The sequence below is a fragment of the Haemaphysalis longicornis genome, unplaced genomic scaffold, assembly GCF_048455015.1.
Source record: "Haemaphysalis longicornis isolate Haplotype H1 unplaced genomic scaffold, Haemaphysalis longicornis Haplotype H1 scaffold_5, whole genome shotgun sequence".
NCBI classification, from domain to species: domain Eukaryota; kingdom Metazoa; phylum Arthropoda; class Arachnida; order Ixodida; family Ixodidae; genus Haemaphysalis; species Haemaphysalis longicornis.
Genome location: NW_027526385.1, coordinates 56,502,326 through 56,644,371, shown reverse-complemented (window position 1 = coordinate 56,644,371; position 142,046 = coordinate 56,502,326). Strand labels below are relative to the sequence as shown.

Below are 142,046 nucleotides of genomic sequence, written 5' to 3'. Positions count from 1 at the left end.
CTTTCTTGGTTAAGTCTCCTGCCACGCGCGTGGCACGAGCTATGCCCCCCTGGCAACGGCTGCTGCCACGCAGAAGTGACGTCAAGCTAAAATAATCACGTGACTTTCTGTGACGTCACAATAAACGTCATATTTACGTTATTTGTTCATGCCCATGTTCATGCCGCTTTTTTGTGTTACGACGACGGCAGCCGGGTGTTCACGTCCTGTGTCCCGATGTTCTCCGCCCGTGGTTTGAATGGCAGGCCTGACGCATCGTTACGTCCTTATCTCCCTGTACAGCGGCTGCTTCGCGGCGCTTTTTTCTTGTTGGGAGGTGTGCTTGTAATTATTTAGATTGGGTATTTTTTTAACTTGCTGTTGCACGTCTTGGTAAGCCTAACGAATTGTTTTCTGCACGCTGCTTCGCCCCGCTTTTTACATGCTCCTAGAACTGTCGTGTTGTCGTTTAATATTTTGTAAGCTTCACGTTGTCTTGCAGTTCGCGTGCTGTCGGCTTTACGCGCCTGCATTCGTTGTCTACTTGTGCCTCTATTCTTCCATGCCAAGCCTTGTGTTCTAATTCTGGAGTGGTGGCTCAATTATAAAACGTGGGGATCAGTATTTTCCATCGCGTCGCGCCGTGGCTAACGAGGTAGCTGTCTTTAATGACATGCCAACGCTAGCAACGTAGTGTCAGCGTGTGCACGAATCGAGTGTCGTCAGGTAGCGCACGGAACCATCGAACGCAATCCGACCTCGCATGTAGCTTCTGCAATTTTTCCCCTAGGGCAGTAGTACTATCGCCGAGAAATGTATCCTGACTATTCTGCAGAAACGATCTGTGCACGCGGCGCTGCAGAATCCGTGCAGGGAGCGCAGCTTCACTTCCGTGGGTGGAGCCCAACTGCCCGTCCAAAGATATCTACTCAAGATACCACTGAAACCATTCGCTGACTGGCTGGCTTCTTGTGCAAGGAGGCTCAAGCTCCAACTGTGCAAGCATGGGATAAGTGCAGCCGATAAGATCGCCGTGTGAGCCAAGTTTGGATTCTGCTAATAGTCCTTTAAAAGTATGGTGTGCATAAGGTTAACAAGTGACAGTTCAGTTATTGTTCATCTATGCTCAGATTTGTTGCTTAGAGTGCCATTGTGCTTTCAACTTAATATTTCCCTTTCCTTTGCTCCAGTACCTTTCGCCTCCTCTAACCTGGTTAGGCAACAAAACTTCCTCCTGCATCTGCTTTGAGTATGTATTTTGATAGGCTCGTTCCTTCTTTACTCTTGTGTTTGGCTTGGTTGGAATTGAACAAAACCAGCCACAATACTTTCATTCACTCTCAGCAGGATAGGCTAATGATGATGAGAGCTTATCTCTGAGGCTTGCAGTCTATGCACAAATTCCAAGTGGCTGTGACATCTATATGCCCATCTCAAGCACTCTGCGGAGTTCAACTTGACACTAATGCTTGTATTCGCAACTGGCGAAGCGTGCTTAAGCGTCTACTGTCCAAGCCTTTGGGGTAGTGAACAGGAAGAGTTTCCAATTGTGAGGGGACGTTTCACATTCAATTGCTTTTTAACTCCGCACTGTGTAAACTGTTTTGTAAAATTGCTTAAGTGAATTTACTTAGTGCTAAGGGGCATTATAAAATGGCCCACATTTCGTTCACAATGATGCAAGTCTCGTCAGAAGCCAGCTGCTAGAAAACACATTCACGGGTTGTGTGTTGTGTGCCCATTAGCTGTTTCTTTTTCTTCCACAAAACGGGCACTTAAACAACCCTTTAAGTCAACAGGCTTAAAAAATAGTTTATCAAGTACAACTTCGGGGTAATGGTTGGTGTCGAGCGTGACATTGCCCACTCCAAAGAGTACTTCTTAATACCTTGTGCAAGGACTGGAGCCAAGGCCACGTGCGTGGATGTGAATGTCTGTCGGTGTTTGTGAAAGTTGCAGTACAGCTGGAAGGTGTATGGATCATGGGTGGCTTTAACAATAAAATGACTGCTGAACGTACTTTTGCTCTGGTATCAATGAGCAGCATGTGAGCATTGATAAGTGCTTCACTGTTGACATTTTTGTTACACAAAAGCAGGCCACGTTAAGGCCCCCTGGCAAATATTCATGAAAAACACTGGACAAAAAAGCTGCCAACACATGGAAACTATGTTGGTCACGGCACCTTTCCAGTACTTCAGTACCGTTTATCACCGCTGTGTTTTTTCCCCCCAACTAGTAAACTATCCCAGCGTTGCACCTTAAGCCAGAAATCGAATGCTTGTCAATGACAAGTGATCTGCCAAACTTCAGTGTCTATGCAAAAAGTGAGTAGCTCTACTTTCTGTGCACTGTTTGTGCTGTGAAGCTCCATTTCTAAACAAAATGCCAGGGTTCTTCTGGAAGATGCACAGCATTAAAACCTCAACAAAAAAGGAATAAGCAAGCGATACTCTCTTGCACTACACTAGAGTCCTGCGGGAAAGCCAAACCAGCAAGTGATCTTTTTCTACAAAGCGGTGCAGACGAGCCAAGAAAAAGATTCCTTTTTGCAGACACCAAAGCTACGCTGGAAAGCCAAAATGTGTGGTGTCTGTTACTGCAGATTAGCTGCAAGACAAGCATGTTCACGCAAAGATTTCAGAACCAGGCTGGCGGGGTAACAAAATCATTGAATGAGGTTACAACAAAATGTGTTATGAAAAATGATATAATACTGTTTGCTATAAATAGCAATTAAAGGTATAAAATGGTTTTGACACTACTGAAGTGGCCTGTTGGAAATCATTGGCAAAACCTAAAGAGCAACATTTCATACAGCTGCAAATGTGAAATAACAAAGCGTGGTTGGGGCCTGAATTCAGCAGGCATGCTCCAGCCGAGAATGTATTATTGCAGAGCAAAATAATTTTAAAGGCCTAGGGTAAAGGTGAGCTTAGTTGAGTTACCACCAAGGTATTTTGGTAGAGAGAATAGTTACAAAAATAAAGAAGCAACATGGGAAGCTTTATTTTCCCTGATTTAAGTTTATCAGCACTGAGCTTCATGTTCTGCATGTCCCATTGAAGAATGTTACACCTGCATGCACTCGGCACATCACATTTTACGGTATAACACAGTTTACTTCAAACATAGGTAAATAAGAGAATATTGCATAAGCAGTTCATTTATACGTGAAATAGAAACAGCAGGGTTTTTAAAACGAAGCCCGTAAATGTGCTGAATGAAAGGGACCAATGATGAGTTTATGTTGTTACGAATAACAAATTTCAACGACCTTGTCTGAAACAAACCTTTCTATGGAGGGACTGTGTGTAATCATAAGATTTTTTTTATAAAAGGTTGTAAATGCCCTGTAAATATTTCAAAAGGTATTTTAACACCCTAGTCATGGCCTGTGAGTCATCGGCGCTTTTTTCTGGTGTTTAGATGATCAAGGGCTGTTGTACGGGATCCACCTTCTCTTCTCACTTTGGTCACCATCTTTCTTAGTCACTGCATTCATGTGCTTGGTCAGGGAGCTAGCAAGCGAGGACGACAGTCGGCACCAACTATCAGCTGAGTTCCTTCAGGCTGGGACAATTGCTGGAGAGGCTAAACAATGTTTTTAAAATCCCTGAGAGCTTTCACTTTTTGTTTTGTTAAAGAACATTTAGGCAACCCTTCAACTGTCCGAAATAACAAAAATGACTATTGTGCCCGTTAAATAGTTAATCTACGCACAGTGAACGATGGCATAAAATCTATCAATGCGAACCTACCCTTCGAACCTGCTTAATATTTAGCAGAGACTCACTCCATTCATTAGCTGTTTTATGGCACTGTGGGTGGGCTACTGGTTTCCACCTATGGAGCGTGTGGGCCGCGCTAGTTTCCAGTCGTCCTGTCAAATGTTTTTGGAGACTAGCACTACCCTGCAGTGTACGAGCCATGGATTCCTTGGGTTGGCCATGGGAAATTCTAGTGAATCGTTACAAGCCACCAAAGAAAGTGAGCATTTGTTTATCGACCACTGTTTTGTGGCCACGAAAAGTTTCGTTCATTAAAAAGACTAACAAATGACATCAATTTTATTGCAAGCTTCAAACAAATAACTGGTATTACAGAAAATGTGTAAAGCAGCTGGAGCTCCATAGCCACTTTCCAGCTATTCCTCCATGCCATCAGAGAATCTTGTTTGTGCGACTAACAGATACCGACCTATTCCACTGCAAAGAAACATAACTGGGCGATTGTAGTTGGGCCTCTGGTTCCGTTTGATCATATCACTTGAGTGTTTACGTACAGTTAACATACTGATTACTGTGTTTATAGTGCATGCACATATAACATCAATGTAGTTTGAAATTGGGATCTTTTTCACCATTTATTTTTGTTAAATTCGCCCCATGACAGCCTTGACGTTTGCCTATCAATTACATTTGCAGCATGCTCGCTGCTTATACCTGTTTACACAAACAATCCGTAGATGCTTTCACGTTCCAGGCACATCTTAAGATTAGATTCTCTTTGACGTTGCTTATTGAGCCTGTGCAGAACCCATAGGTTTTCATATGCTGGAGTGCATGTAGGTGTATTAGACATGATGGCCGGCCAAGTGTACACCCTTCCTATTACCGTCTGTACAGCCTCTTCTCTGACCCTATTGTCTTGGTGTGTCCTGAATTAACTTCCTTTGCATGAGGGACTCGGTCAAGTCTGGCCAACATAGCGTACACCACGGTACAGTGAGACGTGAAAGTTATACCAGTGCAGTGGCTATGAGATGAAGCGTCTAGCTAGTCTACCTTTTGAAGGTTGCAGGTCCTAAACTGTCGTAGAATCATGTATTCTACTACGAAATCTTTGGTTTCTACTAGGAAATCTTCTTAAGCGCTGAATATCACGCAATTATGATGCTTGTGGCGCATGCTCACAAGACTTTTCTGCTCATAAAACGTATCGTGGGTGTAAAACAAATTTTAAGCTACAATTTCGCCCACTAGAAAATAAGAACTTCCCGATTTTCGGAAGTTTTCCTTGCTAATATTTCAGAAGAGGAGATCTACTGTAGTGGTACGTACGTGGTACATGTGTGGGGACACCAAAGATTACCTTTCCTATTCTTGGCGCAATTGTCTGTAATTGTAATGCGCACATGTGCCTAGTAAAAAACAGCTGCCGCCACTACCCTTCGTCCTCGGCACTGTACATTCCGATTATCTTTTGGCGCTTCCAAGTTGTCTTCATTTCGAGAACACACACCGCGATTTCAGGTCGCCCATTTAAGCATTCTGAACTTGCCGTGGTGCAAACTGTTGATAGCAGATGCCGCCGCGCCGACATGCGTCGGAAGGTTCACAGAATTACGCTCGGACGGTGTCTTTTCTTGTGTGGAACGTAGCTTGTTGGAACGGGGCCAGTCGGCTGTGCGATGTCGTCTCACGTTTGCTGAAACTGTACGCAGGTACCATCGGCTACCAAGCATAACCAAGCGGTCACGGGTCAACATTACTCGAGAGCGGCTATTTTGCTGCGGTCTGGAAAGGCTGGCTGGGTCCCCACGCAATACATAATCGCAAGCAACTTTCTCACGTTTTCAGATAGTGCTTCTAACAATGGGGCTCTTCGATTTACAGTCTCGAACTCACCGCGGACTCCCCGAGAAGCAGTCCGTCATTCGATTTTCCCATGTATCCCTATGGCTTCGGGGAATCCTCCGACTACCCGCGGACTACCCGCGATGAGTCCGAAACTGTAAATCGAAGAGGCCCAATATGAACCTCGGTTTATCTACGTTGTCGGCCCGAGAAAATCGGAGCTTCGTCACGCTTTCGGATACGCGACTCCATGTACGCGATACGGCAGCTGGCAGCAGCAGCAGCATCGCCGGCTGCTCCCGCAAGAACAAAAATTGTTTGTTTATAAAAGTTTTAGCAGTTCAATGGTGCGTTATTTTGTACTGCAAATAAAAAAAATGTGTATTTCGGACTACACTACACAAAATAATGACAATTATTAATGTTATGACGTCATTATGACGTCACGCATGGCAGCAGCCGTTGCCAGGGGGGCGTGGCTGGTGCCACGCGCGTGGCACGGATAACACATCATGGGCGCGACATTCTAGAGCATCAGAATTACAATCTAAGAAGAATAAATAATCATCCACAAAGCGAAACACACGAACAACATTCATGCTGTCAAGGCGGCTAGCCACAATGTTATCTAGTTTGTCTTAGTGATTTGTTTTTAGGCTGCGTCTGCTGCAACCCGGGGCTTCCGAGCCGATTCCCCCCGAACTGGCTGCTGCGCCCCACGGAAGTGACGTACGTCAACAAAAAAATTGCGTAATTGCATTACATTGCAATTATTTCAATAGTATTGCATATATTTTTGGCAGTGACACACTAATATTACAGTATCAAGATTTATTTTTAGCCTGAGTTTATTGTCTTTTAATATGACGTCACCTAGTCACCGTGACGTCATGGACATGCTTTGTAGGTGTTTGCATTACATTTTTCTCTGCGAAACTTGAGTTTGTTATTGTTTTTGACACTCGCGTAGAACAAGTTGTGTAAACAAAGCACTTTTTATAGATTTACCACGGGTTTTACGGATGACCTACGGACGAGCGGCATGGAGAAGAGGCCGAATTCCATCGAAGAGCGAATTTTGGCCCCGTAGTGGCATACGTACGGGTAGAGTTCACTCTAGTACGGGCTTGTCTGTTCCGAGTTTGTTCCGTTGGCCTATTTCGCGCGGTGCCGAGGCAAGCAAGAATGTTACGAGCGTCGGCGTTGTGTGTAGTCGCTCACGAGTGGTGCGGTGCTGCGCTGTGTTTTCGTTTCATATGAGGTGTTCAGCTCCAAGCTGTGTCACCGCGCTTGTATCTTCTGTAGTAATTCACAGTCTTCAAAGTCCGATGACTATTCGTGGCAACAACGCGAAGTTCTGGTCAGCGCTTGCGCAGAGCGCAATGTTTTCATATCAAATACGTACGTATCAGAACCAAATGTTGCCCCAAAATGTGCAGTAAAGTACGAAGCACCGTGTTGCCTTCAAAACGTGACCGATGTGTGTGGTGCGTCAGTTTTCCAGAGGTTTGTTTGTGTGAAGCTGCTGGCGCCGCAGTCATCGATGCTATCATCACAGTCATTGTTATACACGGTGTTGTGTCGGTATCACAACGCGAGGCAAATACTTTGATACTGCTCCGTACTCGACTTGCAAGTGCCCAGATTCGTGTCGCTGCAGGAGTGTATACGTGAATAATCTAGAGCCCCATCAGCTAGCAATGGTGCGTCGCAGTGACAGCGAGTTTTCGTTCGTTCGCTTCAACTTGCCGTGATCCCTGTCGTTACAAGCGTGGCCACAAAATGCGCCGGATATCTGTCGTGAGTTACTGTGGCATTTTCCGTGTGTGTTGTGTTTGTGTGCTCCAAAATTTACGATGTCGCCAAACGTACGTGATCGTGCCCATTTATGACAGGCTAGGTGATGCGTCAGTGGCTTCAGCAATAACATGCTACGTGCTGTGTTGAACTGTTATATCTACATTCTAAGCATTCCATCTAGGTGACTCTGCGTAGTTGTTGTTTCTATTTGCTCTAACCTCAGTTGCCTTGTTCATCTTTTTTGCAGGGTATTTTTATTTACGTGTGCACGCAGCATATTAGCACTAAATCAACCTTACACACTTACCTGTACATGCCATAACCCTCTTTGTAATCACGTGTGCATGTGCTACTGTTACCCTGCAGTATTTCGTCAGCTACTGTGCATGCTAGCAAATATTGTTTACATGCTGTTCTGAACCATTGCTAATAGCCTGAATTTCCTTTAGTATTACTAACATACCTCTTTCTTTCTCACCTGCTGGCCTCGTGTTGCTTTTAAAAGGAATGAATGATTTAACGCTTATGTCGGACAAACTTGTAAAAAACAATACACGGGATATACCTGCTAAATTTCTCAATGGCACAAAGCACGTACACTGATCGCACAGGCTAAAAGTATGTCTGACGTGCTCCACACTCTTCGTCTGCCCCTAAACACAGTCATGCTTGATTTTTACCCAACCGGCAAAACCACTTCTGCTCACTGACGAGCCAGGGTCACTGTCACGCCCACTTCACAACATATGGTGAAAGCAGTCTGTTCTGATTTTTACCCAACAAACCAAACCACTTCCACTCACTGACTAGCCATGTTGAGTCACTGTTAATAATTAATCGTTACTAATAATTAAAAAAAATTCCCCCGCATTTCCCCGAGGGGGAGAATGTGAAAGTGCGAATGCACGGTTGTCGGCCCGCTTGCGGCGCTTGCGCTCGGCCCCCGCAGCCCACCGCCTCGCCGCCTTCTCTTCCATCTCTTCCATCGGGTTTGTAGTATCACGTGTACACCACGCAGTTATCAAGCCGCTATAACGCCGCTGAGTCGCCAACGCACGCCGCTGACGACGTAGTTTGAATGCGTTAAAGATATAAGGCGCGTCAACACTGATATCACCGTCGCGTCCGTGGCTTGATCGGTAGAGCGTCGCGCTGCGGCCGCAAAGTCCGCGGATCGAAACCTGGCGCCGGATGCTGTTTCTTTATAGAGGAGCACTGCGGACGCCGACGCCGCCGCCGGCGGTGGATGGTTTGGGGGTTGCTTATAAAGTGTATTCACACTTAAAATCCAGATGTAACTAGCGATGGGGAAGGCGGTAGTGAAAGTCCGGGGTGGGCGACTTTGACGGCGCTTGTGGGTTTCAGTGCATTTGGACTAAGAACGGCTCTCACGGGGTGGAAGCCCTAACATCCTTCTGCTCGCAAATCCATAAAATATTTCTCTGTCTTGTTGTTTAATGCAATGCAAAGTTGAGGCTATTGAAAAGCACCATCAGAGAAACATGAGAAAGCATTGCTTTTGCCTCCGTGGAATGAACCAAGGTGGACCCGCTAGGTATATCTGCATCTAAGCATACATTGGGTGCTACTGCGCAGCCGACTGGTACCCATTGGCAAACCTGCTTCCCACACAACAACACAAACACATGCCTGTTGCATGCGGCCTGTGCGCATTTTGTTTGTCTGCGTGGAATGGAATGGCTGTGCCAGCAGGAAAGAATTCATGAAGCACTGCAGGGCAGTGCAACAGTCGCCAGAAAAAATTTCCATCGGCAGACTCGCATACTCGAATGGCAACTGGCAGTCTCCATGGTTCAACACAGTGGTAATTCCAGTGTGCCACCAATGCAGCAAGTCTCTCCATAGTATCAGGAGATTCGAATATAGGTTAACAAGAGCGGTGCGACAACTGTCGCCGTGCTGAAAAATGCCACAACAGGGCTGTATTGTGCACAGATTTTTGTTGCCACTTTCATCCCACCTAGTTGTGCCAGCTTCCAAGTTTACCCCGTATTATTTCAAATTAACTGACGTTTGCTGGTGTTTGATTGATAGATGCAAGCACCAGTAAAGTGTGTCTGTCATCTTTAGCACTAAAATCATGTTCTCAAGGGGAAACCGACTTTAACGAGGTTGCGGACATGAAAGCTGGCAGTGCTCATGGGGGTCGTAGCAGAAAAGTTGCAGCATGGCGTCGTGCTGTTTTTGCTATGTTGATGTTATAAAGCGCATGGTATTTATATGGGCTATACATTTCAAACAAGGCACTAGCTGGAAGTTGTTGCTGTCCCTTCCTTTTGTTACACTTTGTAGTCGTGCTCTTTGTTTGAAAAAATTATTAGAAACTAGCTAGTGTAATTACAATTATAGAACTAATTTTCTGTGAAGGAAATGCTTCCTTGTGCCGGCTAAAGGATATACACTGTTTTGGCTACACACATCATAAGACAAGATAGCAATGCAATACTCTACAGAGCCCGTGCACAAGCTGCTGCCTTGCATTGGTCTGACCCACAGGATTGATAGGAACAGCTCCCCAGGACTGATCCCGAGCAAAGGTTCTGGCTCGCTCATGCCCCTCAACTTCACAGAAGTCAATGAAACCTTGTTACACAGGCTGCGGCTTAAAGTAGCATTGACCTGAAAGTATCTGCACACAATCGGACGCGAGGACAGCCCAGACTGCCTTCTGTGTAAGGCTGTACAGAGACAATTGATCATTTGCATAGTTTTTGACCAAGGTATACTAGTGGGTGAAAAGACCTTGAAGCAGCCTTACTACGCTTGAATGCTTACCCTCTGTCTGAACGAAAGATTTTTGGCACGTGGGCTGACACGAAGAAGCAAGATCGAGCTGTCAAATCGCTGCTTGTCCTGTCGGGACTCTTGGGTCTATGTGGTGAAATTTCACAAACTGGGGGACTTTTTTTTATGGTCGGTAAATAAGTTATGCGAATTATGCAGTGATTAGTCTGTTTCTGCGCCCCATAAATGCTTTAAGTGTACAAAGTTCATTGGTTGATTTCACTGTCATTTCTCATACCCTCAGTATTCAGTACCTTCCTTGCCCCAGTGGGATTTAAGTAGCAGGCCCAAGTTGAGTTTCTCAGGCTGGCCTCTTCTCCTTTCAAAAATCTTTTACTATCTCTACCTCTCTCTTGCCAGCATGCCAGGTGCTTGTAACGGTTTACTAGGATTCGCAACGGTCACCATACGATAAAAATTTCTTATGTCTACTTTCATTGCTGAAGTTCACTGCACTCAGTGTACTAGGGTGTTTGGTGCACAATAGTAATTATGACTGCAGACAGCCTACAGTTCTTAAAGTCCACATCAAAATCCTGCCACGGACTCGTTCTTGCCTTCACTTCGATAAGGCTGTCACAAATGGGTTGATCAGCTGAACATGCTGGAAGGGATGTTTTTCTACACTCTGAATTAATGTTTGATCATTTTAAATACATTAAAGCATTTTTGCTGTTCTTCCTTTTTATCTCTTGACACCCAGTGCAACCAATGGGCTGGTAAAAGCTGTGGCTTGTCATATGTGTTTCCAGTTCATAATGGTGCATTCTGCTTGTTGCCAAAGCCAACTGCAGAAAAGTTCTTCAGCCATAATGCAGTGCTGGCGATGGTCTTTTGTGGGCTACTGTACTGGTTTAAGCAAAATGTACTGGTTGTTGGTCAAATAAAGTGAGCCAATTTTAAATGTTTCTTCCCAATGCCGGATGTGTTTTCTTGGAGGTTAATTGTGTGTTTGCTTAGTCCTTTTGGGAACAGTTGAGCATGTATGGCTCATGTGTTGGCCATGAGACTAATCAGCATTTGAAGGTTCATGGGGCCGGTACAACTTGTACAGCTGGTGAGCGAAGGGATATAACTATTACATTTCCGATTTTCTTGCAACATGTCACTAGCATACAACAATTAGGATTTATAATTTAGCTGCAGTTCTTTTTTACGACAATACTGCTATTGTGCCCATTACAAAATTAATAGTAATTACGACCAGCCGCCATACGTTGCTGGCCGTAATGTGTGCGGCGTCATGTCATAGTTACTCCCGCCGTTTACCCCGCACGTGTGCACGCGTTTTGCGATGAGCGTGCGGCATCAACCTGGCTTGCCCGTGGTGCTCGGAAAAATACCAGGAAAACAGTCACGTACGTCTGCGCCACAAGGATGAGCACAAGACACCTCGCAGACGCCCAGCTCGCGAAGCCGGTTCTACCGCGTGCCGACGCATTTCACCTCAGGAGGAATGGGAAAGCCTGCGGACAAAGCAATCCGGGTCAGCCAGTCATGCATGCGGAAGATGGATATGACGATAATTTTAGGGACCTCATGACTACTACTGCCACAGTGAGAAGCGACGACGGAACACGTAAATAAACAAATTTCGCAATACGTGGTGGTGTGTCATTCAGTGCCTCAGGAGGATCTAAAAAGAAATCCTCCAGCTCGCCTTGCGTCACATAGTGCAACTTTCGCCAGTTTTAAAGACGAAGGGGCAACATCAAACGCGAAAACTGACCGTACATATACGTGGCGTCGGCGGGGCCACCGCTGTATGGACTGGTGTACTTTAACTCATTTCGCCAGAGCAGCAGCCAAATCCTCTCACTACGGCGCTAAACCGGCACCTTGGCAGAATGGAACTTTGCTGCCACGTGCTGCCAGCTGCAGGTGCACGTGGCAGCACGTATACGCGTAAACGGATGCGCACACACAGCTCTGACTGCTGGGGAACTTCAGCGTGATGAGCATCCAGTCTGCTTGTCAGAAAACGAAGGCCTGTATGCTTCTTTCTTTTAGGGGCGAAGCTCCTAAAGCCATGGGTCTGTCCATCCCTTGTGTCTCGTGGTACGTGACCGCCGCATGCTTTCGGAGATGTCGCAAAGTGGGCCGCGTTGCACGCACCGGGAGCGCGAGCTTGTCTGTGTTCGCCAACGGAGGCGCGAGCGCACGTGCACTGCGAGGGGGAGATCACGCCACGAACGCAGGCAGTCGTTCTCGGAGATCGAACGAGACGCAAGGACCTTTGCTCGTTTCCTCTCGTCTTGTTCGGGCACAAGTTCGCCCTAAATAAAAGTTATTTCTTTACCGTTGTGTCCCATCCTACGTGACAAATTGTGGTGGAGGTGCGGGGTAGTCCTCGATGGCGCGGGGTCTTTCACCAGGTCTGGGCCTGGGAGCATTGACTCCGAAAATAAAAGTTGATTTGTACAATGTACGCACACAGTCTTACGTCTTTCTTAATGATGTAATGGGCGAACTTCACGGGAGAGTTACGGTTACCGATGATCTCCCCCTCTCGAGGTTCGCCCCACTTATCATCATTCATTCCGTGGATATGGCGTGATTTTTTGGACAACAAACGTCACAATTGGTTGGCCGGTTCTTCATCACTTGCAGTGGTAGGCTGTTGGACAGCTGCTGCTATGACCAGAAGCAACATGCGCACTAGTACTTACATGACGTTTGTATACAAATTATGTGCAACAACGCTTTTATCAATTTGGTGTTGACAGGAGCTGTGGGCACAGTTTATGTGGGAGACTATATTGGCGCTACATTTGCTGCCCTTACCAGCGTGTGGTACAGCGCTGTGCTCTCGCTGTTTATTAGTTACCAGCACAATTTTTACAACGGTGTGTGAAGTTGGTGAAATGAAGTACAGTGTATCTCCTGGATTGGTCGGTGCTTCCTGCTTCGGCGTGATTCTTTCCAGGCCATCACTAACAAGGGTGGCAAAGTTGTGCTTGTGCCAGAAGCCAATTTTTTTGACACTTTAATTGTGATCAGTACTTGTAGCACTGCAGTGTACCTTGTAACTTTGGAAGCTCGGAAAAGTTGGTACAACATGACCGAATATACAGAGTTGTAGGCACGACGAAAAGAGGCATATTAACACACGTTTACTCCAAACATCTTTTTGTCACATCTAATATAATTCAGGCCTCTTTTGTCCCAGCTGTGCTGATTTCACTCCCCAAAATAATGGCACCTGCTGGTCTTTTTATGCACAGAAAGTGTGGTGAGGTTTCAAAACATTTCAGGCTGCTGCGCCAAAACTATACGAACAAAAACGCTGGTGTTCAGCGGCGCGTACTACAGTGCACCAGAGTGGAAGATCAAGTGCACTGGGCACCAGTAATCTAGACGCAAGAGAACTCTTGTCAAATGAGGGCCTTCAAAGGTATTCCTTCGGCCTATTCTTCTCCCCACAAAAGCCACAGATTCTATGATCTAAGTGGGAGCGCAAGCAGCCTTCGTGCAACACTATTTAGACCTTTGCCGGCAGAGTCTTCAGCCAGTGCCCACGTTTGAGGACACAGACCCATTCTTCCCACAGCAGATCAAACCTGATGGCGTGATATGGGGCGCGCACACACCTTCCAAAATAAAAAGAAAGAAAGAAGTGCGGTTACAAAAGCCGGCGAATTTAAACGTGCAACACAATCCTCCGAATCCTCCACTCGGAGTGGTCTTGCCTTGCCCGCAGGTGCGCCGTAGATAATACAACACGTACCGAACGACAGCCGATGTACCAAGGAGGAGAGTTATCAGCCTGCGCTTACGGCGCGTACAAAAAGCGCGTGCTTTTCATCGTAAACAATGAAAAGCACAGCCGACCTAAACATGAGTGCCGACACGGCCGCTTTGCACGGCCGGCATGGTACTTCGTACAAATTTCGGCGATCAACAACGACGACCAAATCCAAGAAATAATAACAAAAAACAGGTGACGTCACTTCCGTGGGGCGCTCCAGCCAGCCTCGATCGGGCGAGGCTGGAGCACCCCGGGGGAAAGGATCCCCGGGGTGCAGCAGCCTTTGCCTTGTTTTTATCCAAACTAGATAACATTGTGGCTAGCCGCCTTGACAGCATGAATGTTGTTCGTGTGTTTCGCTTTGTGGATGATTATTTATTCTTCTTAGATTGTAATTCTGATGCTCTAGAATGTCGCGCCCATGATGTGTTATCCGTTGTTAAAGAAAATTTTAGGCCCCTCGAATGTACTTTTGAACTTCCGGTTAATAACTCAATACAGTTTCTCGACATAAACTTGACATTTCACCCAGATCACACTTGTTGGGCATACCAACCAAGGAGCAGCAAACCAATCCTCCCCTTTCATTCCGCGCACTCTAAATTGGTGAAGAGGGGAATCATAAACATGCGTTTTAACAACGCTATCAAGAAATCGTGTGACCATTCAATGGCTACCAGCCTCCGTCAACAATCGCAAAGATTGTCAAACTCGGGGTATCCGGCTCTGTTGCAAATCGCTGTTGCTGAGTCCCTGCTAAAAAAGTTGCGAGCCCGAACGCAGGGAGAGCAGCCGGCCTCACTCGAAAACCGTCCAAAGTATGCGGTTATACCTTACCTCCACAATATTTCCCACAACTTGAAGAAAATTGCCGGACGTACCAATATTAGAGTGGTTTTTTCTGCCCCAGAAAAACTGGGCAAGTTATGCATAATGAGTAATCCCGGGGGTCAACGCCGTAGCCGTTGCGGTATAAAACATATGGTTGAGTCTCCTGCCACGCGCGTGGCACGAGCTGCGCCCCCCTGGTAACGGCTGCTGCCACGCAGAAGTGACGTCAAGCTAAACTAATCACGTGACTTCCTGTGACGTCACAAACCTTTACGTCATTTGATATTTGATCACGCCGCTTTTTTTGTGTTAACGACGACGGCAGCCGGGTGTTCACGTCTTGTGTCCCGATGTTCTCCGCCCGTGGTCCGAATGGCAGGCCTGACGCATTGTTACGTCCTTATCTCCCTGTACAGCGGCTGCCTCGGGGCGCTTTTTTCTTGTTGGGAGGTGTGCTTGTAATTATTTAGATTGGGTATTTTTTGCGAACTTGCTGTTGCACGTCTTGGTAAGCCTAACGCATTGTTTTCTGCACGCTGCTTCGCCCCGCTTTTTACATGCTCCTAGAACTGTAGTGTTGTCGATTAATATTTTGTAAGCTTCACGTTGTCTTGCAGTTCGCGTGCTATCGGCTTTAAGCGCCTGCATTCGTTGTCTACTTGTGCCTCGCTTCTTCCATGCCAAGCCTTGTGTTGTAATTCTAGAGTGGTGGCTCAATTATAAAACGTGGGGATCAGTATTTTCCATCGCGTCGCGCCGTGTCTAACAAGGTAGCTGTCTTTGATGACATGCCAACGCGAGCGACGTAGTGTCAGCGTGTGCACGAATCGAGTGTCGTCAGGTAGCGCACGGCATCATCGAACGCAATCCGACCTCGCATGTAGCTTCTGCAATTTTTCCCCCGGGGCAGTTGTACTATCGCCGAGAAACGTATCCTGACTATTCCGCAGAAACGATCTGTGCACGCGGCGCTGCAGAATCCGTGCAGGGAGCGCAGCTTCACTTCCGTGGGTAGAGCCCAACTGCCCGTCCGAAGATATATCTACTGAAGATACCACTGAAACCATTCGCTGACTGGCTGGCTTCTTGTGCAAGGAGGCTCAAGCTCCAACTGTGCAAGCATGGGAGAAGTGCAGCCGATAAGATCGCCGTGTGAGCCAAGTTTGAACTTCTGCTAATAGTCCTTTAAAAGTCTGGTGTGCGCTAGGTTATCAAGTGACAGTTCAGTTATTGTTCATCTATGCTCAGATTTGTTGCTTAGAGTACCATTGTGCTTTCAACTTAGGAAGTCTTAATGAAATGATAGGCAAGGCTTAAAATTGCTGCTTGGCTTTTATTTCCCTTTCCTTTGCTCCAGTACCTTTCGCCTCCTCTAACGTGGTTAGGCAACAAAACTGCCTCCTGCATCTGCTTTGAGTATGTATTTTGATAGGCTCGTTCCCTCTTTACTCTTGTGTTTGGCTTGGTTGGAATTGAACATAACCAGCCACAATACTTCCATTCACTCTCAGCAGGATGGGCTAATGATGATGAGAGCTTTTCTCGGTGGCTTGCAGTCTATGCACAAATTCCAAGTGGCTGTGACATCTATATGTTCATCTCAAGCACTCTGCGGAGTCCAACTTGACACTAATGCTTGTATTCGCAACTGATGAAGCGTGCTTAAGCGTCTACTGTCCAAGCCTTTGGGGTAGTGAACAGGAAGAGTTTCCAATTGTGAGGGGACGTTTCACATTCTATTGCTTTTTAACTCCGCACTGTGTAAACTGTTTTGTAAAATTGCTCAAGTGAATTTACTTAGTGGTAAGGGGCATTATAAAATGTCCCACATTTCGTTCACAATGATGCAAGTCTCGTCAGAAGCCAGCTGCTAGAAAACACATTCACGGGTTGTGTGTTGTGTGTCCATTAGCTGTTTCTTTTTCTTCCACAAAACGGGCACTTAAACAATCCTTTAAGCCAACAGGCTTAAAAGATAGTTTATCAAGTACAACTTCGGGGTAATGGTTGGTGTCGAGCGTGACATTGCCCACTACCGAGAGTACTTCTTAATACCTTGTGCAAGAACTGGAGCCAAGGCCACGTGCGTGGATGTGAATGCCTGTCGGTGTTTGCGAAAGTTTCAGTACAGCTGGAAGGTGTATGGATCATGGGTGGCTTTAACAATAAAATGACTGCTGCACGTACTTTGGCTCTGGTATCAATGAGCAGCATGTGAGCATTGATAAGTGCTTCACTGTTGACATTTTTGTTATACAAAATCAGGCCATGTTAAGGCCCCCTGGCAAATATTCATGAACAACACTGGTCCAAAAAGCTGCCAACACATAGAAACCATGTTGATCACGGCACCTTTCCTAGTACTTCAGTACCGTTTATCAGCGCTGCGTTTTTTCCCCCCAACTAGTAAACTATCCCAGCGTTGCACCTTAAGCCAGAAATCAAACACTTGCTTGTCAATGACAAGTGATCTGCCAAACTTCCGTGTCTATGCAAAAAGTGAGTAGCTCTACTTTCTGTGCACTGTTTGTGGTGTGAAGCTCCATTTCTAAACAAAATGTCAGGGTTCTTCTGGAAGATGCACAGCATTACAACCTCAACAAAAAAGGAATAAGCAAGCGATACTCTCTTGCACTATACTAAAGTCCTGCGGGAAAGCCAAACCAGCAAGTGATCTTTTTTTACAAAGCGCTGCAGACGAGCCAAGAAAAAGATTCCTTTTTGCGGACACCAAAGCTACGCTGAAAAGCCAAAATGTGTGGTGTCTGTTACTGCAGATTAGCTGCAAGACAAGCATGTTCATGCAAAGATTTATAAACCAGGCTGGCGGGGTAACAAAATCATTGAATGAGGTTACAACAAAATGTGTTATGAAAAATGATATAATACTGTTTGCTATAAATAGCAATTAAAGGTATAAAATGGTTTTTACACTAGTTAAGTGGCCTGTTGGAAATCATTGGCAAAACCTAAAGAGCAACATTTCATACAGCTGCAAAAGTGAAATAGCAAAGCGTGGTTGGGGCCTGAATTCAGCAGGCATGCTCCAGCTGAGAATGTATAATTGCAGAGCAAAATAATTATAAAGGCCTAGGGTAAAGGTGAGCTTAGTTGAGTTACCACCAAGGTATTTGGTAGAGAGAATAGTTACACAAATAAAGAAGCAACATGGGAAGCTTTATTTTCCCTGATTTAAGTTTATCAGCACTGAGCTTCATGTTCTATTGAAGAATGTTACACCTGCATGCACTCGGCACATCACATTTTACGGTATAACACAGTTTACTTCAAACATAGGTAAATAAGAGAATATTGCATAAGCAGTTCATTTATACGTGAAATAGAAACAGCAGGGTTTTTAAAACGAAGCCCGTAAGTGTGCAGAATGAAAGGGACCAATGATGAGTTTATGTTGTTACTAATAACAAATTTCAACGACCTTGTCTGAAACAAACCCCTTCTATGGAGGGACTGTGTGTAATCATAAGATTTTTTTTTTATAAAAGGTTGTAAATGCCCTGTAAATGTATGTAACAAGGTATTTTAATGCCCTAGTCGTGGCCTGTGAATCATCGGTGCTTTTTTATGGTGTTTAGATGATCAAGGGCTGTTGTACGGGATCCACCTTCTCTTCTCACTTTGGTCACCATCTTTCTTAGTCATTGCATTCATGTGTTTGGTCAGGAAGCTAGCAAGCGAGGACGACAGTCGGCACCAACTATCAGCCGAGTTCCTTCAGGCTGGGACAATTGCTGGAGAGGCTAAGCAATGTTTTTAAAATCCCTAACTGAGAGCTTTCACTTCTTGTTTTGTTAAAGAACATTTAGGCAACCCTTCAAGAACTGTCCGAAATAACAAAAATGACTATTGTGCCCGTTAAATAGTTAATCTACGCACAGTGAACGATGGCATAAAATCTATCAATGCGAACCTACCCTTTGAACCTGCTTAATATTTAGCAGAGACACTCCGTTCATTAGCTGTTTTATGGCACTGTGTGGGGGGGCTACTGGTTTCCACCTATGGAGCGTGTGGGCCGCGCTAGTTTCCAGTCGTCCTGTCAAATGTTTTTGGAGACTAGCACTACCCTGCAGTGTACGAGCCATGGATTCCTTGGGTTGGCCGTGTGAAATTCTAGTGAATCGTTACAGGCCACCAAAGAAAGTGAGCATTTGTTTATCGACCACTGTTTTGTGGCCACGAAAAGTTTCGTTCATTAAAAAGACTAACAAATGACATCAATTTTATTGCAAACTTCAAACAAATAACTGGTATTACAGAAAATGTGTAAAGCAGCTGGAGCTCCATAGCCACTTTCCAGCTATTTCTCCATGCCATCAGAGAATCTTGTTTGTGCGACTAAAATACCGACCTATTCCACTGCAAAGAAACATAACTGGGCGATTGTAGTGGGGCCTCTAGTTCCGTTTGATCATATCACTTTAGTGTTTACGTACAGTTAACATATTGATGACTGTGTTTATAGTGCATGCACATATAACATCAATGTAGTTTGAAATTGGAATCTTTTTCACCATTTGTTTTTGTTAAATTCGCCCCATGACAGCCTTGACGTTTGCCTATCAATTACATTTGCAGCATGCTCGCTGCTTATACCTGTTTACACAAACAATCCGCAGATGCTTTCACGTTCCAGGCACATCTTAAGATTCTCTTTGACGTTGCTTATTGAGCCTCTGCAGAACCCATAGGTTTTCATATGCTGGAGTGCATGTAGGTGTATTAGACATGATGGCCGGCCAAGCGTACACCCTTCCTATTACCGTCTGTACAGCCTCTTCTCTGACCCTATCGTCTGGGTGTCCTGTATTAACTCCCTTTGCATGAGGCACTCAGTCAAGTCTGGCCAACATAGCGTACACCACGGTACAGTGAGACGTGAAAGTTATACCAGTGCAGTAGTTATGAGATGAAGCGTCTAGCTAGTCTACCTTTTGAAGGTCGCAGGTCCTAAACTGTCGTAGAATCATGTATTCTACTACGAAATCTTTGGTTTCTACTAGGAAATCTTTTTAAGCGCTGAATATCACGCAATTATGATGCTTGTGGCGCATGCTCACAAGACTTTTCTGCTCATTTAAGCTACAATTTCGCAAACTAGAAAATAAGAACTTCCCGATTTTCGGAAGTTTTCCTTGCTAATATTTCAGAAGAGGAGATCTACTGTAGTGGTACGTACGTTCGTGGTACATGTGTGGGGACACCAAATATTACCTTTCCTATTCTTGACGCAATTGTCTGTAATTGTAATGCGCACATGTGCCTTGTAAAAAACAGTTGCCGCCACTACCCTTCGTTCTCGGCACTGTACATTCTGATTATCTTTTGGAGCTGCTAAGTTGTCTTCATTTCGAGAACACACACCGCGATTTCAGGTCGCCCATTTAAGCATTCTGAACTTGCCGTGGTGCAAACTGTTGATAGCAGATGCCGCCGCGCCGACATGCGTCGGAAGGTTCACAGAATTACGCTCGGACGATGTCTTTTCTTGTGTGGAACGTAGCTTGTTCGAACGGGGCCAGTCGGCTGTGCGATGTCGTCTCACGTACGCTGAAACTGTACGCAGGTACCATCGGCGTACACCAAGCATAACCAAGCGGTCACAGGTCAACATTACTCGAGAGCGGCTATTTTGCTGCGGTCTGGAAAGGCTGGCTGGGTCCCCACGCGATACATAATCACAAGCAACTTTCTCACGTTTTCAGATAGTGCTTCCAACAATATGAACTCCGGTTTATCTACGTTGTCGGCCCGAGAAAATCGGAGCTTCGTCCCGCTTTCGGATAGGCGACTCCATGTACGCGATACGGCAGCTAGCAGCAGCAGCAGCATCGCCGGCTGCTCCCGCAAGAACAAAAATTATTTGTTTAGAAAAGTTTTAGCAGTTCAATGGTGCGTTATTTTGTACTGCAAATAAAAAAAATGTGTATTTCGGACTACACTACACAAAATAATGACAATTAATAATGTTATGACGTCATTCTGACGTCACGCGTGGCAGCAGCCGTTGCCAGGGGGGCGTGGCTGCTGCCACGCGCGTGGCAGAAGACGCTGCCAAAACATATATGTAAGCACACAACATGCGCAGAAAACGTGGTATATGAAATTCCTCTTTCTTGCGGCAAACGTTACATTGGGCAGACTGGTCGCTGTGTTAATGACCGGCTTCGCGAGCACTCTAGCAATGTCAAAAGGCAGCGTCTTCTGCCACGCGCGTGGCACCAGCCACGCCCCCCTGGCAACGGCTGCTGCCACGCGTGACGTCATAATGACGTCATAACATTAATAATTGTCAATTTTTTGTGTAGTGTAGTCCGAAATACACATTTTTTTTATTTGTAGTACAAAATAACGCACCATTGAACTGCTAAAACTTTTCTAAACAAACAATTTTTGTTCTTGCGGGAGCAGCCGGCGATGCTGCTGCTGCTGCCAGCTGCCGTATCGCCGTATCGCGTACATGGAGTCGCGTATCCGAAAGCGTGACGAAGCTCCGATTTTCTCGGGCCGACAACGTAGATAAACCGAAGTTCATATTGTTAGAAGCACTATCTGAAAACGTGAGAAAGTTGCTTGCGATTATGTATTGCGTGGGGACCCAGCCAGCCTTTCCAGACCGCAGCAAAATAGCCGCTCTCGAGTAATGTTGACCCGTGACCGCTTGGTTATGCTTGGTGTACGCCGATGGTACCTGCGTACAGTTTCAGCGTACGTGAGACGACGTCGCACAGCCGACTGGCCCCGTTCGAACAAGCTACGTTCCACACAAGAAAAGTCACCGTCCGAGCGTAATTCTGTGAACCTTCCGACGCATGTCGGCGCGGCGGCATCTGCTATCAACAGTTTGCACCACGGCAAGTTTGCACCACGACCTGAAATCGCGGTGTGTGTTCTCGAAATGAAGACAACTTGGCAGCGCCAAAAGATAATCGGAATGTACAGTGCCGAGGATGAAGGGTAGTGGCGGCAACTGTTTTTTACTAGGCACATGTGCGCATTACAATTACAGACAATTGCGCCAAAAATAGGAAAGGTAATCTTTGGTGTCCCCACACATGTACCACGTATGTACCACTACAGTAGATCTCCTCTTCTGAAATATTCGCAAGGAAAACTTCCGAAAGTCGGGAAGTTCTTATTTTCTAGTGGGCGAAATTGTAGCTTAAAATTTGTTTTACACCCACGATACGTTTTATGAGCAGAAAAGTCTTGTGAGCATGCGCCACAAGCATCATAATTGCGTGATATTCAGCGCTTAAAAAGATTTCCTAGTAGAAACCAAAGATTTCCTAGTAGAATACATGATTCTACGACAGTTTAGGACCTGTGACCTTCAAAAGGTAGACTAGCTAGACGCTTCATCGCATAGCCACTGCACTGGTATAACTTTCACGTCTCACTGTACCGTGGTGTACGCTATGTTGGCCAGACTTGACTGAGTCAATCATGCAAAGGAAGTTAATTCAGGACACCCAGACAATAGGGTCAGAGAAGAGGATGTACAGACGGTAATAGGAAGGGTGTACGCTTGGCCGGCCATCATGTCTAATACACCTACATGCACTCCAGCATATGAAAACCTATGGGTTCTGCACAGGCTCAATGAGCAACGTCAAACAGAATCTAATCTTAAGATGTGCCTGGAACGTGAAAGCATCTACGGATTGTTTGTGTAAACAGGTATAAGCAGCGAGCATGCTGCAAATGTAATTGATAGGCAAACGTCAAGGCTGTCATGGGGCGAATTTAACAAAAATAAATGGTGAAAAAGATCCCAATTTCAAACTACACTGATGTTATATGTGCATGCACTATAAACACAGTCATCAGTATGTTAACTGTACGTAAACACTCAAGTGATATGATCAAACGGAATTAGAGGCCCCACTACAATCGCCCAGTTGTTTCTTTGCAGTGGAATAGGTCGGTATCTGTTAGTCGCACAAACAAGATTCTCTGATGGCATGGAGAAATAGCTTGAAAGTGGCTATGGAGCTCCAGCTGCTTTACACATTTTCTGTAATACTGTTATTTGTTTGAAGTTTGCAATAAAATTGATGTCATTTGTTAGTCCTTTTAATGAACGAAACTTTTCGTGGCCACAAAACAGTGGTCGATAAACAAATGCTCACTTTCTTTGGTGGCTTGTAACGATTCACTAGAATTTCACATGGCCAACCCAAGGAATACATGGCTCGTACACTGCATGGTAGTGCTAGTCTCCAAAAACATTTGACAGGACGACTGGAAACGCGCGGCCCACACGCTCCATAGGTGGAAACCAGTAGCCCACCCACACAGTGCCATAAAACAGCTAATGAATGGAGTGAGTCTCTGCTAAATATTAGGCAGGTTCAAAGGGTAGGTTCGCATTGATAGATTTTATGCCATCATTCACTGTGCGTAGATTAACTATTTAACGGGCAGAATAGTCATTTTTGTTATTTTGGACAGTTCTTGAAGGGTTGCCTAAATGTTCTTTAACAAAACAAAAAGTGAAAGCTCTCAGTTAGGGATTTTAAAAACATTGTTTAGCTTCTCCAGCAATTGTCCCAGCCTGAAGGAACTCGGCTGATAGTTGGTGCCGACTGTCGTCCTCGCTTGCTAGCTCCCTGACCAAGCACATGAATGCAGTGACTAAGAAAGATGGTGACCAAAGTGAGAAGAGAAGGCGGATCCCGTACAACAGCCCTTGATCATCTAAACACCAGAAAAAAAAACGCCGATGACTCACAGGCCACGACTAGGACGTTAAAATACCTTTTGACATACATTTACAGGGCATTTACAACCTTTTATAAAAAAAAATCTTATGATTACACACAGTCCCTCCATAGAAAAGTTTGTTTCAGACAAGGTCGTTGAAATTTGTTATTAGTAACAACATAAACTCATCATTGGTCCCTTTCATTCAGCACACTTACCGGCTTCGGTTTAAAAACCCTGCTGTTTCTATTTCACATATAAATGAACTGCTTATGCAATATTCTCTTATTTACCTATGTTCGAAGTAAACTGTGTTATACCGTAAAATGTGATGTGCCGAGTGCATGCAGGTGTGACATTCTTCAATCTGACATGCAGGACATGAAGCTCAGTGCTGATAAACTTAAATCAGGGAAAATAAAGCTTCCCATGTTGCTTCTTTATTTTTGTAACTATTCTCTCTACCAAATACCTTGGTGATAACTCAACTAAGCTCACCTTTACCCTAGGCCTTTATAATTATTTTGCTCTGCAATAATACATTATCAGCTGGAGCATGCCTGCTGAATTCAGGCCCCAACCACACTTTGCTATTTCACATTTGCAGCTGTATGAAATGTTGCTCTTTAGGTTTTGCCAATGATTTCCAACAGGCCACTTCACTAGTGTCAAAACCATTTTATACCTTTAATTGCTATTTATAGTAAACAGTATTATATCATTTTTCATAACACATTTTGTTGTAACCTAATTCAATGATTTTGTTACCCCGCCAGCCTGGTTCATAAATCTTTGCATGAACATGCCCATCTTGTAGCTAATCTGCAGTAACAGACACCACATATTTTGGCTTTCCAGCGTAGCTTTGGTGTCCGCAAAAAGGAATCTTTTTCTTGGCTCGTCTGCACCGCTTTGTAGAAAAAGATCACTTGCTGGTTTGGCTTTCCCGCAGGACTCTAGTGTAGTGCGAGAGAGTATCGCTTGCTTATTCCTTTTTTGTTGAGGTTTTAATGCTGCATCTTCCAGAAGAACCCTGGCATTTTGTTTAGAAATGGCACTTCACAGCACAAACGGTGCACAGAAAGTAGAGCTACTCACTTTTTGCATAGACACGGAAGTTTGGCAGATCACTTGTCATTGACAAGCGTTTGATTTCTGGCTTAAGGTGCAACGCTGGGATAGTTTACTAGTTGGGGGGAAAAAACACAGCGGTGATAAACGGTACTGAAGTACTGGAAAGGTGCCGTGACCAACATGGTTTCTATGTGTTGGCAGCTTTTTGGTCCAGTGTTTTTCATGAATATTTGCCAGGGGCCCTTAACATGGCCTGCTTTTGTGTAACAAAAATGTCAACAGTGAAGCACTTATCAATGCTCACATGCTGCTCATTGATACCAGAGCAAAAGTACGTTCAGCAGTCATTTTATTGTTAAAGCCACCCATGATCCATACACCTTCCAGCTGTACTGCAACTTTCACAAACACCGACAGACATTTACATCCACGCACGTGGCCTTGGCTCCAGCTCTTGCACAAGGTATGAAGAAGTACTCTCGGGAGTGGGCAATGCCACGCTCGACACCAACCTTTACCCCGAAGTTGTACTTGATAAACTATTTTTTAAGCCTGTTGGCTTAAAGGATTGTCTTAGTCAGGGTGTCGAACCGGAACTTTTGCGGGTTCGGTTCGGGTTCGGGTTCAAGCCTTTCGGGTTCGGTTCGGGTTCAGTTCCAGAGCACCATTCCGTTCCGGTTCGAACCGGTTCGAACCGGTTCAAACGGGTTCAAACGGGTTCGAAGAAAAAAAGCAGGCGTGATTTTTCTGTTAATTTTTTTTTTGCTCGTTTTTCGTTTCCTTATAAAGTCGGCATAAAAACAGTCATAATGAAGGTTTCTTTGTCCAAATATTTTGTCTTCGCCAAACTAATGCGACCCTGCAACACTTTTTTCAACTTTTTTCTAAATCTTGAGTGCTTGCAGAAAGTAGCCAACCAACACATTAGATTATGGGGTCGCAATGTGCCTCAGCCAAAAATTACTGCTACCTCCTCGTCAGATAACTTAGAAACTTGCTCAAAATATTTTTCTCTCCTTCCCGGTCTTCGCATTCTTCGACCGCTGAATGACGTCATTACAGTGGTGTAGCGGCTGTTTGCCGGCTTTCCTTAAGTTGCAGAATAGAGCGCATTTGATAGCCACTTAAAAAAAAGCCACAAAGCGAAGCATAAACGGAACGTGTGTCCGCAGCGACGAGCAAATCACGCACTGTTGCTCTGTGCTGGCAATAGCTATAGTTTTCGCAGTGCTTCCAGATGCGAAGAAGAGTGAAAGCGTTTATGGAAAGTGCTGATTTATTTATTTACTGCTTTTTTATTTATTTATTTATTTATTTATTTATTTATTTATTTATTTATTTATTTATTTATTTATTTATTTATTTATTTATTTATTTATTTATTTGTTTGTTTGTTTGTTTGTTTGTTTGTTTGTTTGTTTGTTTGTTTGTTTTCTTTCTTTGTTTGTTTGTTTGTTTGTTTGTTTGTTTGTTTGTTTGTTTGTTTGTTTGTTTGTTTGTTTGTTTGTTTGTTTGTTTGTTTGTTTGTTTGTTTGTTTGTTTGTTTGTTTGTTGGGTTTAACGCGCCCACGCAACGCCGACGGCGAGGCGCACTATAGTGAAGGGCTCCGGAATAATTTTGACCACCTGGGTATCTTTACGTGCGCCGAAATTTCGGACACACGAACGTTTTCGCTTTTCGCTTCCATCAGAAAAGTGGCCGCCGCGGCCGGGAATCTAAATCGCGTCTGTGCGCTCAGCAGCAACGCCTTAGCTACTGAGCCACCGCGGCGAGTTTATCTAAAGTGTTGAAGAGCTCCTTTAACTGTACCTGCAAAATGTTTTCTATGGTAGTGTGACGTGTATGTGGCGCCGACTGCCAAGCGTGGGAGGTGGCATTTAGAGAAATTTCCTTCTGCTCCTCTTCTATCTGCTAACAGAACTGTTAGAAAGAATGGATACAAAGACTCATTGGACGGCGTGTATAGGACGGCATTGGATAGGGAAGCACCGGAGATAGGAACTTGCTAATGTCCCTTGAGCGACTGGTGACAGCAATTGGGCTCTGGGAAAGATGATAGCCAAGTGAAGTCACAAGAGAGAGAGAGAGAGAGAGAGAGAGAGAGAGAGAGAGAGAGAGAGAGAGAGAGAGAGAGAGAGAGAGAGAGAGAGAGAGAGAGAGAGAGAGAGAGAGAGAGAGAGAATGAAGTTTAATTCAATCGAGGCAAAGTTTCAGAGAGGCGACCTCATTCGAGGGGGCTGAATCGACCGCCGTTTCCATCAAGAGCAACTGATCTTCCAGGCCAGAGCTGGCCATGGCTGTCTCCCAATTCTCTATGAAAACGTGGAGGTTGGATGGATCTACGGCACACTTGTCGCAGCCGCCTACTATGTGTATGATGTTCCCAGGCTCTCCACAGAAGCAACAAAATGGAGAGAGTTGTGTCCCGTCAAAGAGGTGAAGTCTGGTGTTGTGTGGGAAGGTGTATGCCCACAGGGTGCGGAATAATCTTTCCTGGTTAATCGGTAGCAATTTGTGCTGGGAGGAATACGTTCTATGGAAGAAGCCATAGTGCTGAGTAACTTCCTGGTCTATGACTGCAGGATGCCGGGCTTCATCAGCGCTGGCTAAGCGAGTCAAATCTCGACCCACGAGGTTGGTGATCTTGTTTGCCGGGGATGCCAGTATGAACTGGTGCCCATACAATCGTGACTGGTCACGTTGGTGGTTTCTAATTTATCATCGGAAGTGTTGTAACATGCAATCGACCGTTGGCAAAGTTGGGCCATGCCTGCTAAGAGTCTGTTATGAGAGTTTTGGCGCCGCTTTGGCTAAGCGCACGTGCTATCGCCGCTTCCTCAGCTTAGAGGGGGCTGTGTTCGGGGGTTGAGATGCTACACGTGTGGGAGGCTGCAGAACGGTTACACAAAGAGAAGGTATTAAAGACTGCTATCGGGCGTCTTTGCATCAAACCAGTAGATCGTCCCTCCCTTTTTTTCTTGCAGTTTAGTTTCTTTCCAACTGTCTCCCCTCATATATACACACGTTTCGAAAACCATTTAATGAATATAAAATATGCATTAAGCAATTAGTTAGTAACTTTAGTCCGAGATGTCAATGTTAATATAGCAAAAACCTAATAGCGCAATACGGGCATAAAGAAAGACTTTTATAGCATTCAGGCGTCGTCACATAACTTTGCGGATACTTTGTGCGTGACAAAATTTCCTGATTTGTCGAGAAGGAGAACGCTGCAAAATTTCTAAATGCCAAGGACCCCAAAGATATCATGTTTGGTCCGACCGTCGAATCCGCCTTAACTGACCCGCTAATTCTTTTATTCCAAATTAATCAACACACCAGTCCCACTAATTCACATTAGCTCATTCACTCACCTAATTCACCCCAGTCTACCCGCTAACCCACACTAATCGACTTCAATCCGTCCGCCTCGTAAGTTTAAGGTTGAGCAGATTCAAGATAACATGAAAATGCTATCAAATATACTTTAAAAGTGGAAATTAGGATTCCCCATTTTTTTATATCTCATGTTCTCTTAGAGCAGTAACCAAAGGACACAACGGCTCTGTATACAAGAAAAAGTGACGTTAATTTTGAGAACTGCGAGTGTTGGTGTCTCAGTGCTGTTTGTATATAACGGCCCATTCAAACTAGAATAAGTGGAAGATATGGATTTATTGTTGACGGTGTCCCTGAAGGTCTTCACAAGCGGACAGGTATGCCTGCGAATTAACAACACATTGAAAACTTTACACGATTTTAAACACCATGTAGATAGAAACCATGAAGAATATTCCATGATATGTTGCCTCGCAATATGCGTTGTAACTTAAGTTATGCTAAATGTAAAAGATAATTGGGAGAGATGGGCAGTACCTAACGCAAAGTGATTGTATATACGGACAACTTTACATTAAATTAAGGGCAATGCCGTAATTACCCGATTCTAACGCGCACCCGATTTTCCGGGGGAAAAAAACAAAAACTTGCACCTTCGATTGTAATGAGCACGGAACTTTGTGAGCAAGAAAAACGAATGCGAGAGAAACGGGCGATTTATTTTCCGAAGTAATCTCACTCATCTCACTCCTCGCCGCTCTCCGCTGACCACAACATCTTGTCCTCGGTGCCGTCAAGCGCGTTCGCGACTCTGAACGAACGTTCAACCATGGTCGATGGGATCGTGGCCCCCGCCTCGCACGCCCATCCCGCGAGCTTCTCCAGAGGCGCACGCTTCAGCCGACCGCTCGTTTTAAACGCGTGAGAGCCGCTTCTGCCATTGCTGTTATCAAGCGCGCAAGTGGAACGATTTGACGATTTGTGTGAACGCCGATAGAAAAGCTTAGGCGCCTATGCATCCTGCGTCCGAAAAATCGCTGCTAAAAGTAGCTTTGGCGCCATCTTGATATGGCGATGGCGATGGGTGGGAAAAAATTTCCGCTGTTTTGGCAGTTTCGGTTTCGTATCCGATTCTAACGCGCATGCGATTTTTCGACCTATTTTTCCGGAAAAAAAGTGCGCGTTAGAATCGGGTAATTACGGTAATTAGAAGAGAACATGATGGGCCTTGGGAACTGCAGACTACGCAAAATATTTCATGGTTCTGTCTAGCGAGTGGCAAAATATCTTCAGACGCAAGGTAGGGTACCGAAATGGAAAACTAGAAATCGCATTTTTGAGGCCCCGGAACCGGTTCGGAACGGTTCCTTCGATTCGTTCCGGTTCGGGTTCAGTTCCAAAATGGCGGAAAAAATACGGTTCCGGTTCAGTTCCGGTTCCGGGCAAAAATTCGGGTTCGGTTCCGGTTTTCGGTTCGGTTCCGGTTCCGGTTCGACACCCTGGTCTTAGTGCCCGTTTCGTGGAAGAAAAAGAAACAGCTAATGGGCACACAACACACAACCCGTGAATGTGTTTTCTAGCAGCTGGCTTCTGACGAGACTTGCATCATTGTGAACGAAATGTGGGCCATTTTATAATGCCCCTTAGCACTAAGTAAATTCACTTAAGCAATTTTACAAAACAGTTTACACAGTGCGGAGTTAAAAAGCAATAGAATGTGAAACGACCCCTCACAATTGGGAACTCTTCCTGTTCACTACCCCAAAGGCTTGGACAGTAGATGCTTAAGCACGCTTCACCAGTTGCGAATACAAGCATTAGTGTCAAGTTGAACTCCGCAGAGTGCTTGGGATGGGCGTATAGATGTCACAGCCACTTGGAATTTGTGCATAGACTGCAAGCCTCCGAGATAAGCTGTCATCATCATTAGCCTATCCTGCTGAGTGAATGAAAGTATTGTGGCTGGTTATGTTCAATTCCAACCAAGCCAAACACAAGAGTAAAGAAGGAACGAACCTATCAAAATACATACTCAAAGCAGATGCAGGAGGAAGTTTTGTTGCCTAACCAGGTTAGAGGAGGCGAAGGGTACTGGAGCAAAGGAAAGGAAAATAAAAGCCAAGCAGTAATTTTAAGCCTTGCCTATCATTTCATTAAGTTGAAAGCACAATGGTACTCTAAGCAACAAATCTGAGCATAGATGAACAATAACTGAACTGTCACTTGTTAACCTTATGCACACCATACTTTTAAAGGACTATTAGCAGAAGTTCCAAACTTGGCTCACACGGCGATCTTATCGGCTGCACTTCTCCCATGCTTGCACAGTTGGAGCTCGAGCCTCCTTGCACAAGAAGCCAGCCAGTCGGCGAATGGTTTCAGTGGTATCTTGAGTAGATATCTTTGGACGGGCAGTTGGGCTCCCCCCACGGAAGTGAAGCTGCGCTCCCTGCACGGATTCTGCAGCGCCGCGTGCACAGATCGTTTCTGCAGAATAGTCAGCTGGATACAGTTCTCGGCGATAGTACTACTGCCCCGGGGGAAAAATTGCAGAAGCTACATGCGAGGTCGGATTGCGTTCGATGGTTCCGTGCGCTACCTGACGACACTCGATTCGTGCACACGCTGACACTACGTCGCTAGCGTTGGCATGTCATCAAAGACAGCTACCTCGTTAGCCACGGCGCGACGCGATTCTGTGGACCAGTCCACAGGATAGTGTTCAGCTTTATTCTGTGGACCAGTCCACAGGATAGTGTTCAGCTTTATTCTGTGGACCAGACCACAGAATAATGTTCAGCTTTATCCTGTGGACCATTTGAGGCGGCGCTTGGCGGTGCTGTTCGGCGCGGTCGTGTCGTGCAACATTTTTTTTTTTTTTAGATACTTATTTCAGTTTCGTATGTCGTAACTGCGCCGACTGTGCCTTCCCGGGTGGGCGCTCTGGTCGCGAGTTGGAGGGACTTTAGGCGGCTGCGTTGACGGCGTGCGCCGGTCCGCTGAGCTCTAAGTTGCGGTGTGTAGTTGCGTGTCTGCTCTACAAGTTTCTTCTTTTCGCTTGCGTTTGTCTTTACCCTTGTGCGAGAACTTTGCCTCTTCAGTGCATTCGGTTGTACGACCGTGGACGAAAACGTTTCGTGACTCCGTAAACACGCTGTTTTCTTTCATGTGCTGTCTTGGCGCCCCGACCTACCTCACAGCCGGCTGTACGAGCGGATAATAATAATAGGAATCTTTATTTACAGGAACAGTACATATAATTTCCCAGCCCACTTAAGCAGCTGACGCTTGTGAGATGGCTGAGCACATGCATTGTGCATGGGGCACATGCTTATGTCTTTTACAAAATGAACGAGGAGGAAATCTCTTGCTAAAAAGCTTTTAATAAAACCAAGCAGCCTAATGAAGAAAAACCGAAAAATTCTTAATGCTATCACCGTCGGCAGGCGCGCATGCGTGTTCTGCCCCTTTCGTTTACCGCCGGTGCAACTACACGGTGCTCATATGCGGTTCGGCCACAGCTCCCATGCTCCAGTTACTTCTGTCGGCACCTACTTCTTTTTAGGGGCCGAGCCGCTTAGGGGCTGGGGCTGGCATCTCCCGTCGTCGTAATCGTCCTCTCATGTCACGGTGCTACAACACCCGGACACTCGTTTACGCCTCGCGCTTCGTAACGCGTAATTAATATGCAGTGCCCGGAGCTTACGCGTGGTTACCAATTTTAGAAGAATTGTCTTCTTTCGATGTGTATGATAGTTTTTGACCACCAAAGTTCGGTGAGCGGGTTTTAAACCGACACTGATGTCTGTTTGTTCTATATGCAATAAAGAAAAAAAAAGCATAGTAAAAAAAAGAAAAACACAGAGACTCTCCTTTACGCCTCGAGCTAGAACGCTTCGTGCTTCGAAGACAAGAGACTTTTACAGCAAAGCTGTATACCTCTATCCCCCCCCCCCCCCCCCCCCCCCCCCCCCGTCCCTCCCCGACGGTTTCAACTCCGTTAATCAGAACAGCATTCCCCTTTACGCACAGCAAGCGATGCAGGTAGCGTAATGTCGTCGTCAGGCATTTATATATACAGCATAACAGAACACACGAAATCAACAAAGACTTCCGAAGCGGCGAGCCCTACGTTCCACACCACGACGACCACGATGCGGCGAAATGCGGCCGAGTTCACGTTCACAAAAATTAGGCGGGCAAAGAAACGTCTTCAACTCCCGATGACATGATGCCGACCGTTTTAACGCTACAGGACGCTCAGTTTGTGCCGTATTTGTCTCACGCGAACTTTGTACAGGGTGTTGCAACGATAACTGGAACACTTTAAAAAATTTTCCTGAGCGATCCGCCGCTCTGTTCGCGCTCAAACTTCACACAAAGGTCGCATTTTGTGGTCTATTTTGTTTGACACCGGGAACAACAACGGTACTTACCTGTTTATTCTGAAAATAAATAAAAACGATTTTCGCCTATGGGAAAATGGCGGCAATTTGGACGTGCGAGCCCGAAAACCGGGTTTTCTGATCGTCTGTTAGCTCATTTCTAGGTGCATTTTCTGATCGTCTGCTGCACCATTTGGCTCAGTACGGGAATCCCAAACGTGCGTTTCACTCTGCAGGTGGTTCCGTCGTTCCAACATCAACTTGCGCTGGCTCGCACGTTCAAATCAGCGGCCATTTTCCCATAGGCGAAAATCGTTTTTATTTATTTTCAGAATAAACAGGTAAGTACCATTGTTGTTCCCGGTGTCAAACAAAATAGACCACAAAATGCGACCTTTGTGTGAAGTTTGAGCGCGAACAGAGCGGCGGATCGCTCAGGAAAATTTTTTAAAGTGTTCCAGTTATCGTTGCAACACCCTGTATGTAGTCATGTAGTCGCAATGTTTATTATAGAACAACAAGCTTGGCGTGGCTTCAGTTGACTTAGGGGCAGGCTTGCTAAAAAAAATGTTGCAGTACGTTCAAAATCGGCATCAAAAATATGTGTTACTAGGTTCATAGCCTAGGTTTTTTGTAAACCAGATCACAAACCTGTGGACAAACCACGCAGAAAACGCTAAGTTAAGTTGGCCGCACAACCGCGCGCTGAAGAAGCAAGGTTCTCGCACGCGAAAAGAAGAAACTTGTAGAGCAGACACGCATGCACTACACACCGCAACTTAGAGCTCAGCGGAACGGCGCACACCGTCAACAAGCTTTTCTTTCCTCCATGCCGTCAACGCTGCCGCCGACACCGCGCAACACGCGACCGGAGCGCCCACCCTGGAAGGCGCAGTTACGAAACTGAAATAAGTATCTAAAAAAAAAAAAAAAATGTTGCCCGACACGACCGCGCCGAACAACACCGCCAAGCACCGCCTCAAATGGTCCACAGGATAAAGCTGAACATTATTCTGCGGTCTGGTCACAGAATAAAGCTGAACACTATCCTGTGGACTAGTCCACAGAATAAAGCTGAACACTATCCTGTGGACTGGTCCACAGAATAGGCACTGCGTTAATTGTTCGAGACAAAAGCCAGCCCTCCTTGTACGTGTTTTTCAACACCAACATTGAAAATCGCCGACGGTATTCAGTGGTGTACTTATTCCTGTCTCACCCATCTCTTTTGGATTTGCCTGGGATGACGTAAGATGTGAACATATGTTCACATCTTACGTCATTCTATCACTGGTGTGCACGTTAGCAATACACCACTGGATATGTCAACGAAATTTAAAAAGGCCGGGAGGACTGCGTTGCCTCTTAATCGCAGAGGGAGAGACCGAGAGAGAAATGAGAACGATAGGGGAGTCTGTGTTGCCCTAGCTGCCTTTGCCTGGGTCATCAGAAGGGCCCAGTCCACTAGTCCATAGGGCGGTCCTGTCAACAAATGGTCAATAGAACCAAGCTCTCACAGCTTGGGAAACGAATGGGTGGAAAGGGGTGTTAGAGCTTGGTTGCGATCGCACATTCCAGAATTATATGTTGGAGCATAGCTAGTTCTGGACAGAATTTGCATACAATTGCAAAAAATAAATGCATTCGGACTGCGTATTTACAGGCTGGGTATGCATTTGGAGGGTTTGTACTCTCACAAAACTGAAAATCCCGGGGGTCAGCGTACATGTTCACGTTTATGTGCACTACACTTGTTTGGCATAACTTCAGCTAGCCTCAACGTTTTTAACTAGCCAAACAAAGTGATTCTCATTGTATGTCAAGCTGCAGGTGCCTGTTAACGCTGTTAGACCTCGAAGTGCGACATTAGGCGCACTGTCAGGGAAATCTTGGGGAAATGGGACTATTGCCCTGGAGTCTGGGTGACTTCATAAACAAGCAAAACAGGAGGTTGTTTGATGCAGCACTTGTGGTGCTTATGTATTGTTCACAGCTGTTTGCGGGTGTGACAACACAGGCGTGCTAGTACTCGGTGGTAGTAGGGGTGGCTTCACTGTAAAAGATATGCCGCAAATACAGTCTCTCGCAACGAGTGTATGCATCTCAACAGGTTCAAAACCATAGCCTCTCCCTCCATTAAACACTGCCTGTACAGCTCACCCTAGTCACACTTTCCATGTTCATGCTGCGCTTCGTGCAAATTTTAGCCACTGCATATTTTTAAAGTGCGAAACCCAACACCCAAGCACTCCTTACAAGTTGCTAATGCAAAAAAAAGCCATGTAAAATTGAATGCCACCAAATGCTACAAGTTTTGCACCGGGAGTAATGTTTATAGAGTTTTGCGATAAATTCGTGCAACATTGCAGAGTGGCCTGGCTCACCAGGGACTGTTGGGCCACTTGTTGAGGGCACTGCATCGTGTGCTTTATAACGTGCTGCTGTTGCGAGATCCGAAACAGTAATCGCGCCTACCACAGCTCTCTCAGATTTCCACGTCACTCTGCACATGCCCAGGAGCTGCCCAGCAGTGCGATCTATTTTATGTTTCTTGCAAAGTATGCACTACGGAACACTCCACAGTCACGCAAGTTAGCAGTTATGCTGCCGCCAGCGCTGGCTTGTTCACTCAATACGTCATTTAATGTTTTGCCATTAAAAGTACATCCAGCTAGAGTACCTGCATAGGATGTCTCTAAAAGAAGCACGTTGTGGAGTGTACACGTCTCAAATGACGAGCACCGTGCTGTGCAAGTTTGGCGAGGCCAAGACATGCCTTCCCCCTCCCATTTTGGATTGTGGAAGCATTCACAAGGTCAAAACTTGTCTCTCGAGTCAGTTTTTGTCACCGGAAAGGAGCTTGGTTTATGCGTGCCCATTGAAACAGACAGGAGAAAAGCGCCATTGTGCTTCAACACTGTGTGCACACATCAGCTCTTCACAGGTTTACCAAAACAGCAGAAAGCACTACTGAAAGGTGCATCGCGTGCCAAGTGACTCCACAAAACATGCAGCGTGCCCCACACCTAAAGAGAGGATGGTAAAATGACTTCCATAGCACCAGTGGACACACTTCATTGTCAGGCTAACGTAAGAGAGATGGTGTCATGCCTTTTAAACACCTCAACATGCCACTATGTTCGCATTGCAATAACTTCTAAAACTGCACAGACAAACGTGAGGCTCTCCACACTGTACATAGGGTTCAGCGTTTTCAGTTTAGCACGAGAAAAAGACAAACAGGGGAAAAGTCTGTTCCGTTTATTTTAGGTGCACCTCGAGGGGACAGTCCAAAAATTCAGTTCTGCCTTTTTGCTTTCCCTTTTCGTCGTACAGAACTTCCATGACAAAAGTGGGTTGGGATTGTCCAGGCTTAAAGTGAAACACATCAAATGAAGCACACAGTGTAGTACTTAATGCTGAGGGGGTGAAGATTGGTGGGTGTCCTTGGCAAGTTTACTTTTAAAGAGCGATGTACCTCACCGCGACCTCCCAGAAATGTTTTGAGAAAAGACTGAGGTGCAGAAGCACTCAAGTCCAGTGAGTGAAGTGTCCATTGCACATCGTGTTGAAAACCGCAATACTATATCAGGCAAAACGCACATAGTATGCACCTTAAGCTTGGGAGTATCCATAACAGACCCTCACCACATGGAGCTTGGTTCCAGGTCAGAGTTTGTTGTACAAAAGCAGCAGCAGCATTGCGCTCATCTCAATAAAGCTCCGATGTGCAGCTTTTGGACTTTAGTGCAATGAAAGAGAAAATGAGCAATTTCAGTAAAATTTCTATATACTACGTCAAACAAACCTGCCTTACTGAGGGGAACGATGCAAGATTGAATGTGAATGTGAAAAATTCACATGTGCAAGCTACTAATGTGAGAAACAAAATTCCAAATTACACTTTAGAGAGAATAGAAGTGTACAATGCACACACACAAAAAAAGAAAAGAACAAGTATGTAATTATATACATTGTAGATGAACTGTTTGCTCATTAGTAAAACCCACACCTGATGAAACGGGAAACCTAGATTGTGTCCAATAAGAAACAAAGTTCACTTCGCTGAATTGACACTCGATACTTTGTGGGGATTCCCAGGCAGTCCATTGAATGCTACTTCAGATATTTTATTTTCCCCTATTCTCAAACTTACTGCGGGTTGATTGATTGTAGGGTTTAACGCGCCGACGCAACGCAGGCGATGAGGCACACCGTAATGGAGGGCTCCGGATTAATTTCGACCACCTCGGGATCTTTAATGTGAACATTACTGGAGGTCAAAAGTGTGGCTGGTGAAGGCACGAGATCAAACAAGACTAGGTCAGCTACACTATAATGGTACCTCTAGCTGCAAATGCGCAGAACATGCACATGCAGTCTGGAAGGAGCCTATACTTCAGTTTCCTAATGAAGCATTTGTGTTGCACATATTGAGTGTACAGGACAGTAGAAAGAAGTGAAATGCAATCACGTTCGCAAAAGGTAGCCTCCACTTCGTCAGAGTGGCCAACCCAGCCAGGCAACAGAACAGCCCCATGCAGGAAGCACACAGATAGACCACCAATGCAGAAAACCTACTAAGTACTCAAAATTGGTTAAAAAACAAAAGCTCTGCACAAACTCGACCGTGGCATTGAGGTGAGGACACAGCATGTACTGCATAAAACAGGGGAATTGAAGCAACTTCGGGTGCAAGAGAAATGTTGCTCAAAACAGATTTATTTGTCACACACCATCGCTAAAAATATCTATCCAGCCCCTACAATCAAGTCGTGCTTTAAGTGGTACGAAGACACGCAAAGACATGCGTGCGTGATGCATTAAGAGTCGCCAGAAGTTTCATTGTAAGTGTCCAGCACGTTAAACCAAAGCAGACACAGTATGGCCGAACAAACATTGTGCCATTGTCCCATAAGCACTCATTGCACAACATGCATTCACACAGGTCAACCGACAACTTAATACCACTTAATTCGCACCATAGCACATACGGACGTCATTTCTGAAGAGGGGGCATTTGTTGATACAATAAAAGTGCGAATACCACATACAATACAATATAAATAAAAATACGATACAAATAAATAAAATCTAAGCGCACTAAAGCGTGCGCAGTCTACGAGGCAGAAGCAGGGTCAAGTGTTCTTCGTCCTCAGCTGCTTCTTGGTTTGAGGCGGCACCTTCTTCGGCTTGCCAGCCCGGCGGTGGACATTTTCCTTGTCAAGCTACACAAGAGGGCAAAAAAATACCAGCTTTAAAAGCACGAACATCTACTGATAGGCCCCATTACAACCCAGATTTGTTCTTGTTGCGTGCATTGGTGAAAGTCCCATAGTAGTCTTAAATAGCAGGCATTTTCACTTGTGAAGTCAATTTTGCATGCAGGAATTCAAGCGCTAACGGTTGATACTGCGAACTAGGATAACGCTAAGAACACAGCACTTAGGTCCGCTGTCGACTGAGCATGTGCTTCAGCGGAGTGACGAGTAGAGAAAAGAGGTTTATAGTTTCCCAACACGCATCCTCATATTTTGCAGGGTTCCTTTTACCTTGGAGACAAAAGCTTAGGTAGATAGAGACAAAGCCTAAGATGAGTACGACACTAACAGTGCACTCGGGCGCAGTATTCTGCAGAACACTTAGTGTGGCCCGAATACTCTGCTTTCTGCTGTGCACCCAGACAAAACAAAGGTGCAGTGCATCACAGTAGGAAATGCCTTTGGCAGACATACCGTAGCGTTCGCTGCCAGGGAGTCAGCCGATGATGAGGAACATGGTTGTTCTTTCAACTCCAATGGAGCTGCGTCAATCTATTTGAAGAAAAAAAAAAAAAAAGTAACTTTCTAAAATACAGTGTCATGCAATGACCCCAATTTAGCCAAGCCTTGGAGCCCCATTAGTATACTAAATTGTAGCACACGAAATTGAAAGGGTGTTTAAAATTATCACTCCAAAGCTCCAGAATAGTACGCAATACGTAGTATTCCAAAGGCAAATATCAAGCTTATCAGGATAGCATATACAGATACGTCTTTAGGAAGTTGCTTTCTGCTGCAAATATGCACGCTCTAGTTTCCCCTCTAGTAGCTCAATCGACATTGAGACCATTTAATGTCGGGTTGTCAAAGCAGATGCCTACAGATTCACTGACAAGTTCAGCCAAAACTGACAGAGCTAGCCACTGCCAAGGTATTTTTTTTTAACTTAGTTGGAGGCTTGGTGGTTTGTGTTAAAAAAAAGTTAAGTGTACTTCGCTCTTATTGCATTAACGCAACAGTTTGCGAGTAAAAGATGACCTTCCCCTCCTGAAGTCACCGAGTGCATGGGAATAGGAAAACGATTTATGACCAAGCAAGCCAGCCAGCTCTCAAACTTCATTACAGCAAATCAGCTTGGCGAGAGAAATTCTTGTCCGCTTATTCTTGCTCGCAGGAAAAACTATGTTGTTGTAGCAGCAATTCCACTGTAGCAACAATTGTCGCGCTCAGGTTTAACTGCGGTGGTGGCATAATTTTCCCCCACTCACCTCATTTGAGCCTGGCTGGGGAACGGCTGCTGATCCATCAATGGTCAGGCGAACCCTGCTCAGGATTCGCTCATACGGAGATGTCCGTGGCAGGCTCCTGGGAAACCTGTACTCCCGCCTCTGTGGGGTGCATCCTAGGGAAAGCAAGGGATGCTCAGGCTGAGAGGACTCGCGGGGGGCCACCCACAAGAAGGCGGCGATGAGAGTTACGACATTTGCGATTGCGCTAAGTTTGGCATCGTGGAAGTTTAGTGAAGCTGCTGTTGCCTTGCATAGAGCACTCAAATTACGAGCTTACTCCATGAACTACGACTGCTGTACACACTTGTGTTTCTTGAACAGGTAGCACAAGTTGGCTGAAGGATGCAGAATGATTACACTTTCATTCAGGCCTCTTTCTTGTGCAAGTTGACTGCATGAAAATGAACCACTATTGAGAGGAATTCTTGACATGCTTTTCATTCAATAGACAAGACTAGTCGCAATATCTCCTGCTTTAAAAATATTCAGAAAGTGTGCCTCAGGACGAAGTGGCACAAGGCTCAGAAGGTAATTTTTTATTTTTTCTTCTATATTCCGACAAATTTAGTTGGCATAATAGAAAGAGGAAAAAAAAAAAAAAATCTGCAGTTTTTCTACATATGGCCAAGCCTGGAAGTACCAAGCCTGAAAGCATTGAAAATCAGTAGGAAATATCGCTTATAAGTGAAACCTGCACTACTGTTAATTTTTTTAAATAGTGTGGCAAAATTCTAATAAAGCAAAAGAGAGAGACTAATTCTCAGTGCAGATACAATGCAGATTTCATGGGATAAAAATTGGTCGCCATCCTGCCTTGAGAAAGTGGATGTCCAGCAAAGCTGTTGTAAACCGCTACGAATGGTGATGGAGGAGGGTATGAAATGTTTCTAGTCATCTCAGCGGGCTAGTCACTTGTGCTCGGCTAGTGTAACTAGATAAGGGTACAGAGTACCGGCACTTTTCTCCTATCGTTCCGTGTCGCTGCCATGATCATTGGCCAGTTCGCATCACGCGACATTTGTTTACACTGCAACAGTCCATGGGCACTGCCATTTTGTTGTTCATGTTTTAGTCTCAACGCTGGTAGGCTTAGCTTGTCCCCCCTGCTCTGCGGCTGCGCGCAACTGATGTCGGCCCGAATGTGAATCTAAGAACGCGTGTTAACAGCATTTCAGCAGCAGAAGTGCGTGTGAAGATGCTGTTTTGCTGCATCTTCAGTAGTGTTGTTAAACGACCAGGTTGAAGTAAACGGCGAGGCCGTAGATGCGGCAGTCTCGCAGCACTGACAAACACTAAAATTGTCACTGTTGCTGACTTGCGTGCCTCAGTGGCGGTGCTCTAATACCTGAAAATACGCTCGGCTTCTCTGGCAGCAAATGCCGGGTCCTGCCTAGCCTGGCATGCGCTCGGCGTCTTAGGCAAGAACTGCTCTATTTAGCGTCAGTAGATTTTGCCTAACCTTCAAAGATAATCGGCAAACAATCTTTACTAGGAACACAGGGTTGGGGGGGGGGGGGGGGGGGGGTCCCATTTTCACAGGTGCCTCATCCATAATGCAGTTACGCATGCGCTCGGCGTCCCAGGCCTTGGCACTTTTGCCCATGAAGATGAAACCGTTGGGGGGTACAGGTATAGAGTTTTGCTGCCAAACTGCAAACAAAGAAGGCCTTTAGTAGTCCTGCTTCCTTCGAAATGCTGCTTGTTGCTAAAAAAGCCACCGAGTAGGGCCAAACTCTCAACACTGCAGTAGCCATAACTAGGAACACTGTAAACAAACACAGAAATAATACGGTTGTTACCCCAACTGTCACAATCGCAGGGTAGCAGTGCCTAGGTAGTGCAGTGCCAAGGTCATGCATACAATAGAGATTGCCATCATTCTGCCACCCCAAAACCATCACCACATCAACCATCACGCCTGTTGAAAACGGGTGCCCTTCAAAGGCTTCAGTCCACTGTTCCCCCAAGTTGATTGTTAGACTACTATCAAAGCTTGAACACGTGCACAAAGTTCTGGTAAGTGAAGTGTGCTTTGCACAGGTATTTTTTGAGCAGTGATTTATCTTAAGCAACGATTCAACTGCATTCCTGCGAGGTGGTCACACAGCAACAGCCCTCAGCAAGGAGAGGTTGCAGTGCACCTGTCGTGGCGTTCTCTCTCTCTCTCTCTCTCTCTCACCGGTAGGGGTGTACTCCTGGAGCTCATTCCCGAAGAAGCCCGACACTGTGGTGGAGCACCTGGCCATGTCGTCCACAATGCCCACATGAAGAGAGTCTGCGGAGTCCTTTGTGGCAGCAGTCAGCTCCGAGCCACGCCGGCAAGTCAACACGAGGTGGTCACAGGCCTCTGCCACCTCACTGTCCAAGTTGTCGGCCGAGGCCTTGGCCTCCTGGGCCCGGCAGAGCAGGGCCTCTGCGCCAGCAGAGACCGCCTGGGACACGTTGCTGATGCAGTCTGCAAGCCGGCTCTCGGTGCTGGCTTTCTGGTTGGCCAGGGTCTGGAAAAATGCACAGGTGGAACGCTAAAGGCTGCACGGCCCAACGCTTCAATTAAAATAAAGTTTCCGATCTATTCTAAATCTAATCTAATCCAATCCATTCTAATCTAAAATTCTAAATAAAAATAAAATAAACTAATTTTTCTAAAATAAAGTAAGGGGTATGTCCATTATTAGAAGGTAAATGGTCCAAATTTTGATGGCCAGCGTGAGCTGATACTTTGTGGTGGTAAAATAGGGACCTTGTGGTGGCATGTGCCAAGTGTTGCCTTCCACAAGTGCACCACGCACAGCCAGGTAGGGGCATGCAAAAATTGCGTTGCATGCCCATTAAAATGGCATGCAAGCGAGACATGTTTACCGCTTGTTTACTTCCCATTTGCACAGCACAGCTGAAAAGCAATTGGCTGTTACACAACTGAAAACAGCAGGGGTGGGGCAGGTGAGTGCGCCAATGCTGAGCTTCACAAAAGTTAGCAAGAGCATGAAGGCCCAATGTACAATCGCGATAAATTGAAATACGAACAACGCCGAACGACGGTGTTTCCATATCAATGTTGGACACAAACTCTTGTAACTTGTTAGCAGTGCGCATACGCGGCCCGTCGGCATGATGTGCGGCATGTACTGAAAGCCACGCGCTCCGTTGTTGGTTTTTCAATTTATAACAATAGTACAATAAAGGAGTAACAGAAAGGAGTGCAAGGTTAAGAGAGTCGTGACTGGTGCAAGGTGGGGGAAAAAAAAAAAAAAGTGGCTAGAGCTAATGCAAGTTCTTGTGTCACCTGCCAAGCAGACTCTTCCCAATCCACAACCAGAAAGGTAAGGTAAACGTGACGTTACATTAAGAAATTTTCACTGCACAAAAGGAGCTGTCATATCTTCAAATGAACGTATGAGAACACATAGTATATAGTAGCGCACTCGGGCTACAACAACATCAGGGAAGGGATGGGGAATGTGGCAGGAACTAAGCGAAACCCACCTGCGAGAAGCGAGCCACTTCAGCAGTCGCACTGTCTTCGGCCATTGTGTGGATGCTGGAGAGGTCGTGGAGAGACTCCTCTGCCTGCAAAACAGATGGCAAGCATGCCATAGTTCGCACCACCACCAAACCCAGCTTTGTTCCTTGCGACCAAGAGGCTGGGCAGTTTGCTCCCTAGCTGGTTGCTTCCCAATAAAACTAGCAGCAGCAGTGTATGCCTTGGTACTTGATAAAGTCACCTGAGCTGGGTACCACTTTGTTATATAGAAACAGCAGAAAGCTCGCAATCACGCTGCAAACTTATCATGGTGCTTCTGCATCACACAGCAAAAAGTCCCTGCTACTGGACAGGCTTCACCTGCACCTCTGCTAATGCGAAAGGGTCGTTTGCACCCCATATGTACACACTCTCAGCTGGATGCATAATTACAGACCCAAAACAGCGTTGCTTGTCATTGTTTGCACTCATTTTTAGGGTACCTCATCACATGATTTGATTTATTAACATTTTATTTATTTAAGTTTACTTAGTTATTTATTTTCATTTATTTTTGTTGTTTATTGCATACTGTAGAGGACCATTCAAGTTCCAGGCAGGGTGGGTGTTGACACAGTAATCAAAGCAAAGAATACAATGCAACCGATACATAGGCTCTGCAAGGGAATTCCATTTGGCTATTGTAGGAGGGAAGAAAGAATTTAAATGCGTCAGTTCTATTGGAATACAATGTTAGGGAATGAGGGTGGTGATGGCGCGTTTGTCGAGTCATTAATTAAAGGAGATAGATACAGCGCGAGGTCAATGGAAAATCGGTTGCTAACAAGTTGCTTTGTCACATAACGCGCACCAAGTTGGTGAGAGAATTTCTGCCACTGGTTGCAGACGTGCAGGTCATGTCCAAACAGAAATACACTAAAAACCTAAACAGGAGGCAACAACTGCCACTAACAGCCACCTTCGTGTTATCTAAATACATTTCAGAGGTTGAGAGCCATCGCTCCACTCATTGCTGCAGCTACACAGACTGCACGCCCAGAATGGGAGCACAGAAACGCGAGCAAAGTGGCAAGCACAATTGATAGACCACACCTCAAGCCAAAAAGAGCACCAAAGGCAGGTGCTTTGATCCAAGAGGAACATTCAATTTTCCTTTGTGTGTCCTGTACAACACACTCGACCAGGTGAACAAGGGGAGGAGGTGCTCACCTTGGCCGCAAACTCGCTGGTTGACCTGGTGGCGCTCTCCTGTATGGCAGCCACATCGGTGATAAGGGCCTGCGATGACTTCACCAGCTCCTCAGCATTGCTGAAAGAGACAGGGACAGGACAGGGAGAAGACATGGCGGCTGACGGAGATGCTACCAAGGTGTCAACAGAATGAGGAAGAAGCTTGGCCCCGAAAGGCAGGCAGGCAAATTATCTAGGTGGGTTCATTGCACTTGCATGTAATCTCAATTGATTGATTGTTGGGTTTAACGTGCCGACGCTACTCGGGCAATAAGAGGCGCCATAGTGGACAGCTCCGGATCAAATTTTTACCACCTGGGATCTTTGACGTGCCCCGAAATCTCGTACACATGGGCGTTTTTGCTTTTCGCCTCCACCAGAAAAGCGGCCGCCGCAGCCGGGAATATAAATCTCAACATGTGCACCCGAGACCTGCTGTGTTGTTGCATTTGCGAAAAGACGTCGCGTGAAAGCTGTATACAAAATTTGTTATTTGTAAACTTGACAACAGCAGGTAACCATAGGATTGTTAGGAAGAGAGTAACGCTAGATGCAAACAGCCTGCCAATAAAAATGGCCTAAGCCGCTGCAAAGACCGAGCCTGAACAGATCCCCAGGCATCTCTGTTCGATGTGAACATGACCAATGCTACGATTGTTGAAATTGCCGTTTGATAAAATCCCGTCTGGTCGGGATGGATCAAGACAAGAGAATAAATATGCTGATTGAAAACATTTTGCTACATTGTAAAACGTTATGGTGCCCACATCAAAGCTTTGTTTGCAATAAAGGCTGCTGTGTGGAAGCCGAAAAGTATTGTAATGCTGAAAAACATTTTGGTCGGCATTTTTATTCTCTGCACTAAGACCTTCCCCTCAAAGGTAAACTACTTTCATTCAGTGTCCACAAATGTTACAAGTCTTGGCTCGTGACTGACTTTAGCATAAGTCAACTGGTGACCATTAGTGCACTCTAGAAAGCATCATGAAGAGAAAACTACTTGAAGAAAACCATTTTTGGCATTTGCAATCAGACTGGAGATATTTCACTGTTAATGCATTGAGACTTGAACAAGACATGCTATTTGCCCAAGAGCAATTTGACACAACTGCAAAAGGCTTGTGCAAAAAACACCCAGAAGCAATGCAAGCACACGCACTGAAGCTGTTTGCACTGCAAAAGACTGTTATGCAGTTTAGAATGACAATTCCCGTACTTTCGGGCATACAACCAAAAACAACAATTGACAAATGGCAAGTACAGTTGGGGTGTGGGTATGTGTTGGCACCAGACATCACTGCTACCTTCCTCCTCAATTCTGGCAGATATTTCGAATACAAAAATAAAGTGCAGTTTTACTGCTCAGTTTCGAATCTGCACCATCAGTATTGCAGGCATGCTTGCCTTTCCAAGGTCAGATGCTGCCGTGCGGCATTGACAATAATACAACACGTGCTGCACGGAGGGGAGCTTGGGGCAACCCAGAAACTATGTGCAAGTGATCAGCTTAGCAGATGTGTCTTGCCCTACAGAAATAACATTTCTTGGCTGCATTTTTCCACGTAATGTGCTCAGTATGTGCTAGTAGGAAAAAAACTTGCCCAAAGGAGCACTTGTTAACTGAATAAACAAAACACAATTATGCATACTCTTTTTTTCAAGACTGCCCCTGTATTCAGAAAGCATACTTCACTTATGCCATAAAGCAGCCCTTTGCAGGTGTCGGAAAAGGACCAGAACGAGAAAAGGCCGCCTTGCACTTTATAAACCTTCCTTAAGGCGTACTTGTCAAAGGCACCCTTTTCGAGGCACACTAAGCTCCTGCGAACGAGGCTAGTGCGCGATAGGCCCATCCGCGCACGGCGTGCGGGCGGGGCTTCACCTTTGTGCCAATAGGGAAGGACGCTTACGTGGCACCAGCTTCGAAGCGCTCAGATCAGCCAGCTCCATCCGTAGCCGGTACCCGTAGGAAAGTTTAGGCTTAACATTGCGGCAGAATATTGATCGCCTCTTGTGCCTCTCCACGCGCATGGCTATCTATTGCGTGTATTTTCACCACAGTATCGGCCCCTTTCTCGTATGCGTAACTTGATTTGCCCGATTAGTTCTATTCGGGAAAGCGGCGACGAACTGTAGCTACACCTGCCGGCGCCGTTCTACGCGTGGAAGCAACGCCATGGTGCCGGTGCTGGCCGCATTGCGTACCGGCCAGGCCGGCGGGCTGGTGTATGCGCAGCCATGTCAGGCGTGTGCATGGTGCGTTTTTGCTCGCAGAAAGCGGTTTATTGCTTACAGCTTTGTCAATTTCTCGCTAACTACACGCGAAAACGAACACCTCGGCGAAGCTATCGTTGTAGTCTGCAATGCTGGTCGGGAAAAGGTGGGCTTAAGATAAGCGAGGAGCTACCTTAAGAAGCGCTTACTTTTCGATCCGATAAGTTCGCAAAAAGGCGCCTTTTGAGCCCAAGTTTGGTCCTTGAAACACTTTGAGGTGTCGAAAAGTGTCCCGAGGGAAAAGTTCTACTTAAGTTAGGTTTGTGAATACGAGGGTGAAAGAGCGTACGACATGTTCAGTAGGGCAAGCAGTATGCAGCGATATTTTTTTCTCAAGGACCAACATGGGGGTGTGGTTATGTGCAAAACACAGTGGTGAACTTGTGCAACTCTAAGCCATTAAGTTGCAACGTTTGGCTAATGTTGAAAAGTTTCGTAATGTTAATTGCCTCGGGTGCACGAGCTTCGGTCTTGGAAGCATGCCAAATTAGCGGGGCTTAGAAAACAGAATCGCAAATTGAATGTTGCCAGTCCAGCATGCATGTACAAAAAAATCTAGAAGACTGTACCTCTTCAATGCAGAAGCTTGGGTATTGCATGCTTCTGTGCTTGCTGCTCTGATGTCGTTTATCTGGGGACAGAACACAACAGGCCCTTGAGCAATGCGACAAAAAAATACCTGTTAAGATAAGGCATTACAAGTCCGCACCGCTAAGGCATTTGCCAGGCTGTTTATGGACTAATGCACACATCAGGGACTCCAGTGAGACCACTGCCAAAGGGGCACAACAGTTCAATAATCGGGTATCCAACAATTGCCCATTTCAAGGAGCAGGTTTTAAAAGAATCTGCAGTATGGAGCTTTTGCCACATCTTTTATCAGAGTCACAGACGTGGGCACAAGAAATGTATGTGCCAAAAGTGACGAACGGCTTGGGAGGAAGGTTTGCCACCATTTACAGGGGACAACATGGCTAGATTATTCAATGTATATAGATTACACAGAAAACAAAAAAACAAACACAGGTATCCTTAGAACACAGCTGCAATCGTACCTGTTCTTGTGCCTCCCTCTGTGCAGCCTGTGTTGATGTGAAGAACTCTGCAAACCCTGCCATGTGCTGCTGGAGGGCAGAAAGCTTCTGCAGTGCAAAAGAAAAGGGGGTCAAGGTACCTCTGGCTAAATGAGCGCCAGCACCACCTTGTTGAGGACACAACTATGACAAGAGTTATGTCTATTCGCCGCGAGCTCGACATGTAGGGGGCGGCAGCGTCGCGCTGCTAGTGTGGATGCTCCGCTGAGCGGCCCGTAAGAATGCACACTGTGGGCGCGCTTCCTGCCTTTTTCTCGCCGTATGTGCGCACGACAGGTGCAAACAAGAGTGGTATGCTGTAGTTCGGTTCCTCAACGTTCAATGTATAGCATGGAAGCGGCAGTCAGTTTTCATTATTACGCCAAAAAACGCGACGACTCATCGGGAATCTCAGAATGGCCGTAATTGTGACAATGAACTTGTACGCTGTGGCTCGTAGCAAGCTCGATCTTTCCAGACTATGGCTTTGGGCCTTCAATAAAAGCATAAATAGAAACTAATCAGGAAGCCTCGATCTCTGAAATTCAGTTTACAGCGGCAATCTCAATCGCTTTCACTTGTAGCATGACGCATTCTTTGCATTTGTGGGATGCTCTGAAATGGTAACACTACTTAACTGCCCCGAAATTCCTTCTAAGAGCCTACGATATTTTTTGTGTGTTCAAAAGGCAACATAAAATTACTGAATTTTTACAGCGCAGAGATATAAATGTAACCGCTCTAACGGCGGGTCTTTTAAATGAAATTTTAGCGACTCTGAAGGAAGGTTTCATGAATAACGGTTTCGGATCACTTATTTACGGCTTTCGTCGCAAGTGAACTTGCGAATTGAATTGTCAACGCACTCAGTACAATCAACATCTCATGTTTAGCTAGGTTTTCGCAAAGTGACAAGCAGGTTTGTTTTGTAAACTGAATATCGCCTTTGTCTTGGCATTTAATTCTTGAGGATTGGTTAAGAAATGAAATTCTGCGCGTTTCATTTTTTTTCGGGAAGGGGGAGGGGGGGTCCTGCCAACGTTGCAAGAGCAGCGAGAAGAGAACGCATGTAACGCGCGCGAAAAGCCAAACTAAGGTTATCAGTACTATTTACAGTCGAAACTACACTAGGCGTCGTGTTCTGTAGCGGTGAAAAAGCAGTAAACGTATTTTCCAAAATGATTAACCCCCTTTTGGTTGTGGGACGCCTTTTTGAAAATTGTATTGAAAGCAAGCATTGTGGGAAAAAATTAAAAAAAAAAACCAGCCAGTCATGGCACACAACACACATGTGGGCAACAACGTGCATTATATATTACGCGTTTTCTCCTCTTTCTTTAAACTTAGGTCCACCTTAAGAGGTTAAGACGTGACCAAATTAGGGATTTGGTTATGGTGAGTGCGACGTTTCTGGACAAGGTGATTCATGTCGGATTTGAAAATGATATATATGAAAATGACACACAAAATGCCACATGACTGACGCAAACTCACAACTGCTTAATTTTACCGAAACATTCCTCCTAAATACTCTTGCGCATCCATAGAAACGTATTAGCAACTTAGCAACTCGATACAGTTGAATAAATGTTTATTCCTCCTCCAGAGTCCCGATTGTCCAAACCAACGACTGTCCAAAAATGGTATTTATTTTAGAAAAGATACGGGAAGGACGCGATCACACAGACGCTTGCGGGTGTAAAATACGTGTTCGGTAATGTATGGGTGATAGCGCACGGGTCGTGTGCAGTGTAAATGTTTTTGTTTGTTTCTTCTTTCTATAAGGACACAGCGCAAGGGTGTGGAATTTGCACCCGTATGCACAGGTCTTGTCGCTTCTTACCCGTTTCGCGTACTAAACTTTTATCCTTTAAATAATCGCCACGCCACCTTCAAAAAGCACCCTTCGACGTTCCCGGAACGGCAGACGACTGCACGCAACAATACGAAAAGTGCAATGTGTGGAAGCAATGTTTATAACACGTTTCACACTCAAGCGGTGACCACAGCGAAGATGTTTCGTGGAATTAAACCAGCTCATTAATCCGCAACGGCCGCTGAATATTGCGTTTCTAGAGGAAACGAGCACGCAGAGGTTACTATGTCGTTGCTTACTGCCAAACGAGCACACATATTGGTTGTTTTGTCGTGTGCAGCACGCGTCTTGAGCCGCACACAACGTGAAAAAGCAGACGACGCGAGAGCGCCATCCACACTAGGAGCGGTTCGTCCCGCCGCCGCCAGGGGCCGACTGTGTTCGCGCTCGGGGCGAATAGTGCGCGACAGCTGACCCTTGCACTGGGCAGGTGATTGCTAGTGACACTGGCATAGTCTTGCCATGTGGTAGTGGAATTTGTGGCAGTGGAGACAAACTTTAAAACAACACGCAACTGCAACGGCCCAGGCTACCATGCAACCAGTGCGATTTTCGGCTTTCCAAACCCCCCCCCCTAATGACAGCTTCATTTGGGGAATTTGCGGAGGGGGAAGGGCGACCGCAAACCACCGCAGACAAGGATGCAAGCAAAGTGGGAACCAAGTACTAGTCTCATTTTTCCTGTTGTATCTGAGATTTGAAATTGTTTGAGATTTGAAATTGAGATTATTTGAGATTTGATGTATCTGAATTTGATATTGATTAATTGTGGGGTTTAACATGCCAACGCTACACAGGTGATGAGGTGCGCCATAGTGGAGGGCTCCGCATTAATTTTGACCACCTGGAGATCTTTAATGTGCAAGAAATCTTGAACACATGGGCGTTTTCACTTTCATTAGAAAAGTGGATTTCTTGATACAAGAATGCAGCAGAACATGAGAAGATAAGCACAATGGCATAAACAGGTGGGAGTGACTTGTTTTTAGGGCCTGGAGTGTTCTGCACATTCCTCTCGCAGCTTCATGCTCAAAGTATTCCCACTACTACTCTTTTCTGAGATACAAAACAACTGCGTAATGCGATACCAGTCTTGCTGGACAAATTTGGGTTGCTCTACTGAACAGGAACATTAGCAGAAGTACGCGAGAGGATGCTGCTGCAAGGGTTACGTCAAAGCGGCCCACCTCGGCTTGCTGCCTGCTGCGAGACTCCTGTGCAGCCAGCAGCCTCTCCATCTCCTTGTCGTTGACCTGCAGACGTTGGTGCAGCCGCACATTCTCCTCCAGCAGGGAGGCCGTCAGGCGCGCCTGCTGGTCCCTGTGCTTGGCCACCTCCGTAGAGACCAGGCGGCACTGCATTGTGATGCACCGCACAATGTAGTTGCCCACAAGTTAAAGCTCTGCCCACCCCTCATAACTTTGAACCGTCATTCCTATAAGCTATGAGAGAACTGGCCTTGCACAGCCACCAATTCCCACTGAAGCGAATGTGGGGGAGTTCAGAGTTGAGAGAGAGTTTACTTGAGTGCATATGAGCAATACGAATTTTATCAACGACCCTCAAGTTTGACGAAGCCTTGTTTTCTTGTGCCTTGACAGCCAACAGGGAAAAAAAAACAGCCACGTTAATTAGCTTAATTAGCTAAAATTTCATTACTGGTGTGAGGGAACTGTTTATATTAGGGAATTTGCGGCAAGTATTAAACAAGGCTAGCCCAATTAATGAAAAATCAAAGATGTTACTTGTGCGTAGACATACTATGCGTCCTCTATACTCTGGGACAACTTTATGTGCAATGCAGTCAAGGCTATGGAGCCGAACCCCGCCTTTTCACTGCACACCTGGACATAGGTCAACAAATAATTGGCTGGCGGTAGCCTCACCAATTCAATATATAGTTATGTTTTAGACTTGGACTGATAATGCCAATAAATTGCTAGCCAGAATATATGAAACAGCCTTTTTTTTTACATTTTTGGATAGTTTTGGTTGCGGCTGTTGCCGCTGGCGTTGCAACAACATATCAAGTGCGGACAGCAGGCCCAAGCGCTATTGTGGCTCCATCTAGAGGACTGACAATAAATGAAGCAATGAAAGACATTTCGTCATCTGCTGCAGCATTATTTAAAGGGACACTGAAGTAATTTGTAAACAATGCGGGATTACGAGCGCAAATTGTAGTCCGGAGTCCCTAGGCCCTGTTTCAACCACTCTGAGCGCGTTTACGCGAATTTATGTAGTAGAAAAATCAATTCGAAAATGCTGTCCTCCTCTCTTTACGCTCGCCCATTTTCTGTGGCGTTTTCGTGTGACGTCAGCAGGAGAGGAGCTGGCAATTGGCTGCGCTACTGCACGGCTCGCCGACCTTCCGCGACCGAGTCAGTCGGCCCAGCGTTTAGTCCGCCGGCCGCCGACGGGTCGTCGCAATTCACTCGATCAGTTGAAACTAAGCCACAACACGTTTGGGAATGGACGAATGTGCCTTTCTTCACTTTATTAGTTTGTACACTGTATCTAGCTTCAAGTCAAGGTCGCTTCACACAAGCGCACATGCGACGCCTCGCTGACTGGTACGCCAGTAGGAAAATATAAGGCCTCTTGAAGGGGGGAGAAGAGTCAGCGAAGTCAATATAGGTACTAAGGAAATAAAATCAACTGATATTTTTATTGTACAGCGTAAAACTAGGGTGCGGGAAGCACTTTTTTGCGCTGGGCGAACGAGCACAGTGGTCAGCAGCACGACTACGCATCTGCGAACGCTTTTCCGTCTATGAAATGCAATTGCTAGACGTGAGCTATTGTGGAAACTCGGGGGACGCTTACTGCACGAGCGCAATACAACAAATAGTCACCTAAGCTGCTTGAAATACTAAAACTAAATAAAAGGGTAAACTGGTTATACATTATATAGCTTATATTTCCAACATTGGCATCGCCCCTTCCGTAGTCTAGTGGTCTGGAGCGCTAGGATGTCACCCAAATTGTTTTGCCTGTCACAAGTTCGAATCCCCGCGGGTACCTGCTTTTTTTTTATATAAGTTCACTTTTTCGTTTTTCGTACTGAGTTCACCTTTTTTGGGGCCGCAACGTTCATTGCTCCGCGAACTAGTCCACAGAACTCGCGCAGGCTGGCACTGGCGCGCTAGCGAGTTCTCGTTGGCGTGCTGTTGCCATATGCACCGACTGCATGCAGGCAGTGGGCCCAGGCCAGAATCAACAGACCCTTGGACTGGTGCAAACACGCTTTTTATGATACAGGCATGAGTGAGGCAAGCTCCAAGTATGGGGGAAAAGTGCATGCATTTGAGCGGCTGCGGGGACGCGGAGGGCGTTCATGCACTGCGTAGGGCTCAGCCAGTGAATGCTTCTATTCCAAGCCGACCTGGGAGGCTTAGACTTATGCATTTTACAGTCGACAACATGGCAGAAGCGCGGTACGATGATTACTGAGATATTGAGAATGCCCATCCAACAACGCCATTGGTTGTGTTTTACAGAACCGAAACCGAAACTTGTTTGATTGCTAACCTTGGGCATCGACCAATCACGGTGCCCCCTCCTCCCAACGTCACAGCTTACCTAGTTGGTGCGACCGCCGCAAACCGCGCATGGTAGTTTTTCTTCTTTCGCGCTTTGTAAAATAATTATCGATTAGTCAACCGGATAAACGGTGAAAAGTGTGCTAATTTGAGCCAGTCTACGCAGTGCAAGCAAAAACGGGAGCTTGAAAAATTCACTTCAGTGTCCCTTTAACGTACTTAACATTCGTCTCAAATACCTGCCCTGGATAAGTCATCACTGACGTCACGAAACATGATTTAGTGGGGGAATTGAAACTTTGGCTTAAATTGTGCGATTTATCGGTGAATAAAGCATCGTTTGATGCTGTACAAGTGCTAAGGGCACTATAGAACGCCTAATCGTTTGAATAAAAAAAAAAAAAAAAAACTTGAATTGTGTCTTTATGGATGGCCCTTTAAAAGAACAGTGCAACAGGTGGTGCAAGGGGTGGGATCACTATGCAGCTACTGCTCATCAGGAAGACGTCACCACCCCCCTTCCTCTTCGCAATGAGAGGAACCCAGCAAGGAACAGGATCGTGCACTCACTACTCACCGAGGATTTCGGGGAAGCACACACAGACTGCACATTCCTTGACAAACACCCTGGTAACAACGGAGCCACGCAGTTTTAAACCTAGTCGGGAACTCGCGAGGAAGGACACAACGCTCCTGTTCTATTATTGTGCCTGCTGCGAAATTCCCTTCCCACCCACGACAAGCACACCCAGCCCGGAAGAGGGTGCGGGAACTGACCGTGTCGGTGGCCAGTACCACCAGCGCCTGCAGCTGGGCCTCGTGCTTGGACAACCAGGAGCGCGTCGCCTGCGTGTGCTCAGCCACCAGGGAATGGCACAGCTGCTGCAGGCCCGCCCGGTTGCTGGCCTGGGGAGATGACATGGGGAGCCGAGTCAAGCATCAAGCCGCTTCCCAAACGCATGGGCTGTGGACCCCTACGCCAACCAGAGGGAAAGGAAGGTACGCACCAGATCAACACCAAACTGGGCGGCCTGCTCTGCCTGCGATGCCCGTACGATTGACAGCAGCGAAGACGGGATGTCCGCACTAGCTGCGGCACTTGTGCTCGCAAGCCGCCTGGCCTTCGACGTGAACGCGCACACGATGTCCTGGTGCCGTCTGACAATGTCGCTCAGCTGGTCTGTTGGGGAACAAAAAAAGGGGGGGGGGGGGGGGGGGGGAGAAATTAGTTGCTTGGCAATGTGACAAACGGAACATCACAGGTCTACCAAGGTCACAAATTTCTGCTCAAGTTGCATTAAGATACCAATATAAAAAAAAAAGTGTTGAAGTAAAATGGTATTTTGTACAAAATGTGTCTCCCTTAACTACTGAACTGCTAGGCCAGTGAGAATTGAAAGTGAGGCTATTCAGCCATCAACACTGCGAAACTGCAACCAAATTGCTGATACCACAATTGAAAACTATTTTTCTATGATGAGGCATAGAATAGACAAACTGAAACTACCAGTACAGGAAGCACTCCTGGTAAAAGAACTACCAGTGGTGGAAGTAATCATCTCGTGCTCATAATAAACTGCTGACCACAATACCTTGGGATTTACGCGTCACATTTGCATAATTTGTTGTGCAACAAAACCGCACAGTTGCAAGATTCATTTTTGCTAGTACATATCCTTTGGGCAATTAATTTTATAAAAACATTCATATTTACAAACCTGGTTTTTGATAGGATTATAGCTGTTGCAGTACCGAAGCCAAAGGTACTGCTTGCCCACCCTCATCCTAGAGCGCGAGATATGAAGTACTACAATATTTAATGGGCGAACTATAAAAAAAAAGAAAAAAAAAAAGGCGGCCACTAAGGAACAGCATCACAGGTTGCAAACTTTGCATGTAGAGAATGAAGACAATAATAAAAAAAAGGGCACAAAGACCAGCGCAAACTGTGCTTGTCTTCATTTTCCGTTGTGCCCGCATTTTGTGTGCAAAAAGTAAACGCCGCAAATGTACACCAACTAGCTGGCATTTCAGCGTTATTTTAATCTTGAGCCACACATGTGAAAACGAACAGCGCATTTCTGGTCAAAATGGTAAATGTAAACCCAACTGCTTTGCTCAAAAAAAAAAAAAAAAAAAAAAAAGAAAAAAAAAGCCCTAAAATGTCATAAAGACACAACCGTTCCTTTTAAGAGATACTGCCACGAATAAATTTGGCATTATACCCACCTTAGAGCAGAGGTCACATTTTTCGAACACAGACATGAAACTTGAAACAAAAATGTGCGCCAATCCACCCTGTGAAGGTGGTTGGAAAGCGAAGCTGTAAATGACGCCCACAACGATTACGCGTGCGACGTCACTTGAATTCATACATGTGGCTCTGCAAAGAGTGAAACCAGAGACTCATGAAATGCACTTAACTACACCCTTTATTACTTCAAAGAGATATTCTCACCTAAGGTTAAATCGATGCATGATCCATGAATGGTGGTTGGTTGAGTTGTATGTGAAGCACGTGAGTGGAAACTTAAAACCCGGTGTTAGACGATCTCACTTCTCTGTTTCTGCCGCCACTGACGGAGACGACCAGATTGGCGGCCGAGACTGAGGAGAAGTGACATGCCATGCGTTGGTGTGGACTTCCTTTTATTTTAACGGTGTGGACTTCTTTTCGTTGGTGTGGACTTCCTTTTATTCTAACGTATGCGCAAGGCGCGCACACGGCTGCTACACGTGCCGTGGGCCGAGCGCACAGCGGCATGAAAGGTTGCACGATGCTATCACGTGGCATTCAGCGAGGACGCAGGAGATAAACCCGCAGATGCGCTCGGTGAGTGCACAGTCTGTCTCCCCCGTCTCCGCGTAGGATCGTAGCTCAATTGGCAAGACAACGGGCTCTCGCTCTGTTTCTCCATTTGTTTCAGGTTCGATTCCTGGCGGTGCCACTAACTTCATTAATTTGTTCGCGAGAGTTTTCTGTTGACACCAGCGGTTGCGACAGAACCCTTGGGGGGGGGGTAGAGGTAAAAAGCTTCGCTTTAAAACTCCACTCACCAAATGAGCTTTCGATCCCTCCGAGGGTCTCCTGCTGGGTGGCGAGCTTTTCAGAGCAGGACCTTTCCACCTGGCCAAAGAGAGTGTTGATGCGGGACACAAACTGCGACTGCCGCTCCCTGTTGGTCTGGTCGATGGCCGACGTGCGCTGGAGCTTCTGCTGCAGTAGGGCAATGTCGCTTGTCGTGGTTTCAGTGACAGTCACCAGCTGCGATGGCAATAAACGAGTACAGTTGTGGTGATCGCTGTGCGTAAGCTGCATACAAGTCGTTTGTGTCCACTGCAAAACCAAGGCTTCTCTAAGCGACTTACAACTGCTCACTCACATCGCACATCAGCAAAAAAGCCCAAAGCAAGTTTGAGGTTCATGTAACAGAAACAGTTTCGACCGCGATTTCCAAACACCGAAGTTTAATGAGCTGTAAAATTAGTCTCAAGCGATGCATAAAAAAAATCCCTACCTATATTACATTCACCAATGGTCATAGTGTTAAAAAAAATATGACTACAGTTTTACAACTAGCACTTGTGTTCCCCCAAAAATGGCTAATTGTCCGTCTTGGGAAATAATTTACAGACAAAAAATAATGGCATATTTGAAACCGGCAGGGAAAAAAAGCAGCAAGACTGGCCAGCTTCACGAAGTCTAAAAATGAAAGGAAATGAATAAGGTAGCTGTGCTTTTGCCATGCACTACGTGCACTGCACCACAGTTGGCCGCATTACCTCCCGAGCAGTGGCGGCAAGCGCTGCTTCGGTCTCACTGTGGGCCTGCACCAGAGCGGCCTGCTCTTGCTTTTCAGCGGCAGTCTTGGACAGAACCTGCAACCAAGCAGCGAGGTGAACTCGGGGGCTGTGACAAAGCGGCCGACAACTGGCCTAGCAGGCTGTTAAGGTTGCAAGGGAAGGGGACAAAGTGTTGATTCATAGTGCAACTGCTCTGCTGAATGCCGCCCCCTCCCCCCCACCCAACGAACTAATCAGACACGAGGGCAGCAACAAAAAAAAACAAGTAGAGGGGCCCACCCTTTTCCTGTACAATAATTCGCATCTACCCTGACCAACTAACTAAGCGTGTGTGCTTATTTGACCTGGGCTGCAGTGGGCAGCAACAACTCGTGTGACAAATGCCTGGTCGTTGAATCAATAGCCTGAGCCTCAAAAATGATGGGTGCACAAAACTAAGACATGAAGGACCATCAAACCAGCCCAATCACCAACCTGCTCTGCTGCGGACAAGTTGTTTTTTGTGCTTTGGAGCTCCGACGTTGTGGTCTGCAGCAGCTCGGACTTCTCAGCCACCTCCTGCTTGGTCTTCTTGAAAAGTCCCTGGAGCTAGAAGCAACGACAACCACGTGCTAAGCACGACTCAAAGATTTGATGCACATACTTGTTCAGATACAATCCATGGTACAAGGTGCTTCCAAAGAATTTCCCGTATTCAGAAATCTGCCAAGCAGTTAAACAGCATCCACGTTTTTTTTGTTCTTTTTTTTTTTTTGAGATGCCCAAAAATCCATTTGCTTCACAGTATGGCACCCGTCCTGCAGTGGATGCTGTGGCTCTGGAACGTCGCGATGTGGCCCCACAACGTCTCTCACCGAGCTTGCGTTTATGCAGAGTCCCCTCAAAGACTTCCAAATCAGCCTTTTTAGTAAGTTAAAAGGCTGGTGGAGAACAACTCATTTGTTTTCTCATAAACGCATTGGTTCCACTTTCAGCTGTGGCAGGGCACTACCTCAACTTGCTGGCCACGTCCCCTCATCAGCGCTCGAACTGTCAGTGTTTATGTGGCCAGGTTGAACCCAACAAAACAGCTGCTTGCCAGTATTCCACTGTTGGCATGAGGCAACTGTTATGCTCTTTTGGCTGCATACTACACAAGAACTACCGTATTTTCACGTGTATAACGAATAAAATAAATATTCCCGCATATTGCCCGCACATTTTATACAGGAAAGGCTGGACCAAAGCTATTAAAGCAACAAGGCACATTTCTCGAGGGAAAGAAAAAGAAGAAAACTTGCCTATAGTTACCTATATTACCTTTTCTGCACAGTATAAGCCACAGTCACTCACTGTCACTGCTCTTGATAGAGCTATCGCTTGGGCTGCAGTCATCATTGTCATATACAATATCATTAGTTCTGTCCATGCTTTTTGTAACGCCGCATTTATCAAAGCTCTTGCTTTGAGAAATGCTTGTTTTGAGGAAAACCAATTTCACCTGGAATCACCGTCTATGCCTCGACGATCCACTTACAAAAGAGCACAACATCAGGCATATGGACGCGGCCTGTTGGCATTATGTCATACAGACCTTCAGCCATCCATTCAGCATAAAGATGCTTGACGTGTACTTTGATTGGTCTATTCGGTGAAACATTAAGAGGAGTCGCCAGCTACCATCTCTGTATGAATTCAGAATACAATTATTATAACTAAAAAGCAGGGTGTCGAACCGGAACCGAACTGAAAACCAGAACAGAACCGGTATTTTTTCCGGAACTGAACCCGAACCCGAACCGTTATTTTTTGGGCACGCTGAACCCGAACCGGAACTGAACCGGAAAAAGAAACAACGGTTACCGGTTCATGCCGAAACGGTTCGACCCTCTGTTGTTGATATTGCACAGTCAATGCAATTCAGGCCTTTTTTTTGTTTCACGACCATCAACTTCGTACTTGCTCGCGCACTTTCCCCTCCAGACAATTGAACACTATAGGACCAACACTATAGGCTCGACTACTCCGGACTCAGCTTTGTGGCGACCAGTTCAACTACATATTAACTTAAAGAGACATCCAGCCCCCTTGTAGTGCTGCTCTACTGGACAGCTACAATACCACAATTTATCATCATCATCACCAGCCTATCTACGCCCACTGCAGGGCAAAGGCCTCTCCCATTATTCTCCAATTACCCTGGTCCTGTGCTAACTGCGACCAATTTATCCCCGCAAACTTCTTGATCTCATCTGCCCCTCTAACTTTCTGCCACCCCCTGCAACGCTTGCCTTCTCAGGGATCCACTCTGTTACCCTTAATGACCAGCGGTTATCTTGCCTTCGCATTACATGTCCTGCCCACGTCCATTTCTTCTTAATTTTTACTAATACTATGTCCTTAACACCTGTTTGTTCCCTGACCCACTCCGCTCTCTTCTTGTCCCTTAATGTTACACCTATCATTTTCCGCTCCATTGCACACTGAGGTGTTCTCAATTTAAGTTGAACCCTCTTAGTGAGCCTCCAGGTTTCTGCCCCGTAGGTGAGTACCGGTAAGATGCAGCTGTCATACACTTTCTTCTTCAGCGACAATGGTAGGCTGCTATTAATTATCTGAGAATGTCTGCCATATGCACCCCACCCAAATCTTATCCTTCTAATTATCTCTGCCTCATGGTTGGGATCTGGGGTCACAACTTGGCCTAAGTAGATATATTCGCTTACCACTTCCACTGCCTCGCCACCTATCTCAAACTGCTGTGCTGTCCCGAGGTTATTGATCATTACTTTAGTTTTCTTCATATTAATTTTCAGGCCCACGGTTCTACTCTGTTTGTCCAGTGCACTAAGCATGCTTCGCAACTCCTCCCCCGAGTTACTTAACAAGGCAACGTCATCAGCAAATCTGAGGTTACTGAGGTTTTATCCATTAACCCTTACTCCTACTTGTTCCCAATACAACATTGTGAATACTTCTTGTAAACATGCTGTGAATAACATTGGAGAGATTGTGTCTCCTTGTCTGACGCCCTTCTTTATAGGTATTTTACTGCTCTCGTTACGGAGGATGATGGTAGCTGTGGACCCATTGTAGATATCCTCTAGTATTCTTACATAATGCTCATCTACCCCCTGGTTCCGTAATGCCTGAATGACTGCTAGGGTTTCGACCGAGTCAAATGCTTTCTCATAATCTATGAAGGCTATATATAGGGGTTCAGTATACTCAGCGCACTTCTCTGTCACCTGATTGATCGTGTGAATATGGCCCATTGTTGAATAACCCTGCTTGTTCTGTAGGTTGACTGAAATCTAAGGTTGCAGAAATTCAGTTAGCGATTACCTTGGTAAGTACCTTGTAGACGACTGACAGTAAGCTGATCGGCCTGTAATTTTTCAAGTGCTTCATGTCGCCTTTATAACAATTTATAACAATTCACAAATTTAATTCCTGCCCCTTTTGTCAGCCAAAGCAAAACCAAAGCTCAGAGCTATGCCACATGTTGCCAATGGTTATTCAAGCAAAAGACAGCCTGCTAGGTTGCACTAGGTGTGGTAACCAACTCCAACCTTCCCGTTTTTGATGTGTTCTCTTGGCTGCTCCTGCAAGTTTGCCAAGTCATGTTAAGCCACAGTAAGCAGGCAATTCAAAATGCACCCTTTACAACGCAGTATCCCTCTGCGATGGCCGCAACGTGCCCCCAAACAAAACTGCCCCGAAGTACAAACTCCGCAATCTTTCTAATAAAACAGAGCTGCATGTTGTCTTTACGGTTCCTTTAAAATTGGCGCCCAATTTCAGCTCTTTGTCGTTTCCACTTGGCTTCACTTTTCTTTTTACCAACGAGATTTGTTCCGGAGAAGAGCACCGAGCCAAGCAGGTGACTGGAACAGCAGTGAGAACACAGGCGGAACGAAAAATGTCCAAAATAGGCGATTAACTGCTCAGATGGCTCGTGGATTCCTGTGAAGAGGGAACCACTCCTACAGGAACATCCTAAATGCTCGCAATAAACGTTTTGTTTTCTCTCTCTCCCTATCTCCCTCCCTCTCTCTACCCCAAGCGCAACTTTGGGTTGCCCGAGAACAGTTCCCACAATTGCAAAGTTCCCCCCCTTCTCGTGCAAGTGCTCCACCTGCAGCCACTCACCCCAGCCTCCGACGGCCGCGACTTGAAGGCTGACTTCCTGGGTCGAGTCTTTGCCCCAGGTGGACTATTCTCGTCACGTCTGAAGTCGGCCACCTCCCTTGGCAACAGGGTGTTCCTGCTCAAGGCCTGGGTTGGGCTGGGGGAAGCGATGAAGGCCTCGTCGAGGACGCACGTCGGAGACAAGGCTTTGGCCGCCCCTGGGCCACAGTCTCTTGCGGCTGGCATACTTGAGCGCCTGCCAAGAGGACCCTGGGCCATGGCACCTGCCGACAAACAACACATGGTTGCCATGTGAGAAAGAAAGGGAGGAAGAGGATGGGATGCGAGGTGCACTGGAGCGGAGGAATGCCAATTGGGAGTGCGTGGAGTCTTCAAAGGGGCTTTAAATGCGCCGACACTACGCAGGCGATGAGGCGCGCCGCAGTGGAGGGCTCCGGATTTTTTTGACCACCTCGGGATCTTTAACGTGCGCCGAAATCTCGGACACACGGGCATTTTTGCTTTTCGCCTCCAACAGAAAAGCAGCCACCGCAGCCGGGAATCAAGCCTGTGTCCTCGTGCACAGCAGCACAACGCCTTAGCCACTGAGCCACCGTGGCGGGTGTATCACTGTGAGCGCTACCGTGCACGCGTTGCGGGACTGGACACAGGTGGCAGCGTAAACAAGAAGGAGACAACAAAAACGCTCGCACTGCTAAGAGTGGAAAGTGGACGCACAGAAGATTCAGTTTCACCAGGAGTAAATGCCGATTTGAGTCGTCCACAAATGATACTTCACGAAATGATGCTGTCCAGTGGTTAGATCGCGTGAAAAGATGTATGAACAAGGCTTTGCACAGAAGGTGCTGTCGGAAAAGCGCGACGCCAACCTCGTTTCCCCGGCCAAGGCAGCAGGGCAGCAGCTTCAGATGCCCTCCTCCGCTGCACCCGCGTGAAAGCAGGGCTGGAGCCGGCATCTTCCAGCCAAGCGTTGAACCTGGCACCCTGCTTGGTTGGACTGCACGGGGTGCGTGGTATCTTGGGCCGGGGGCTGAAGGCCGCGCTGTATTCGTGAGCACTGCGTAAAGGGCAGGTTGTCAGCTACATGGCTCCTTCCACCTGTAGGCAACGAGCTGACACCCTAACTACTATTGGCTCACCACAGTGAGTGGGAAAGGAAAGAACGGAGGAAAAGTGTGCGCAATAAGTGCTGTCCCATCACAAGGGCACCACTAACCGGAGGGTTTTTAGGATGGTTGCTGCAGGCACAACAGTCGTGCATGGCAACATTTGGAAGAGAGGGAAGCAGGGAGGGACGTCTACCCTCTCGCACCAGCAGGATTAAAGTTAGCTCAGGATGCAGATAGAAAGCAACAGTGCCACATCGCTAGTGGCAAGTACTACAGGTGTGCACATATTCCAAAGTTCAAATATTTCACGAACAGTGTCTGCTATTGGATTCAACTGGCAGCGCAACTTCGCTGTACAAACAATCAATGTTGGCTCTGCCACATGAGATGCAAACTTTCAAGCTTAATTGGCTTAATTAGGTTAATTAATCGCAGGGCTTAATTGGCTCTTTCGCACGATGCCAAAGCTCTGCCAAGAGCATAATACGCGACAGCATTGCACAAAACAAGTGCATCCTAAACTATGGTGCATGTTAACTGAAGTGTTACGCTAGTTCGCTAAAATTTTTACCCCAAAAGAAGTTGCCTGTCAATACAGTGTCCCAAGTGAAGAATCGAAAGTTACTACTCGTTGGCTTGCAGCAAGGTCTTACTAGCCACTAGCATGCCTGGCACCACTGTAATGACTGGAGGGACTGGCCAAATATATACTGTTCGTGTGCTCAGCATGTTGAGAAACACTCATTTCCTCGTGGCAATGCATTTTTCTTCCACTGCTCTGCCATCTTGTCTGAATCTCCAATTTGTACTCAGCCATGTCAAATCATGAGTGCTGAAAGTTATCTTTTTATGTAGCCGTGTTCTTTAAAGGAGCCATGAAGAGAAAACACAAGTTCGGCTCATTCAAAAGATTGCCTCGTTAGAATCTTACTGACACCACTTTTAACGTAGACTTCGCTCAAATAAGCTACATAATTAGGAAAAAAGGAAATGGCCATGCGCCCCACCAGCTCATTTCCCGCAACATAACCCATGATGTCATACGAGCCAGCTCTGCGAATGGCGGAGGGCGGCACAAGCAGACGCAAATTAGGTAGAGCTTATAAGCTAGCCGAACGAGCGATTTGCACTTAGATTTAGGGCACAGTCTTTTTAAAGCTCTAAGAATGGTGGGACAAACAGTGGAAGTTACGACAGCACACGTAAACATAGAAGTACCGATGCGTACTGCTGTTTGTACTGCGCGCACTATGCTTGGTTTAGCTGCACAGTACTGCGGGGCTTTGGGGTTGTCTCAGATGACACTGGCGATTGACGCAAGCAGCGGTGTCTTATGTGAACATATTTGTCGAGCGAGCACTGTTTCAGGAAACGATTATTTTCTCCCAGAACAAAAGCAAGCCAGCTTTAATTACGGTCAAAAACAAACCAAAGGCAGAAAACCATTGCAGAAAACGGCTTGCCACGGTATGGTGGTGCCATCTAGGTTCAGAATGGGGTTCCTCGAGGACAGCACCACCTTGAAGGGTGGAGACACCCTTTGAACGGCCCCGTGCTGCTGCAATCGGGTCAACGTGCTCAACGTGTTGTTCTTTTCGTTTACAACGATACCTAGCAACGCGATACAGATAAGATGATTCAAACTTTGCCAGTAAACCGCGCTGTGGTGACAATTTTGATGCGGTTTTCACACAACGACATGCTTCGGCAGCGAGCGAGCGACCCAAATTGGCGGCGCCTGTGTATACGCGTCTCTACCCTGTACGGCGGATGCTTGAATAAGGTACTCTAGGCTGCAGAGCGGTCGGTTCCTGTGATGTCATGAGACCACTGTGATGTCACGAGTCCTGTGAGACCACGAAAACAAACGATTTGGCGGGAAAATCGAAATTTGAACTTAAATTGACTAATTTCTCAGGGAATACAGCATCGTTTGTATCCGGACAAGCGCTGGGGGCACTATAAAACATGAAATCTTTCGAATAAAACAAACTTGCATTTTCTCTTCATGGCTCCTTTAAGGGCCAACTGCACTCAAATTTCACCTTGGCCAAATTTACTTCGAACGTACAGTGCGTACCACCAAACTAACTCCTCGTGAAATGCCTCGTTAATTATAAACATTTAAAAAGCTCCACTGCACGCGAAGGTGCACCTGCTGGCAGATGATAGCTTGAACACCGGCATGAAGCAGAAGTGACATGGCGGCCAGCCCTGCCCTTTTCCCCATGGACAGCCAGGAGAACCGGTCGAGCTCCGGTGGGCGCAGTTCTCAGATGGCTGCGGCGAGGGCAAAACGTCGTACGCAGGTTTGCTTCGACCGGCCAGCCACGTGCGGCCGCTTGCTCGCTGGCTGGGCCGTCCCTTCGGCCTGGCCATAATGGCCCCGCTCCTCTCAATTTTGGTTTAGAAATCTTGATTTTTGATGGTCGTTGTTTGCAGCATGGATAATCGCATTTCAGCTGTCATATTTTGTATACTGCGAATCTTGTGAGGCAGACTATATGGAAATAAGGTTTTAAAGATGTTGAAATTTTGAGCGCAGTAGTTGGCCTTTAAGCACTATAAACACGAGAGCAATGATTCTTTCATCCCAAAACATTTGATTTGATTTGCAAACAGTTCTCACCATTTCTATTTGGTCGGAAATCCCACATTTGATACTTGCACACATCTAACAATAATGCGGTACATGTGACCTAATAACACCCTTCGCATGCATGTGCACGGAAATATACATGCAGTTTCGTTTGAAATCAAAGTGCACTATGGCAGCAGCTACTTCTAATTTCTAAAAAACAAGGAAACAGTCGGTATACTGCGATTACTTGTGGTAGGTAAATACTAAAAACATCCACAGCACTTTGCGTTCTCATGTGTTCGCAACAATAAGTGAAATTCGTCAGTCTCTGGGCAGGTTGTTTCCACTGGGCAGGTTGTTCTCTCTCTGCAAACCTTTGTTTGTTCAGAATACCATAAAAAATTCTACAATACCCCGAGCATGGGAAAGTTAAATTTGAAGGATTGTTCAGACCCTCCGGACTTACACTAGTCCAATTTCTGGGAATCTGCTAGGGAAAATACCGCCTCCAGCACACAGTTCCTTGAGAATAACGAATTTGGCTGAAGGAGAGGGAAATTGTGAACAGTAAGAGTGCGAATATTCGAAACTCCCGAATATTGAAGCAAACAGCAGGATATTCAATTCAGCTTCGAATTGATTTGCACAATTCGATAATGTCAAATGTTTTTGAATTATATTTGAAAATTCATAATAGCAAAGGGGCAGTTTCAATAAGCCGATATACAATAAAGGCAACGCTGGCTAAAAACGAGTAATGCCCTGCGAAAAGAGGTGCATAATATATTCTCTGCAACGAGATGGAGCTAGTTGGGCGCGGAATGTATGTCACCTTGAGCCCGTGCAATCAACGGATGGAAACATGCACTGGCTTTCCCTGTTGGCAGCAACAGGCTTCCCCACAATGCAGCGATGATGTGCTGATAAACAGCATGAGGAAAATGCCCTTGGGGAACTCCTCTTATCTCCCAGGCATGAGGCCAACGTGGTCCCATTCAAACTGTCCCGGTCAGCACCTCCTAGATAACAAAGCCAAGCTGTGCTCTGAAGTAGTGCGAGGTTTTCCAAGCAAATGATCCGCAAAGTTGATTTTTTCCCTAGAATGTTCCTTTATATAAGATACCGGGAAGACTGCGTTGTTGCCGAGCTTCATACTCCTAGAGACCTCGCTAAAGCTTTATCAACAAAAAGGCACTCACACTGGTTACCAGCAATGCTAATTTGACAACTGTGCACACTGATTAGCTAGCACCACTCTCTTTACATTTTATATCAGGCACGAAATGCCATTCACAAAACCCATATTTAAGATTACTGCGCATACAGGGTCTTCAAATTAAAATTCATGCACCGGAAGTGCAAAGTAAGGGACCCGCAAGCAGATGGTAGAAAAGCGGGAGGACGGTACCACGAAACGAAGCCATGCCTGGGAGGTTTCACAAATCAGGCCGATTGTTAATGCCTTGCAATGCGCCCCATATCCTCCGTTATTTTCCTAAAGTTGACATCAAAATTCACAGTGCTGTTAATGCTTCTTTTAGCAGGTGAGCTGTTTAAGCTTCTAGTTCCACCGCATTTCAAATGCGGAGGGAGCACAGGACAGCTCGCACTGCAGACACAGAGTTTGCAAAGCCTGTTGTATTGGGCTCTCGCGCGTGCTAACCTGGTCCACTCTGGGACTGCGGATAAAACGATCCGTGCCTGCCAGTCATGAACTTCCAGAAGAAAGTTCAAAAATCCACGTGAGGTGCAACAGCTGGGACTCCAGCGAAGAAAGAGGGGCCAAGCCTAGCTCAGCTGTTTCTCCAGCGTTACACCTTTAGTGGAAGCTGCGCAAATTCTTTTGATAAGGCGGCGCATTATTCGTATAGCTCGTCAGAATACAGTTATACCAGAACTACACCAGTAAACTGAAGCACTCGTGGTTGAGGCGGGTACAGAGGAGAAATGCTGCCCCTAGAAACTCTGAATGCCCCACATATAAAATAAAACACCGTCATTAACAAAGTTAAAAGCAGCAGGACAGCCCTGGTGAGCATTTTATGCCACGGAAATATTGCACCAGTTTCACAAGCTGCAGTTCTTGTTGCTGAATGTTCGCTTTCGTTCAAAAATACTCGCTGCGATGCACAACCTATTCGAACAATCATTTGACTTCATATTCACCTCAAAACCAAAAATCATTATTTACACGTGGCTAAAAGTAAGGGCTGCCGCATCAAAAAAAAAAAAAAAAAGAAGAAGTACAAGTCGAACGATGTACCTGTGGCCTTTGAGCTCGTCGGGTGGCGGCACGACCACAGTCTCAGCGCAGACGACGTTCGTCTTCTGCCCAGTGATTTCAGTCACGAGAATCGAGGCCTCCGTGTCAACCACTGGAATTCCCACAGGTGCAAACACACAAGACAGCGCAATGCGATTAAGCAATAATTCAAGCAGTACAGCAAGGTGCTGCCTCTGCACTTTGAACTATCCCCATTCAACATGCTTTGGCATTAGGAAGACTGGAACGACGTCAATTTTTCTTGCAATTTTACTTTAACCGCACTATGCAAATTACAGCACTTGGGTACGTTGTCTTTTGCTGTAAAATTTGCCATGAGCACTGCACTTGAAAAAAAAAAACTCAGCTATACTCCAGTTATCATTCAAGGCATTCTTGCAAGGGTTCTGAGAAAAGAAAACGAAGATGCCAGAAGGCCAGACCCCGGAAGGCCAGAAAATGTAGAAGCTATGGCCAAACACTAAAAATGCCAATGTTAGGATAGAAATAAAGGGCAAAATAACCTTTTCTTATCCAAGAATTGCAAGTTTGCCATAATGCAACTCTGTTGTACACATCTTCCTTTCCTCTCCTTCCCTTTGTTTCTTCTGTGCACCACGCTGAAGGCGTAATGCTGCTTGTAGGCACTTATACAAATAAATAAATAAATTGATCAAGCAACATTCACTTCCCTTAGTTACGTAGTGTCAAAAACAGTCGCCTAGGATAGAACATACTAAAAACCTGAACTTCAGCCAGGTGGCACATGAGAAAAGGCAAAGCACAACAACAACAAAAAAATTTGGAGGAAAACCGTGGCTTGGGTTGCTCCAGGCTACACTTCCAATGCAAGCGGTCGCCACATTTGCCGCAGTTTTGTTGGTCAAGCTACCTCTTTATGCCGTCCAGGCAACTGTCACATGCGGACGGAATGGTGAATGCACTGTGGCTAGATTTTGCTGACGGGTAACTGCCTGACATCTGTCTACATAGATAGCGGCTCTTACATCGAATGGGTTCTAAACCCCCCCCCTCCCCTTTCCCCTGTAATTACAGGGGTCTCATTTCCACTGGCCCCAGTACAGTGATTCAGCTTCTTGTTCAGTCTCCCACCACCAATGGATACAACAAAAAAGGTCCGTTTCGCCATACAATTCCCGTGTCGATCGCAACAATGGCCAACGACGGTGGAGGAGATTATTTGACTATGGGCAATGCAGAGACCTACAACTCCCTTTTCCCAACCAACAATGAGAAAACATGGGCAGTGCAGAACAGGAAGGCAGGACAGCTCTGGCATTGTCCTGTGTGCCTCTCCTCTGCGTTCCAACTTTGAAGACGTTTGAGAACACCGTTTTCAGTGTTTGGATGAGACTCGCTCAATGGCACACGTACCGGCAAATGACGGCACGACCGGCGACTGATCAGCCGAGGCAGGAAGGGGCTCGTCCACAGGGAGGCTGCAACGATGGCCCGAGCGACTGCCCTTCTTCCGCACGGTGACTGTACAGGGGAGACACAGGCGCTGGCTTGGACACTGTTCTGCAGATTGTGGAAACATTTCAGACGAGCACAATTCCTTCCTCCTAAATTTAAATCCTTGATCCTAACAAATAAACAGAACTGCTGAACCAAGCTGTTGTAAGTGAAGGTAGATGCATCAGAGTTAAAACTGGATAGCGAAAACTTACCATGGTGTCACAGGCAAGCCTTTTTGAGCCCCCCCTGTCACAAGTTGGAATAGCCAAATGGCTGAGAACGAGCAGCAAAGGCAACAATAGCCGAGCCACTTCAGGCCACAACAAGGAGGCAGACAGACGGAACAGTTCATAGCCAAGCAGCTCCTGAAGCTCCCTAAATGCGGCTCTGCAGGCATGAAAGGTCTGCAAGGGCATTGCAGGGCTTCCATGAAGCCCACCGAGATAACACCTGCCCTTGAATCTCTCTTGTTAAAGCGGAGCTTTAGTGTCATCACTGATGCCACTGTATGAAATATGCCCTGCAGGAAAGCCAACTTCCTCTGGCGATGATGATGATGAATGACCCAGGGTGTAGTGAAAGAAAAAAAAAAAGACTCTTCCCGTGGCCGGAACAGAACCTGGTCCTTCGCGCTATAAAGCCGACTCCGATTGCTCCATTTCGACACGGTCGAAGCGAACGCCGAGCAGCACGTGCCGATTCATGCCGCACACCCCAGACCCAAGCGTCAGGCCTTTAAAGGGGGGAGACACTGCTCTTAAAGGAGCCATGAAGAGAAAATGCAAGTTGGTTTTATTCGAAAGATTTCGTGTTTTATAGTGCCCCCAGCGCTTGTCCGGATACAAACGGTGCTTTATTCACTGAGAAATTAAACATTTTAGGTTAAAATTTTGATTTTCCCGCTCAATCGTGCGTTTTCGTGGTCCCAACTGACATCACGGGAACCGACCGCTCTGCAGCCTAGAGTACCTTCATTCACGCATCCGCCGTACAGGGTAGAGACACGTAACGCTGGCGCCGCCATGTTTGGTTGCTCGCTCGCCGCCGAAGCAAGTCATTGTGTCAAAACCGCGCTAAAATTATCGCCGCAACGCGGTTTACTGAAGAAGTTTGAATCATATTGTCTGTTTTGCGTTGCTAGGTCTCGTGGGAAACGAAAAGAATAACGCGTTGAGCCCGTTGGCCCAATTGCGGCGGCACGGGACCGTTCAAAGGTTGTCTCCACCCTGCACAGCGGTGTTGGTTTGTTCCCGCGTTTCTTTACGTTCCGTAACCTAGATGGCGCCACCATACCGTGGCAAGCGTTTGGTTTGTTTTTGCCCGCATTTAAACCTGGCTTGTTTTTGTTCTGGGAGAAAATATTCGTTCCCTGAAACAGTACTCGCTCGACAAATGGGGTCACGTAAGACACCGTTGCTTGCGTCAATCAGCCAGTGTCGTCTGAGACAACCCCAAGCCCCGTAGTGCTGTGCAGCTAAACCAAAGCATGCTGTGCGCAGTACGAACAGCAGAACGCATCAGTACTTCTATGTTTACATGTGCTTTCGTAACTTCCACTGTTTGTCCCATCATTCCTATTGCTTTGTAAAGAATGTGCCCTAAATTTAAGCGCAAATCGCTCGTTCGTCTAGTTTGTAAGCTCTACCTAATTTGTGTCTGCTTCTGCCAGCCTCCGCCAATCGCAGAGCTTAGCCCATGTGACATCACAGGTTCTGTTGCGGGAAATGAGCTGGTGGGTCGCATGACCATTCCCGTTTTTCCTAATTATGTAGCTTATTTGAGCGAAGTTTACGTTAAAAGTGGTGTCAGTATGATTCTAACGAGACAATCTTTTGAATGAACCAAACTTGTGTTTTCTCTTCATGGCTCCTTTAAGGGGGCAGACTGGTCTTAGAGCTATAGTTTTTATTTACCAACCAATTTTAATGAAACTGCACTGCGTAGAGTTTTTTGTGCTGATTTCAAATCTCCTATTAGATTTTTTGTAAGCTGATTATATTTTGAGTTAATTAATGATTAATTGCCATTATTTTGGGACACAGTTACAAAATAACCACTCCATGCAGAATGGCAATTACCACGTGGCTAGGCAGACAAATGACTAAAGAATACAACATAGGAAGAACTTTATTGATTTAGCTATTTTTGGTCATTTTACAACACAGGGAACTTCGCTTCTCCCGCGCTCTGCCAGAAATGGCTCGCAGGTGGTGCCAATTGAACACAATAATAATTTTCCAAAGCCTCCATTTAAAAAAATTGTTTCCTATATTGTATTCTCCACACATATTGGTATCAGAAGCAAAAAGAATTAAAGTTGTACCTGCTCTGGGTGCCAAGATATCTGAGGATGAAATGCTAGCTTTGCATTGCAAGAAAAGTGCCGTTTCACCGTCGGATTCTGTGCTAACTGAGCAGTAGAGTGCACTTTAAAATGCTATTATAATATAATAACAAAATATGATGCCTTTTGATGAGGAAATTTACAGACTGTTAGAAAAATGGCCCTGGAGGCCAAAAATTCCATTTTTGAGAAAACGCTTTTTTTGACCGTTTTTCGGCCCCAAAGACCCAACTGCCCCCTTAAAAAGCTTCCTTTAATTGTTAAGTAAGCTGAGAAGCTTGTCAGTCTTGCTGCTTTTTTCCCACTGATTTCAAATATGCTGTTATTTTTTGAGCAAGTCAATTAGTTACCAAGATAATTAGAGTTAATTTGTCATTTTTGGAGGAACAATAGGCAAAACAGTGTTGGTCATAAAACTTTAATCTTTACAGTTTCAATTTTTACGAACCCTGGTGAGTGCAAAAGAGAATCGGTTTTTTGATGCATTACTTGGAACTAATTTTACGGCTCATTAAACCTTGGTGGCACCAGTGGCAAGGAACCACTTCGCAGGCCCATTTCAAACACCAAAGTTTAATGAGCTGCAGCAAAGGTGCAAAGGTAACGACTGAAGCAAAGGTGAATGTTGCCATTGCGGTTCATATATAAAGGGACACTGAAGCAAGTTGTGAACATGCAAGCTTTTAATTTTTTGGCAGATTCGCACGCATGATTTTTTTATAAGTGCATGTGAAAAGGACGCTTCTCTCGCACCTTCCTCCTTGACAAATAAGCGGCAAATTGAGGAGAATTTGAGCAGACGGCTAGCCTATTCAACCTCCACAGTCTGCTCATGAACAAGCAAGAAGGTCAGTATTGATCACGAAATGGGTGCACGTCGATATTTTGAGAGCGACATAGATGCCACCACACTGCAATTTAATGCGGCGTCAGTGTGGTGGTTGGTGCAGCGGACAGTGACCACAAACTGTCTTCTTTTGCCTCCGATTACAGATGAACTTGGGCTCTAGGCGTCTGCTAAACAGCCATTTTATGGACTACACGAGTAACACTGTGCATAGCAGCCCCTCATCAGATTTCGACACCTGAGCGAGCGGCCAAAAGCCCCGCCCAACGCCTACCTCTGGAAGAGAGGCTGATCTCTGGTTCGGGTGTTTGGGCGATGTGTTGCAGCGGCTCCACGACCGCTGTCCTGTCCTCGTCATCCTCCTCAAGCACCATGGACATGCTGCAGGCTTGGTTGCAGAGGCGGCTGCCCGGAGGGTGCAGGGAGGGGGGCCTGCACACACGACAGGCACATCCGTGTGGGGGAAGCGTGGCGAGCACTAAAGCTTGCGACACTGAAAGCCGAAGGTTTGATTGAAGGATGGTCGGCGAGTTTTTGGATATGCAGTAGCAGACCAATTTTTCGGACCTGGAGGGGAACCAAAAATAGTCCGAATAAAAGAGCAGTCCAAAAAATTCGCGAGTCATCACTCCTATAGGACAACTGGTGGTTCCTCGGGAAAGACCGAAATATCCAGCAAGTGCGGATTTTTGGAGTCCGAAAAAACGGTCGGCTACTGTACGTACAAGTACAAACAATACTGTTTATTTGAGTCTTTTCTACCCTGTACGACGACAGGTACAGCCGCAGCATTGCCTCTTTATTTAACCCGTTAAGGGCTTATGACGACCTCAGCTTGTCATAAGCAGTCGCCACTTTTCTCCTTATGACGAGCTGTGGTTGCCGTAGGTCTTTCGCAAGGTGCCAAAAGGCTTTTGACGAGCCCAGCTCGTCAAATGGTGCTTTTATATTTGAAACATAGATGGCAGCACACATTTCGTCAATCGGCACTTTTATACAACGCGAGTTTGCACACTAGATGGTGGAATGCGTGCCTTGTGTTTCTAGCCAGTTATATACACAGATGTGGCCACATCTGTGCGGCGTTCTATATCTCTCTCCCTCAGACGGTGAGAGCGCAAGTGATGAGGACGTCAGTGTTGTGTTCGATTCCTCAAGTGGAAAGAATAACGATGGCATTTAAGGAAAGCGGCTCTGAAATATATTCATAAAACACCTCACGTCCCCCCAGGAATAGGGTATTAAGTGGAATGACCTGAATGACCATAAAACCTTATCTGCCATAAAATATCTGCCACAACCCATAGCCTTGTGCGGGACATGAATGCATGGGGTTGGAAACATGCAAAAACCTTTTAGCGAGAAGGGAAGGGTGGGAGGAGAGAAGAAAAATAAATTAAAGCCGTTGCACTCGATGTGAAAGCTGTCGGAAGTGCAGAGCCGCGATTCGCCATAACGGGCTGTAGCACCTCTACCCACTCACTGCTACCACTCAATGCAATTCAAATTTCCCGCCTTCGCAGTGCTCGCGTGCCCCCTGCCTGAAACGGCGCCAGTGGGAGTTCTGTTCTTTTCGTGCTTGCTTTTCCTCCCACGCATTGCCAGCGTTGCACTGCCACTTTTTTTTCGCTTACTATCGCAAAAACCAACCCAACGAGCGTTCCTAAATAAATGAACACGGGCACTGCCGGTTAACTACGTATATTTTGTCTTACATGTACCTACAGTTTTCTTTGCGCTAAGCAAAGAGGTCATGTATGACAAGCGCCAGCGGTTCACAAGTTTCGAACACTTCTGACTATATAAGTTGCTGGGCTTTCGAAGCCTCTGGGTTACGCCGCGAGTTCGCGACAACAGAACATCGTGTTGGGTCCAGCGAGTGAGCTACGACGACAACGCGAGCCCCCAAAGTGCTCTGCACTTAGAACAACACCCGAGGGCCAGAGGTGAAGCAGAACTCACTCCTTGGGTGGAGACTCGCAAGCTGTCTCGTGCAGCAGGCTGCTGGCAGCCGTGAGGGCGATGTTGGCATCGGGGGTGAGGAGGTCCTTCAGCAGGGTGGACGCCCGCACGTGGCTTTCGAACAGCGCCCGGATGTGGCCCATGTCGGCCTCCAGCCACCCCTTCAGCTGCGCACAGCACGTCGAGAATGTAAGGGGCACACACCTGACATGGCGGTATGCCTAAACGAGTGCACGACACACACGAGGCCCCAGCCTTGCATTGCATTTAAAAATAAAACCCTGGTCTATGAAACAAGCCAGAGAGGAGAACCCTGGAGGAATATTTGACCACAGAGGTCTTCACTACACACCAAAATCTTGACACATGCGTGTATTCATTTTTTTTTCCACCATCGACAGAAACAGCTGTCACAACCGCGACCAGACCTGCACCTTTGATCTGAGCAGCATGAACACCTTAGCCACTGAGCCACCACCATGGCCAGTGTCAGGCATTGCGCAATATCGGCAACTGCCCGATAGCAATGTTTCATGTTGTACAGCACTTCACATCAAGTTGACAGAAAAGGAAACAGCATTGTGGAGGTTCCACAAGGCCCCTACCAACTGAATGTCAATCCCAGAAACTTATCCTGGTGCCTCAAAATATAAATTGAAAGGGTGTCCTTTCGGTACTTCGGATAGCATTCAGAAGGGAAAAATTACTTCTGTACAATTCCTTTGCCGCTGTTACCAACAATAAAAACAACATTTTGATTGGCGAGTAGTGCCCAGAGGAACTGCACTGAAGAGGAAAACCCTCAATTTCCAAGAACAGACTGAAACAAGATGAGTCACATAGCTTTTCTGCCACACCTTGACATGCATACACAAACACACGCATACAAAAAGGGCAAAGGTTTTCTGCTGAAAGTATTGCCCAAAGAGGGGAAAGAAGGCTGTCCCATACAATGGGCAGGTACAGGTCTTCATTCTTGCCCCACCGGCTGGCAGCCACCTTGAGCTCTGCCATCTCCGCCCTGGCTGCTGCTAGGGCCCGCACGAGCGCTTTGTTGGCCTTTAGCACGGAAAGCATCTTCCGCTTGTATGTCGCTGCAGACGGGAAAGGAATTGGTACATGTGGCAGACCGTTCAAGACTGAACGAAGCGCCAACAAGGGAAATGCGCATAGGGTATGCATGACAAAGTTTTTCCGTTTAACGGAGATTTTCTTTTTTTTAAATCATTAGCATCACTGTCCCAAATATCGGGGTGGCAAATACACACAAATTTTTAACAGTGAAGGAGTCAGGGTGTATCACACAAAAAAACATGCACAAGCTTGCCGAATACTACGTTCAGTAAACCTAGAATTGCCAAGAAACAGCATGCCTGTAAACAACACATTCGGATTTTTTTTTCATTCGTGTGGGTCTGAAAGCTTTTGCATTGGGAGGTTGAACAAAGGAGCCCTGGAGCAAATTTACCCGACTGAAGTTTGTGGCTGCGTTGAGTCTGTTTCATTTGTATAATCCCTGGTATCACTACACTGCTGCCTTTAGTCACTATGCTACTGCCCATGCAGTATGGAAAAAGCCCAGAGGAAACGAATGGGCTCACCACACATCTCCTGTGCTGAGGTCACAGAGGTGCTCTTGTTCTTGTGCAGCCATTTCAGATTGTACCTCACCTAAAAAAAGTCAGGAAAAACATTTTGCGCAGATTTAAAAATGCAAAGCAAAGTGGATCACTTAACCACATGAAAACTGGTTCCAATCTACAAGTGGACTTCCCTCATATTATGGCATAGAATTTTTGCATAGCACTACACTGACAGCGACAGCGGTGCATAGTTTCAGCAATGGAGTAAGACACCCACAATCGTTGATTTTTTTTTATGAATGAACTGCGGCCCATTCTACAGATGTGTTGCAGTTTTTCAACGGGATATTACAGAAGTGCTTGCAGTTTAGGCGTCAAGGTGTGCTGATTATCGCCCACTGATAGCTTTGCAAGCCTTATCATGCCATGGCAGATTTGTTGAAGATTCCACGTCAAAGGCTTGCTTCGCCATCCCCCTTCTCGGGTGGCCAACGAGAGGACTCACTGGCGCTGGTGGCGGGTTGTACCAGTTGTCATTGAGGGATGTCTGCTTTGACAGCCCACACACCCCTCAACAACTGGTATCAAATTAATGGTTCAGCAGCTCAAATCACCCGCAACAGGCCACAGCATGAGTGCAGCCCTTTCAAAACCTCAAAGAATCCCTGAAAGTCATTGATGGAACGCAGAAAAGGGACTGCTCAGTGCAGGATGAAATGAGAGAAACACAGATCTTGCTACAGCAAGTTCAGGGGCGATCAGAGTGCAGGTTGGCAATACGATGTTCGTCCTGAGCGACTTCACTTTAATCTTTTTTTTTCTTTTGCTGTGTTGTAATTTTCAGGATCAGGAGAGAGCCTTTGTTAGAACAACCATTCTCCCTGAATAAGAAACACACTTTGATCTGTCGCCATGACAGAAATTTTGGCGTGTTCGAAGATAACGGGCCCAATGGCTGGAGGGGAGCCTAGAACATTCAGAGCACCCCATCAAAGCAACACACCCGGTCACGCTGCCATATATGCACCATTCGGTTGAACCACTGATCGACCCCACGCACTCAAGCTGACAAATAATTATTGCCTGCAGGGCGTCTAAACATTGCCTTAATTGCGAGAAGCATTCTCAATTTCTGTGTCATAACAGTATGGGAGGCCACATAAAAAAGGAAGGCACTAGGGCGCTGCACAACCTGTGGTCATGGTACTGGATGTCAAAAGTGGTTCCATTTGTTGAAGCAGGGTGCGACTGAACAAGACAAATTCTTCAAAAAAAAAAAAAAAAATGGAGAAAACGTAGAAGTCTTATTTTAAACCACTGACGGACTTTTACCAGAGCTGTGCATTCAGTGGCAGACGTAAGGGGAAGTTGGGGGCTCCCGGGCAAAATAGCACTACCACGCCTACAGTACAGTCGGCAAAAGGCTTGTCTATAACGCTTGAGCTGCGAGCACCAAACTGCGTGGGAAACACCAAGAGATAACGCCTGGTTTGAGACCGGTAGAAAGTGAACATGCGCAGCCCGCATCAGCGCGATGGCTGGGTCCCTCCTCGCTGTGCCTGTCACCTTGGCTTCCACGCCTTTGACCGTAATAAGCGCTGCATGCCTGCGCTGCCGGGCCGGGAAACAAAAACAGAGATTACCCGACTTAGCGCGCGCTGTGCAAGTTTTTTGTCTGCATTAGCTTTGGCGCACAGCTGTTCACTGCGTCATCGTTCTGACAATACACTGAACGAGTATCGCGTGCACCACTATTGGGTTTCCGCACTCGGCTTTGCACGCCACTGCTGACGGGATAATGCCACAATACTTAATGCACTTTGCAAGGGATCACACACCGATAGCTAGCCACTCTGGAACACCAGTAGCGATGGATGCGTTTCCGGCGATTGTTGTTCGTTTTCTCGCACAGAGAAAAAACAACTGTCTAAATTCTGTAGGGCGCCGCGAAAATTAAGTGTTGCACGTAGTTAAACGCAGCCAACGTTGTACTAACACTCGCTAATCTCCACTTTTCTGTCCCTGCCCGGCAGCGCATCTCGCGGCAGAAGAAAATACGGAAGCCAAGGCGACGGGAACAGCGACAAGGGAAGCAGCAATGGAGCTGATGCGGGTCGCGCATGCTCACATTTTACGGTTCTCAAACCAGGTGCACAGTCCAGACCATGCCGCTCGCGCGGTATAGAAAAGTCTTTTGCCGGCCGCACTAATTCTTTAGTCACCATAGCGACCCTACTCCGCCCCCTAGATGAGGTCGCCCGTAGGTAGTAAGCGGCATGTCGACGGAAAGCTTCCTCCCGACATTTGCTCGCTTTGCGGCAGGCAGTCAACGCCAACACCTTTCTCCGGGATTAGGGCACGCCAACAAGGAAGGCTGTGGACGGCGGTGGCAATGGGGGAGTGACATCAAAAAACGAAACAAAAAAGTTGCTTCGCTTTGCTCTTTTAGTGCACCCACATCTTAAGTTCGAAAGTGGCCGGAGTATTCTGCAAGGTCATGTCTTCGCAGGGGTTGTCATTCGCTCTAATAACGCACTAGACCACGCGCCTTCCATTGTAGATTTGCCGTTTGATTTCCGGCCTTCCCTTCCCGAAATTCGCACCACGCCACGTTGGAACACCGACAGTCAAAGTATTCACTACAAAATAAGGAAGCTCAGGCTTTCAGATACGCAGTATGCAGGCCGTATGCAACATAAGAACGCACAGAAGCAAAGCATGAACTTACGGAAGACTGCGGCATGGTGACGGGTCTTTCGCTATGGTGGGAAGGCGTCGGTTGGACGGCCTCTGCAAAATGAGATGAACGAAGTGCTTTGAGCAATGCGTAGATATAACAAAAAGGGTTAAATCAGGATTGTGCTGCACGCAGTGCCTGCTTTGAAGCAGTACCTACAGTTTAACAAGTGCGCTTCGAACAGAGCCACGTTCAAATCTGGGACGTTTTCGAACTGCACACCAACGTTTATAGCTGCACACTGGGGTCCCAGTGTTGCCAAACGTCGGCGAGAAAAAGTCGCTATCTGATAACGCGGTTCTGGCGGTGACATTCAGCATGATGCTAAAGGCAGAGCGGGCAGAGTGCTAAAGGTAATTTTTCTTTTGAAGCAATTGTTTAACATCGATACTTCTTGTTTGCTGAAACGTCGTATTAGCGTATTTTTACTCGCGTTTGTTTCTTTGTGTTGTTGCACGAATTACTTTGACTGGTTTCTGTTCCGCGTTCGAGTCTTTTTTTTTTTTTTAATTCCGTTTCTTCTTACGGCGCGAATTACAACAGCAAGCAGACTGACATACACCGCAGCCTCCATAGAATCAGGGTTCTGCGTAGCTGGTGTGCACCAGTGTATCGGAATGGCATCCCAATTTCATTCCAGTTCCATTCCGAGGAATTAGAACTTGTCGCAATTTCATTCCCTTCAATGTCTCGAAATGACAACACTTAACCTATTCCCACTCCTGGAATGGACGGCCAGTTCAATTCCATTCCTTTAAAGGAGCCATGAAGAGAAAACACAAGTTTGGTTCATTCAAAAGATTGCCTCGTTAGAATCATACTGACACCACTTGTAACGTAAACTTCGCTCAAATAAGCTACATAATTAGGAAAAACGGGAATGGTCATGCGACCCACCAGCTCATTTCCCGCAACAGAACCTATGTCGTCACATGAGCTAAGCTCTGCGATTGGCGGAGGCTGGCAGAAGCAGACGCAAATTAGGTAGAACTTACAAACTAGACGAACGAGCGATTTGCGCTTAAATTTAGGGCACATTCTTTACAAAGCAATAAGAATGATGGGACAAACAGTGGAAGTTACGAAAGCACATGTAAACATAGAAGTACTGATGCGTTCTGCTGTTCGTACTGCGCACAGCATTCTTGGTTTCGCTGCAGAGCACTACGGGGCTTGGGGTTGTCTCAGACGACACTGGCCGATTGACGCAAGCAACGGTGTCTTACGTGACCCCATTTGTCAAGCGAGCACTGTTTCAGGGAACGAATATTTTCTCCCAGAACAAAAACAAGCCAGGTTTAAATGCGGGCAAACACAAACCAAACGCTTGCCACGGTATGGTGGCGCCATCTAGGTTACAGAACGTAAAGAAACGCGGGAACAAAACAACACCGCTGTACAGGGTGGAGACAACCTTCGAACGGTCCCGTGCCGCCGCAATTGGGCCAACGGGCTCAGCGCGTTATTCTTTTCGTTTCCCACGAGACCTAGCAACGCGAAACAGACAATATGATTCAAACTTCTTCAGTAAACCACGTTGCGGCGATAATTTCAGCGTGGTTTTGACACAATGACTTGCTTCGGCGGCGAGCGAGCAACCAAAAATGGCGGCGCCAGCGTATACGTGTCTCTACCCTGTACGGCGGATGCGTGAATGAAGGTATTCTAGGCTGCAGAGCAGTCGGTTTCAGTGATGTCACTTGGGACCACGAAAACGCATGATTGAGCGGGAAAATCAAAATTTTAACCTAAATTGTTTAATTTCTCAGTGAATAAAGCACCGTTTGTATCCGGACAAGAACTGGGGGCACTATAAAACACGAAATCTTTCGAATAAAACCAACTTGCATTTTCTCTTCATGGCTCCTTTAATTTCTCAAAGGCTTGGTGACATATATCTCGTGCAGAACTACCCTTCTAATGCGAAAAGGGGAAGTATCGACACTGCCCCTTTTTGCTATTGCGAGAGCTTGTTCTAATATTTTGTTCTTACGCGGCGCGAGATGAAGCACTTATTACATTGATGGCTGCATTTTCCATGCAGTTTCGTTGCGCTGCCTGTCAATCTTGCTATCTGCTTCACGTACCGTCAGAACTCACAGGCATGTCGCGCGTACCTTCTCACATCTACACGCACTTTAAATGCTCACTTGAATGATTTCAAGAGGATTTAAAGCATTTGGGAAGTAATTTTCTATACCAACGCAAGAGACAGCAAGGCAGCGTCACGAAACACGTACCAGTGACAGTTTTGCAGTCACCGTAGGAAAGTCGCCATCGCTTCCACGTTGACCTCTATTTCGCTTGCTTATTGCTCTGGCATTACCTCAGCACAATCCGTTCAACACAGGAAATTATTTATAACCCTTTCACTTTATGCGTGTGTAAAGGTATGCCTGGAGCCTTTAGTGGGCGTTTTCCGACCCGACTTAAGCCCTCGGCTTTTTTTCCACATAACGCAACAAATTGAACAAATGCATAATCGGATTTGCTGATATTAAGCATGGGGCTGCTATATTTGTTAGGTCTAAAACACTCAGGTCAGCTGTCCTAAAGACTTACGCGCCATATAACACTTAAGGTGACAGAACCATATCGTGACAGGAGCCCTAACAAAATAAAAAGTATGGCCAGGCAATTTGTTTCTACGAACGAGCAACCTATATGCATCAGGACCAGGGATAAGCGAGTATTCGGTGTTGTCGAATATTTGATCGAATTTCTCTGTATTCGTTATTCGCTTCGATCCGTATGCTGGTGTTTGATATTTTCGAATTATTCGACGCTCCCGGTTAGGCAGCCAAAGCCAAGATTTTTGGTCAAGCCTTCCGAGATATCATCCCAGGCTTGACACAAGACCTCACCAATGTGGACATTTCTACCATCAGTGCCAAGTTAATTGCTGTGCTGCCCAGAGGTGCGACGAGCTCTTGGCCGCCATCACACTATCCATTCAAATATGGCACTGAAACGACACTGCTGCCAACATAATGGCACCAAGCCAGTGGAACTGTACTGCCGATTCGATACAGAATTAGCGGAACACTGTTAAATATGGCAGCCTGTAATTTGCACTTTGTTTATCCACGGACACAGACACTAGTGGCTACATTACACTTTTTAGAAGGCAAAGCTTTCTACCTCTACCAGCCAACGGTTTCGTCGTGTGCGCCACAAGAGACTCCAAACTACTGGCACTGCCAGGGATCAAACCTGGGCACTAAGAGAAGCGGAGCGAGAGCCAGTCGTCTTTGCGACTAAGCTACGTCCACACATGGAAACGGGGAGACAGACACTGGTTTTGATTCAGCAGCTGGGGAGGGGGTGGGCGCTTTTTGGCGCGAATCCCAGGTGACGGCTGGCAGAATCTCTGGTTTCATTCTTTGTAGAGCGACGTATGTGAAATCAAGTGACGTCACACGGTCAGTTGTTGCGGGCGTCGTTTACAGCTTTGCTTTCCAACCACCCTTCATAGCGTGGATTGGAGCGAATATTTTTAACGGAGTTTCTTGATAGCGCTAAAAACTCTGGAACCAACGGCGCGTGACTTTTTTATTTTGGCGACTACTAACTGCGCTGTCGTCAGCAGCCAGCGGGAGCTGCTTCTCCCGTAGCATGTGGAGCAACTAGTATTTCTACAAAAAAACTTGTGAATACAGTAAAGGAAAGCTGTGCATGTAATTTCTGAATACATAGTACTCAACCCGTAAAAGTTTCACAAAATGCTGTGCCTCCGTGAATTCAATTCTTAGTTGGGTCACAATTCGCTAATTTTCCTTTGTAATTTGTGATGTGTACTATTCGAACTATATATGTATAGTATTCGATTCGAAATTATTCTATCAGGTCATGTTATTCGCTTCGAATTTGCTTCAAACCTCAAATTCACTATTCGCCCATCCCTAATCAGGACTTTATCATAACTTTGAAATGAGGCCTTCCTACCCAAATAGTGGCGATGCTCCATCTCTCAAGCTGACGACTAAGGCTTCAGTAAATTAGGCGCAAAGGCCACGTGCACAGAAACGCAGTAACCAAACTACGAACAAGTTTGGCACAAATGGAGGAGAGGGCATGCACATTCGGATCAAAGCAAAGCGCAGCGTCACATTGCTGAGAGCTGTCAAAACACTCGCAAACAGGGGCGCTGCTAGAGCCGGAACTGTTAGAAACAAGCGCCCTTTGGCAGCTGTGTCTTCTGCATTGTCGTATATGATGTCTAATGCAATCATACATCCCAGCTGCTCATTACTGTAGCAGAGCGTGGAGGTAGAAAGCTCAGCAACACATCCGAAGCTCGCTTCTTGGATGTGTGGCTGAATTTGGAGTAGGAACAAGAGTCTAAAATGCAACCTTAGACTACTTAAGTAGCCAGAAGGCACCAGCGATGGTAACACCATCGTCTGAAAATCACCAGTCCATTTAGGGCAAGAGGAACTTAATTCCATTCCCATTCCATTCCAGCATCTTGAAAAGGTTGGAATGAATCCGGAGTCATTCCAATTCCGGAGTGGTCACTGGAGGACTGCATGAGCCCAGGCTGACCTGAAAGCTGCGGGCCGCGCTGGCTGGCCCGAAGCATTTCTTTGGTGGGCCCGAGCCAGGCTCGGGCTTAAAGTTTTCGGTCTGACATGAAGTGTAGCAAAGAGGATTAAAGATAATTTTTGAGTTTACTTCCCCACGCTTTTTGACGTTAGTTGTGCACATTATTTTAAAGATGTTTTTTGCTAGGTCTGATAGTCATTGAACCCTTTTTTTATTTAAATTTTGCATACAGCATCAAGATTTTTTATTTTGGGTATAACATACCAAAAATATGATTACAAGGTATGCCGCAGCGGAGAAGAGATTAACTCAGACAACCTGGAGCTCTGCAGTTATGTATATGTACACCTGTGTTTCACATGTCGCACCCATTGAAATGCGGCTGCCGCGGCCGGGAATCGAACTCGCGTGCTAGAGAAACAGCAGCACCGAGAACCACTGCAGGCAACACATTTCAATGCACGTAAAGTACTCGTACATTGAAACACGACATTAAACATCTCAGCAACTTCTACCCGAGACAACCACGTTATCTCTCCAAGACTCTGGTAAACAAAGGTGATGGCGGCTGTGATGCAAGAATACACACGATTGTTCCACTGATGCGATGGGAACTAAAGGAGCCGGAAGCTAAAGTACAGTCAAACCTCGATATATCGAACACGGGTATATCGAATTATTGCATGTATCGAACACTTTCTATATCCCGCGGAAAATCACGTGCATTTTTAATTTTTTATTTCGAACTGGGACGGCCATGAAATGGGTATATCGAACTCCGCCACCCCAGACTGCCCAGACCGCTCGCGCTCTGTTGACAGGCGACGAGCTATCCCGCAGTACCCTCGAGGATAGTGGTGGCGTGATGGGCGTTCCCGACGGCTGAGCATCGGTTGCACCGAAGCAGAATTGGACGGTGCAAAAGAAGAATGCGAGCTTGAAGAAACCTGGGGCCAGTTGGAGCGCTTTGTTGGTGCTGAGCCACGAAGCATGTGCATTGATGACTTTGTTGGCGGTGACGACAGCACCGGAACGACGGCGCAGTTGACGGATGTGGAGATCCTAGCGGAGGTTACTACTGAGCGCACAAACGAAGACGCAGCCGAGGTTGTACCCCCAAGCGCTGCTAGTGCCCCGCTCCCGACTTCGACCGAGGCTTCAGCGGTTTTGGCCGTACCGGTACTGCAGCGCAATAGAAGGCACCGGCCTGTCGCTAGTGGAACGTTTGGACTACGTTGAGGAAGTCGTGTATAACACGCCAGGCTACCCTGCTGTAGTACTTTAAGCCAAAAAAATAAATACTTTGAAGCACCAAGTGAGTATTTACGGCAAAATTCGTTCATTTATTGATTTGTACCAGTTTATGACTCGTTTTTTACGTGATTTTATATATCGAATTATGGTTATATCGAACTATTTCGCGGGCACCGCGCTGTTCCATATATATCGAGGTTTCACTGTACAAGCACTGCTTAATTAACTGCAGATTTTCACGTCTCAACTCACGAGTGCTGTACCCACTAGATGCTCTGTCTGATTGCTCGCTACGAAGGGAGCTCAACCAAACATAATAAACAGATTACCTTCAGCGTCTAAACCCAGGCCCGTTCACGCAAACGCGGTCCCTCCCTAGGCTTAGGAATAAATGGCTGGGCCCGGGCCGAGCCCAGGCTGGCCTCACTTATAGACGCACGGGCCTGGGTCAGAATTGGGCTTCATAAACCAGGCTCGACCCGGGGCCTTAAAATCAGGCCCATGAAGTTCTCTGGTGACAACTCCACAACACCGGTGTACACCTATTTTATTCGCGTGCAATCAGGTTCAGGTGTCACACAGCACACACCCCTCTACACCATTTACGCATCCAGTTTATAGTTTTGTGAATTTTGTTAAAAAGGGAACATCACCCCTCAAAGCTCACAATTCCTGGCCATTCCCCAAAGTGTGAACTATGTGCGCTGAAGAAAAGAAGAACGACTCGTTCAAGGCGCGAAGTTGGCACGACTCCCGCTTGTTGGAAGTTGGAACAACCATCGCTACAGGGTACTACCATCGCCTCCTGTTCCACACAACGTGCAGATGAATTATATTTCAAAACAATATACACACACCCATTATACTCTTCATTTCTGTGTATTTTTCTCAAAATTACTTGGCATTCTTATTTCTATGAAATGTGGTATTTATGGCTTATCACGTATGACGAATGAAGTTGCATACATGCACTGAAAAATGTTGCTTTCACAAGTGAACTGACAGTGCTTTTTGATTTTAATATAAGCGAAACAAAATTTCTGAAGGTCTTACGCACGAAAAATTTGTGGGTTCGGGCTTACCCAAAGGATTCCGTATTACAAAAGTGCCAGTTGTCGACATATCGCCAGTTTCAATCGTTATCTAAACACTTGGGAACACACTCGGACATGGGCCTGTGTGTCATTTTGTTGCCAGTGTACCGATATGGTTGCGCTGTGATAGAAGCTGAATCAACAACACCTGCTCGCCCAAATTGCTACATTGCCCAACGAGGAGCTTTCAGTCGCGTGCTAGTCGTGAGCAAACCTTCAGTGCCTGTCAGGGAGGGCCCTCAGTTGATTGATTGATTGTGGGGTTTAACGCGCCGACGCAATGCAGGCGATGAGGCACGTCGTAGTGGAGGGCTCCGGATTAATTTCGACCACCTGGGGATCTTTAACGTGTGCCGAAATCTCGTACACACACGGGCGTTTTTGCTTTTCGCCTCCATCAGAAAAGCGGCCGCCGCGACCGGGAATCGAACCCGCGACCTCGTGCTCAGCAGCGCAACGCCTTAGCCACTGAGCCACCGCGGCGGGTGAGGGCCCTCAGTTGCTTAGGAGTGTAAAGCAAAGCAATTAATTAGCGTAAAGGTAAAGAGCCCTCATTACAATGTTTTTACCACATTACCAGCACACAAAAACCAGTGCCCGGTGAACTCACCAGATTTTGTTACCAAGTTTGTGCTGTCCTAAATAACTGTCCGCGACAAGCGAAAACACACAGGAACCAACGAACTTGGGTGCTAAATTTCTAGAATTTGGTGAACAAACATTAACGAATGAATTTTCAAAGAGTGCTACGACTGCTAATGATAATTCTGAGTAAAAGTTCATGTGGATTAATGATTACAGAATTCAGTAGCAAGTGTGTGCCTTCAGGTTCATGTTACCACACTTGTGTTGCATGTTGTTCGCTGGCTGCATATATTAATACATTAGCCCCTGAAGGGTAGCATAACAGTTTCGCATTACACCTATGGTACAGTTCTTCAGATGCCTGAACAGCTGCAGAAATATCATTTATTTTCAAAGTTGCTGTTGAATGATGTAGCGAACGTGTTTTTTAGACCAAGCCCATACCCAAGTAGCACCAAAACATTAGAAGAACGTATTTTTTTTGTTTGGTGCTAACGTTAGAGCAATGTTCTTAATGTCATTTTTTTTAATGTTTAACTAATGTTATCAAAAACGTTACAGTAATGTTTTGTCAAACATTTTTTAAACGTCCACAAAACATTTTTACAACATATTATTAATGTTAGTGTTACATTTCCCTAACGTTGCAGCGAACAAGCTAATAACGTTCAAAAAACGTTTAAAAACAATGTAAAACGTTACATCACATTTCGCCAAACGTTATGCGAACAGTAAGAAAGCATTCCTACAACATATAAATACTTTTGGAGTTACGTTTACCTAACGTTGCAGAAGCACCCTACAAAAACATTTAAGAACAACTAAAAAACGTTACAGTAACGTTTCGTCAAACATTATTGGAACTGTGAGGAAGCATTTCGACAACATAGTAATTATGTTGGATTTACATTTACTTAACGTTGCAGAAAACACGCTTGAAACAATATTTTAACGTTAGAAAACCTTTTCAGAATGTGGACCAGGAACGTTACAGTGACGTTTTGCCAAACGTGTGGAATGTGTATCGTGGAGCATTGTTTCTGTTATCCACGTTTGCCGGTTACGATATATTTTAAAGCGTTTTCAAAATAACAAGGAAAAGTGATATTTCAAATAAAATTTTATTTTATTTTTGCATGGTTACAACTTTTTTTTTATTTAACATTCCATTGCTGCTGCTGTGCAGGAGAGGAGGCTCCATCCAGGGGCTGGCTGCGTCTGTGTGGAAAAAGCAAACAATTCCTACTTCAGTCCGCTGCGGCGGTTTTTGCGCGAAAAAGTAGTCGCCGCCTAAGGATTTGTTTAGTTAACGAGCGCACACACGCACACACACGCACATGCACACACGCACGCACTAAAAGGAGAGTAACTGAACAAGCAGCTACGCAGCAACTCGTGCTAACCATATGACCAGAAGAAAGCAAGCGCACAATATTTTGGGTCACCTGACTCCCAACTTGAATCTCCTTAGTCAGTAACCTATACAGGTTAGTGACTATTCGTCAAAGTCGCTCGCTAGCGGAGTGTTGTGTCTTCTGCATGGTTCGTGTATTTTTATTAGGCAGAGATTAGGATGAAAATCATTTAAATATAAATGCACTATTAAATTTTGAGAATATTAGTTTATTGCTTACCTTGTGGGTTCCTGTAAGCCCAATATTCGCAAAGTGGATCCAGTCACCAATCATGTGGCCCGCTATCGACTGTGACCTGCGTCACACCAGCAGCAGCTGGAAAGCATAGGGCGCGACTAGTTATGGGCTGCATAGCAGTTCATAAATTGAACTACTAAAACAAATCAAAATACGCTCTCAGAAATTTTCTACACTCACCAAATACTATTCGGGAACGGATACTAACCTCTCGGACCTTTTTCTTCTTTTCTTCCTGTCCAACTGTATATAGATGACCGCTACCCCAGTCGAAACAACCCATCTGAAAATTCGCTTGGTTGTAGAAGCGACGTTTGCTCCTCCAGTCCGGCAGATCTTTCACCTAAAAAAGAACACAAAGTGCTACAGAGGTATTACAGATGGTTCACACAAAAGAAACACTCATTAAACACGAATGTGTATAATGGTCCAAGTTTACTTACGTAATAAAGGGAACCAAAGTGGGAACTCATAAACGAACAACTTCGATCCTAGTCTTTCTCAGCACTGAAAAGAGTTGTGTGACATGTTTAATACATGCTTGGAACAGGCTAGGGGAAGAAAAGAGGAAGAATTTGAGCATTTTACAACAACCCGGGCATTCTTCTTTTTTTTTTTTTTTTTGCACGAATGCAGGAAGGTTCTGTTTTTCAGTCAAAGCCATGTGTATCATTACAGCCACTAAATTTGTTAGCGTTCACTTTAACCATGGTTTTTGTTTTTTTCACGCTCGGCGTTGTTACCGCGTCATATGAAACGCACCCTGTTATTCATCACTGCTGAGCCTTTACAGGATTTTTCAAAAGTTGGGAAGAGCACCTGGAACCACGGCTGTAAAAGCCTTTGATTCAAGCTGTTCGAAACCGCACCACCGATGAACAGTACTAGAACTAGCCTTTTTGCTCGAAGCATGTCGGTTTTATTTCGGCGAACGACGGCTGTGCATGATCAATGCGCCCCCAATGAAAGCGTGTTGGTTTCAAACTTCTGATAAAGTACGCGCAGTAGGCAAAATTCTGTATCCAGAGTGACCTCTTTTGGGCGGAACGGTTCCCTTTAGAGGGAGTGGGTGATCGCTAGCATGACCAAGTACCTCCCACACCTCTTAACCCCAATTCCCCCCTTCGGATCTTTATCGGCTTAGTTGAAAGTGGCACCTGCCCTGGTCATTCCAGCTCCTGTTGTGCTGTGCGTTATCGATTGAATTCGCTTTTCCATTTTGATTCGCTAAACCCGCTAGCCATTTACACAATATTTACTTACCAGTTTCTATGGTCTCGGGATTGGCACTCATCGTCGATGAACTCCGCGGCTTTCCCGGTTTGAGGGTATCTTGAAAACCATAGCCTGCAATGAAAGTGACTTCGACTCTTTACCAGCTGCTATTTACCAGCCTTTTGGGGTGCATTTCTCACAACTCAAGAACGCGCTATGCTGCTTTAATGCATTTCAAAAATGTAAGTCGAAAACGAACGCATGTACTCGAACAGCGCACTTTTTCCCACCCTCTGTGACACCTTCAGCCCTCAAAGTGCCCCTTTCTAACAAAGTTGGCTATATAGTCACGCAGGTTGTCTGATTGCTTACTCGCCAGCGAAGAAAGCTACGACAAAAGGCTCAGGTTTGCAGCTTTTAACAATATATCCCAGAAGTCTGACGAACTTTTTGCGATAGGTACACCGTCATACCGTCTAAGTTAACCAGCGGCAAAATAGGCTACCAAGGGGTGCGTTCTGACCTGTTCGTTTGCATTTGTATCGACTACATTCCGAAGTAGCTGCACTGGCTGCACCCCCCCCCCCCCTTTTTTTTTTTTTTTTTCGCGTTAAGGAGTCCCGACGTTCCCAACATAATTATCGCATCGCCAGGCAATTAGGGGCAAATGTAATGCTTTTTTTTTTTTCAAAATTCGCACAGCGAATTAATGTGACACGCACATTATTTTGTTTCGCGTGCCCAAGCCGCTACCTCACTTGACCGGCTGAAGTGAAGATCATTCGAGTGTGGGCGAGATTAGTTATCCGAATTCACTTTGCTTTGCACAAAGCGCGCAAAAATCGTTTCCATGCAACGAACAAAAATCGTTTCTTGCAACTTACCCGTAACATCGATTATTCCATCAATACTGCCTACTATATAGTTCAAAGGCCCGTTCACACTTGCGACGATGAGACGCGATTTCGGAAACTTTTGCCGCCCGGCGATCCGTTTTGTCGTTCGGTCTCGGCCAATTTGTCGCCGCGACAGAAATCGCGTTGTTCGTCGCAAGTGAGCAAGAAAATACTCACGAGTTGCTCCTGCACACCCTTGTATGTCGCTCACATTGCCCAAACGCCGCCTCTGGCGCTTCGTTTTGAATATCCAGCGATAAACGGGTCTCGGTTGGACAGACCACGGAGAAAGATATAACACCATCGAACAGGCTACGACTGAACAAGCATGCGCTTGCGCATATACTTACGTCTACAACTGCAGTGTTCCAGGTAAACGATCCGGTGTAACGACTGGAGCTGGGTGCGCACGCCCAGGTAGCACAAAAGAGCTTAAATACGTCTACTACCGCGATTTTTCAGGACGAAAGAAACGGCTTGCAAACATCCCAGACAATCCGATCACGCATTCGCGACGTTTTCGAAAGGTCTTAAATCGCGTCTAATGTCCAGCGGGTATTACTATTTCTAGACGATTTATTTACTATCTTTAAAACATCCTCAAAAATCGGTTTAGAAGTTGGATTTTACAAGAGCTGCATAAGTCTGTCAATGCGACTTTTCAATCCGCATTTTAGATGGTTAGAAGACGTTCTGATAATTCTGGCCTAGCAAAGGGCTTTAGAAAGATGCTAAGAATCCCTTTCTTGGGATATTTAGAGCCGCTTTTTAGACGTATGAAATACGGCTTTATGAACTCCCCTGCCATACCCCCCTCCCACGGAGGTGATGCTGGGGGCGAATGCAGCGGCTTTGCTGCATGCATTCGCCATTAAAAGCCATTTGGCTCGAGCAAACATTTTATTGAGACCAAGCAATGGGGGTAATGTGCTGAGGAGAAAAATACCGTTACAATTCAGAAAACATTGCGGTGAAAGCGTCCTTTCCACTTGCCAGAAGCATCTTATATAAAAACGTCCAAATAAAACACTTAACAAGATAAGAGCAATGCAACAAACTTGTATCAACAAGTCCAGAACTCTACACTTTCTTATTTTTAAACAAAGGATGGAGGGCAAACAGAACTCTGAAAACAAAAACAAAATAAATCAATGCAAGAAACTTGTAAAATCAGGTCCATAACTCTGTGAACTTGCTTATGGATATTGGAAGGTACGAATGCAGCACAAATAAAACACTACAAAAAAGGCACACGCAAGAAACTCTCACCATCACGTCCACAACTTGTACAGTTGTGTATGATTATTTGAAAGCAAGTATGCAGCACAAATAAAACTTTCACAAAAAAATATAAATAGAAGAAAATTGTACCATCAGGTCCACAACTTTGTACATTTGTTTTTAAACTTAAACAATAAGATGCAAGGACAACTTGTTCTACAAAAAATGATAGTCACTTAGGAAAGTGAAACAATTGAACTGCGTTTATCTGAAAGATCACATTGTAAAAATGCTAAAAATGTGCCACAACATGTGTTAAATACTTTCTTCCAAATAAAAAGCCACGTGCAGCATGACTAACAGAGCATCACCAGCGGGAGTGAACATATCTTAAATGCAAAGAGCTTTTCTTCAATACACATGGTTCATACATGGTTGAAAAAAAAGAAAACAATGCACAATTTTTCTAAACAAATAAAAAGCCATGTGCGGCACGACTAGCAAATATCACCAGTAGTAGTAAACCTATCCTAAATGCCAAAACGTTCCCAGCCGAAAAAAACCATTGGCCGACCATTTGGTCCAATTTGCCACCCAATGGGTCCAAATGGAATCCCAATGGGTCCAAATGGAAACCCAATGGGTCCAATTGGACCTATTGGAGCGATCCGAATTGGGCCCATTGGCTCGATTAGGATGGCCAGTTGGGCCAATTGGACCCATTGGCTCCAACTACTATAAAGTTAACACTACTGACTGCTCCAACATGATGACCCAATCGGGGAGCCGTTTTGGATAGTATTTGGATAGTATTCAATTACGACAACAATTGGCTGAAATGTAATTCTCTCTCTCACCCTTAATTTGAAACCTTCAGAAATGTTCAAAACTTCAACCTTTACAAATGTATATTTATGAGGCAATTAATTTTGATATTACAATCAGCAATTCAAGATAAAGTTCTTAAAAAACATAACAAACAAACACTAATGAAAACTTTCCGACACGAGTAGCAAAATTGTTTTGAAATAAAACCCCGATCTAATCCAATCGAATCCAATCCACAGACGGACAGTGGATAAGTGACATGGAGGAAAGATAAGTGATATTCAACGCGGTGTTGGCGGTGTAGGTAGTGTAGGCGTGTTGGTCGGTTGCACACGCAGTCTTCTCTGACTGCATTGCATTGGAAATGTAAGGTGGTCTGCAAGAGTGTGAGAAGTGGCGACGATGATATCGCACACCCATAGCAGTGTGTTTCAAGATGCATCTTTACGCTGAACGCCGCTAAGCCTCGCACCGAAGATAGAGTGTCTCTTTATGTGAGTATACTGTTTATATGCGAGTTTTCCTTGCCATTTTCACCAATCATAGCGTGAGCGGTGTTATTAAGAATTAATTTGTCTGCCTAAATATATTTCAGGGCTGTTCATGTTACGATTGACAGGTTCACGACATCGCCGCGCAACGCAGTTCGCCATGCATGGGACGTTGTTGAAGAGGTGAGCTCACGCCACTCAACATTTTAGTGCCTTGTTTTAATGCGCGAAACTGCGGTTTATTATAAACGTAACCCATTGTTCGCTTTTGCCACTCACTTTGTGAAGGTCCAGCCATCCTGCGGCGAGCGGAGCACGGCATGGACAATGGCCTGTGAACAATTGCTTAAACGACGAACTGTCTGCATGCTGTGTATACAAACAAAGCAATAAAGATATTCATTCATTCCAAGAGTTCTTGTATTTGTGATACAGGTAACCAACGCACTGCAGCGGCAGCTCAGATGGAGTGGCTGCGGCAGTGGGATGAACCAACTAAAAGTGCAACAAGTTGGCGGCCAATGGGAAGACCTATTGGCGTTCCAATGGGTCGGCCAATAGGTCGCCCAAATGGACGGCCAATGGGTACGCCAATGGGTGCCTAAAACATTATTGGCCGACCAATTGGTCGACCAAATGGCCGACCCATTGGAACGCCAATAGGTCGGCCAATGGTTTTTTTCGGCTGGGTTTCATCAATAGTCATGGTTCATACATGCTTGAAAAAAAAAATACCCTCAGCAACCACAACAGATAATGGGGTCCTCTTGTCTGCACTGATGAGGGGCAAATCCTCTGTGACCTTTCTGTCGACGACGCCTTTCCCATTTCTTGCACTTTCCTTAATTAGCTGTGCTGTACTGGTCGTACCTCCAGCTGTTCAGGTTGTCTGGATGAACTGCAGAAAAAAAGCCAGTAAAAACCCTAGGTGTGTAATCCGTTTAAAATACCCTGTTATGTGTTAGTCAATGTGGGTCTTACGTTCGCGCCTTTGCATTCTTGAGCTGGATCATGATGACTGTCTTCATTTCTGCGTCCGTGGCTCCTCGTGTTTGCATATTCGCTCTCACAGCCTCTTAAAAAGAGTTGTACACGCACGCATATTTCAGAGAACATCCCTTTTTTACGGCCTATTGTACGTACTACATAAATTTAACTAAACTGAGCAGTTGCAATAAGATAATAAAAAGTTGAACCAGGGCAAGCTGAAGCAGCAAGCATGGTGCTATTTCATTTAACACTGCAGGCTTCACAGCCCAAAAAGGAGTTGACTACCTATTGACTAACCTCTGCCGAGGTGGCACAAGCTTGTTTTTCTGGCCCGAGTTTTCTGTCGCGAGCTGCCTAATTATTTGCCAGCTGCTTCGCTGAGCCACGGCACAGCGATCTTCCGTCAGGTGAAGGGTGCAGGCCTTTTGGGCTAGGAAATTATTTGCCGGCAGCTTGGTTTAAGTAAAGGTCCTATTCTAGGTTCATTTTAAAACCGCTGTGACGGCGCAAATGACCGAAATAACCCACGTGGTCGTACTGTCACGGAAGTTGTCCTTCGCGAGCAAGGAGTGCCGGCATTTCGTGTCAGAATAAGTGGCTTATTTCGGTTATTTGCGCCGCCACAGTGCGTTAAAATCGGGCCTAGAATATGACCTTTAGTTAAACCAAGCTGCCGGCAAATAATTATCCTAGCGCAAAAGGCATGCACCCTTCACCTAACGGATCATCGATGTGTCGCGGCTAAGGCAAGGAGCCGGCAAATAATTAGGCAGCTCCGACAGAAAACTGCCAAGAAAGCTGCCGGCTAATAACAGCTTACAGCGCGGAAGACCGGCACTCTTCGCTTCACGGCAGCTTGCGAAAGAAAACTCTCCAGCTGTCTGCCGGCAAAGCGCGTTCTCATACAGCATGCCGGCACTAATCATGTGACCGCAGCAAGCCAATAACTGCCGGCAAACTTCCGCTCGCGCGGGTAGGCCGGCTGCCGGCCGAATATCCACTCCCAAGAATTGGTGTTTCAAGCTGATATATTTTAAAATTTGCTTAAAATATGCAAAACTAACCATCGCGCGACATTTTTGCACTACTTTAATTTAACATTGCCGAAAGAGCCTTATCTCTAACCAGGATTTAACATCTTGCGACGCTTACCACGTCTATCATCTGGTTGGGGCGGCATGTTGCGATGGCAACAGTCGGGTCGGTTCCGAAACAGATCGCGATTTGAACCTACGTAGATTTTAATTGCGGCAATACGTTGATATTAATTGCTGCGAAAAAAAAAAATAAACAGGCGCCAGTAAAATCGCAGTGCCGCTTCGAGCAGAGGCACCCGTGTTGAAGGCGGTTTGCAGAGCTTTATCGGCATGGAGGAAAGAAAAGCTTAGGAGAGGCCCTGACGTCACACCCAGCGCAGCCGGAAACGCCATTTCTGTAAGTCGAATGGCGGAACATTGGCCCTCCATGCCATTGGCGGACTCTTTTTGCCTCTCTCTCTCGGTGCACCTTCTCCGCCTCCTCCGTCCTGTATCGCCTCTCTTGTCGTCTGCATCTGCCAGCGCCGAGCCGGCGGAAATCAGCTGATAGGCAGGTAGAAGGCCGTTTTGCAGCGCGTGACGGTGAACCTGAACGCGCGGTTACACTGTTACACGTCTTCAGTGTGGCCGCAGCAGGTTTGCGAAGCGGCTCGCTCTAACAATGCCGCAATGCTCGGTGCCAGGCTGCAAGTCGCGATCGGTACCCAAGGAATTGGGCGTCACTTTCCACCGGTTAGTGCATCATTCCGCTGACAAGTATTGCTGTACATTGGTGTGCATTCATCCTTTGTTTGCAATCGCCGCCGTTTATAGGTTCCCAAGCGATGGAGAACGCCGCAAACAGTGGGCGAACACCGTGCGGCTACCGGACTGGAAAGTGCCCAAGTTTGCGTTGCAGTTTCACTGGCAATCCCAGAGATGACTAGTCAATTAAACGGCCGTTCTATATATATAGGTAAGCAGTACTTCATGCAGATTTCACGCTAAAAAATTATGGAATGTTTTTACCGTTGTTCGCGTGCCTTCGATATAATTTTTTGCGAAGGAGGAGGAGACGGAGGAGGAGGCAAAACGTTTTATTGAGTAAAAAAAATGAGAGGGTGGGTGGCGTCAATAAACTTTTTTTCGCCAAGTTTCAACTTGTCTCAGTGTCAATAAATTCAAGGTGATATCAGTTGAAAACGTTCATACACTAACCTCGCAGTATGAAGCGTTGAAAAGCGAAATCCAGAGCGAGACCACAAAAAGATCCAGATTCCAGATCCAGCACTCTTCCAGTCAACAGACGGACACCTACTAAGGTAATAGGACGATTGAATCATATCAACAGGGAATCTACCTTGTAACAGTTGCAAAAGCACTGCCGCGCATTGCCGGCCTAGCAAACTATATATTGCAGCGGCGATAACCAAAAAATTGAGTTGCGAATCGTTCGGTTGCAAGTCGCCTACGTACTGCACACCGTGTATCACTTCCCGAAAATCTACCAGACGGGTGTCCGCGCGTACGACGGGACGGCGCGTTCACGATATCTGCACTTCAATAGGCGCGTCGTGATCGCGACCGGAGCAATAGCTTGACGCGGTACAAGGTGCACTTGCAAGTAGAAATTAAATGACATATTCACATCGGCGCAGCTGTCGCAACTCGCAGCATCCTTTTCGAGTTCCGCAAGACCACAGCGCAGCAATCTTCGCAATCGGATGACAAGGCAGGCGCTGCCTTTCCTCCATGACTGGCGAACGGCGGGCGGGCTGTTGCTAGGACGCCGTTGCTAACGCGACTTCCAATGGCCGCCGAAAACACGTGACTTCCTCCACACTTTTGCCAATGCGCGGGGATAGCTGGGGGCCTCTCCTAAGCTTTTTTTTCCTCCATGTTTATCGGCATCAAAACACGGATATTTTCAGGCGCTGCGGCTGGCTAAACGTTCACCCACGACGCCCTGTCAGGCAGGCACTGCGTCATGGCATAGGACGACAGAATTCTCCCATAAGGAGTGAAACAAACCCACTTGTTCGCTTACGGCCCTCCTGGGTTAGTGCAAAAAAGATGCCGCAAAATTTTGACGCCGGCTTTCTTAAAAATTACGGTGAAAGCGCAGCTCAGCGTTTCCGACCAAGGATGCCAAGATGCAGCACAAGTTGTCGCGCAAGTAAACCAAAACATTTAATAAATGTTACAATGCCAACAATATATTCCAGGAGCAGCTGCTTAACCAAATAGTTCTCGCTTAAAACTAACCACGGTATTACGTATACAACACTCGTGTTTGACAACATCGCGAAACTGCACACATCAAGACAACTTAACGGGCGTTTGTGGCTGGAAATAAAGCTATTTTCAGAATCACTGTCACAAATACATCAAAATCATGTCACAGCGCGGCGGTATCAACGGGCGGAACAATATGTGACCAATGAAAACGGCACAAATAGCAAATACTTACAAAAATGAGGGCTACACAAAGAAGCTCGAAGATCGGCGCCCAGCCGCAAACTGACCGTTGGGGTTGGCGCCAAAATGATTACTCTTCAACCCAGCGCGCGCCCAAGCTCATGCGAACGCTGCGGAGGAGGTAGAGGCAGAGAGGAAAGCCACTGTTTTCCCAGTCCATGGAGTCACATCAGGCCATACCGAGGCATTTTTTTTTACCTGAACTGGATGCACTGGTGCAAGGAGTGCAGCATATGTTCATTTTTTTTACTAATTGATATCCTCAGTAACCCTCTGCACTGTTCTGCACGACACTGCACTAATCTGCACCAGTTCAGGTAAAAAAAATGCCCCTACTGTTGGCGCCAAACCTGATTACTCTCAAACCAGCGCGTGCCCAAGCGCGGGACTGTACGGCCGGCTACAAGAAGGCTAGAGGAAGAACTGCTAACAGCAGTTATCAGAAATACGTTTTAAAGACGTCATTGTCTGAGGGATATTATCCTTGCAATGATTGACTTCTAGAAGCCATCTTTTCCTGTCTGAAATCCCTTTCTGACGTTTCCTCCATAAATACGACGTTTTCTAGACATTCTGTGCTACCTGGGCGGGGTCGGCAGTGGCGAGAAAAGACCCCTTGAGCCCTTGCCCTTTTTTCTTTCCCTCTCATATGGGGCGAGAAGGCAGTGGATCTCCAAGCAACTTTCCGCAGCCGCTGTCTGCGGCTGAAACCTGTCTGAATGAACAAAAAGCCGTGGGGGGATGCTACACAAAGGAACGTCGCACAATACGACGGGAAACTTCTCCACCCGCCCTTGGGGACAGCGCCGCGAAGTTCGCCTTTTACATCGCAAAGTGAAGACAGCCTTACCTGCTCGTCTCAACGAACAGAATGAAGAGGACTCGCGAACAAGATTGACTTTGAACGAGACTGATCGTGATGCCTGGATCAAGGAACGCTTCATAACCAAACATGAAATACGAGTGGTGTAGGGAGAAAATTTGTAAAAAAACACCAGTGGCATTTTTTTTGTAAACTAGAACTTAAACATTTTGATTCACTAGTCAGAAATATCATGCTTCGATGAAAAAAGAATTGTGGGCAACTTAATCAGTCCGGCTGGTGCGTACGGAATAACTGTGTGGTCACATAACTACAAAAAAGGGGTTTTTTTTAAGTGCGAATGCACTTTATAAGCGACCCCAAACCATCCACCGCCGGCGTCGGCGGCGGCGTCCGCAGTGCTCTTTAAAGAAAAAACAGCATCCGGCGCCAGGTTTCGATCCGAGGACTTTGCGGGCCGCAGCGCGACCCGCAAAGTCCTGTTCCGGTTCGCGCAGCGATCGGACGTGGTGATGGCTGGCTCCGAGCCAGGTGATTCTGCGGCTATGTTCAGCCGCGGTGACCGGTCCTCTCGTGCGCCTTCGGGCTACAGGTTTTTGCTTCCGACATTGCCTTCAGGGGATTCAATGAAGACCTGCTTGATCCTACACTGCGACCTTGGCGGAAGGCCTTACAGGATTGAAGACTTCCGCACGCCACTTCAACAGTTTGGCGTGCTCAAGGATATTGGAGGCATCGGTCCTTTCCAAATGGGACATGTGTGGCTTATTAAGCTGCGCACGCAAGAAGCAAAACAACGTCTGATAACCGCCGGAGGAATTCAGGTCAAGGGGCGTTTCTGCGCCATCATCGACCCCGCCCACCAGGAACTGACAATCAAAGTGCATTGGGTGCCATTTCATGTATCGGACGAGGCTGTGCGCAGGACTTTCACCGAATTCGGGGACGTCAAGGACGTGCGCCAAGACACCTGGGCAGCGGCGGGTTTTGAATCCGCCGAGTCGACGACAAGGTTGGTGCGTCTTACGCTACGTGAAGACCTATCGCCCGACGAGCTCCCACACCTTTTCAAGTTATTCGGGGGTTCCGTGCTTGTTGTAGTGCCTGGACGTGCACCTGTATGTCTGCGCTGTCGTAGGAGGGGTCATATCAGAAGGGACTGCAGAGTTCCGAAGTGCACCCAGTGCCGCTCGTTCGGACACGAAGCCCGCGACTGCGTACGCACATACGCTAACGTCACTGGGCGTCCCGAAGAGCAGGAGGTGCACCCCGACGTCATGGACGTCGAGGAAGCGGAGAGGGCGGCAACGGCGGCGTTAGCTTCAGCAGTGACTGTCGCACAAGGCAACAAAGAACCGGAGAAAGCGTTTGACATAACTCCGCCCTTTCCTACGCCGCCTGATGAAGTACGTGAGGGAAATACCAGCGACGGACCTCAGAAAAATGGGGACGACACATCCAAGGCAGTGGAACTTGACAAGAAGAAGGAGGACGACGCTGCTAGCCAGCACTCGTCAGAATCGACTTTGACCCTACCTAGCGACGGCTACCAGACCGCGGAAGACACCGAGGGAGCGGCCACGAAGGATAAACAAGGGACGTCCTCGAAGCGCCCGCGTGAGCTGACCGAACTGGGTGACGAACAAAAGCTGCAGCGCTTGGAACACGAGTGGAAGGTCGCAACCGGAAAAAAGGGCAAGTACGCATCGGGGCAACTACGCTCTTCGTCAACATCTCGGGTTTCCCGACGGGCTACTTAACAGCCCTGTCTAATGTAAGTGCCGTGGTGTAGGTGTGCTGTTTTACAAAAAAAAAAAAAAAAAAAAGAGGGCTATGGCATTTAAAGCGCCTGTTTGTGTAGCTACGCTTAATGTCCGAGGCCTCAATTCGAAACAGCGACAGTTTCAACTTTCTAAGCTCATGGAGGATAGGCAGTTAGACATACTAGCAATCCAAGAGAGCAAAGTAGAAAGTGAACAGCACACTGACACTATGGTACAGCCTTTTAGGAGGTGTTTTGACGTGTGCGTTAGCCATGCGGTTGGTACGTCTGGCGGTTGTTGTCTTTTTCTAAGGAAGTCGCTGAATTGTGTAGTTCAAGGGGTAACGGCCTGTCAAGAAGGTCGTTTCATTAGTTGTGATTTTTGTTACGAGGGGTTACAGTTAAGAGCGGTAGGTGTGTATGCTCCCACTAAAGTGAATCAACGAAAGTGTTTTTTCGAGGGCCTGATCAAGACGCTCAATTGTGACCGACATGTCCTGTTGCTAGGCGATTTCAATTGCGTAGTCAACAAGGAAGATCGTTCGAATCAAAATGCCCCTTACGATTCTAGTGCTCAGTTTCTAAAAGAAAGCCTGAGCAACCTGCAACTCGAAGACGTAGTAAATGTGGCTAGTAATGCGCATACGGTCAGATATACCCACTATCAAGGCTCAAGCCATGCCCGTCTCGACCGAATATATTTATCGGCAAACCTTGCCCCTGAGTGTAGTCAATACGCTGTTGAACAAGTATCCTTCAGCGACCATTGCCTAGTATCAGTTACGGTGGGAGGGGTGAAACAACGAAGAGCAAAGTTTAACTACGAACTCTGGAAGTTTAATATCAAGCTACTACAAGACGAAAAGTTTCTTGAATTGCTAAAAGAAAACAAATCACTGGAAGATGCTAATGAACACAACATTATCGAAAAATGGGAACGTTTCAAACAACACGTCAAAATGGTGGCTATCGAGCGCTCTACCGAAATGAAATTTGAAGCAAAAAAGGAGGAGTCTGATTTAAAAGAATTACTAAACCGACTGACAGTTGAAGAAGCCAACGAGCCAGGCACTTTCATGGGAGACATACGTAACATAAAGGCCAAACTAGAAGCGATAGAAACAGAAAAATATAAAGGAGCATTGATAAGAGCACGGGCAGAGAATTACACTGCTGGCGAGATGCCAACAAAGCGTGCACTTGCGGATGAAAAACGCTACGCAAAAAAGAATGAGATAAGCCAAATAGAGTTTAACGGCGCAGTTACCGAAGAGCAACACGAAATACAACTCGCCTTTTTTTCAACATTACCAAGACCTTTTCTCTTACAAAAAGCCTCAAACAGGTTTCGACAGTCTTTTCCTCACGCAACTGCCGCAGCTGGAAAGCGAAGTTACAGAAGGACTTGAAGCGCCCATAACCGTTAGCGAAGTTGAAGAGGCAATAGGGAACCTCAATAATGGTAAATCCCCTGGACCTGACGGGTTAGGGGCAGACTTTTATAAAGCCTTCAAGTCAGACTTGGCAGTTTTTTTATGCAATGTTTTTTGTGAATCTTTCAGGCAGGGTTGTTTACCTCCCTCCTTCTCCAAAGCCCATACGATACTTATACCCAAAAGCGATGACCCAGAACAACTTATCAAAGTAACTGGTTTCAGACCGATCACATTAACAAACACAGACTACAAAATTTTCATGAAAGTGCTAGCTAAAAGACTACAATCGGTCATCAAAACATTAGTAGGGCCACATCAAACGTGTGGCATAAAGGGGAGGAGCATTTACACAAATATTCATGTTGTACGCAGTATTCTTGAATCGTGTGACATGGATTTCAGGCGAGTAGCAATGCTACAGATAGACTTCGAAAAAGCCTTTGATAAGGTTTGCCATGACATTTTGTTTAAAATTCTGAAACACGTCGGCATTGGTAAAGTCATTTTTGAAGGGGTTAAAATGGCATATCATAACTCGACCACCAAAATAATCGTTAATAAAAAACTAACAGATAGCGTTCACGTCCGTTCGTCGGTACGACAAGGATGTGCACTGTCATCCTTGCTTTTCTCTTTGTACATCGAACCCTTATGTGCCAAAATTAACAATAGTGATCTAATCAGAGGGTACGTTTTGGAGTCCAGTGACGTGAAAGTACTTGCTTATGCGGACGATGTCGCTTTTTTCTGCGTTGATCGTGAAAGTGTTTGTAATGCTTTGAGCATCACGCAGGAATTCTGTGATAAAACTGGCAGTTCGGTGAATTTTAAAAAATGCGTTGGTCTTTGGCATGGTGTTTGGCCAGCAGCACCAAGTGTTTACGAGCGGGTGTCTTGGTCAACGAAGCCTACGCGTTATCTCGGCATCCCTTTTGAGCATTACCGAGAAAATACGGCCTACTGGAACGAGAGAGCACACGATGTGCGCGAGCAAACGGAAAGATGGGGAGGTAGGAACATGTCCATATTTGCCCGTGCAACTGTCTGTAATGTTTTTTTTGTATCGAAATTATGGTACGTTATGCAGGCATTGTATTGTTCTAGGTTAAATGTGCAAAAATTACATCGTATATTTGCAGTGTTTGTATGGCAGTCCCAGTTCGAAAGGACGAGTCGGAGCAATATTTTTAGACGGCTAGAAGGGGGTGGACTTGCACTGCCCCACTTATTTATTCGCCAACTTGTATCACGTTTTTCTTTTCTAAGAGACCAGTCTCACCCTTTTGTACGTGCTTTCTTGCAGATTAAGTTGGTCAATGCTTTACCTGATTTTGTTGTGTCCACAGTTCAAGGATCACGTACTAATGTCAGTTGTTTCTTGCGTGAAGTGGTTTTTGCTTACCGATTCTTGACTGCTCGTTTTTCTCGCGATTACCTGTCTTCAGTAACCCGCAAAAAATTGTCCAGAGATTTAACAGAATCCTTGTTTGCCGAGCCTCTGTATAGGACCCGATTCCGTGCTGGCCCAGGTCAGGATGTTTTAAAAAGAGTTAAAAAAATGACAGTACCGGGAGGGGTAAAAACCTTTTTTTACAAGCTGCACACAGAAACACTACCGGTTAAAACGTGGATGCAAAGCAAGGATATTTATCTGCCATGGGGTGCCGATTGCTTCTTGTGCAAGAAGCCAGAAAGTGTAGAACACGTTTTCTTGGATTGTTGGGATGCCGTCTTTTTTTGGGACGTCCTCCAACGAACTCTTAAAAAAGACCTTCCTCTAACATCCCACGGCATTCGGTACTTATCTGTCATGCCTGAAACTGTACCGTAAGCCACGGCCGCGACGGTGATATCAGTGTTAGACGCGCCTTATATCTTTAACGCATTCAAACTACGTCGTCAGCGGCGTGCGTTGGCGACTCAGCGGCGTTATAGCGGCTTGATAAGTGCGTGGTGTACACGTGATACTACAAACCCGATGGAAGAGATGGAAGAGAAGGCGGCGAGGCGTTGGGCTGCGGGGGCCGAGCGCAAGCGCCGCAAGCGGGCCGACAACCGTGCATTCGCACTTTCACATTCTCCCCCTCGGGGAAATGCGGGGGAATTTTTCGTACATGTATGCTTTAAACAAGCGAGTTACCCCTGCAGCCTTGAGCACTATTAGCGAACACGATTACGTAATTTCTCGCCTGATCGCCGATAAAGCATGCCTTCGCCAGGAATGCCTTCGCACATGGAGTCCATCTCCCCCCCCCCCCCCCCCTTCTTCCTCCCCCGTTAAACGGCTTTGAAAATTACATAGTATCACGACTAGAAATAATAGGATATCATTTCACAGTAAATCACGGAATATTACGCAAATTACGGGATATTACGGCTAGAAACTGCTCTTTCTAATGTTTTCTAAAATGTTTTCTGAGTGACTCTAGAGCAATCTCTCCCCTGCCCAAAGAACCACAACTTAATAGGAAATAAGCCGCAACGAGTAAAATAAATCTGCTTTATAATAGGTGTTGCTTGAAGTGTGTTAAAGAAAAACCTAACAATGAACACAAATTGTAAGATAAACTTTTGAAACGCGGCATTATTATAATAAAAAAATTCAGTAAGTGCAGTAAATAGTCATTCACGACATATGATTTACCAAAATCAAAATACAACAATACGTTCAAAGCAAATAAGGCATACAAGAACCAGACCGAAGTAGGTGGCTAGTACCAACAAATATATTTTACATGACCTGCTCGAGACAGCTAGCGCACCGCTGGCGTTGTCTTATTACCGCTGTTTCCAGAAAACTGCACGTGCACTGCTTGCGTACTCAAACGCTTCGTCGTAGTTTTCTACCGTCGTTGTCTTCTTCCATCGTGGCACGTTAGGAGCACACTACGAGTAACCATATCTGTTCTTCAAAATGTTTTCGCATCGAAATGCCTTTGAACCGAGAAGTCCGTGCATCGGAAAGCCCGTGCGCCGAAACGTGCTTCACCGAAATGTCCCAGACCCCGTCATAACAGTAACAGGGAGACACTGAGATCGGATGATTCGTTTCAAATTAGCTCGATGGCATAGGCGCCAACAAAGTGGGCGCTGAAAGGCTCGATCCCCCCCCCCCCCCCCCCCTCTTCCCTCACCCTCCCCATTTTTCGAGGGCTTCGTGTCCTTACGCCGCACACGATGATGGGAAAAATATGGGTACGCAGCTTTTCAACAACAAACGCAACTCAAGGTTTTAAACGAAGTTCGCGTAATTGGAGGCTAAACATTGCGCTTCGGCTGATTATAAGGACTCGAATACTTCCTAATCGTCTTGCCCTTGCCTCTGAGAAGAATTCGGGCTTTGAGTTAGCACAATGTCTGCAAGGCACAAAATGGGAAAAAAGGAGTCATTTCAATTACATTTGAACCAGGATGTAACTAACTTCCATGTGACGAATTCCTGGATTTAACAAAGTTTTTCAAATCCCCATTGCCAGCCTCATTGAAAACGATGCGTTTTCGACCTGACCTCTATATAACGAAGGCATGGCAACAGTTACACCTTCATGTAACGAATTCGCTACGCTGATGAGCCATCGTTTTTTGCACTTTTTCTGAAAATTGGCTGGAGATATGCACTATATTAGCGAACATTGCCCGCGCTGCAAACTACCGTGTGTTTCCAATGTGAGTGTGGTGTCGCTTAGGTGCTAGGCCCAACTGTCGGTGAGTATATTCGCGCGTCTCCACTGATTTCTGAGGTGTAGGTTCGTTGGTGATGAGTTCTGCTACTAGAAAGCAAAAAGATTTGTCTTTTCAAGACAACCTCGCAATGTCAGGTGCCGTCTCCGCAGGCAAGTAGGATCAACGTTGTCGTTCGGTACAGCATCCCAGCTAGCACCTTCTCAAAAAGTTTGAGTGCACAATTAAATAGCATCAAGTTCGCGAAAAGGCGCCCTTTCAGCACACGTTTGCTCCTTGAAACTGGTTAAAGCAGCGAAGAGTGTCAAAAGGCAAAATTGATAGTTACGTTACGCTTGCGAATACAGGGGTATAAGTGACCTTGATTCTTTGGACTGCCGTGTACTGAAAAACTTCGTGGAAAAGCAGAAGCCGCAAATAGAGCATTTTTTTCACTCTGAAATAAATTCTTGAAGGGAGAGTTCACTGTCCCTGATGTCAAGTATTCTGATTTATTTTCAGCTTCATTTACGGGTGCCTTAAATCGAAACTTGCATATAATGAAAACCTGCATGTAACGAAAATTTTGAATTTTTATCAACTTCTTTACATACAGGTTTAACTGTACGCGTAACTCTATATTTCGACGTGGTGCGTGCTTTTACACGGCGGATAAACCAAGGCTTGCATCAAAATTGACGAATTGATTACGTCTGCCGCAAAGGGAAGTTTTCAAAGTTTCAATTTCGTCGCCTAAATATTTTTATGAAGTTTCATCAAAGGTAATACAGTTGACAAACATTATAGCTTTTGCAGTGAATTAACAACACCGCAGCAGCAGACATCAAAATATTTAGGCAGCAATCGTGCCGCCAGCGCAGCGCTATGGGGAGGAATTGGAGCGACAGCGGAGTGCAGTTTGTTGTTAAAAGTTGAAATCCACTCTAGAAATACAGTTATGCGGCTACAAAGGAAGGCTGTACAGCTTGGTTAGATACTTCGCAAGGGTCCCGGTGCTTGATTTCACCTAGGGTCCACCGCCCATCGACATCATGAAGTCGATTTCCCGACTAAACTTATAACCAGGAGGCTAGCCGTTTGTAGCGCGAGCGTGAGCGTAGGGCATCGATAGTGAGCACTTACGCGCTCGTATAGGCTCAAGGCAGGAGCATGGATATATGGTTAGCAACCGCCACCAAAATGTTACAGAGAGGAAGACGTGAAACGAAGATGTATTTACAAGGCGTATTTACACCCGCCTTGGTGGCTCAGTGGCTAAGGCGTTGTGCTGCTGGGCACGAGGACGCTGGTTCGATTCCCGGCCGCTGCGGCCGCTTTTCCGATGGAGGCGAAAAGCAAAAACGCCCGTGCGTACGAGATTTAGGCGCACGTTACAGATCCCCAGGTGGTCAAAATTAATCCGGAGCCCTTCACTACGGCGCGCCTCATCGCCTGCGTTGCATCGGCGCGTTAAACCCTACAACCCATCAACCAACAAGGCGTATTTACATAACAGAAGGCTCCGCGCAGACCAAGAACGCCAGAGCTTCGGCTTCTTCCTTTTCAATACATGTACACCTCAGAGTCGATCTGAGCGCGCCCAGCGTGTTGTTTTGGCTACAATTTAGCACACGTGCGAGCAGGCTAGGCACTGGCGTTCGTGTCTTCTTCCTCTGTGGCTGATGCACCATAACAATGCTGTTGTACTTTATATGGCTAATGCGAAACAAAATAACGCGAAACTGAGGTGTCGCAGTCTCGCGTTGCATGCGCAGGGCAACTCTGGCTTTCACTGTAGGTGTGAGTTCGTTACAGATCTACCAAATCATCCAATGGGTGTTAATTCGATCGCCGCATTGATAAGAAGCAGCTCTCGCATTTTTGTTTTCTGCTTCAATGGCGCAGAATTTGCGGTGCAAACGTGACAGGAATGCAAAAATTACACATAACACTGTCAATTCCTATTCATTTTTTTCTATTCCTATTCATTCCTAGTCATTCATTCATTATTTCATTCATTCATTCATTCATTCATCCTAGTCATTCATTCCTAATCATTCCTAGTCAGTTCCTAAAATAAATTTAACTTCATATGATGCTTACTGAAAATAGTTAAAAGCGTGCTTTCGTGTATATTTGAAGTAACCTGCATTTGACTTGCAAATCGTTGTTTCCCGGCAACAAGTGTATTTCTCGATGACGCAAAACACCTTCTGCTGCTCTGTGCTGTCGCTCTTTCTTGCGCTCGGTGCAGATGACAGAAAAGAAAAATACCAGGCAGCCTCACGCCAGAATACAAGACACAAGAACAGGCTTTTGACGCACTTCCCCTGCAGGTCTTGAGAGGGGGAGCAAGCCCCCACCCGCCGCGCGCACCCGCATGATACACGCCTTGCAAAACGAGGGGAGCGGCGGTGGGCAACAATAGGACTGGTCATAAATGGGACCGGTTGTAGACGGAGCTATTCCTCTGAGGGAACAAAAGGCAACTGAGGGGAAAGCCGCCTTGCCTGAGAAATGTTTCGCGCGGACTCGCAGCGGCCAAAACCACAACTGATGACACGATTGGCGCTGTAATTTACCCTCCTCAACACGTTGGCTTGCCCATGTCCTGGGCTGGGCTGGGCTCATAACACAAAATAAACACGCACGCATACACACTTGCAACATTTGTCTCAGCACATCTCCGGCGGCGTCCAAATGCAGTCAAGCACTGCGATTTTTAAAAGCATTGGCGTAGCCAGGATTTTATATCGGCTGGGGAAGGGGGGGGGGGGGGGGTTGAGCCGCCAGAAGTTGGCCGCGGAAGACACGCCAAAGATAGCAGAATCGGTGGCGACACGCCGACGGCACGAGATGCAAAGTTCTATATATGTGAAATAAGGAAATAACCCGAAATATCCTCCCCCCCCCCTTTAATATGTCAAAATGGTGAAGAGGGAGCCAGAAGAACCGACCGGTACGTGCTGGAGCCTGGAAGCGTTATCTGGCGCGTGCGATTCACGTTCGCGCGAATCACCCGTCCTGGATGACCCCCCCCCCCCCCCTCCCCCTTCCCACTTCCCTCACGAGAAATTTCGGGGGGAGGACTTGTTTTGACCCCCTGTACCCCTGAAGACTTTGGTAAAAGCCAGTTGTATTGTGCAATTAGTTTGAACATTTCGCTAATGCTTCAAGCATAACATCACCCTGCCGTTGTAACATAAATGTTATGCTTATGTTCAGATTTATTATGTTACCTGACAGTATTACCTCGAGCATTTTAATAACGTTAAATTTCTAAAATTACTTCAACGTTATGCCTTGAACATTGTAATAATGTTGCAATAAAGATGTTACCTATAACGTTGCTTTGCGGGTACTTCTTAACATTATAATAATGTTTACATTTTTACATCCCATTAATGTTCTGCCGTGAACATGCCCTGAACGTTATTATAATGTTTCAATTTGTACATTACTTTAATGTTGAGTCCTGAGCATTTTAATAACGTTACCATTTCTAACATTGGGGATAAGTTGTTTCCTGAACATGTCCTGAACGTTATTATAATGTTTGTATATTTACATTACTTTAATGTTGAGTATGAGCATTGTAATAACATTAGTATTTCTAACATTGGTTTTAAGTTGTTTCCTAAACGTTAAGTAAATGTTGGGAACAAAACGTTAACATACATGTTTGTTTTCAACGTAAAAATAACGTTTCTAACATAACATAAACATTGAATGTTTTTTTTAAACGTTACATAAACATTGCCTCGTAACATTTAACGTTATTTAAACTTTCGCAACTTCCAGATAACGTTATTCTAATGTTCTGTGCTACTTGGGTAAAACTATGGGCGTTAACGTTAACATACATGTTAACATACGTTGAAAACGTTAACATACATGTTTGTTTTCAACGTAAAAATAACGTTTCTAACATAACATAAACATTGAATGTTTTTTTTAAACGTTACATAAACATTGCCTCGTAACATTTAACGTTATTTAAACTTTCGCAACTTCCAGATAACGTTATTCTAATGTTCTGTGCTACTTGGGTAAAACTATGGGCCCGTTGCCTCCGGCAGAAATGGGAAGTCCTCTAAACAACAACACCCCGAAAGCCAACGTAAAAGTATTTACTGCGGTCACTTCCTACACATTGAAATGGTAAAAACTGCGAACTTTTTGCGCATGTACTTTGATTCCCTGATACTAGAAGTGAACTAGCGCTAGTCCCATCTGTTCTTCCTTTGCCCTGCATCGGTTTTTTGTGCCTAATTCTATTTGTACGATGAACCAGGTCGCCCAACAACAAGTATTATGAAGTAAAATACTTTTTTCAATCAGCAGTACAAACAGCCCGTTACGCAAAAGCAGTGCTTATTTAATTATCGTAACATTTAAATCAAGAAATAAAGTACAGGTCCTCTTCTGAAGAAGTTAGGATAAACGCAAGAGTGAAACTGGGTCGTTCCACTTATCACAGTCCCACCAAGGGCTTGCAGTAGGCCATTAGTGGGGCGCTACATAATGGTGCTCAAGCGACACTTGTGCAGCCTCGAGCAGCCATCGTCAGACTTTTCCACCTTGTAGAAGTACTCGGCGTAGCCATGGCGCTGGCTCAGAAGCCGTAGGAACTCTTCGTCGTGCGTGATGACGATCATCTGGAAGTTGCGCTGGCGCATGCGGTCCTGGACGATCTTGGCCAGCGAGAGCGCCAGCCCCTGGATGTTGCTGCGGTCCAGGTTGGTGGTGGGCTCGTCCAGCGCCAGGATGCCGCACTTCTGGCAGAAGGTCTCGGCCAGGGCCAGCCGGATGATGAGCGATGCCAGCACCTTCTGGCCGGCACTGCAGCGGCCGCGCATGTCCTGCTCCACTGTGCCCCTGGTCATGACCACCCGGTAGTTGTACGTCCTCCGGGAGCTCTCGAGGCCCTTTTCGTCTGTGTCCGTCTTGATCTGGATGTAGTCGATGTCGTCGACGCAGTAGGTGCCCTGCCAGAGCTCCTTGATGACCCGGTTGATGTCCTTCATCTTCTCCTCGTGGTACTTGAGCACGGCAAAGTTGAGCGCCCGGTAGTACATGTCCAGGTCCCTGCTGATGTTGACGTTCATCTCCGTCAGAGCCGTCATGTACTTCTTTCCAGCGTCCTTGAAGTGCCCGCTGAGCTCCTTCTTGGCGGTGTCAATCTTCACTCGGAGCTCACCCGAGTGAAGGTTCGAAGTAATTCGGCGCACCTCGTTCTCTGTGTATTGCAGCTGCTCCTTTTCCGCTCGCAGCTTCTGCTGAAGGCCGCGCTCCTGGTCCTGTTTGTCTTCAAGGGCCCTCCATGCGGCGCGCAGCGGTTCCAGGCTCTCCTCAATGTCGCGGATCGTCTCCGCGCAGTCCTCGAGGCGTTGCTCAGACTTGGTGACCTCCTCTTCGTACTTGTCCGCCTTCTCCTTGTTCGCTCGCAGGTACTTCAGCGTCTCCTTCATGGACTTGGCGCCGTTCGCGAACTCGATCTTCTGCTTGCGAATTTGCTCCAGGGTCTTGATGTACTGCGTGGCTGCGAATATGTTGTCGAACGTGGTCTTCAGTGTGCGGCTCTCGGACAGCGGCCAGTTCGAGTCTGACTGGTGACAAAAGATAACGTTCTCCAGAATGACGCGCGGCACGCCCAAGAGCTCCATGACGGTAGCGCCCACGTCGAAACATTTGGGCGTGGCCGTGGTCCTCGAACCGTCGCTGTTGTACTGCACGAGAGCAGTGTCGACGGTCTTGAACCTGACGCTCGCCTTGTTTTGTTGCAAGAGGAAACTTCGCGTTAACACGTTGGCGCGGCCCGTGACGTCGATGAACTTGAGCTTGATCTGCGCGTTGACTTCCATCTCGCGATTCAGCTTGGGGTCGTGGATGAACACCTTGCCCTGGCCCGGCGGCAGGTCCCCCGTGGTCGCGTTACGCAGGCACTCGATGATGGTCGTCTTGCCGGTGCCATTGCTGCCCAAGATCAGTGTGAGGGGCGAAAAAAACGTCATCACCTGTCTGTCGGTCTCTCGTGGACCGAAACTCCTGATGCCCTGAATCTGCAGCTTCTCGAGCATCGACATTTTGCGGCTGTTTAGGGAAATGCTGCTAAACAAGCGCACAGTTTCAGGTAAGACTAGAAATCGACATTCCCGCGCGGTTTCTACAAATCGCCCGTGCGGCTTGTCACTGCACGCGCCTTTCTGCTCTTTCGAATGGAAACTGAAAGCGCAAAATAGACACGGACAAAGAAAGGGGCAGAGACACATGCGCAGAGACACTTATAATCGCCTGAGATAACAGAGTTCTTTTTGAGAAAGGGATACAGAGGGTGTGCTCACGCAGTGAGACTGCAACCTATCTATTTTTTCAGCTTCTATAATTTCTCTTGTTAATCTATCTTTATTCTTGCCGATTATGATACATTTGTCGAAGAGCGGTTCGCAGTGCGGTTTGTGGTGACACGTGGAACAGTGATGCGCTAACCATCCGCCACTCCCGTTTTTGACATTGCTAGAGTGCTCGCGAAGCCGGTCATTAACACAGCGACCAGTCTGCCCAATGTAATTATTGGCTCGGCAGCTTGCGATGACGACATAGTCCGACCTCGTCCGAGGCGAAGCACTCATTTCATGGTTGGCCGCCGGAATGTCCGCGGTTTTTGACGGCGGCGGTTTGGTTTAGAGCGTCGTCGTTACCATGGTTACTTCAGCGAGTGGGTCGCACATGAGAGGACGACGTCCTTTTTTTTTTAAGCAACGTTTTCCGTCTTTACGGACTTTGAGCAGGAGATACTGGTGATTGCGGAAGTCGACCTTGCATGCGCGAGAGTTTCCGTGAACGGTAACTTATTTTTACCGTCGCTACATAGCGATACAGAGGCTAGAATTTCTACCGACTGTGGTAGCGAGCCCCCTGCGCCGGCAAAATGTACGCTCGCGTTTTGATTAGATTACCGGAAAGTTCCGAGTGAACGCCCTCCCCCGAAACATCGCCCACCCCCTTTTACGGGTGAAATATTCAATTTACTGAAAGACGCGCGCCCACCCCGTAAAATCCATGGCTTTAGCGCCGATGAGTGAACAAAACAAACCCGAATCATCTCTTCATGTGTAGATGCGGTCACTTATTCGTCCTTTCCGCGCTTGACCCGAAATTTCGCCCATCTCGTATTTTTCACTTGACATCACTGTACTTAAATTTGGGTGGCCGTTCTTCCGGAACTTTACGGCACAGCAAATGCGCTGTGCTCTGCGCTTCATGCAAGCAATCTTAGTTGATGTTGTTTACTACATTCTTGCTAAATGATGATCAGGAGCACGATAAATGACAATTTTTTTTAGAATGAGCGAGCAAAATTTCCGCCCCTACTCCAGCTTCCCACGCTTCCAATGGTTCAGATGCCTTTATGAACTAGCATAGCTCTTTTATGCTTTCAAAATCGTCTTGGGCAAGGTAATATAGGTAACTGCGGAATCATTACAATATATCTTACTCATTTTATATCGAAATATTTAGCGGTGGCGTGAATTCTGGTTAATGCAATACTTGGTCCTAATTCTTCCCACTAGATGGCGGCGTCAACGTCATGTTTTCGATTTTTTAAGCTCTACAGTAGAAGTATACGGCTCTTTTAAAAAAAATTATTGTATTGTGAGAGTTCAATCTAAGACGTCTAAGATTCAAGCCATTTCAATTCAAGCGTAAGCGAACAGTTCTGGGCAACAAACGTTTGTGTCATTTGCTTTGCGACAAATTCGCCAGATGTCGCTACTCGGCAGAGCCGGTAAGCCGGAATGCAGAAACCGCAGAGTGCAATCCTTTCGTTTTCAGCGGCAAACGGCTACTCTTGCTTCATTTAACACGGTAAACGGTAAAGCGCGCTAAGGACACTAGGCAACAGGTTCATTCAGAAGGCCGGTGCAGCAAACAACACTTTCCTGCGATCATGACTTGATGGGAAGCAATGAAATGAAACTCTTTGGCAGTTGTCGTTACGGGATGAGCATGCTCTTGCCCTTGTCGCGACCGCCGCAGAGAATCAGCTGCGACAGCGTTTGGGCTTGAACTGATTTATTCAGCCCGCGTGAGCGCACTTGAGCGTGCGCCTCGTGATCACGAGCAGTGCCCGGCGTCGTCTCCTCCTTCGCCGTCGGCGCGGCGCTCGCGCGCCGTTCGTTACCACCTCTGAAACAACGTCGAGGCTAAGCTCGAAACACAGATGGTGCAAAGAATCCTTTCGGGTACAGCGTCCAAGAAAGCAAATGCAAAGAAAACTGAGACACGGAGTGCTGAGCGATCACGCTGGCTGCAAGCGTCGTTGCTCCTGCGCTCACTGTATCCTTCCGCCGAGAACGGAGGAGCGTCAAGCCCGGTTTGGCCCGGTGTGTAAGTGCTTTACACTCCGGTATAAAACAAATATGTGTGACTGTGTAAAAGCACCCACACACAAAAGATGTTTTTTGTAGGTTTCTGATGTTTTTACGCTCGTAAAAAATTGATTAAATCAAGAGCGCACAAACACGTCACGATTAGTTCAAGAAATAGCCGTTGCGCTCCGATACCATCGACCCCCCAAAAAACCCCATCTCAGGGGCCCTTTAAAACCACCTGCAGAAGGAACACATGAGACAAGCATTGAACATTAAGTGTTGTTTACCGGCAGAAAGCACCATCCCACAGGGAATTTACACACAGTCTGTGCATTAGCCACACATTGTATCCATGGTGACACATTGTAACTGCAGCTTTGCGATGGAGGATTGTCTCCTTGCTCCTCTCAGCCTTCAAAGCTGCAGTGCATGTTCAAATGGGCACTCTGCATGTCTGCCACAGGTCCGACCTGCAATCACATTTCCCGTGCTAGCGTGCCGCAACTGTCAACTGGCTGGTGAAGCAGCGGTGCGACGACAAACGAAAGTTTTCGCTCGGATCGAGTCAAGTCTTAGTGTATGACAGAACAGGCTTTCTCTCTAAGACCCCCTTCCTCTTGGCGTACTGCACAACGTTCCGAAAGTCATTTCATGAGAGTGACATGTAAGTAAAAGTAAAGCATTTCAGTAAAACTAAACGAAGTAAAACACAAGGTAATGGAGATGACTGGTGTAAACGGCCAGGTTTTCAAAATGTATGATAAGAAATGAGATGTAAAAATTTGACGTCGGTAAGAAACTCAAAAACGCGTTTTACTGAAAACATGGGCTCGTCGCCTAAAGAAATGACGGGTATTGTCGAATATGCCGTGTGTAAATGTTGGGAAGTGCTTGCGTCGTGTTGTGTTAAGTGCCTTGGAATGAATGAGTATGAACTACGGATAGGGCCTCTCCACGCCTGCTACACAGTGGTCTTAAAGACGCCGTGAGCTTCTAGTCAGTGTATGCCGGCATTGATTCATTTATGGCTTGCAGTTGCGCAGGCAAGTGCGCAATCTTTCAGTGTCCATTTTATATGCCTGTCCAAAGCAGTTCTGAGTAGTGACCAAGCTGCTCTAAGACAGGAAGTTCCGTAATGGGTGACCTGAAGAAGCGGATCTAACCTGCCCTGAGCTGTCCACAATTCAGCGGGACAGGCAAACTAAGAAGGAGCAGACGATTTGTCGTCTGCGCGTACCGGTGGCGCGCCTTGGCGCGCAAGAACGCTGCATTTAGAACTCTACTAATTGTTATTTCGTTATAAATTATTTCAGCTAATGGTAATTTGCAACGTCGGCCAAATTATTTACAAAATTTCTCGCTTGCTTCGGGAACCATTGTTGACGCAGCAAAACGCGCCTTTTATGAGTGTTTCTTCGCGTTCACAGCTAGACGGGAAGCTTTTTAAATGCTTATCCTGATTGCAGAAGTGCTGTGAAGTGGGCACAGGACAATGGAAATGAACTGTTCACATCGCGTTGCGCTACCAGCAATTTTGGAGATACTCGACTCCCATTGTGAATAAGAAGAAACGGTGGCGTATCTTGCTGTGAAATTCACATGCCCGGATGCAGACCGTATTTCCGTGTACTTTGTAGCGTTGTTCCAACCTACAGCGATGACGAGTTCGAATGCTCTTTGAGACTACCTAAAGGGACGTTTACCGAGTGCAGAAACGCCGGCCGATACCAGGAGATAGAACCGTCATCATTGCACTGGGCTATGTCTGGTCCCAATCTAGAGCCCATCGCAATTGCTTCAGCGAGCGGACATTCTAACATTTCATGATGGCATCAAAACATTGCCATTACCATGTACCTACTGTCAGACGCGAAAACCTGGTGGCCTTAACAAAACACCGCTGCCCCACCTTCGTCAAACACCGGATACAGCAGACGAGGCCGCCGTTCTCGCACTGACTGCGAGTGATGTTCTCTTCCGTCTCGTCTACTCCTACGCCGCTAATCACACCTCTCGCGGTGTTTTCTGGAGTGCACTTGTAAGCGTATGCTTCATACGTGCGGTCTCCCAATACAATGTTTCTGATCGATCCATATCTAAAGGATCTCTCTTCGCTGGGTGTACTCAACACTGCAATGTTCTGTGCGAAGTTCGGGGCGATCGAGTCGTCCTGCACTTCTTCCATCGTTAGTCCCGCTGCTTTCGCTACGGCCGCTCTTAGCTCAGAGAGCTTAACGTTGTTCATTGCGAGTCCTCCTCGTGGTAGCAGAACCCCAAAATTTTGGCGGCCTACAGGCTCGGTAGAACCGAGTCGGTGGTAATACTTTTCGACGGAGATAAAGTCCCGTATTACGTGAAGTACGAAGGAGTAGTAGCGAAATGCACGTTGTACAGGCAACACAGAGAGGTTTGCGAAGTGTGCGGGAAAGTCGGGCACAGGAGAGACGTTTGTCCAACGCCACAAGTTAAGGTGTGTTTTGCATGCGGGCGGAACAACCCCGATGAAGAACACGTCAATTTCTGCAAACCGAGATGCAAGCTTTGCAGTGGAGCCCACCCTACCGGAGCAGGAAGCTGCAAGAACAAGTTCAAGGTCCCGCCACAGATAAGGGCTCACTTGGCTGAGAAGAACAAGCGAGAAGACAAGATGGCGACGGGCAAGATGGCCATGAAAAAGGAAACGACCTTTTCCCGCCAAATCGAAAGAAGCTCCAGAAACCCGGAGAAGATTCGAGAAGCCCCCCCCACAGCAACAAAGGGGAAGGAGCAAGAGCAAAAGTAGGCCAGAGGGTATGACGTGGGCTGACGTCATAGCCGAAGGGAACGCGCGCAATAGGAGGGACAAGAGTGCAGGCCCCGCCCAGAGGCCACGCTCGGTTTCCAAGAGCGACAGGAGGGAGAGAGCCGAACCCGACAGCGGGAGAGGAGGCACTCCTCCGGCAGCAGCTGTGCCGGCAGAAGGCAAAAACAACAAGAATATGGCAAAGAGCCAGGTGGCGGACAATAAAGAAGAAGCCCGAGAAACAAAGACGGAACTCTCGAAGATCCAAAGAGAGCTACAGGAGATGAAGGTCGTTGTAGAGGCCCTACAGCGTACCATCCATCAACAACGAGAACACATCAACAAACAGGACATCTTGATAGCCAAACTCCGCAAGGGGGAGCTGGACAATGAAAGCGGCGACATGGAGACTCAGGAAGACTCCACAGACGGGTCAGAGGAGGAACCTCCTATGCGCCCAAGACCAAAGAAAGCCAGAAAGGGCGGAAGTTCCGGAGGGAAGCTAGAACCGGCCGCGAACGGAAACGAAACAGCCATTCAGGAGGAGATCATTCCTGAAGAAAGCGAAAAGGACGGAGAGTCGTCATCGGTACAGTCCGAGGAGAACACACACAGCATAAGAATAGCCCGGAGCCCGATAGGCTATGCTGGACTAAACAACAGAATCGCAAGACTGGAGATCATTTACAAGAAATGGGACAGAAATCTCGACGCTATGGAGCAGAGAATCATCCAGAGGTGTACCCAACTGGTGCAACAGCAAATCGCTCAACAGTTTGAGCAGCTTCAAAAGCAGGTGACGTGTCTTGATTGATTGATTGTAGGGTTTAACGCGCCGACGCAACGCAGGCGATGAGGCGCGCCGTAGTGGAGGGCTCCGGATTAATTTTGACCACCTGGGGATCTTTAACGTGCGCCGAAATCTCGTACACACGGGCGTTTTTGCTTTTCGCCTCCATCAGAAAAGCGGCCGCCGCGGCCGGGAATCGAACCCGCGACCTCGTGCTCAGCAGCGCAACGCCTTAGCCACTGAGCCACCGCGGCGGGTAGGTGACGTGTCAATTCGAAAACATGATGCGTCAAATACGCGAGGTCCTCCCAAACACTAACGATGGATCGTCGTAACTCAATAAGAGTATGGCATTGGAACGCCAATGGCTTCCGACGCCGCAGGGCGGTCCTACAGCAACACATCAGAATGCTGGAACCGGACAGGAGGCCAGACATAATCGCACTACAGGAAACCCACATGGAGCAGGAACCAAAGCTCCTGGGATACAAATCGCACTTCTGCCCCCCCTCCAACCGGACGGCCGGGAAAAGGGCAGCACAAGGGGTATGCACCCTCATCAGGAAGGGGCTAGCATACACGGAATACCCACAGTTTCTTGGGGACAAGAACATGGCGATGGAGATCTGCGTAACGGAGATAATCCTCACGGGCAAAGGGTCGTCACGCCGGAGAGAAAACAGGAAGACCAAGACGTCCTTTCTGCTGGCGAACGTATATAGTAACCCGTACGATCGCAAACAGAAATTCAAGTCTCTGTTTGGGAAGATCAGAGCAACGCAAGAGCTGGCCAAGAGAGAAATGGCTGGCACGGGCAATGCCATAGCGCTGGTGTGCGGCGACTTCAACGCTAGCCACCTGGAGCTAGGGTACAAACGCACGACGGCCAAAGGCAGGGACTTGCTTGCGGACGCCGCGGATGCAGGCTTCACCCTGCTAACGAACCCGACGCAGCCGTCGAGGGTAGGCACGTCGGTAGCAAGCGACACTAACCCAGACCTGGCTTTCGCACTGGTTCCCGAGGGAGGAGCGGCCAGGTGGAACAACACCGGCCACAACCTCGGCAGCGACCACTGTATACTAGAGGTGGAAATCCCGCTGGCCCACGAAAAGGGCCGACGAGGTAACAACAAGGAGCACAAGATCGTGGACTGGGACGCCTTCAGGCAGTTCAAGCCGGGCCGCGTAAGAAACATCGACGAATGGATCAAAAGCCTTCAGAAAGCCGCGGAGGACACGACGAAGACCATCGAATCGGACGAGGAGGTGGAAGCGATAGATTCGCGTCTAGCGCACCTCCTGGAAGCCAGACGGTCGCTACAGATGAGGTGGAAGCGACAACGACACAACAAAAAACTCCGCAAGCGCATCGCGGAGCTCGGGAGAGAGATAGAGAAACACAGCGCTCGACTGTGCAACCTACAATGGTCTGCGCTGTGCAGTAAGATAGACGGGCAACTACACCGCAGCAGCCCCTGGAAACTCCTGAAAACGCTCATGGACGAGACCAAGGGCAGAGAGTTCCAGAGCACGCGCATGACACAAATTCTCCACACCACGGCCAGGAGGCTAGGAGAAGAAGAAATGCATAAACAGCTAAACGACAGATACCTACCGGAAACGAAAAGGGAACAACAAGAGGACTACCATGGCCCTCCAAACGCACATCTGGACCGGGACATTGAAGAATGGGAGGTACGTCGGGCGACGCAAGCCCTCAACGGCAAGTCGGCGGCGGGCCCGGACGGTGTTTCGAACAAGACCCTTCGAAACCTCAACGACGAATCCATCACGGAGCTCACGATATATTTTAACAAGTGCTGGAGGAACGGAACTCTCCCCAAGGCGTGGAGAACGTCCAAGACAATTCTCCTGCCAAAGCCGAACAAGCCACCGGGTATAGAGGGGCTGCGACCGATCTCGCTCACGTCCTGCGTGGGCAAGGTCCTGGAGCACGTCCTCAACGCCCGGTGGAACGACTACATGGAAAGGCACGGCTGCTACCCCGACACGATGCTCGGATTCAGAGCGAAGTTGGGGACGCAAGATGCCATGCTACTTCTACAGAGAGAGGTACTAGACCCCCCGGGAGGCGTCCCTGGCAAGGACAACCGAGCCATCCTGGGCCTAGACCTTCAGGCGGCCTTTGACAACGTCAAACACTCGGCAATCCTCAAGCAATTCTCTCGTCTAGGCCTGGGCGAAAGATCTTACAATTACGTCCGCGCTTTCTTGTCGAATCGCACGGCAAGACTGTCGCTGGGAGACAGAAAGCTCGAGGAAAGAAGACTCGGAAGCATAGGAACACCGCAGGGCTCAGTGATCTCGCCGTTCCTATTTAACACGGTGATGATCGAGGTCGCCAAACGGCTGAAGGCGCTGGGCCCCGACGTCCGTCACTGCATATACGCAGACGATGTCACAATTTGGGTGACGGGAGGGAGCGACGGGAAAATCGAATCGGACCTTCAGGAGGCGGTTAGAGCGGTGGAGTCCGCTCTTTCGAGCACAGGCTTGCGCTGCTCACCGCAAAAATCGCAGATCCTGGTGCTGCCGCCACCTGGGCGATACAGGAAGACGGCGGCGCAAGAGGCGGCCAAGAACATCGCCTTACGAACGGAAGACGGCGAACTCATCCCGCACGTCCCCGGCATCAAGATTCTCGGCATGAACGTGGACGGTGTCCAAACCAACACCACGGCGCTGAGAAACATGATCACGAAAATCGGAATAACGACCCGCTTGGTTAAGCGAGTGTCGTCGAGATACAACGGCATGAACGAGCGAGGGCTCTTGCGCCTTCTGCAGACCTTCGTCGTTAGCCAGGTCGCATACGCAGGAGCCTTCCACCGATGGACGAGATCGGAGGAGGGCAAGATCGACGCAGCCATACGCAAAGCGTACAGGAGCGCCCTGGGACTTCTCCCGGGGACGAAGACGTCGGCCTTGCTGGATCTGGGAGTGCACAATACACTCTCGGAGATCAGCGAGGCCCAACGCATGTCCCAACTGGTGCGGCTGAGCTGCACGAGAACGGGCAGGAGCATCCTCGACATGGCTGGCATCAACCCGCCCAAAGGAGGGGAGAACAGCGACACGAGCGACAGAATACCGCTCGGAGACGAGGAGGCGAGGGGAATCATCGTGTTCCCTATGCCGAAGAACGTAGGCCCGGAGAGGGACAGGGAAAGGCGCCTAGCAAGGGCGACAGCCCTGGCCAGGATCTACAGACACGACGACGCCGCGGCCCACGTGGACGTGGCGAAGTACCCGACTACAGCGAACGCTTTCACCGTAGCGGTGGTCAGATCGTCCACGGGCGAGCTGATCAACGCCGCGTCGGTGAGGGCGAAGACCCCGGGCCAAGCCGAGGAAGCGGCGATTGGCCTGGCGCTGGCGACACCCGGCGTCAAGACGATCCTGAGCGATTCAAAGACGGCGATCAGGAATTTTGCAAGGAGTACGGTATGGGAAGGAGCGGAACGAATCGTGAGACTCGGACGGGCCTCGCGGGATCCGCGAGCCCACAGCCCCGTAACGACCATCAAGTGGTTTCCGGCTCACATGGGCCGGCTGGAAAACGTCGAAAACCGCAACGACGACGCAGACGCTGCAGCCCGCGAGCTCTCCATGTGCCGGGCCGGCGAAACGCAAGTCACCGCGGATCCTGACGAAGAAGCAACGAGCGCCGTCCTGACGGACTACGGGGATATCCTCAGAAGACATCGGGAGGCGAGGAGGGAGTACCCGAACCCGCATCGAGACCTCTCTCGAGCGGAGACGGTGCTCCTAAGACACCTGCAAGTGAAGTGTGCTTTGACTCCCGCGTGGGCCAGGCACGCGTGTCCCGAACTTTTCGTGAGTGCTGTGTGCAGTGTATGTGACAGTGAACTCGCGACTCTGTGCCACATCACTAGGTGTGGAAGAACTGCTAACACGGGCGATCCCGCACGGGGCGAGGAAGCCGAAGACTGCGTGGCGGGAGCAGGGGTGCCAGGAGACCGGCTTCCGGAGGGACTAGAGCGGTGCATTCGCTCGGACAATTACCACCAGCAAAAGTGGGCGATCCAGCAACTCAAGGAGGCTCTGGCAAGACAGAGGAGAACGGGAGACCACACGCCGGACTCACCGGCAGCGGGACCCAAATACCCCTGTCAAGGCACTCCCCTCCCTCGAGTCCAAGGCCCGGTGTGACAAGAGACTTTATTCGAATCACACTAGAGTCGTAGTGCGAGCCCTGCGTGGCCGCTGACTACATCTTGCCGGATCTATAAATAAAGTTCTTCCCTCTCTCTCTCTTCTCGCACTGAGCAGACGATCAACTGACGCGAGAACGAGCGAGAACTGGCGAGAACGCCAACGAGACTGCGAGCCTGTTGTGTCGTCTGCTCGCCTTTCTGTCGTCTGCTAGCGCTGCTCCTATCGAACAGCGAGGGCAGATTGGGCAGCTCTCTGGTGCAAAAGAAATACATTGAGCAGTTTCGGGATTGGTGGGCGGAGCCAAAGCGAAGCTGCTCCCGCAAATATTATAGGGAGCTGTTTTGGAGCTGCTTAGAACTGCTCTGAGAAGGCGGATAAAATAAATCTACTAGCAGTGTCTTTTTAAAAAATAGACGTGGGTGTACTTTTTGCGACAGCAAACAGAAAATTCGGGGAAGCTTGCACGCACGCGCAAGACTTGAATGGCCAAGCTGTTGCAGGTGAACATTGCCGAACACATAGTTAAGCTTCGGTATCATTGCCTATTTGCATAGTTGCGGTGCTACTCATGGGAGTGCCATCCGCCAGACCTACCACCACACCTTCGTTCCCGCATCGCTTCCTGGGAGGACTGGTTGAACCCGGGTCCTGGCGTAGATGTCAAATCGACGCAAGAACTTCTGGGGGCCCACTGCCTTCGTGTTAGTGCGAACCTCTGGGAGTCCTACGGACCAGCCATCTCCTAATGAAGAGACTGTGGCACGACGGCCCGGACTAGGGCTGTTTAAAGAACAAAGTTTTCTCTCTCTCTTTATCTCGTCGTCACATGCATCGAAGAGCTCGTCACCTTCTTCGCAGTGAATGGTAGATGCGTAGTCATGCTCAGAATTTTAAGCTTCCACCAGCCCTTCGTCATTGACTCGAGGCTGCAGCGGTGGCGGAATCTGCAAGTCGTCTCGGGAAGTATTGGCACAGTCGTATCCATGTCTCCAGTTATTCATAATGACTTCTAGAGAATGCGGCGGGAGCTGTGACCTCTCCCAATCAATGTGTCTTTATATTTAGCATTATGTAATGCAAGAGTTTCTTTTTTTTTTAAAGTCACTGCGTGAGCCGGGTACTCGGTGGTCACCGCGGTTCACGCGCTCACGAGCTGTTGTTGTTGTTGTAGTCCTTTATTAGGCGAGGGAAGGCCATGCGGCCAAAATAGGGGTAGGGGAAGGAGGGGAAGGGGGGAGTAGCCCAGTTAAAAAGATGATGCGTCCATGAAGACGACACAGGGGTTCCCTTCAGACCGCGGAGGTCAGGCTAAGGTGTAGATCTACCATTAGGAGATTTTCACGACCGGAGTAGGCCCGATTCTACACTAATCTTGAGAGACCACTCTCTACGCCGAACAGCCCAAGGGCTCTGATAAAATTCGGATCTTCAAATGGAGGATCATCTTCTGAGGCATCGGGAGGCATAGCATTGGTGAGGATAGGCCGGTACAGCAAAAACGCGGAGCAGCGCCAGATTAGGTGGTCAAGGGTGGCGAATACGGTCATTCGGCAGTGGGGACAGTAAGGAGGTGGAGACCCCGTTGGGTAAATCCATTTTCTTGTGATGTGGGGTGTGAGAGCTGCGTTGGCTCTAGCTTTGTTGACGAATACTTCCGCAGAGCGAGGCATCGGGGGAGCCAGAGCCAGGTAGCCAGGAGGGGTAACGGAAGAAAGACGGCACTTCCGTGCCTGGCGTGCGTGATCAAGTTGAAGGCGAGGGCAGAGGAAGGAGGGCGACGCGTTGTCAACCAGGGGAGGTGTACTATCAAGGCGCTCCCGTGCTGCATCATGTGCAGCCTGGTTGCCCCCATCCGGATCTGTGTGACCCGGAACCCATGCCAAACGGGTAGTGATCCCATTACGCGACAGAATGGCGGTCATATGTTGGATTCGGTGCACTGTTGGATGATCGGTGAAGGGTTTGCGCAGCTCTTGGAGGGCTTGGTGAGAGTCTGTGAGAATGCGGATGCGTGGAGGTGGCGGGTTTGCAATGGTGAAGGCCAAATGATCCAGTGCGCTAAGGATGCTCTGGAGTTCCGCTTCCAGGGGGGACGAGTTACAAGCGTGACGTGTGAGGGAGCCGTCCAGGTCCGGTCGAGCTGGGCAGCGCCAGGCCAGACCCATATGGGAAGAGGAGAGGCTAGCATCCGTGAAAATATCGACCTCGTCCGGCAATTTCGCTGCGAGGACGCGCTGAAGGGCCCTTTCACGAGCGGTACGACGGGAGCGCGGAATTCCGGTTCGTTGGTGGGCAACTGTAACAGGCGGGCTTACCCAAGGGGGAGGGGGTGGTGAGGCCGATGGAAGTACTGGAGGTACACGTTCGTCCCACGCACAGAGTGCAGTTCCCTGTTGTGTTAGTGTCCGCCGAAACCGATGTTGTTGCACGGCTTCCGCAAGGAGCTCTTCCATTGGAGGGACAGGGGCAGCTCGTTCAAGAGCGTCAATGCGAGTATCCCTAGTAGCACAAATTGTTGCCGCAACGTTTCTGCCGTGTTGCCAATGTTGTGTAACGTTACGCAACGTTACACAACGTGGTGACAATGTTGCCGAATGTGGGCCAACATTGGACACATTCAGCAACATTCCCGCAACGTTTACAAACAACGTATAGGCAACGTTGTCCGTATGCACATTTTTCACGTTGCAGCAATGTTGCCAAATGTGGCCCAACGTTGGAGACATTCAACAACATGCACGCAACGTTTACAAACAACGTATAGGCAATGTTGCCCGTATGCACGTTTTTTCACGTTACAGCAATGTTGCCAAATGTGGGCCAACTTCGGAAACATTCAACAACATGCACGCAACGTTTACAAACAACCGATGCGCAACGTTGCCCGTATGCACATTTTTTCACGTTTCAGCAATGTTGCCAAATGTGGCCAACGTTGGACCCATTCAAAAACATTCATGCAACGTTTACAAACAACGGATGGGCAACGTTGCCCTTATGCACGTTTTTTCACGTTCCAGCAATGTTGCCAAATGTGGGCCAACGTAAAATCAGTGTTGGACGCATCCAACAACATTCACGCAACATTTAACGCGTAGGCAATGTTGCCCACATGCACATTTTGTTGCGTTGCAGCAATGTTGCCAAATGTGGGCCAACGTTGGATACATTCATGCAACGTTTAAAAACAACGCATGAGAAACTTTGCCATTTACACGCTTTTTTCGCGTTGCAGCAATGTTGCCGAATGATGGCAAATGTCATATTTATGATGATAAACGATTTCACGTGGAGTTACATAAGCTGCCTAAAAATTCAAATGATCCCGTACAGCACACTTGAATGTTTGCGATATAGTACATATGTAACGTCAGGATACGTTAATTTCGGGAGTGTGGTTAAATGTGATCAACGCGTACGTACAGTTTCTACATATTTAGCAATGCTCACGAAAAACCTTCAAATTAACATTGCCTGTGTACATGTTTATCTAGGTTGCCGCAATATTGAGGAATGTTGAATTTATAGCTGCCTTCTATTGATTTATTATGTGAAACACCACACTAACCCATGTTTTGGAGAAATTACGTCACCTATAAAAGTTCAAATGGTTATGCCCAATGGACGTTTTAGCCACAGTCCACTGCAAGTTTTTAGATTAGGTTGGTTTAGAAAACGTTGGTTCACTGTACCATCGCCTCGTGTCTTTAATTACTGTACTTTAGCTGCATATAATACGGCACTTACACGCACACGCACAGGCACGCACATAAATGAAATCCCCATCGTCAGCCTGTCTACTGCAGGACGAGGGCCTTCCTCCATGCACGGCACTTGCTTCGCGCCATCTCTGCGACCCCGACCTGCCCCGACATACAACCTCCCCCCCCCCCCCCCCCCTCCCTCCTCGCCCGTTCCATCGCAAGGGGAAAAAACGTGGCCGAGCTTTCTCTTCTCGCGCAAACCCTGCCGCAGCCCAAAACGAAGAATCTGACGCTCCCGCGCCGGCTCCCTCCTTCGCCCTGAGCACGGCTTTTGAAGCTCCTTTCATGGCGGCCGAGCTCGTGCGGGCCATTCAAAATGCAAAAAGGAAAAGTGCGCCCGTAGCCGAGAGGCAGCACTCGCGCCTTCTTGACTTTGAAACTTCCACTTGTCTTCCGGCACCCTCCCTGCTCAATTTGGCCTCGAACTTGTCCCTCCCATCCTAAAAATGAACAAATCTCCCAAACTTTTCTCCTCTTTTCGTCCTATTTCACTCACGACCGTTGCCTCCGAAATTCTCGAATCCATGGCGCTCGCACGCCTCGAATTACAAGTATGCACGAATCTGCAACTTGAACCCTGAGCAGCAGACGAGTTTTTCTCCCCAGCGCAGTGCCATTGGATTCAATTGCCGACCTTGTCTCTGCACGAGAAAACGCGAAGGCTACCAAAAACTGGCCTTTGTTGTCCTTTTGAACATTCGCAAAGCCTTCGACCGCTTACGCCACGAGGCTATTCACGATGCAGTAAAACGCTGCAAAATTACTCGGCCGTCACCCTCATCTCCCCCGACGTTACAAGACTGGACGAGGCCCGCCACTCCTTCGCACAAGAACCAAACAAGCAATACCCATACGCGTGGGTTGCATCATGCAATGCACCCGCTCGCATCCCAAGCATCAAATTTGGGTGACAAGAATCCTGCCTATTTAGCAGGCTCCGTAACTGGCTCCGTACTGCAGCCTCCGTACCAGTGCTCACCTACAACTGAATGAGAAAATCAACAGTCCCATTTGTTCTTCATCCACATAAATCAAGCAGCCTAAAATATAGAATCCAATTCGCGAATCAAACATGAAGGCAAACCAGATTTCGCTCAAATTCCAAATCAAATAACTACCCGCTCTTCATTTAAAATATGAGTTAGAAACAGGCCAGAAAATATTTCGGAGCTGGAAAGATGGGGATGAGGGGAGATTTGAACTAAGACACACTTTGTGTGGCTGGGGCCCCTATATGTACACCACGCTATGAATGCGAATTCTCAGTGTAAGAAAAAATGTAAATTTGTGGACGTCCTAGCGATATCGCGTAATGATGTTATAACACACCTGCAGCGATATCGCATGGATGTCCACAAGCAGATGATCTTGGGTGAAACATTGTATGGACATCACATGAATGTCCTGAAATGACATTGGATATTGTGACCATTTGTGGATATCCCATGGACTTTCGTGGTTTGCTGGATTCAGATGGCAGACCGCAAAAACCCTACATCGATGTGAGATCACTTAAAAACGCAGCTCTCGAAAAACTGCAGAAATGCATGTGGAGGAGACGCTGAGTGTGTGGATTCCCCCATGAAATCTAAAAGGAACCGTGAACGTTTGAACGTTTCTCAAAACGAAAGAAACGCGTGGTGCCGGTCCGACGGCAGGCGTAGCCAAACTCGGCGGCAGATCCGTTTATTTTAGTCCCTCATTTGTAGGATGATCACACAATATTACCTTAGAGTGGATGCAGCCTCGAATAAAATAATACCGCCATTCCGCGCATCGTGCGTTACGTTAAAGCCAGGTGCTGCACCGTTCTCAGACGGTGATTTTTTCAAGATGGCCGCCGGCTGTTCCATGAAGGAAATTCGTTTTTATTTCATTTTTTTAGTAAGCGGGTAAATTTCATCGCCGTTCTTGGTGTTAATGAAAATATACCACAAATATGGTACCTTCGATTGAAGGTTGAGCGCGAACAAAATATTTTTTTGTTCAGCAAAAACTTCCAAAAACACTCATTTATTGCTGTATCATTTTGTAAAGCTAAAAAATACACAGACAGGCTTCGTTTACGTTGGAGAATAGAATTTTAACAGGTCAGGCAGGCAGATTCCCGATCATAGCCAATACTCTTTCTAGTCTCACTAAGTTATCGGTGTCGTGCGTGAGCTCGCATCATCCGCAATGATCGTGTTGGCAGCGGCATTTATTTGTGTTGCGCATTGGCCCGCGGCGATTTCCTCCACGTGTAAGAAATCGAACTTCTGTTATTAGTCACGCAGGCGTAATTATTATAATCATCGAAAAACTACGTCCAATAAATATAAATACAGTAGGATCGTTATAACGAAATCGCTTTATTCGAAATATGCGCTTTATTCAAAATTTATTCTGGTCCTAACCCAAACGGATGCATTTTAGGCCGCATTACTCGAAGCGCCAGAAGAGCTTGACCCGCTTAGAGCGAAGTGGCGAGCGGAGGCGTCGCCGTGCCGCGGTGACCCAGCGGCGAGTCAGGCTGTCAACATGGCAGGTCAACACAAGCTGGTACTTCGCCGGCGGTTTTCTCGAGCCGGTCAGGCTCGATTCGGGTGATCCCCATTTTGGGCAAACGGTCCAAATGCGTGGTAGGGTCATTAAAACTTCGTCGCAGCACATTGATCAAGGGCGTGGACACGACGGTGCGCGAACACTGGCAATCGAACCGTAGAATTGGCAGTGTCGCCGACAACGAGGCGCCGAAGAACTCTTGTGTTGCAAACTTCACGGCTGCACAACTCGGGAAAACAATTCCCAGTGATCATGCAATGCCCCTAATGCGAAACCGATCAGTTTTCATGATTGTGCTTTGTACGCCCAATGAGCGGTTAATCTTTTTATTATTACTATTTATTTATTTTTTGAGCTCAACAAACAACCTCCGTCTCGAGCCACGGCATCTGCGGCGCTTTTCAACGCAAAACTCTCGTATAGCGTTTCGTGACGCCCGCACGCCCCCCTATAAAAGGGGCACTGCCGCTGCCAATTTTTGTGGGCGGCGACCATAGCCTCCTGCATTGCTTGGTCAAATGGTCAAGTTGTAGCAGGGGTTGCTCTCGCCCGGCAAGAACATGAAACAGCCACCACAGCTTACTCTGAATAACGTTTTGCTTCAGTGAATACATTATGGTTTGATTCCGCGCAGCTGTGGCGTATAATAAGGTAAACTGGTTTAGCTTTTCTCGAGTGGTTGCTTATATCAATATACCGCTTATAACGAATTTTTTCGCCGTCTTGCTGACTTCGCTATAACGAGGGGTTACTGTATCTGTATTCTACATGTTTCCTCTTAGTTTTACGGAATAGCAAGCTCAGTTTAAGCCAATCTTTGCAGCGCGTATTTGTTTTCATCAGTAAACAATAACGAGAAGTTTGTGTTCCCCCTCGCCCCCTACTTGTTGCTTATCCCTGCTCCATTTATATGTCCTATTTGAACTTCAGCCTTCGTAATACTATACGAAACCAACTTCGCCATTTTGCGAATGCGCCCTTGAAACATCCGTGCGCTCAACGGTTCGCACCAGCCCCTGCAGGCCGTGTCGCTCATGCAATTGGTATACCGATTGTCTCATCTTACAGTGTGATTTAGTTATTCTAGAAACCCACCACGGTGGCTGTTGTGCTAGCGCTGAGTCCAAGGATTGAGCCCGAGGACGCGGGTTCGATTGCAGGCCGCGGCAGCTGCTTTTTGTGCGTGCGTGCGTGTGTGTGTGTGTGTGTGTGTGTGTGTGTGGAGGCGAGAAGCGGAAATGCCCGTGTGTTCGGGATTTCGGTGCACGTTAATTAGATCCCCAGGTGGTCAAAATTAATCCGGAGCCCTCTACTACGGCGCGCCTCATCGCCTGTGTAGCGTCGGCGCGTGAAACCTCATAATCAGTAAAATCAGATATTTTAGGGCGATTTTAACACATCATTAAACTTAAAGAGCAAAACACAACTGCTGAGCACCATTAAAGCCGCGCAGCTTTCACCCTCAACTGTGCGTTGTCACGTATGGCCAACTATCGGGCTGTTTTCGTGAGTAATTTACAAATGCCACTCGGGTGCGTTTTTGTCAATGTGCATGCCGCATATATCCAGGAAACTGACCAAATGCACAGCGCCTGCTAATTAACCCAACGCGCGCGTGAAACGGACGGCGCAGCATTTCGACGTCGTAAGGCACGAATGAGAACTTGGGTTTCATTGCCGTGTGTTATTTCGCAATCATTATTTGCTGAATAAATAAATAAACTGGAATTTCAACAAGAAAATAGCTTTTTATGCCATCGTCAAATGGTATCTACTCCGACTTGAATTTACGTTCCATAGCCGCTCACTTCACCACGACATCATACCGAAATTTAACGCGGCCTCTTCACAATGGAGATGTGTTCTTTTGGGAAACGTGCACCATATGGAAAGACAAAGTGATCGGGTATACGCCGTGTTTTTCATTCGACGTGTTGGCCGTATCTTTAAGAAGTTCGCGCAGATTTCTTTCATAACTGCCTGAAAACAGCATCCAGAAATGACTTCCCAAATTTCCTTTCCTATTGTTAAAACATTGCGCGCCTTCCTTTGGTAGTAGATTACGGTTGCATTATAAAAAGGTAATCGTGCATAGACAAGGAAAATTTCCAGTTCCATTTTGCTAAGTTTTCACAAGCGACTCGCACTGTTAACTTTCTCTCTACTGACACCAAATTTTTGCTTCATGTTTTTATTCGTTAGGTGTAATAGGTGTAATATTTGGTAAATGTTGCCGTGAATGGGTATTCTAGCGATTGCGCGATTACAATGGCCACCTTCGGAAGCCTATTTATGGCCCCTTTAAAGCATGCATGGCCGGGTTGTTTTATGTTGCCGCCTGTATATCCTTAGACAAAAGTAATATCTAGATAAAAGGCTCAAACATTGCCTTGTTGCTGGGTCTTCATAATTGCTCGAAAAAAATTAATTTACTGGAGAAATTTTATATGCAAGCTATTAAATTTCTTTGCATCATATATGGGTGTGCGAGCCGTACATGTCGCCAGCTAATTACAATCGTGCGTTTTCCCTTCATGTATGTATACATTACCGCAGTAATTACGGTTGATTTATGAAACGGATTTAAACCCAAAGTTCATGTTCTTTAAATTGCCGCCTTCATGTAAAATTTAGTCACTGTTATAGCCCCTCTGATCAGCGAACGTTCCAACTAGTCCACAACTTGCACGTTTGAAATAGACAACATAAAGTGGGCTGTTTTATATTTCAACTTTTCCATAGACATTTCACCTACCTAGAGCGCCAAAGTCAGAGCACCGTGATATTGTAACATATATGAAACAATAAAACAAAACAAAGACCTAACCCTGGTGTGACACCCATTTTCCAGCCGATACTGCCTGTACAAAAGCTCATTGGCCTATTTCAAGGATATTTTCTCATTATACAAACGAACCTTCCAAGTAACCTGAACATTTTTGCTTTTGTTCCCTTCCAATAGCATTGCACACACTATCTTCAGATTTTTCCTGGTGTAATTTTTCTTTGTAAGAGGTTCCAATGCATCGGACACTTGTCGCGTTCTGCTTGGCGCGAAACGAAATACAGGGCGCCAGGCGTTCTCGGAAGAAGGCGGGTGCTGGGAATCAGGCACGCCGTCTCGCGCATTCCTTTCTTCCTGCATGCCTTATTTATTTTTTGTTTTCGTCGACGCTCCGTCCCTTCTGTGTGTCGCGAAGGAAGTTTCAGCAGCCGAGCGCTAAGTTGGGGATGGCCGAAAAAAAAAAAAAAAAGACCGAAAGAAAAGGCTTTCGTTCTTGGTCAGCGTTTTACCCTCCTCTCACACGCGCACACGTGCGCGCCCCTCGCAGAGGGGTCCTCCTCTCCTGCTCCTTTGCGCCTGGCAGCCGGCGTTGGGTTGGGAAGAGTGGACGAAATGCGCGCGCTTTTTGTAGAAACGAGCAGCCATCGCTGCCATCCTGCACAATCAAACGGAATAGAGAAGGAACCATGTCATACGAAATTTTGTTGTGTGGCCGCATGTTACGGCGAATATTTGCGGGCCGGAAAGTTCATAGCAACCGACCAGTGAAGGTAAGCGCTTGATTTTCTGAGCTCGCCTAGTTCTTTCGAATGCAGTTTACTTCGTAAAAGAGCGGGAACAAGACTGCCCTCCCGTTTCTAACTTCTAAGCATATCCTAGGCTTTTGTGAATGCGTACGGTTGTAAAAGGGGAACACGTATTCGCTTAAATTTTATGGAAAGAGTATAATGAGAAATCAGATAGGCGCTCAGTAGTAGATCTTTTGTTATGATGCTGAAATCGAGTGTGTATATGTTCTGCAAGAACCTTGATATGTACGATTGGCTTTTAATTTACTTCTCGCCGCAGCTGCTCACGCACGCGAAAAATACAACTAATAAATTTAACTTTGGTATGTTTAATTTCACGCGAGTTTTGGCGGCATGGTGTAACAGAACACAATTTAGCGTTGCAGGTAAGCCATATGTTATCAGCTGCTTATGCAAACCATCTTACGATGTAAAACAACGCCTGACGTCTTTGTAGTATTCACATATTTTCCATGTGAAAGGCTGGTCTACGTGGGATGCTTATAACTATAAAGAAAATAAATGGCAAATAAAAATAAATAAATAAAATGATCAAAAATAAATAAAAATATGAAAATAAAACAGCTCAAGCCAGTTTTTAGCACATTTTTCGAGAGCAAAAGGTAAAATTAGGCAACCAAGAAAATACACGGTTGTAATTTCATCTAGTTGTACATGTAATGTTTCCCTTCTTTACATTTGCCTGTTTACTAATTTTTGTTCGTTGCGTTTTTATGTTTATGGCCATTGAGGTAATTATCGTCCTCTTTCAATGATTGCCGACGTACCACGTCGTCATCAGTTGGTCGGCTTCTCTTGTTAATTGAAAATTCTCTGGCAAGCTGTCTGATCGAAGTCTTTTCACTTAATTACTCAATGGCCTGGAAAGAAAGCTGTAAGGTATTTTATATAACTCAGTATTTTGTCCTTTTCTGTTTTCCAGGGATGCTTGAAAAACCAACTCAAGCGATGTGCGTCATAAAGTTGGCACGGGCGACTTTTTCGTTCCAGGTTGCGGGCGACGCGTGCCATAGCCAAATTAAAAAGAACGGGTCCAAGGACAGAACCCTGGGGAACACCCCTGTCTAGATAAAATGTTCTTGGGTTCCATCCTGGATGCGTGCTGTTGAGCCGAATTGGACGATTTTCAAGAAAATTTCGTATCCAGTTTTGGGCCCTTTGGCTGGGGAAGGCCATAGCGAGCTCTTCGAGGATCGCCGATTGGCTAACGTTGTCAAATGCTTTTCGCACGTCAAAAGTGAGGACGTAATCCGGATTGCCAGCCCGTGATGTGCGATTAAGAACACGTCGGAGCAGCCAAAGGCAGTCGTGCGTACTTAGGTGAGGACGGAATCCAGTTTGAGACGGGTGAAACCACGGACGCACGTATTCCAAATAATACTGAAGGCGGTTATTGATTAGGCGCTCAATAAGTTTGCAAATCGTGGGCGTGAGTGAAATTGGCCGAAGGTTAGTCAGGACAGAGGAGTCTTTGTTTGGCTTGGGTATCGGATGAACTAGCGTCAGTTTGAGGTCATTGGGAACGTCACCCGAGGCCCAGTAAGTATTAATTATATCAAGCAGTATTAAGTGCGCCGACTCATCCAAGTTACGCAGGTGCTGCCATGTCACACCATCATGACCAGGTGCAGAATATGGTTTGCCCTGGTGAAGAGCCGCTTTAAACTCCCCCATGGTGAATGGGGCGTCCAGATCTCTATCCACGTCTGGAACCATTATGGTCGGCAGCGGGGGGTGGGGACTGAGAGAGGCGTGAGGGAAAAACGCCGTAATAAGGCGACGCTCAACGTCCTCTGGCGTGTCTCGGAGAGTGAGCGAAGCAAACAACGTGGGTTTTTGCTTGCACTTGCCCGACAAGCTCCGAAATGTGCTCCATAGTTTAGAAAGCCCGCGTTCTTTACCAAGCTTCTCACAAAGGCTATGCCAATGCTCGTTGGAAAGGGATCGTTGGTATTCCCTGATGATTTGATATTGGCGACGAATCCGGATCAGGTCTTGCTGACGTTTTCCATTGGTGAGGTAACGAGTGGTGAGAGATTGCATGCGCTTCCAGAGGTTAGTGAGATGTGCGTCCAGGGCATATGTCGAAGAGTCACAGATGATTATCTCTGTAGCCTGCAATTTCGCACACTGTATAGCCGCAGTGAATTGCGACAGGGTAGCATTTTCAGGGATATCAACGTTGCTTCGAAAGGCTGTCCAGTTGATGTGCGAAAGGCATTGACGAGCGCGGAAGCGCTTTCCTCGAAGAGTAAGGAGGATCGGGTAATGATCGCTTCCCCAAGTGGTGGTATAGGCACCGTGCAGTGAACAGGGGGCGACACTGAGCCGCGACACCCAGCGCCGCCATCGGGGAATAAGAAAAACACTGGGTCGGCCACCGCTCGCCAGCGTGCTCGGGTTTCGGTTGCGTTCCTGCTTGGCGGCACCGGATCAAATGTAGTATACGCAATTTTTAAGTTTTATATTAATTAAAACATATTGCTGTAATTATACCGCACCGGGGTAGGAATAGACTGAAGGACGGAACTGTTGACTACGCGTACGGAGGAGGAAAGCAAGCGATATTGACTTTGCCATGCGTACCCAGAACGCAGGTGGAGCCTTTCGTGCGCACGTTTTCACGTTTCCACATAGCTTTTTTCAGTGAATTTGTGTTTCCACTAGAAAGCACAAATTAATTAGCTGCTCACAGCATTGGAAAGAATCCGTTTTGTTCGCATACTTGAAATCGGACCACCGTGGTTTCGCGAGTACGGTGCCCGTCTCACAGGATCGATTGTTTGGGTGTAGTGCGGTGTGTACGCTGCGCTACGTGCTAGTAGCATTCACTTCAAAGCAAGTAAAATTACCTTAAATACGCGGGCTACAGTGTGGATCATGCGGGTGGGGAGCATCGAGAACTGCGCACCAACTGGGGGAGATCTTCGATTGATTGTGCGGTTCAACTCGCCGACGCCAGACAGGCGATGAGGCGCGCCGTAGTGGAGGGATCGGGATTAATTTTGACCACCTGGGGATCTTTTACGTGGCCAGAATCTCGAACACGAGGGCGTTTTCTCTTTTCGCCTCTATCGGAAAAGCGGCCGCTGCGGCCGGGAAACGAACCTGAGGACGATTTTCAATTTCACGGCTTGAATGATCGCCAAACAATCCCAGAATGCGCCTTGCTCCTCGCCCCTGACAGTTCGTTCCGGCTGGTGCCAGTTGGTCCCACCCCGTGAACACGGAGCGAGCACGCTTTCTTGCTCCGTGCACCAAGTCAATTATATCCTCAGGAGCGAAAGACTACAACCTCTGTGCCTTCTGTCTCCTTTTCTGTGAATACATTCACAATGTACACGGGTTTCGCTGCAAGACTACCTCTTCCTTTTTACGGGGTAAGTAGGGCCTCCAAATATTAGAATCATCATAAACTCCGTTTATTTTTTATTGTTCTCTGAAGTTGCTGTTGTGAGCCCCGTTAAAACGGCAGCTGAGTGTTACGTGCCGCATGAATTTTCATTATAAACGTCGCGGAAGACACATGCACAAAGCAGAAAAACCAACATTCGTGCAAATACTGCCAATGCGCGCGGTATTCGCTAAGAGGGGAAATTTATTGTAAGCTCACGAGTATTAACAGCTGGCAAACCGGTATACTTTACTTTGACAGCAGCATGTAATCTGCTTGGTAGTCATCGCCGTTGTATTTTCTAAAAATTTCGTGGAATTGTGCCGCCTGTGAGGCTGTGACCAGCCTTCCCAACTCGGACGATTCAGGGCAGCGAAGGCGGTAGCTTTCCTTCTGCGCTTTGTTTCTTTTTAAAGCCTCTCGGTCGATAACACTCCATCCTGTCGCCGTCGCAGCGTATTCTGTAAACTTGAGTCGCTTAAGCGCACCTAACCACTTGATAGAAGCCTTTGCAAGGGCGCGTGCACAGTGCCTAAAGCAGGCGGCCGGCCAGGACGGTGCGGCTCGGCCTACCCAGTGTTGCGTGGAGGCGCGGTAGATGGCGCTACGCCCGCTCGGCAAACTTGACTGCACGGAGCCTATAGGTGCTCCACTCACGAATCACCCCAGTAGTAGAAATGGTGAGGTCAGGTGAACTGTTATTTTGCTTGGGATGAAGACCCACCCTCGTGGGTAATGTAGGGTCATTGAGAAGCGAGAGGCCACAGTCGTCAATGGCCGCCTCAAGGCAGGAGCCTCGGCTGTCGGTAGAGGCATATCCCCATGTGGTACTTTTCGCATTAAAGTCGCCGCCGATGATAATGGGAGTGCGGGGGTACTGCGAAATGAGGTGGTGTAGCCAGTTATAGTTGATGGATTTTTGCGAGCCGGTGACTGGACGGTAGTACACGGATGCTGCAATTATTGGTTTCCCGTCAGGTAGGCGAACCTGCACGATAACCACCTCGTGATCCTTCGAGCATTGACCTGGGACGGACAGCTTGCAGCAACCTAGGTCCGATCGTACCAAAACAGCTGCTTGTTCTACCACTAGAGGCTGGGAGAGTGGTGTGGTCTTGCCACGGTGAGTTATTGATGGTTCTGAATAACTCGTGTATCCTCTAAGTTTGGGCATGGATCTGGTTTCTTGAAGGAGAATAAGAACTGGAAGAATTTGTGATACTCGACAGGACAGAATAGAAGCCGATTGATTGAAACTACGGCAGTTCCACTGTAAAACGCAAAGGGACCGCTTCATTGTCCAAGGGTAGCACAGAGGGTTATCTTTCTAGGCGGTTCATCGCCTTCATTTGGTGGACCGGGTAGGGTTTGGAGGTAATTCATCATGGCCGTAGTTTGTTCAGCATATTTTTCTGTGAAAGTGCGAAGCTTGTCCATGTCAGCCATTCGAGCGCGCCGTTCTTGCTGGATGTCAGCGCGAATAAATTTTAGAATCTCCATAATATCGTTCGTGTTGGTCGCTTTTTGCGAGGTGGGGGTACGCTTGACACTAGTACTGCGACTTTTTCGTTGCTTGGGCGTGGAGGGAAGGGGATTGCGGAGGGCCGACTTTGCAGGTGCAATAATGGAAGTAGAGGGGGAATCAGCCTTTTTTTGGGGGCGTGATTGAGGTCGAGGAAGCTGCATGGGTGGGCGTGGTATGAGACCCCAGCTTGGATGCTGCAAGTTCAGCCTTGAGCTGCGCGTTTTCCTCACGAAGCTGGTGAAGTTCCGTTCGGAGGCTGGCAAGTTCGGACAATACTGTCTGCAGAATGGGGCCGCTTGTCTCAGGACGTGGAGGTGGAGGGTCAACTGTAGCTGCAGCAGGTGACGACACTGCGCCGACGGCATTGGTACTTGGGTTGCCATGAGTACGAACACGATCAGCCCAGGACACGCCGTCTTGCACTTTTGAATTGGCGCGAGGGGAGAAGGCAGAGCGGGCCGGACACGTGGGGTCCACTGCCAGATGCCCATCCTTTTTACATGCCACGCAATAAAGTGTGCGCTCGCAAGGTTCAGCTTCGGCATGTACGCGCCCACATTTACGACACACAGGTTGATGCGGGCAGTACTTCGCCATGTGCCCGATGTTGTGGCATGCGAAGCAAACCATTCGCTTGGGCTCATAAGGAGATACTTTAACTATAGCCATATAGTATTTGACGACGTTCGGAATCGTTGGAGAGGCAAAGGTTAGAACAGCTCGATTCGTCTTGCCTATCCGTTGCGCCGCCAAGACCTCAGCTTGCTCACAGCGAATCCAATTCAAAATTGTTTCATTTGAATCTCCAGGTTCCACTGTGATGACTCCACGTGAAGTATTCGCACGGCTGGGGAGTGTTTAACTCTTTCGCTACCGCAGAAAATTGACCAATTTTGGGGGGTCCAAGAAAACATTTTTTTTTCTGCTAAAAAATTATTAGGCACTAATTGCAGGAGCACAAAATGCAGATTATTTAACGGCCTTTCCAATAACACCAGTTTTTTAAAGGTTTTCATATATCATAGTTGTGAAAAAAAATATCAAAATCAAAAGTTTTGTCAAGTTGTCGAAAAAAATGATAAAAAAGGAGTTGTGTATATGAAACCACCGGTAGTAGAAAAAAATTAGAATATACATTTTGCAGGGAAACATTTCAAAAACACACCCTAAAAAAAAATGTCGACTTGCGCGGAACAGTTTTTCAGATATAAAAAAAAAATGTTAGCACGCACGGTGCTCGTGTCATGCGGTGAAGCCCAACCTCTAATTCAAACTGTGCAATTTTGGGTGGTTCCTTGGAATAAATCTGGCGGTTTGACGTTATCAGAGGCACCAATTTGCCCCCACATAACGTAAAAACATCTTGTCAATGGCTGACTTTGCATTTACAGCGAGCACAATATTTGGGACAAGCACGCGATGCAGAAAAAAACATGCATGAAGTTGAAAACGGAACGCCGTGGCTGATGTTTGTTGTCGTTCACGGTCAGTTATCTCTCAAAACATAAAGCTGAGCTTTATTATCATCTTCTTACTCGCAATTGTAGCCTTGCTCGCAAAAATGAGGTACGATGAGCTAGAATCGTCCCCTGCGATCTTTGGCCGAGTAGCAGTCGCGCGCTAAAAAAGATCAGCACAACGAGCCTCCTCTATTGCAGCGCCACCTAACATTTTTCAAATGAAACAGTACAAAAACTTATCAGAGACTCCGTCCGAATAGACAGTTCAACTAAGCAGCAACATTAGACACCCGGATATACCCTCGCATGAAAACGAAACTGGAAGGCGAACAGCTGGCAGTGTAAGGCCGGTTTGAAGCGCTGTCCTCGGCGGAACAAATATCTGGCGACTGGGTGTGACCTTTTGACTTGCATCTGAAGTTCTTATCGCAGAAATCGGGTTAGGGTGGGGGGAAATGAGGAGCGGCGTGCTTTGTTCGAGGATCAGTCGCGGACGCTTCAGGCGCCATGGCAGTTAGCCTTGAAGTTGGGTAACTGCGTAGTTGCGCTAAATATGAATTTCGCGATGCAGAAACGAAACCGAAACTGTTGTAAACTGTTTGGGAATGGTCCTGGGGTAAGTAGAACTACCAGAGTACTTAGGACAACTTGCGCAAAGGCAATAAAACTGCCTAAAATCATAAAGTAGCTTTGCAACCAGGCACTGCTTGACATTTTCAGCCGATTTCTGGGATTATTACTGTCAGAGCGTGAACCTGACGATTGAAAATCGTTTGCTAGTTCCCCATTCACGCCCTGATAGCAAAAAACAAGCGCTGGTGCAGAGTAATTACGAGTTGCACGCATTCTTCGTTGGTAGCCTTGAGGCGCGATGACCACGCCCCTTTTCCACAACCAGGTGATTCAAAAGCGTGTCAAAAATCACGTTTCCGTTGCGAAAATGAAAACAAAACTGATTTTGAAAGGCCATTTTCTGATCTAACTCCGAACAGCTTTACTTGTTCGAGAAACGCCTGGAACGCTATGAAAAGGCGCTCCCAAAAGTATCGATCAAATTGATCGATTTTGATAGGCGCGGTAGCGAAAGAGTTAACCTCGATAGGAAGAGTGACCACACGGTTGTCGTGCTGAAAGCAGAGACTTGTAGTTGCAAGGAGGCGGTTAGCGTGCTCCTGGTCATATAAGGTAACCTGTATGCAGTTTCCGGCGACGTCGTAGCGGTGTGTTGCGAGTTCGGCCATTTCGGGAGTAGGCGCAAGAGCGCCTAACAGATGTGCGAGGGCGTTTTTGGGTATAGCGCGCACACTGATTTTTGTGAGTGGTCTCATCAAGAAGAGTGCTCGGGGCCTACTTACCCGATCTAGGCGAGTGATTGCAGTCTTCCGATTGGGCTTGACTCGAGTCCAGATCTTCCAGGGGCCGTCGTTGTCCCGGTTGCTGCCGTAGCACTCGCTATTTTCTTTGTATTTTTTTTCTGCAACGGCGCACTAACAACGGCGAAGTAACAACAGTTCCGCTGTTAAAAAACACGCATTCAAAATTATTTTAGCTAAAAATGCAAAAAGGGGGTGCGATGGAGCCTTCGGCTCGAGGCTCGCTACAGTACCAAAAGGTCCCAACACTGGCGGGGCAGCAGTGCGAACACGGGACAAATGAATTGAGTTTAGTGAAACGTCATTCTATTTATCACTGTACGAGCGAGACGGGCGGCGAACAGCGTGATAGGTGGCCGATTGAGAAAAGAGAGGCCGTTACTGGGGAGCGGCGGCAGAAGCCTATCGTCTTCTGACGTCATCTGCTGCCAAGCGAGGAGAGAGTGGCCAAATTTTTTGTTAGTGGTCTTATCTCCATTTAAGTTTTAAAAACAGTTTTTCCTGAATCCTATTCTTTCATTGAGCGCTCATTTTTAGCTGTTGCCTTTCAAATCGACTCCACTACTAGAAGATTCAAGCAGTTAGAACCACCGGGATATATAAATAGAATCTCCTTTTTACAGAAAAATAGTTATAATTCGTGCATCCAATTTTTGCGAATCCCAAACTTTTTTTTTTGCAGTAAGCAAGAAGTAGAATGTCGAGTAATTTTCCCTACAATTTTGCCATTTACGCTTGTGTGTATACTTGAAAGTGTATTGCAATTAAATAGATAACGTTCCTTGTAGTGCTACAAAAGACCTGTGTTAAGATTCGTGCATTATTGATTTTAAGCATAGACAAAACGCTTTGTGGTTAATTGCACTGGCCTGAAGCTATACACCAGATTACTAGTAAATTGGTAACGTCTTGCAAACACAACATTTTGTTACATGCGGTCTTCATTGCACGTTGTTTAGCTGCATAAACGTTCCGTTTTCAATAGAAATGGCCTGGAAAAAGAAAACGCCGCTAACTGCAGCCAAAAATAAATCTAGAAACTGATTTAAACAGTGCTCTTGATAGGAATCTCACCAATACCGTTTCATAGGCAACTGAAATGTTCGTGGGCAGGTACTAGAGATATTTCTCGACCGCAAAATAAAAAAAAACTCCCAATTTGTCCTATAAACAACAGTTACGTCTGTATACAGTGGCCCAACTGTCTCGGATCCGCACAAAAACCGGCGTAGCCTCTCAAGGGTGAGCGGTAATCTTATCGCGGATGACTAAGGTGGTCCTAAGCAACACAATTTTCTGTGTCTTCGTTCTTAAAGGGACCCTGCAACACTTTTTAAACTTTTTCCTAAATCCTAAATGCTTTCACAACGTAGTGAGCAAACACGTCCAGTACTAAGATTAGGGAATCGCAGAGTACATCACCAAAAATTACAGCTATGCGTCCGTTAGGTAACTTATAAACGGGCTGAATGTTTTTTTCTACTTTAACAGCAAAGCTGTTTAGCAAATCGTAATTTTTTGTGCCAGCAGTTAAAAATAGCAAGACATTGCCGAGCGCGCGCACGTGAGCGCGGGCCTGAAAGTGACGGCCCAGCAGTTAACAAAACCAATAAAATGCCGAGCGCGCCTGTGTCCGTGCCTCGCGGCAACCGCCCGGCATCCCCGGCGCACGTTTGCAAGCCAATCATACCCACTAAGGGAGATTGGCCAATAAAAAAAGAAAAGACTCCAGCATTCGCCGTCATCGTGGCAACATTTGCTCGGAACGAGAAATGCACTGCATGATGCATGCCCTTTAAGGATTGACACTTCCAAAAAAATGAAGGAAGCTCACACACTTATAGCAGCAGTGATGGGGTAAAGGTCTGCGGCAGCGAATAAGAAGCACGTAGCCCAGACAACACACAATGTCCCCAGGACGTCCTCAAAAGGTCCAAACGTCCTCACTGCTTTTGCGATGCCCTCAGGACATCCCCAGTACGTCAGTGCGTTTGGTGTCCTAGAAACGTTTATTTGAGGACTTTCTCAGGATTTGCTAATTTTGGTCTCTAGAAGACAATGGGAACGCTCGCTAATATAGTTTTCACGCGCAGGTACTTCACACAGATAGTGATTAGCGTTCTCGTCCACATTGTACGTTTGTAACACAGGTAACAAAATAGCGCTTCTAATTTACTAGCTGGGTACATTTTCAACATTCAGAAGAATACAAACATCCTCTGCAAATTTTAAAATTAAAAATGCTGCAAAAGAGAAAATGTTCAGTTCGTGCATGCGTTTTGTGCGAAACAATTTTTCAGAACTTCTATTTTGCTGCTGGCCACCATGCGCAAGTACTTATTTCAGTCAAGCCAAGTTGAAAGTTTGAAGACGAGCCAGTCGGCCCTGAGAAAAATGGCAGCCACCATCCACGCAGCCACGCACAGAGGTAAGTCACCTGTCGTGGGTGCAAATAACAAATGTGAGCGCTCTGTATAATTTTACTGGATTCGAAATGTCAGAAAGCAGTGAGCGGCAGCTCAGGCGGGTACGGAAGTGCCGCATCGATGCATTTTCTGCGTTAATTGGCAGCGCGCAAATCGACTTTGTGCCCAAGCCGTCGACATCACAACAACGCGGGCTTTGTTTATAAGCAACTGAATTAGATGCTAGCACACGCTCGAGTTGTAGGTGTAATCCCAGTGCGAGCAACTACCAGCAGCAAAGTTCATGACATACTGCTGTGTCTGTAATAAAGCGTCGCCACATTGAGAGTCGCGTTGCGCGGCCCCTGTCCAGCGGAGATTACGAGTTGTCAAGACCACAGTTGTGTTGACGAATACAATACGTTGGCGTTTTGGCACATACTGCAGGAGTGGGCGGTAAACTCTAAATCGACCCTTGCCGCGGTTACATCACTGCTTGGTGTGTTGCGCAGCCACGCGTGTTTTTCTTCACTGCCATCGTCTGCAAGAGCCCTGCTGCATACACCAAGGTCCAGTGGTACTTCGCAGCGTTCAGGGGGGAAAGTACACTCGAAAGCTTTATACAGAGTATTGCGATGATAATTGGAACACTTTAAATTTTTTTCCTGAGCGAACAACCGCTCTGTTCGCGGTCAAACTTCACACGAAGGTCGCATTTTGTGGTCTATTTTGTTTGACACCGGGAACAACGACGGTACTTACCTGTTTATCCTGAAAAAAAAAAACTATTTTCACCTATGGAAAAATGGCGCTGATTTGGACGTGCGAGCCCGAAAACCGGGTTTTCTGATTGTCTGCTAGCTCATTCCAAGGTGCATTTTCTGATCGTCTGCTCCACCGTTTGGATCGATCCTTCCTACCGTGAATCCCAAACGTGCGTTTCGCTCTGCATACTCCAGGTGGTTCCGTCGTTCCAATATCAACTTGCGCTGGCTCGCATGTCCAAATCAGCCGCCAATTTTCCATTGGCGAGAATCGTTTGTATTTATTTTCAGAATACAAAGTTAAGTACCGTCGTTTGTTCCCGGTATCAAACAAAATAGACCACAAAATGCGACCTTCGTGGCAAGTTTCAGCGCGAACAGAGCGGCGGTTCGCTCAGGAAAAAAATTTTAAAGTGTTCCAATAATCGTGGCAACACACTGTACAGTAAACACGGTAGCGCACGTCACTCAGTACACGCAGAGAAATATAGTGATGGTATGGCGAACTGTCGCAGTTCGTACATTTGGCGGATCCACCCCCTGACAACGGTTGATTGCGCTGCCGTGGTAGCTATGTTAGATACCTGGAGATGATTCCAGAGAATACATGTTCCAATGAAGGGCTTTTTATCAAACGCGAGACGGCGCAAACGGATTAAAGCGTTTTCTTTTCGCTTCCTTATTGGGTGATAAAAAAATGTTATCCTCTGTGACTAACTGATGCAGCAGGCAGGCGCGCGATAAAGCGCTTTCAGGGAGTGCGTCTGCCAACCGCACAAACTGCTAGAGCACGCCATCCTCTCACCAGAGCGCTCTGCATGTACTGAGCGGCACGCGCTCCCGTGTTTACTGTAATCAAGCTTTCGACTGTACCACCACTTCGGTGTAGAAGCAGGACTGTGCAAAATACTTCAGGATTGTCCAGAGCTCCCTGCAGAACTCGGCCTTTCCCCACCTGTAAATTGCGAGTATGTTGATAGACAATGACTTCATCTAACTGGCATGGAGGATGGTGTGAGGAAAAGGGCACTGTCAACACTTTAGGAAGAAATAAATAGCTTAAAATTTTAGAGAAACATTTGGAGCGTGGTCTATACATTCTGCATTGTAATCTAATTGGGTAAAGGTAATTAAACAATGGCTACTACTCATTCAGCACACCTTGGAAGGCACTGCACCATGCCCGGCAATACTTCCTCTTTAGAACTTTGAAAATATAGCCGTGCAGCTGGGTGAGCAAATTTTTTAGCATTTTAGTTAGGTTGTCAAAGCCTGTAATAATGCAACGAAGCTACAATGCACACTTTTTTTTGTAGACAAGACTTTTGCCAGGTTGGCCATTTTCTGGCGACCGATGCGCCACCTGGCGAGCATTTCTGGGGGACTGCGGGGCCAACAGACGACACCGCAGTCACACACTGTTGGGCCGTGCCGTGCGTGGTTATCAGACGTCCCAGCAGCATGGAAAATCGGTAAGTGTCACTTATTTGGTATGTTAGCAGCGTGAGGTTTAACAGTGCTTAAAGGGGGACGTTTGAAGCGTTGGAGAGCTGTCCCCTTTGCCCATTAATTCCGTTCTCAACCCACTAAGGTGGCGTGCCCCCCTACGCACGCTTTGTCCTGACGGGGTTGTATGTGAGGCTACATTTCGCCGCGCCAGCAGGTCGTACACCCGACCTTTTATCACCAATTGATATTTATTTTCTTCATTCAGGGCAGGTTGCAGTCATTGCCTTTACTTGGCAATGTGCAGAGGCTATCCGTTTGGGCGTCATTATGCCGTTGTTGGCTTCACCAACAATCTGCGTAAGTGCAAAGTGCTCATACAAGAAACGTGTGAAGTGCACCACAGCAAAAGAAGTGTCCGCATGTGGGGAGTCTATTCGCTGCACAAATTTCCTGCATCCCTCTAGTCCCACCGCGAATGGGTCGTCGTGCTGAATCGAAAAGTCTTCGAAAGTAGCAAATTTGCAAGAGTAAGTACCGTCGTACGCTG

At 46.9% G+C, this 142,046-nt stretch overlaps 3 protein-coding genes and 4 long non-coding RNA genes across 10 annotated transcripts; 3 read left to right on the top strand and 4 right to left on the bottom strand.

Moving 5' to 3' along the window:
* Nucleotides 1-36,970: 36,970 nt before the first annotated feature.
* Nucleotides 36,971-77,387, bottom strand: LOC144138248 (uncharacterized). 2 transcript variants are annotated; one of them, XM_077670432.1, is made up of 24 exons: nt 77,294-77,387; nt 77,126-77,187; nt 74,416-74,485; nt 73,766-73,908; nt 72,815-72,981; nt 71,127-71,284; nt 67,578-67,724; nt 66,183-66,294; nt 61,099-61,286; nt 60,230-60,492; nt 56,573-56,686; nt 56,078-56,173; nt 55,352-55,559; nt 53,302-53,474; nt 53,072-53,200; nt 49,940-50,107; nt 46,859-46,945; nt 46,373-46,434; nt 43,509-43,608; nt 42,302-42,385; nt 40,998-41,316; nt 38,798-38,931; nt 38,004-38,081; nt 36,971-37,496 (listed from the first exon to the last, which is right to left on the bottom strand). In XM_077670432.1, exons 2-24 carry the CDS (start codon nt 77,138-77,140, stop codon nt 37,407-37,409), a joined length of 3,105 nt encoding a protein of 1,034 aa, XP_077526558.1. In that variant the 5' UTR covers nt 77,141-77,187; nt 77,294-77,387; the 3' UTR covers nt 36,971-37,406. The 2 variants fall into 2 exon arrangements, with proteins under 2 accessions (XP_077526558.1, XP_077526559.1); XM_077670433.1 differs by having other exon boundaries at nt 67,578-67,685.
* Nucleotides 43,604-57,331, top strand: LOC144138249 (uncharacterized). The gene is made up of 3 exons (XR_013315855.1): nt 43,604-43,726; nt 56,883-57,005; nt 57,073-57,331. It is a non-coding gene; the product is annotated as an uncharacterized LOC144138249 (long non-coding RNA).
* Nucleotides 77,388-85,745: 8,358 nt separating the features above from the next.
* On the bottom strand, nt 85,746-88,787 carry LOC144139240 (uncharacterized). Of its 2 annotated transcripts, XR_013316113.1 has the most exons (6): nt 88,726-88,787; nt 87,528-87,611; nt 86,708-86,771; nt 86,473-86,607; nt 86,247-86,342; nt 85,746-85,830 (listed from the first exon to the last, which is right to left on the bottom strand). It is a non-coding gene; the product is annotated as an uncharacterized LOC144139240 (long non-coding RNA). The 2 variants fall into 2 exon arrangements; XR_013316112.1 differs by lacking the exon at nt 88,726-88,787 and having other exon boundaries at nt 87,528-88,022.
* A 1,933-nt stretch (nt 88,788-90,720) lies between these two features.
* On the top strand, nt 90,721-91,447 carry LOC144139239 (uncharacterized). The gene is made up of 3 exons (XR_013316111.1): nt 90,721-90,918; nt 91,020-91,098; nt 91,204-91,447. It is a non-coding gene; the product is annotated as an uncharacterized LOC144139239 (long non-coding RNA).
* Nucleotides 91,448-91,610: 163 nt separating this feature from the next.
* LOC144138247 (uncharacterized) lies at nt 91,611-96,516 on the bottom strand. 2 transcript variants are annotated; one of them, XR_013315854.1, is made up of 4 exons: nt 96,250-96,516; nt 95,392-95,509; nt 91,897-91,990; nt 91,611-91,813 (listed from the first exon to the last, which is right to left on the bottom strand). It is a non-coding gene; the product is annotated as an uncharacterized LOC144138247 (long non-coding RNA). The 2 variants fall into 2 exon arrangements; XR_013315853.1 differs by having other exon boundaries at nt 95,392-96,505.
* A 198-nt stretch (nt 96,517-96,714) lies between these two features.
* Nucleotides 96,715-101,406, top strand: LOC144138246 (uncharacterized). Its single transcript, XM_077670431.1, has one exon. It carries the CDS (start codon nt 96,735-96,737, stop codon nt 97,980-97,982), a length of 1,248 nt encoding a protein of 415 aa, XP_077526557.1. The 5' UTR covers nt 96,715-96,734; the 3' UTR covers nt 97,983-101,406.
* A 6,031-nt stretch (nt 101,407-107,437) lies between these two features.
* Nucleotides 107,438-109,321, bottom strand: LOC144138242 (uncharacterized). The gene has a single exon (XM_077670430.1). It carries the CDS (start codon nt 109,164-109,166, stop codon nt 107,598-107,600), a length of 1,569 nt encoding a protein of 522 aa, XP_077526556.1. The 5' UTR covers nt 109,167-109,321; the 3' UTR covers nt 107,438-107,597.
* Nucleotides 109,322-142,046: the final 32,725 nt, after the last annotated feature.

Excerpts from the sequence above, each read along its gene's own strand:
- LOC144138246 (XM_077670431.1), top strand. The coding sequence starts at position 96,735 with ATGGCTGGCTCCGAGCCAGGTGATTCTGCGGCTATGTTCAGCCGCGGT.
- LOC144138242 (XM_077670430.1), bottom strand. The coding sequence starts at position 109,166 with ATGTCGATGCTCGAGAAGCTGCAGATTCAGGGCATCAGGAGTTTCGGT.
- LOC144138248 (XM_077670432.1), bottom strand. Across the intron at positions 60,493-61,098 it reads GCCTTGGCCGGGGAAACGAG|GTGCCATGGCCCAGGGTCCT; the intron begins GTTGGCGTCGCG and ends GTTTGTCGGCAG. Across the intron at positions 46,435-46,858 it reads AGAGGGAGGCACAAGAACAG|ATAAACGACATCAGAGCAGC; the intron begins GTACGATTGCAG and ends TTCTGTCCCCAG.